General features: G+C 43.2%; 2 protein-coding genes and 5 non-coding genes across 7 annotated transcripts; 5 read left to right on the top strand and 2 right to left on the bottom strand.

Moving 5' to 3' along the window:
• The first annotated feature begins 13,832 nt into the window (after positions 1-13,832).
• LOC148804609 (zona pellucida sperm-binding protein 3-like) lies at positions 13,833-57,445 on the top strand. Its single transcript, XM_088909828.1, has 10 exons — positions 13,833-14,390; positions 14,492-14,607; positions 14,684-14,790; positions 14,870-15,044; positions 15,122-15,239; positions 15,438-15,538; positions 15,616-15,689; positions 15,861-16,043; positions 44,669-44,742; positions 57,440-57,445. The coding sequence occupies exons 1-10, from the start codon at positions 13,833-13,835 to the stop codon at positions 57,443-57,445; spliced, it is 1,512 nt and encodes a 503-aa protein (XP_088765954.1).
• trnal-caa (transfer RNA leucine (anticodon CAA)) lies at positions 23,097-23,207 on the top strand. Its single transcript has 2 exons — positions 23,097-23,134; positions 23,162-23,207. It is a non-coding gene; the product is annotated as a tRNA-Leu (tRNA).
• Positions 25,880-25,961, top strand: trnas-acu (transfer RNA serine (anticodon ACU)). Its single transcript has one exon. It is a non-coding gene; the product is annotated as a tRNA-Ser (tRNA).
• Positions 32,843-32,924, bottom strand: trnas-gcu (transfer RNA serine (anticodon GCU)). The gene has a single exon. It is a non-coding gene; the product is annotated as a tRNA-Ser (tRNA).
• A 7,059-nt stretch (positions 57,446-64,504) lies between the features above and the next one.
• Positions 64,505-64,669, top strand: LOC148804608 (U1 spliceosomal RNA). The gene has a single exon (XR_016090776.1). It is a non-coding gene; the product is annotated as a U1 spliceosomal RNA (small nuclear RNA).
• Positions 64,670-73,510: 8,841 nt separating this feature from the next.
• On the bottom strand, positions 73,511-73,582 carry trnae-uuc (transfer RNA glutamic acid (anticodon UUC)). The gene has a single exon. It is a non-coding gene; the product is annotated as a tRNA-Glu (tRNA).
• A 37,030-nt stretch (positions 73,583-110,612) lies between these two features.
• LOC148804606 (uncharacterized) lies at positions 110,613-116,526 on the top strand. The gene is made up of 2 exons (XM_088909831.1): positions 110,613-111,000; positions 114,602-116,526. Exons 1-2 carry the CDS (start codon positions 110,613-110,615, stop codon positions 116,269-116,271), a joined length of 2,058 nt encoding a protein of 685 aa, XP_088765957.1. The 3' UTR covers positions 116,272-116,526.
• Positions 116,527-135,404: the final 18,878 nt, after the last annotated feature.

Genomic DNA, 135,404 nt, shown 5'->3' with positions numbered 1-135,404 from the left:
GTTCCAAATCCCAGCGATCATTCATCAGGACTAGTGTTAATATCAATGGAAAGTACTTCAAAATAAAAGTTTTAACTGAAATATTTCAAGAGTAGGAAAGCATTTAAAGTAGAAAAAATCAGTTCAGATGATGTCTTTTAATTTTTGAGAAATGTGCACACACATCACAAGACACTTAACTTTTTCTTCATTAGAGCATGCATATAAACAGCTTATCTCAAAATGTTTGTAATCATTATTTTAATCAAATTAAATACATCTTCTATCAATAGTAAGAAAGTAAGAAAAATATTTTAGAAACTATGAACTATGAAGAGCGCTTAGCAGGTCGTGTCTTTATCTTAGTCGGTAAAGCATCAGATTTCCAATATGGGGGTCCAGGTTTTAAGTACCTGTTTGGGTAGCTGTGTTTCTGAGGCTTTTGTGAACGCCCAAAACAATTGATGTATTGTCCTTCAATTTTTCAAATTGTGCCATGGATATTTTAAATGTTCAATCTTTTCAGGCTCTTTAGCATTTTCTTTCAAATGCGAAACAAGTTCAAGGTGTTATTGTCACTGGGCTGCAGGTAGATAATCTACATGAGAGCGCATGTAACAGCACAGGACACCCAGTTAGGAGCTCACACAGCTTTCAGCTCAGTGTGCAGCGCTCTCTTGCCTTCCTGAAGATGACGTTAAATTAGTTAAAATCATGTGATAGTTAACAAAGCTTTATAGTGAAACAGCCAGCACAAATGGTTGCGTTTGTGATTATGTCACTTCTCTACTACAGCAGTGTCGATAAAAGAAACTCTGAAACAGCTAAAGCACTGCACAACTGAATTCGGGAGAATAATATTAGGGATTCTGAGCGATATCTGCATACAAGCAATCCAATACAGATGCTGAAGTCTTTAAATATTGACTCTCCCTGTTGTGCTGCCTTTTCCTTGAAGGAAAACTATTCAACTGGAAGAATGTTTATCGCAGGTTTAAAACTTGCCGTTGCTATTTGGAGAAATCCACAAACTCGTGTTTTTTATGTGTTTTAAAAGACAGCCATACCCACTGACAAAATAACGACACTGCTGCTGATTTTTTCCGGACCTGAATCACAGTTGACCTTTGTGAGCCAATTGATGAAGCCGACCCGTGAATACTATAGCAGAAGGTGGAAGAGCTTTCAACTTTATAACTACCGCAAGCACAGGAACAACAGCAAGAAGCAGAATCAATTTCCCATTGAATGGTGTTGTTGTTTGAGGTATGCGTTGTGAACGCATGCAGAGAATCCCACAATTTCTTCTAAACTTGGACAAAGTATTTCTGATGGAGCGCTGTGTGCAAAGATTTCATAAACTGTACTCCTGCTGACAATTCGGTGTGAAAAAGCAGAGCATTCGAGTTTCACTGACAAAAGCTGAATGCAAGCCAAAAGCAATATTAAATGGAATAGACAGCACACTACGATTCGCACTGACTGAAAAGTTATCTCGGCAGCTGTTGTTACCCGCATGAAGCTGAAAGGGTCAATGAGCATTTCTGTTGAGATGACAAATTAAAGCTTTTTTCTGCTTTGATGTTGAGCTGACAAAGACTATCTTGAAAGATATCGCAATCTCCCGACAGACTGTCAAATAAATTCTTAACTGATTAAATTCTCATCGGAAGCAAGGTCTTAACATAGAAGAACCTGGAATTTGAACCCATGCCTCCAAAAAGACTGGAGCCTAAAATCCGGCACCTTAGACGACGCAGCCACACTACCTTCTGCAGCACATTCCTTCCTCACATTACTCGATCAAAGAACACTGGGCTTTAGCTCTTGTCCGACATGGAAACGACTGTACCTTCGTTTTATGAGATATTTCCTGTCACTTGTTGAAATCTCAACTTCTTTGGCAGCTCTGAATATAGTTCTTCTTTGGAGCAGACTTCGGACCTTTTATTTAATTTATATAGGAGGGCGCATTCCGAAATGTGTAATTCCTGTTTTAGAAATGCTCTGGGCGGTGTGTCTTCTTTTAACACACAAACAGTGTTCTAACTGTATACTGTAGATCAGTGCAGCTATCGTACTGGATTTAGCTGGGATTCTCACATTTTTCTTGAGAAGGTATTCAGGGTTGCTTGAAACTTGAATAAAAAAGTGATCTGAAACTACCAACTGTACCTTCCAATCTCTGATGTTGCTGTAACTAAACTCGGATGTGATCTTTTGCAGATGTGCAGTGTGCCTTTACTCTTGTCGTATTAAACACTAGCTCTGTTGTTGGGCATAGTTGAAGGGGAACAAACTGCACAGAAAATAGTGTCTCTCTCTGTGCCTTTGGAAATAAAAGAGCGGCTGAAGTGTGAGGTAACGTTTTGAACAGCCTCTTTGTCTTACAAAACAAGAAATGAAAATCAACTGGTAAATTGAACAGTGCAGTAATCAGCGCAGTATACAGTAGGAAGCAATTAAACAAAATGATTAGCAAAAATTGAAGTTGAGTAGATTGGAGTAAGAAATTAATTCTATTTGTAAGCAAACAAGAGCCTGTGCTGCGCATGAGACACACCAATCTTTCAGCATTTCTGAAACGTTTGATTGAATTGACAAAGAAATCCTCTCCCGATCTTCATCTTTGAAAAGGTTAACCTTTTGAGCCAGCAGGTGTAACACTGCAAAGCTGCCTGTTTCTCACAGATGTTTGAAGCTGTAGATAACATTTTGCATGTTTGGTGCCATGGCTTAGCTGGTTAGTGTGTCTGACTAAAAAACAAGAGATCCTGGGTGTGAATCCCAGTGGTATCTATTCATAGACACCAGGCCAATCACTGCCAATATTTTTGGAGCTCAATTTAAGGATGAAAGGATATGCATGTGTTACAGCTTTCTGCAGGTGTTTTATGTTTTAGCATGTTTTGGTCAGTGATCGCATTATTCCTATCCTGTAGTCCTTGCACTGGTTTCCTGTCAAGTTTCATGTCAACTTCAAAATCCTCATGCTCACCTATGAGCCTCTCCATGGCTTGGCACCTCAGTACCTGTCTGAGCTCTTATTGCCCTACTCCCCTAATTGCAACCTTGGCTCTTCTAATTCTGGTCTCCTATCTGTCCCCCAAGCCCATCTACACTGTACGGGTGACAGGGCCTTCTCCGGTTATTCCCCCAACCTCTGGATCTCTATCCCTAAGGATATCAGAGAGTCACCTTGTCTAAATTCTTTCAAATCCAGACTCAGAGCCTCCTTCTTTAGAAGAGCCTTTAATTAACTATTCTTTACCCCTTTGCTCCTACTGTATTTAGTACCACCATCTACTGTCTCCTTTAACTGTGTATTCTCATCCTGCTTATCTTGTGTATTTTTTCATTGTATTGTTCTCATTCTGCAAAGTGCTTTGAGAAGCCACCTTTAAAGGTGCTATATAAAGTAAAGTTTATTATTATTATTAATAATGAACAGTGCATTTAACACTGAGCACACTTGGTCCTTCTTTGAGAAGGATTGCAGGGGTAGGGAACAAGCTTTTCACTCATGTTGTTGGAGACCGTATTGTGGCTTTGTTGCAGGAAATGTCTAAATGCCATGATCGGAGCAAGGAGAGAATCATGGTTTTGGGGAAGTCTTTTTGATGCCTGAAACTCTGGTTCCTGGTTGTAACGGCTGGCACTCTACACCTAAACAACAGAGAACACCGTTGACATCGCTGAACTGCCTAGCGGACATTTTGTCGCCTTCTTCTGACCTGTATTCTCTGAAAACGTGGCACATTATATCTGTGGTACCTTTATGGAGGGTGAGCGCACTCATAAGGATCATAGATTCGATCACAAGCATCTTAAAATGAGCGTGAGAAAATGACATCACGCTTGAATGGCACGAGTTCTCCTTTTCCCTCCGTAGAAAATGTGTGTTTTAAAGGAGGTGTCATGTTATTTTTTTGCCAGGCAAAGCAATGCCGTAAGAACAGTGTGGTTATTTAAATGTATTGGTATGAAATTGGTTTAAATCAAGGGATGTAACAACAAAAAATTAAGTGCTTCTTAACACAGAGATAGTTGGAGATATTTGGCAGTAGTGGGATTCCAACTTACGTCACCAAAGAGTCTGGAGCTTCAATCCAGCTCTTTAGAGTGCTCTTGACTGCCTCATACCTCACACTGGCTCAGAGAAAACTGGGTGGCTTGCAAAGACTGGTAGGAGAGGAAAGGAATAAATACTTATTTTCTATCTGCTAAAAGAAGAAAGGAAATATTTGATAATTGTCTAGCAGTTGTTTTGATCAAATGATTGTAATGCAGTGGCAGGTACAATTAAGGTATAATATGTACATGAACTGAGTCTGAAACCTGAGTCGGTGATGGCAGCTGACTATCACTGGAGGACAGTTCATCATGAGTGGGTAAGCCTGCATAATGAGGGAGAAGAGATCGGCCTCTGTGACGCAGTGTCCAGTGACACTATCTGTCCTACTGTTCTCTGCTAACGTAGAGGGTGAATGTTGTTTAAGGTGAATCTAAGGTTTCTTTCTTGTAAAATATTTTCGAGCGCATTTTTGTTGCTGAAACTTTATCTTGTGCATTTGAATTAATTCCGATATTGTCACCTAATTCTATGCATTGTTTCACCAGACTAGAACATTTAGAGGAGCTAAATTGCATTAATGAATTATATAGTGATAGTATTTCTTGTCGTTTAAATATTTCAGTCAAAAATGTAGAGAAGGTGCTCCTGTTTTCACCATTATAAAAACTGTGTTTCACCAGTAATATTTACTCTCATAAAAGTATTGTAATTGTATTGTTCTGTTCTGTGACAGTCTTGAGTGACACAAACCTTCTCTTTTACTGCACTACACTTCTCCAGAGGCCAGTTCAGCACACAAGGATCCTCAGTCAAACAAACACTGCAATAGCCTGATAAAAGACACTTCTCATCCTTTCTCTTAGTGTTGGTGCTACTATTCTATGCAAAGGAGGCACCTTGACAATTAAAGGAGTCTTCATGAAGGTGTGCATGGCAAGCTCTCCACTGGCAATTGACCGGGCTTTTGAAGAAACCAATCTCATTCAACAGCCATACAAATTGCACAGCTTAAGGCACATGAAGCGAAATTCGTGAGCAGATAGACACAAAACAATGTCGCTTCACATTATTTGCAAAGCTGTTTTGCTTGTCTAACCACCTCTTCCTACTTTGCAGTGAGCACATATATTTCATTTTCTTCTCTTATATTTTCCTTGATATTTTACTATCCCTTCCCCCCATGTGGAGATGTATCCACATCCAAAACCCCATGTTTCACCCTACATTTGTGCCAGTTTTACAATCTGTGTACAAGCCTGCCTTGCACAGGTCTAGTGGTACAATCAGTCAGTCTGTGTTACTTGTATAGCTGTGCACAGTGGAGTCATGCTGAGGTTATAAGTTCAAGCCTACCCTGGAGCCATTAAGTCTTCTGAATGTTTTCCACTCATAAAAAGTTCATTCGCCGTAGCAGTTTCACTGTGACTTTGCAGGTAAAATATTCTTAATGAGAATAATATTTTGAATGCGATAAATAACCGCACCAGAAAATATTGGAGAGAAATGGCTTGTCGCACTATTTGCAGTAGACACTCAGACACAGAAATGTCCTGTCATTAAAGAAAATTTATGAAGAAGAGGTGTGACATCATTGCAAAGGCGATATTTTCTGATGTCTGTCTTGGTTAATAATCATTTGCGTGGGAATTACTTCTGTCGTTATTACTAATACTGATAAAAACAGTGAACTCACAGCTCTCTGGATGTTGGTCATGACTCTAGAAAGTGTTTTTATTTGCAAGCGGCTCTGGAACTCAACACCTGTTGATGGGTCACTTCTGTCAGACACATCAGTGGAACCCAAGCCCACCTACACACACGTTCACACACACTGATAGATATACTGTACACCTACACTCTCACACATTTACAATCACAGACACATCACACACTTATACACACAATCAGACACTTACACACTCACATATATACACTCACACATGCTATCATCATTAATACTCACATAGACACAGGCACTACACACACTAACAGACATACCAACACATACACTTACAAATATAAAACTACACACTGACAGACACTACACACTCACAGACACACACCATACACACACATTCACAGGCATGCATTCACAGAAACAGACACTACGCATACTCACAGACACACACTTATAGACACCAAACACTCAGAGACCTCACACGCTCACACACTAACAGCCCACACATGCACAGACACCACACACTTCCAGACATGCACCCACACACGCACAGATACCACAAACACACTTATCCACAGATACACAATAACTAACACAAATATAAATACTACTAATACTACAACAGTAACGCTATCACTAACACTGACACAAACTACTAATAATAACAGTAATGCTGTTACTAAAACTAACATTACTACTAGTGTTAATATTCTAACAGTAACACTATAATTATAATTCATATTAACATGAATATGAACATTAAAACTAAAACAATAAGTAGTGCCACTGTCATAAATACTCACATGAACACTAGCATTAAAACTACCAGTTGTACTCTCACTAATATTAACATGAAGACACTGATATTAGTATTAGTTGCTGCCCGTGATGTCACACCGCTCTCTGTGACAAATGCGAGACACTTAAACGCGTGCAGTGACGGAGCGCCTGTCGCCTTGGTTACCATTCTTATGATTTATAAACACTGGAAAAATGCATTTAAACTATTACTTACATACATTTATGAACTTGAAATATCATTTTCTAGCTCTAGGATACAGTTACCTAAATAATAATATGAATAATCATTGTTTAATTTCGGATTGAACATTATTAACCCTATCTATCTATGAATTGGCTTCATTACTCTGCTCTCCCCCTCACTGATAGCTGGTGTGTGGGGAGTGTTCTGGCGCACCATGGCTGCCGTTGCATCATCCAGGTGGATGCTGCACATTGGTGGTGGTGGAGGGGAGTCCCCATTACTGTAAAGCGCTTTGAGTGGAGTATCCAGAAAAGCGCTATATAAGTGTAAGCAATTATTATTATTATTAACCCTAAATGCACTATGGTAATTGGTCGATACAGTCATTATCATCCTGGCCAAATTTCCCATTGGCCCTTACCAATCATGGCCTCCTAATAATCCCACGTCTATGAACGGGCTACATTACTCTGCTCTCCTCCCCACTGATAGCTGATGTGTGGTGAGTGTTCTGGCGCACTATGGCTGCCGTCGCATCATCCAGGTGGATGCTGCACATTGGTGGTGGTGGAGGGGAGTCCTCATTACCTGTAAAGCGCTTTGAGTGGAGTGTCCAGAAAAGCGCTATATAAGTGTAAGCAATTATTGTTATTATTATTATTTATTATTATTAACTGTTTTTTAGATATTTAAACAGGATCAAGAAAAGAATCAGTACTCACCAATCGGTGAAGTTAATCGATTTTTCTACAGTTCTTCAGTTGAAATAATTGGTTGTCGATAGATAAGTGATCAATAACTCTTCTCCGTGTGCTCCGTGCGCCTCCCGCGCTCTTTCTCTCTCTGATCCTGGCTGGTGTCTGTGATGTCACAGCGCTTATTCTGACAGAACATAGCGCGTCTCTGCTGCTTTTGTGTGTCTTTTTCAGGAATGCCAGAGGTACTCGAAATGTTGCAAAAAGAAAAGCGTCTTTTTCGTTTTGTAAAAAAGTGAGTGCTGATTTTTATTTTATACAGGAAATGCATGCATGTTGAAACACTAAATTCTATAAATAATTGAGAAATAATAAAGCCAGGAAAACATATATGTAAAAATACAATTTGATCACATAATTTACTTCATTACCTCTGGTGGTTAAATGTTTTTTTTCTGTTGTGTTTTTTTCTCTTGTACCTGTTTCTGATCCTCTGGTTGTAGTTATATTTGTAAATTCTATACGTTTAATTAAAAAAAAGAGCGCGTCTCTGCTGGAGGAGACTCCTGTCCGGAGCCCGGAGGGCTTTTCATACAAATATAACATCTCCCCCAAAAAAACGGGCTGTGAAGAGAGGCGATTTATAACAGTTGGAGGAGGAGAGCGACAAACCGAGGAATTAAATTCATTAAACAGAAAAAAAAAAGTTTACTTCACAGATTAATGCGTTACAAAGCGTACCCATGTGGAGCAGTAGAGAACGAGCACAAGTCCCTGAAATAAGCGCTTTTAAGGGTTTTACATGAATCATCAGAGTATAGAAGCCAGGAGGATCAGACTCATGTTCCTGGAGGTTAAAATGTGTATCCTGGTTTCATTTCCACCCAGCTCTCAGCTCTATAGGTAGTCTGATGATTTAAATTAACTGTATAACTGTTACAAGACTTCATCTAATTGTACATTTATAAGACTGTCTGTGAGACACTTGTGAGAGCAGCTGAATCCCAGGGCTGGTGTAGAGTCACCAGAGCACTGCTCAGAGATACAGACTGGTCAACTGGTCACTATTGTAGTCATGACCATCGGCCCATTGGCTACTAATAATCAATATACTGATCAGAGTGTCAATACTGGTGTTTATTACATAAATACTAATATAATTCCACACTCACTTGTGTTATAAAACACTTAAAAAACATGTTTGGAGGCTGATATACAGTAAAGAAAGTAATACTGAAGGGCTGGAAGTCCTGGAAAGGGTTAATAGAAGCTTCTTGCTTCTGCCCTGGAACAGAGCCCACAGCTGCCAGATCAGTGACCCCTGAGCCCAGTTCACAGAGAGGAGAACCAGGAGCTCTTTTATGTCTCTAAGAGGACTGGGAGAAATGAGAAAAGGGGGAGATGTGACTTGAGTCCAGGCTGTTCTGTCTGATATTGTTCATGTAGCAGCACTGATTGTCTGAATATCTTCTGGTTCTGGATTGTGAGGATAGAGAGCAGTACGGAGTTGAGCTTCTGTCTGAGTGTGAGTCTAAGCTGTGAATCTGACTGAGAAGAGAATAATGTTTTTTTTTTATTCTGCCTCAGAATTTTTCTTCTTTGCCAAGTGGTGTTACATCCCCTTCAGATACTCTGCACAGACTGCCAGAGAGAAGAGGAGAGAGAGATGGACAGATAAGAGCACACGCAGCGAGAGAGACATACGTCTTGATTTACTTTGAAGCAAGTGTTCATTTCTTTTCTGGAACAAGTTGTTTCTGAACTTCAAGAAATTCAAACAACTTCTGAAAGATAAAATACAAGTCTTGCTTATCAGGACAGAAGAAATACCGCAGGAAAATGCCAGTGATTTTTCTCCTTTTAACGAAAAGTGGAGAAAAACAATGGCAGTGCATTTCCGTCGGCTTGATTTAGCTTAATACAAGTATTCACTTCCTTTTCTGTAGATTACAGCCTGCGAAAGATGAAATAAAGTTATTGGTTATTCATGGTCAGTGCAGGAGAAATACTGCTGTCTGGCAGGAAAATGTCAGTATTTTATTTTAACTACAAATGTATGAATGGCAAAAAAACAACGGGAGTGTGTTTCTGTGCAGCTGTTAAACAAAGGGCTGGTAGTTCAAACCCACTCAGGGATGCGCTTCAGATTGTTCCGCTATAACCATAATCTCTGTTTAAACTTGATGGGATTTCTTTGCAAACCCTCTTGATCTTTGCAGGAAATGTGCATTTTACTCGTGTGGAACTACATGTAAACAATTAAGTACCTAAGTCAATGTTCAAGAGAACCATTTTCACGTGTGGAATTTTATCTTCAACTGGCTGTCAGGAGAATTCATTTATACACCCGTTGTATCCTTAGCAAAAATATTTTAAAATTAGATCACAGATTTGTTGGAGAACTTGACAATCCTTGACAATCATTATTAAATGAACATTATACAAATGTGCGTTGATATTTTTAATATGTACCTTAATTGTAATATATATATATACATAATTGCTTTGATATGGATGTTCATTTGAAGGAATTGAGGAAACTATGAAGGATCGCAGAACAACCAAAGATACATTTGGGCTTCTGCTATTGGTAAAGATGAAAGAGTACCGTAAGTGTGAAGCTTGCATACACACGAGAGAAAAAATCAGTTTTAATGCACTTCATTAAACTGACGGTGTGTATAGCAGAGGATGGTTTCGATCCATCGACCTCTGGGTTATGGGCCCAGCACGCTTCCGCTGCGCCACTCTGCTAACAGCTGTCAGAGCGTGATTCAACACAACTGCTCTATCCTTGCTTTCTAAAAGTGCGCCCGAGATGAAAAGTCTAAACGGTAAACGCAGACGTCACTTTGAGCACTTGGTCTTTTATAGTACAAATCATCACACGCTGCTCTACATGGGCGTGTCTTCAAGATCGTTGTGAACCAAAGCTTCTGCTTTCCGAGGCAACTGATTCTTTCGTCGTTAATTCCCAAATCTTCAATGAGAATCAGTGAAACGAAAACCAAACACATGTACACACTCGCGTCGTAGCGTGAAAGAAAAATTATGGAAGCATTTGAGAAATAACAAGAGTAGTCTTAACAGCTCCAACCTATCAATTGTTCTACACCCACTTTATAACACTGAAAATGATGCAGGAAGCACAGCAAAGTTCTAAAACCAGCGGTTGAAAAGCATCTAGATACATAAAATGACAATTTCTCAAAAGTAAAATCTTAATCTTTTAAATATTGTCATCCATATATTTTCGTTTTTCTCTTTTTTACATAACACGCTTTCGAGAAATAGACTGTCTTGTAATGAAAGCTGCATTAGAAAATGTGTATCTAAATTAAAATCGGGAATATGTCTTTTGCGTTATTCAGCTTTCTTAGCGCTTGGGTCTCGATTCAGATATTGCAATGAAAGCAACAGGGGAGTACGTTTTCCTTTTCTAAATCAAAGGTGATCTGCTCACAAGGAAGTATAAAAACTTCAGCGTTTACTTTTTGAAGACCGCAAATGGTCGAAACACTGTTGCTTCATAAGCTAATAAGTAACGTTTCTGAGCACGCATTGTATTACTAATGCTATTATTAATTAAAAAAAGCTTAAATTCACATAATGGAATTTGGATGGCTCAAAGTAGTCTATTCCTTGTACAACTTTACTTGCCCGCTGAGTAGAGTTTTAACCAACGGCAGCAGATGTAGCAGTAATAGCAACAGCGTGGAGTGTCACAATACACTCTGTGAAAGAATTGCGGCTTCAGATCGTTCTGTTCTGTTGAAGCTACCTACAGGCTCCGAATTGCTGACATTGGCTGTGATCTTTTTTCAGGTTTCATGAAATTCTTCACATATTTGAAATATTTCATTCGGGTTCGCCCAATACACGGTGCAAACCGTACCTGCAGCAGAATGCTGTGGCACATGAAGCCGTTTTGTTTATCGGTTGTAAGGATTGAGGAGCGTACTACAAATCGAGCAAGCGAAAAGAAAATTAAACGGGAGTCACTTTTTGGATTGCTAATCCAGTGTGCTCTGCTCGTCTAGGTTCAAATCCCATCCTTGTCATGGTTAAGGCCTGAGACGTGTGTGTTTTTTCTAAACGGTGTTTGCATTTGTTTCCTCTTTTACTACTGTACTAGAGCAGTAATATTTCTAGCGGTGGAAGAACATGGTATCACAGGCTGACAGCAGGAACACGTGGCCACAAGCTGCAGTACATTGGTTTGGGAACAGCAATAACTTTCCTGTGGAGTCAGGTGCGCCGGTATTAATATAGCGCTTTCGAGCGGAAAGAGTTACAAGAACTGACTTAAACTTACCAGTTATGTTCAATAGCTAAAAACACAAAACCAACCTCTTCAGTGGTTGAATCTAAATAACAGAAGCCAATGCTGCCATCAAGGAAAAAAAATCCTGAGTTATGTAGTTTTGAGACTAAATATCTGACTTTCAGTTTGAAGCGGTACAATGGATTCTAGGTCACATTCGTTATTGATTCAGGATATATATGAGTGTGCTAATGGTTAAAACTGTGTTTACATGAGCTACAAACGGTAACATTTTCATTGCGAGAAGAAAGTCAGTCCGTGCGCATTTCTCAGCATGCACATTGTCAGGAAAACTAAACCCACAGTGCCAGCAAACCTTTCGATAGCCTGTAGGTACTGCCATTACAAATGTAACAGGTTGTTCATACACACATATGATATCGTTGCTATCTCGTAATTAGGCGATAATTTGGTATTTATTAATTAAGATTTTTTTCCTGGGTGGCAACAATGCGCTTCCGTAATAAATCATAGACTCTGCTTTCAAAATAGCTGCACCAGGCACTTGGACACAGATAAACATAGGGATTTAAAATTCAGGAATATGAATGGTCAATTGCTTACAGTTGGGTTTTTACGTTTTCTTATTTAGCGATTTGTGTATCAATCTTTTAACAATTCATTAAAATGCTAACAATATGTAAAATAAAAACAACAGCACCGTTAAATGAAGGGGAGACAGATAGTTTTTTTTTTACAATCAGATTCCAATCTCTAATGCTGTGTGTGAGAGCTTAGGTAACTTTCCTTTTCTCACATTTTCTGACGACTATTCCAAAGGGGCACCCTGTCAACTCCTAATACTTTTCAAAAGTCTGCTTGCATGTTTGATTATTGTCGTTTTATGTAGAAAAAGTTCAATATTGATCATAACTTAAGAAAATTATGATCACGAATAAAAAAAAAGGGGCTAAAGATGTGAGTTGCTCTTAAATCAGAGCTGGGTGACACGGGCTTCTGTTCTGATATGGTTGTACGAGAAGCAGGAGGAATCGCTTCACTCCTATGGAGCATGAGCTGAATCAAGAGGGAGACATTTCGTATGCTCGTGCATATGTTAACGCATGACCTACATCGTAAAACTAAATTAAAAACTAACATTAAGTTGTCAAAGACATTCATTTATATACAAACAAGAGACAGACATAGCAATGGTTCTACATTAACTTGTTCTACACCGATGAGACTAATTGAAATGTATGAAAGCCCGTTTCTGCCAGGGAGTTAAAAAAACGCGCTATGGTATCGCAGAATTCCGACTAAGTAACTCAAAATTGCGACTTGGTACTCAGAACTCCGACAATGAAATATGGGCTATTTCGAAGTCGCAAATGTGAGATCAAAAGTCAAAATTCTGAGTTTTTAGGTCGCAATTCTGAGATTCTAAGTCACAATTCTGAGATACCATAGTGCGTTTTTTTTTACTCCCTGGCGGAAACGGGCTTCCATTGGTTCTCAGTGCTGCGAAGCAAAAGCAATCTCTGGAAAATCAGACAAATTATTATCAGATCATGTCAAAAGCTGATCAGTATTTCTTTACTGGGAAGCAAAGAAATGCTTGTATTACACATTTTAATGTGACATGCAATTACACATGAAAAATAGTAAAATTATTTTCATTGCGGTACATGTTGATAGAATAGCCCCCTCGATAAAAGAAAGTGTGGACGGACGTGTCGCATGTTCCGAACTCTGTCTGACAGCGAGTTTAACACACTGTCCTTGGAAATTAGAAACTAATTGAACAATAAATTAATCTGAGCAAATTTTACACGTGTGGGTGATTTAATTCTGTCGAAATTGCGTGGAACTCCTCCGCTGAGCTCAGATACACACGGGAAAGTTTTCAGGCGGCTTCACGGAGTCCCGCCTCAGACTGGAAGCAGGTTCTAATTAGACGCTGAGAACAATCCGGGTCTCTGTATGTAATTGATTGTGTTGATTGAGCGGTAGTGTGACCATGTGTGTGGTAGCATAGTCCTGCTAGTATAAAAACCTAGTCACCGCGTTCACACTTTATGCTCTCTTGCTTTAACACAGTTTGGTGGTTTACTTGTCTTACTTCTGTAGCAGTTTAGCGGGACGTCGATTTGGCAATGCGCTCGTTTCTCTTTGTGCTGTGCCTGTGCGCAGGGGCCGGGCTCCCCGCACTGATCTCTGCCGGGCCGGCTGGCTGGGACTCTCGGGAATTAGCGCTCCAGGCCGACCTCCCGGCTCCTGAAGACGCAGCCCAGTCGGAGGACTTGAGCCTGGCAGATGCGCCCTCCGAAGACCTGTCTGCAAGTGAGAACGACTCGCAGTCCTTGGCTCCCGACTTTCGCCGCCTTCCCGTGTCCAGAGACGCGTACTCGCCCTACTTCGACAAGGAGAAGATGAAGCCCGAAGCCGGCAGCCGCCCCTTACCCGCCTACATCAAGAGCGTCCTGTTTCCTCCCCAGCGAGGGCGGCAGCCGGCTCGCCCGGCCATCGGGAGCACCCAAGGAGTGGCTGTGTGGTGCGACTCCAGCAGGATGTACGTGAGGGTCAGTCGGCTCCTGCTCGGCTTCAGCTGTCGGCCATCGGAGGTGACCTTGGGCAACTGCAGCGTCAGCCGAACCACACGCAGTTACTTCTACTTCATCTACGGGCTTCACGAGTGCGGCACCGAGCGATCGGTAAGCGGGTCTTCATCTACATGCAGTGTATCAATGCGAGCTGTAGGGCTAGTGTCGGGGTTGCCTTTCCTGGGAATATCCCTTCCTCTGTGACCCTGCAGGTTGTCCAGGGCCGCCTGGTGTACTCCAACACTCTCCGCTATGCCCCACCCTCCTCCAGTGCACCTGTGCATCGCTTCATTCCCTTCTCTGTGCCGGTCAAGTGCTCCTACAACAGGTAGGCAGGGCTCTGCTGCTGCTGAGAAGCTGCTGGGGAAAGTGTCCAGAAGCCCCTCATCCCCTCTGTCCTGCAGGTTCCACTACTCCTACAAGGTTGGCTATGTCCCCACGTGGGCCAGGAGAAGGACCTTCTTCAAGGACCTGAAGAACAAGCACAGCTTTGTCCTGCTCACCACCAACTGTAAGCTCCTTGAGCGAGTGGCTCCTCCTGCCTGCAGGGGGTGCTGTGTACAGGTGTAATGCTGCCTCTCTCTCTCCAGCCCACTGGGTCCGGCTCTCTCCTAGGGATGAGTACATCCTGGGTCAGCCCATGTACTTCCAGGCCACTGCCTACTTTGCCACAGTGGAGCAGAGGCTGTACATCCACTCGTGTTACGTAACGGAGAAACCGGACCAGCACTCCCAGCCCCGTTTCCCTGTGATCGACAACTTGGGGTACGGCCCCTTCTGGGAGGAGAGGTGGGTAGGAGCCCCGAGAACCTGCAGGGGTTCATCCTTGTCCTTGTCCCCAGGTGCATGGTGGACAGCAAGGCAGATGGATGCCTGTCCAGGTTTGTCCCCTCCAAGCAGAAGGATGTGCTTCGCTTCACAATTGATGCCTTCCTCTTCCAGAAGAAGCTGTCCAGGAAGGTACTACTCTCAAAGGCTGCTCAGCCTTCTTGCTCTACTGATCCATGGTCTGCTTTCACGTCCATGATCTAGATGTGAACCAGACTGTGGCAGCTGTAGTGCCTAGAGCTGCCAGCTTGACTTCACTGATGGCAGAAGGTCCTTCTCTGTCCCTCTATTGGCCTTGATCCCTTAATGCTGTGACTTTCCCTCTTGCAGCATGAAGTGACTGAGCTGTACATGCACTGTGTCATGGCTGTGGCTCCTGCTAAAGCAACACCAGGGACCAAGTCCTGTACCTACAACAGGGAGGCTAAGAGGTACTTCTGCAAGGAGCCTGCTGAGGGTGCTCTGGGACATGCCAGGTGGAGGCCTCACCTGTCCTCCTCTCCTCCAGGTGGGAGGAGCTGTATGGTGACCATGAGGTCTGTGCCTGCTGTGAGTCCCGGTGTGCTGGCAGCTGGAATGAAGGTGGGTCTGGTTCTCTATCCCTTGTGGATGCATCTCTGCTCAAGAGACAACCATGCTTGGACAACTGAGGAATGATCCCATGCTGGACAAAGGGACTGTTTAGATGAGTAGCATCACTGTGGGACTCTGGGTATAGCGGATCCCTCACTCCTGGGTGCTGCTTGTCCATAGGTACCAGGAGCCTGGTGACCAGCAGTCGGGTGGCTGTGGCACCAGTAGAAGCTCCTCTGGATGTGGGAGCTGACTGGACTGAGGATGAGGAGGGAGACCCTCAGAGCTCCAGTGAAGATGCTGAGAGCACCAGTGAGGATGTGGAGGGAGCAGAGGACTTTGGAGATGTTGGCCAGTGGACAGGTAGGGTCTGGCAGGAGGAGCTCCTGTAGGGGTGGGTGTCCTGCAGTTCAGCTGGATTGTTCTCCTTCTTCCTCCCCAGGTGCCTGAATGAAGGCTCCAGCCTGGCCCTTATGACTCTCCTGCCTCCACTCGGCTTGTAATGGCAACATCTCAATAAAGCTGTGAAAGACCCTTCTGCCTGCCCTTGTTTCTTTATGGTTTATAGGTTTGAATGGGGTGGAGGATTGCAAGGGAAGTGAGACCCATTAATAAATGGAAGTATTTGTGGGGGTTCCCCTTTCAAGAATGCTTCCCGTATTGCTGCCAATGAGGACTGAAAATGGCTGGAGTAATAAAGCGTTGTACTGGGGGAAGATGGCCGCACTATTCCTTGGGCAGGGCAGTGTGACTTTTTTTTTACTGTGGGAGAGACAGAGGTGTTCAATATACTGGAAATCCTCCCATTTCTGAGAGGGGTGGTGCTAATGGAGTGTGAGTTGCTACTGTAGTGCCCAGTAAGAGTGAGATCTGGTGTCCTATTCTAGGCTGCACAAACTTCCTAAAAGAAACACAAGGAAGGAATTGTCAACAGGGGCTTGGTATAAAGTAGCCCTTCCCTTCCTTAGTAGAGGAACAATACTGGTGTACAAACATCAGTGAATAATGGTGCAGTTAGAATCTTGGAGGTCTTATCTTATGGGTGTTGGTTTCACAGTAGTGGTATTGGACAGTCATGGGAAGTATTAGGATTGAGACTGGAGATCCCAGTACTAGACTGGGAAGACAAGTGTTCACAACCACCTCTACCAGCAGCACAGACTGTGTAGATTGGGACTGAACGCTTATTACACAAAGCCTCTCCCCTGTTTCAGTGTCCCATGTCATGAATTTCAAGTGAATCCTAGTCTTCTTTTGTGACTACCTATAATTTGCACAAATCCTGCTGGCCCACTAACACTGTTAATTCTTAGCCCTACTGAAACGTCCTATTAAAGCTTCAAGGATTTAGGATAAACTATTTTATATAATGGTTCTGAAGGTTAACTAAGAAAAGTAGAAGCAGAGGGGTAAAGAATAGAACCAGTTCAGTAAAGGCTCTTCTCCAGAACAAGGTGTTGAGTCTGAATTTGAAGGAGTTTAGGGAAGGTGACTCTGGTATCCTTGGGGAGAGAGTTCCAGAGCTTGGGGGCATAACAGCAGAAGGCCCTGTCACCCATACAGTGTAGACGGGCTTGGGGGACAGTTAGGAGACCAGAACTAGAAGACTGAAGGTTATGAAGTGGGGAGTAGGGTGATAATAGATTAAACTGCAACTGAAATGTGAAGGCACGTTCTACAGTTTATGCAAGAAAGGGTAATGTTAGGCTTTTATGGGACTGGGAAAGTGGCAGCACTTTTGAGGACCGTTGGTACAACAGCAGTGCTCAAGGATTCATTTCTAAGATTGAGGACAATGGGTTATATACCCATCGTTCTTACCAAAGGATCAGAGACCTTTTGCTATATAAAAAGACTCCTTTCCACCACTAATTTATTCAGGTTTGGTTCATTTGGGTTTTATCAGTTAAACATTTAATATTGTATGTCAGTTTGTTGATGCCTGTATATCACAGTGATCTGCACACACACCTTTGACTGAATATGGGCTGCCAAACCTCTCCACCAAACTTATGTATCACGGTAGGTACACAAGAAGTTTATTTTTAATAACAGGGTTGTTGGTGCCAGTAGTCAGATTGGGTCAATTGCAAGGTAAGAACAGCATCACGTTAACTGGAGATGATCCAGAGATTAGCATGCAGCTCTGTACGCCAGATTAATACAGATTTGCAACTCGCTCGTCTGCTGACTTTAGTCCCCTGCTCAGTAATCACAATGTTCCCAATTGCAATGAGCCCAAGGAAACAGCTGCTGCTCTCTAGAGGACACTACAGGACAGGACTAAGTACAATTCCTGCAATAGACTAAGCAGTTTAGTGCCAAACTAATAGAACACTGAATCCTATGGGACAGTTCCGAATGTAGTAACATCTTAATACTGAAATAATATCGTAAACACCTCGTGATCTTAAGAATCTGTCGCTGTTAAAAAGTATTCTAATAATAAGCTAAAATTGTACTGGAGCCACAACACAGTGGACTTGCAGCTCCTGTCCTGATCATACAGAAAGATGTCATCACTATAACACCTGTTAACAAACATAGCTCCTGCAGTCTGTGAAAGAGAGCTCTGAGGTAAATATTCCTTGCAGGGAAGTGAACTGAAAAACAGGCAAATACATCACTCAGATGAAGAGCAACGACTGTCGCTAAAGAAAGTGAGCGAGGGTACACCTATAGTAGTTCATCCACAGAAATTCAAATATAAATTTGTGACGCACCAGAGTACCACAAAGCTAGAAGCGTGCCTTCAACTGGAGTATTGTAGTACGACTATTTATAAGTAATATTAACTTATTCCAGGCGTTCATCTGGTTTAAGAATACGAATCGATGCCTTCAGATAGACCTTTAACAGTCCTTTGATGTAGAATTAAGAAAATGGGGAATTATTTGATCCCATTCTCAATCCAGTAGTTTATGGACAGGCGCTCTCAGCGGACTGTGTGCAGGAGTGAGGGGTGATGTGGAATTCTATGGGCTCAGTGGGACTCTGGGAGTCAACTCAGGGCTCTGCTATAGATTCCTGTAGAACCGGTGTGAAATGATAATGTATCGTTGGCTGGTATTGTTAATGTAAAGTTTACTGGTACGTTTTGGCCAAAACATATTTTCTTTCTTCTTTTTTTCAGCATGGAATAAACCTATTACATGTTCCTTTGCAGCCTACGCATGCTGACGCAGCTACCCACCTGAACTAAAAATTGTATGTTGGCCGTTCCGTTACACTATATTGATGAATCGTACAAGATCATAGGATCAATAAGCCTGAAGACTTGTCATGTACAGTGCCCTGATAAAAATCAAATTAATTACACTAATTTTTATGGAATCCCATTTCCGGTAGTGAGGCTTCCATAGTACACAGATGGAATAGTGGACGGTGGGCTTTTAATTTTTTTTTTATTTAAACACCAGAAATACAAAAACGAAGACAGAATATGAAATAAGATACAGAAATAGACACTTCACATCCAGAAGAATTCACAATTATAAAAGCTGAAACTTATACTTTTTAAATATTTCCATTGTATGTCCTTTTTCACTTTAAAAAGAAACTCCTTTAGCTCAGCTGGCAAGGCCTGGGTTCGAGCCAATGCAGTGAGGCACGAACTAGGGTGGGAGCGGCGAGGGCACAAGCCCTGGAACCCGAATCCGTTACAATAACAAAAGGACAGACAATGAAATATGGGTTATTTCGAAGTCCCAAATGTGAGATATATAGTCGGAATTCTGAGTTTTAAAGTCGCAATTCTCAGTTACTAAGTTGGAATTCTGAGATACCATAGCGCGTTTTTATTTTTACTCCCTGGCGGAAACGGGCTTCCATAGAAATGGTCAGATTCAGAGCCATTGCAGTTCGTGCTAATTAGAACAACGCCAGTACTGAACCCTCAGCACTGTACTGACTACTGAGCACAAGTTCAGCTGCTCGCCATCTTTGTTACGCACAGTTTTGCATTGCTATTGAGCTCAGAGCAGGAGCTGATCTTCAGACAGTACCGTGTTAAAAAAGCAACATGAGCCAGGCAGGAGTCAAACCTACAATCTTCTGTTCCGAAGTCAGATGCGTTATACATTACGTCACTGGCCCTAATCTTACGGTGCTCAACTGCACCATAGTGACCTCAGCGCCACTACTAGTAATACATCGCCCCCGGCCAAAATTGCTTAGTAAAAAAAAACGTTTTCTATACTTGTCTGTTTAAAAATATTATATCTTTAAAAAAGACAAAGGGTTTGTGTGTCGCGCTAAAGTTTCGATTCATTTCGAATGCAAAGAAAAAACATTTTATTCCAAGAAATCATAAATGTGTCTCATCCTCCATACTATAATTCTCTCTTGTAGTAGTAAAGCATTTTGAGTCAAACCGAACAATATATTAAAGGAACAAGTAATAGGTCTATTCCATGCTGAAAAGAGAAGAGAGAAAACACAACGTTTCAGCTGTGAAACCTTCTTCAGGGTTGTTTTCTCTCTTCTCTTTTCAGCATGGAATAAACCTACAATATTACTTGTTCCTTTGCAGATACGCATGCTGACGTAGCTACCCACCTGAATATATTAAACGTTTCATCTATACGATTAACATAATGTTCTCCTGAATAACTACAGTAAATGACAAAGCCATAATAAAAAAAAATATATTTACGAATTTTAACTTTTTATACAGTAAAGTTTTGTTGTGAACATGAGCCCTGTTTATCGATATCACCAACACAGTTCTGGATTTTATTCTGCCTTCCTATGGACATATGAATTTTCTTTCACACAACAGCTTGCATGTGTGGTAGCTTATTAGCGCCAGGGAGAAAAAGAATATTGTTGGCTTTTAAATGAGAAACCATTTGCGTTTACACAAAATCACAATGCGTTGTCCCAGACATTGGGACATCCTCTGTTTAAACACCTGTCGTTTTCTCTAATATTGGCTCCTGTGCTTCGGTCCATTTGAGAGAGAAGACACTGAAAAAGTCGTGTGAAAGTAGATTTTGCACCTGCGCCAGTGCTGTAGTGGTATCATACAGACACCCATACAAATCCATCACACGTTGGAAGCTCTGGAAGGCAACGTAAAATATTGCTCTGTCCGTTGGTGGATTAGGTACTGTATGCATGCTACATTTCAACGTAAAATGCAATATAAAAAGATCAAATTTGATTCAAAATCGATTAATGTAAAAACCGATAAAGCTCATATTTTTTATCTAGTTTTATCTATATCTATATCTAGTTTTTCAAAGGTCTTAAAAAAATGTTTATCGCGATTGTGAAAGTTAGAGAAGGTGTACCAGTGCGTGCCTTTATATCGCCAGCTTCAGTCTCGCCTGTAGCTGCGAGAAGGTTAAAAGCGTACAAGTGATCTGTCTTTCGTCAAAATAATTGCTGGAGCAGCAGGACGTAGAGTACAATCCAGCAGCTGTAGATGGTGCTCAGGTAAGAGCTAATTCTGTTTTCAGCACAGGGAGCAAGAATGAGCTCAGTCCGGCTCCCAGCAGAATCCATTCTGGTTTGGTTGCTGTCAGACTGTGCATCTGAGGCTTTTTGGATCGCAACGTGAAAAAAAAAAAGAACAAAAAACAATTACTCACATCGTGTTACTTCTACCAGAGGAAGGGAAGATATCACTTAAAAAAAATCAGAACTGAATATTTTGATCCGGGGCCTCATACTTATCAAATTATTTAAATAATAATTATTTAACTATCAGATTGTGTTTCTGCAACATTTCGTGCACAGTATGCCGTATTCAACAATAAAACAACAGTCACAACGAGGCCTTTACACCCAGTCTGGGGTATTTTCCCCTTTTATATTTTTGCCACTTTATATCGAACCTGTTATACTCCCAGAAGTGTGCAGTAGCTTCTACTTAATACAAATATACAATTCACCGCTGGTATAAAGAGATGTGTGCCATGTCTGCCTTTGTAAGCATTTGTTTCAAAAATAAGTTCACAATATGTTAAAAACACCAAAAGCACAAACTTAATAATACAACGATACAAAATCAAAACCAAATCATAAAGCCAATTAAGTACCTATCCTTTGAAAACAGAACACCTTTATATCTACAATAAAAATGTGACATTTGTATCTACTTTTGAATTACTGTACAAAGCAGACAGAGTAGTCCCTGAATTCAAAGATCAGATCTTGGCCAAAACAAGACAATCAGACGTGAGCTGAATTCGGAACAAGAGCCTCTGCTTCGTCGTTTATTGAGCTTTTGATCAAAGTCTGAGTAAAAAAAGATCGGCTCTTTTAACTGTTTGAATGAAATACACAGAGGATACCTTCCTTCGAGCCGGAGTCAAACCAGTGACCTAAGAATTCCCTCTTGTTTCCGCTACAGTCCTCCGCTCTACCAACTGAGCTATCAACAGATGTCAGGAGCTGCTCTCTGGCACATACTGTCCAATGTAGTGAAATGTTCCGGATGATTTAAATCCCAGATCGACATCGTTTCCAACTTGTTTCCTTAGTCTTGTTTACCTTGAATTTAAGCCACAAACCAGGATTCTACTGTATAAACTTCCGGAGATATTACAAAATGTTTGATGGAGCATCAATCATTCCAGGCGGAAATTAACTCCTTTTCTTTCTCGAGGGATCATATTAAACATTTCATTTGGATCGAGAAGAGGATCACCATGAGACACAAAACAAACTGTTTCATTCTGTCTTTATTAGAATCTGTATCACAGCTAATGCATGTAAAGCCTTTAGTATGCGAGAGTGAGAGTTCAATTATGCCAGGGAGTATGAGAAAAGAGAACTGAAATTTAGTAAATTAATATTTAAATAGAGTGTAAATCTTCAAAGTGTCACTGCAAAATTATTACAGGGGTCTACCAGCTGCAGGACGTACTTGTTTTGGGACTATTTCCAATAAGTACCGTATTAGTAGTTGTGTGTCCTTACTGGTATCTTTTAAACATTCGGTTATATACAAACGGGACAGAGACACAGTAATAATCCGATTTTAACGTGTCCTGCATTTTAACTTACTGAACAGATAAATTGGAACGTTCTGATTCAGAGCCCCTGCAGTTCGTGCTAATTAGAACCACAACAATAGTCCTGAGTCCTGAGCACCACACTGAGCAAAGGTTCAGCTGAACTCTGACTTTGTTCAGCACGACTTGTTGTTGCAGTTGAGCTCAGAGCTGGAGATGATCTCTATATTCTACCACACTAACTAGTCCTAAACGTAGTACACAGTACACACTTTTTTAAAACAATTTAAAATATTACACAAAGGCTGTAAAGCACACTCTAAATCGATCCGAATATTTGATTTCCGAGATCCGTTTAGGCAACATTAGGCAACGTGGCGCTTCTCCAGCAAAGCATTTCTCAGTTTTGTGAACTACTGGTGCTTTTAACACACCAGCTTACATACAGTACCTCGTCTGGATGGCCGAGTGGTCTAAGGCGCCAGATTCAAGGACTCCTGTCTTTCCATTGGTTGGGTGTTCTGGTCTCTGAAGAGAGGCGTGGGTTCAAATCCCACTCCTGACAGCTTTTCCCTCTCTTGCATTTTTCCTGTCTTGTGCTCGCTGACAACGACAGAAAGAAGAAAACGGAGAAACCGGCTTGCGGGCACATGATGGGCAGGGAAATGCTTCGTGAACACTTCAATGTGATTAGCAGAAAGTCAAATAGGCTTCAATTTCTCCCTTAAGAACTGTTTGGGGTGCCTGTAATCGAGTAAAGATTTACGGTCAAGGTATGCATTCAAAGGTGAAAGACCGAAATATAAATCCAGAAGAAGATGTATTAAAACATATTGTTTTCCTTGCGGTTTCCCATGTATTTCATTAAATGTGGCATTGTGAAATCAGCCTGTAGCCCTATGGAATGCAGCCACTCTCCCGGTGACAGCGGCAGGAGCCGAGAGGATTAAATCAGAGCTCGAACAGAGAGTTAAAAAAAATATGGGCAACTAGAACATAGATCATATAACATTTTTATTAAACTTTCCTATCTGCTCGGCCTTACTGAAGTATTTTAGCTGCATTTTAGCTTCTATTTATATACTTTACAGTAGATAGTGTTTAGTAAGAGAAGAGAGATACAAGCGCTAAACCCCCACAATAACCAAACCTTAACTAAAGCAGGAAGATCAGTTTCTGCTCGAGACAGCCGTTTTCTGAACTGTAAACCTTCAACACTGGCTGGAGACGCTGTGTGTCCGGACTCAGAGGTTGTATAAGAAAAGACTCGGAGAGCTGCAGGCACGGCTCATTGCTCTGCGCTCCCCGTGCTGAATGCGCGTGTCCTCCCTCCTTCATTACCTTCATACACTCCTCTCAAACCACAGCAAACTCCTAGAATATTTCGGTGAACAGATACTGGGTCTTTCTTTCCGAGGTCATAGGCAGAAACAATAAACACGGTGAAAACAGGAAGGTATTCTGATCGTATAGAGAAATGCGCAAAAATACATTTCCTAAAATCCAATAAAATCTAGTTACATTCTGATGTATCTGAATAGTTTTGGCACAGTTGTTACAGCAAAGAGACAAATAAACTTTTTTTAAATTTCATTCGAGCTGTAGTTTTGAAAATGTTTTTTCAATTCTCTAAATAATACAAACACAAACACCCGTTGTAAGCGTCTGACCATTGATATTCTTGAATTATAAGCCCGTACACACGCTGGCAGGCAGTTCAGCGAATATGATGCCCCTGCAGGGGCCGAATATTAGACAGACGTATACATACAGTCATCGTGTGGAGTTTATTCCTCCTCTACCGCAGTCTTTGCCTCTTGTCACATTTGCGCTTAATTGTCGATTTTTTGTATAGAACACCGAATATCTTGAGGAAGCCTGTCAAGCGAAGACTGATGGATTATTGAGGTGCAAACACTGGTTCAAAATCAACGCCCTCTGCTATTGCCGTTGTTTCTTTGATACTTTCTTCAAATTCGTCATCTGACCTTCAAAAATCGAGGGATATTAAGCATAATACCATACAAATTGTAACTTTCTTTTGATTTCCAGTTTTATTAAAATGCCATCCTCTTTTACTGTTATTTTAGATGTTTGGCAAGACGTAATATCCCCCCTCTCACCCTCAGCTAAAATATTTTAAAAGTACAACAACATTACATTATATTGAATAGCACTTCGGTTAACATTTATATTCAACTTAAGGTAAATTTACAAAAATATTAAAATAGAACTCCGGCGATCTGTTGTTTTTGCTTGTCAAGTTCTCAAACAATTTTGCATTGTTTTTTAAATTACTTTAGCTGAAGATGCAACGGGAGTAGAAGTGAATTCTCCCGCCACCCATTGGAACATAAATGAACATGGGCGAATACTATCTGCTTGGAAGTTGCCAATGTCGGGAATTATTGGAAGTTCCCGGTAATGTTGACTCTTTTCTCAATTGTTTACTACTGCAAATATCAAAATAGTTCAGGTTTTGCGGAAAAATAAAATTTTTGCGGTGATGATGTTTACTACAGGAAGAAGTGCGTCCCTGGGTGGGTTCAAAACACCCACCTTTGGGTTAATAGCTGAACATGCGAACCGATTGCACCACAGAAATGCTTGCACCTTGCTTTTTTTTCATTTACATGCTTTTGGTGAACAAAAAATTCGCTCGCATTTCATCTTTCGTAAGCTATATGGTTAAAAAAAAGCAAGATGGGTTCTGCAAGGAAATGAATACACGCATTAAACCAAATCAAGACCTCTGTAAGTGTCCCAAATTACATGTTCTGTAAAACAAGACAGGAAGAAAGGTACCACTGGAATTCGGATCCAGTATCTCCTCTTTATTAAACAGGTGTTTTAATCAACTTTGTCATGGCGCCAGCAGAGCGCTCTTCTTTTATAGCAGCTTGGACACACCGCCATGAGACATCTGCATTCGGTGTGCGTTGAGCCTACTCACCGAGCAAGTTGCCTCCTTTAATGCACTAGCAGCCCCGATACTAAGAGACAGGTTGAGAAATGGCTTTTATCTGGCACTTTTCATGTCCAAGGAGATCAATGTGCTTTCCGTGTACAACAGGGTGTCCTCTACACCCGCCACCGAAGGATAGCACAGGCTTGGTGGCTTGACATCACCAAGGAAAATAGTGAAATTACAGGTGGAAGAGGAAAATGACCCTCAAGAATGCAGAAAGATGGTCATCTTAAGGGTGCCAAATCATGTCTGAAGAGAGTGGGTTTCTAGGTGAGGTGGCTGAGTGGTTAAGGTGATTAACTACTAATATATTGTGCTCTGCACGCATGGGTTTGAATCCCATTCTCATCAGTAACAATGTTTTTTTTTTTCTTTAACGTAACCTTACATTTGCCCATAAAGTTCATATATTTTTCTGTAGCTGCAAATCCCCAATATTTCTGCTGTCTCCCGAGAAACACAAGCGTGGAGTCAAATCATATTAAATAACACAACACATCTAATAATTTAACACCCAGATGTGACAGAACACATGTAAGACTTACACACAATGTGTGGATTTTTTTTAAAAACAAGTTGTGCCAAAAACTAAATGAACACCTCCATTAAACTTAATGCAGAAGCATGTTGTCTATACTGATAAATGGTGCAAAAAGACAGGAATAAAGGCACCACTGGGATTTGATCCCAGGATGTCTTGTTGACTAGCCAAGCACTTTTACCAACTAAGCCACAGCAAAGCACTACCCTTTCCCAAGTGGTTGTGTTTTCGTTTCATTTTTCACTCTTGTACTAGAGTAGTAATGTTTCTAGATGTGCATGAACGTGGTATAGTAGGCTGACAGCAGGAACACGTGGCCCACAAGCAGTGACGGTATTAGAGGGACCTGCAGTATGTTGGTTTGTGAGAAGCGATAAAGTAACTTGCCGAGGAAGCAGGTGTGCCTGATTTAATAGAGGCCATCGAGCAGAAAAAGTAACAGAAGAACCAACATAAATTCAACAGCGATCTTCTGCAGCTGAAAACACAGGCGAGACTTCTCCAGGAAACTCACAACCTGGGCATGACTTCACTGCACACTGCTGTTGAGAACGATTGGTGCAGTGGTGCACTGGAGCTGTGCAAGTATTTCTCTCTACACTGACTGACACTGCAGAAATGCAGGGTTTTGGCTGTGGATCCATTTCCTCGTGGAAGAAAGAGACAGTAAAATAGCAAGGAAAATACAAGAGAAGAAACTGAAAGAATTGTGCCCACTGCAAAGTAGGAAGGACAGAGGTGGCCAGACACTTAAAACAGCTCAGCAGATAATTTGTGACAATCAGCAGATGGATTCAGGTTCTGTTGTGCAGTTTGAACGTTTGTTCTCTGAAATCTGGTTCGTTATATGAGATGAACTGATATTAAATAGGAATAATCATTGATATAATAATTGATGTCTGGCGAAGGCAAATAACCTTTGTTCATGATTTGGGATGTGACTGGTTACATTTCAACAGCTACAACCCCCTATATAAAGGGTTTGCACTCTTATGCAATCAAGGGATTGAAAGATTTTTATTATTATTATTGTTGTTCCAAAAATGTTCTATTTGTTATTTCTGATGGAGCTGTGTGCAAAGATTTAACAAGCTCAACTCCCGCCAACGATTCGCCGTGAAGAAGCAAAACATTGAAGTTTCACAGACAGAAGCAGTACGCCAGCACAACCAACATTAAAACACTACGATTTGCACTGACTCGAAAGTGATCTCAGCAGACGTTGTTCCCTGCATAACGCTAAAGGTGGCAAAGCGCATTTGGGTTGAGAGGACGCAGTAAAGCTTTTGTTTTCTGCCTTCATGTCAAGCTGACAAAGTATCTCTAAAAACTTAGCTTAGGTTCTCAAGAGACTGTCAAAACACAATTCCACTGATTGCTTTCCAAGTCACTTTTTGCCAGCCGGTAATATTTCTTCTGCACTGATAACCAAGAATTGAATTTCATTTTTTTGCAAGCTGTGTGAATTTCTTGAAAAACAAGTTTTCCAGAAAGGAAATGAACACATGCATTTAACGAAATCAAGCCCTTTGTGATTGCCCGAAATGGTACGTTCTGTACCACAAGATAAGAAGAAAGACACAGCTGGGATTTGAATCTAAATTCTTTTGTTTAATAGACAGGTGCTTTAACTAAGTAAGGCACGGTGACAGGACAACCATCACCTTTTACAGCCACTTGGACACACCGCTCTGAGACATCTGCGTTCAGTAAGCACTGGACCTGCTCTCAGAGCAAACTGCCTCTTTTATATAGCAGCCCCGACACTGAGAAACGAAGAGAACTGGCTTTAATCTGGCATTTTTCATGTCCAATGCGTTTGACATCTCCCAAGGGCGACAGAGTTCTTTTGTGACACTATTTCTTCTTCTTTTTTCTTTCTGTGCGCTTTGATAAAAAAAAACAAGAAATCGCGCAAGGGAAAAATGTCATTTTTTTTCATAGAGAAAACATGCACCAGGAAATGTGTTGAGAAGAAATGATTTAACATGATACGTGACCTAACTTACCGGAGCAAATGCTCACCCGTCGAGGTCTGCTTTACTACAAGAGTGAAAGATTTGATCATTTCTCGGCATTGTGGAAGAAAACAGTCTTTTTTTAATTCTAAATCAGTCGGAATTTCAGCGCGACACATAAACCCTTTGTCTGATTTAAAGAGATTATATTTTAAAACTCACAAAAATGTAGAAAACACCTGTTTCTCAATTTGAAATTTTAGACAGGACAGTGTATTACTAGTAGCAGCGCTGAGCATACTATGGTGCAATTCAGGTTATGTGATATACCAGAGTTTTAATAAATAACGAGTCTGATTTCGAATCATAAGATTGTAGGTTCGACTTCTACCTGGCTCGTGTAAACTTTATTCAGGCTCCGCAGTAATAGATGTCTATTATGTAATAAACTGCACCTGAAAGCAAACGTTGGGTCTGTTTCCTTTTTTTTTCCAGCATGAAATAGCAAATCGTTACAAAAAGCACCAGCTAATGCCCAATAGCGTTTTTTTTAAATTACATTTACTTCAGGCTTCAGACACTTTTTAATAAAACAAAAGTGTCCTGAAACTCCCTAGCAGGTTTGCTTGAACCTGTATTAAAAGAAGTTACCTGAAACTTCCAGGATTCCATTTCATTTTCTGATGTAGCTGTCTCTGAAGTCGGACGTGATGTTTAGCAGATGTGAACTGTGCCTTTTCTCTTTTGTTTAAGTGTATTCGCTGTGTGAGCTCTATTTTGTTTAGATTATCTATGTGGTGTACACACAGAGCTCAACTGCATGGTGTGAATTCCATGTTCAGGACCAGCAGAACCTGAAAAACTATGAGCTGACTCCGATGTGATTTGAACACACAGCCTTCTGATCGGGAGTCAGACGTGCTACCGTTGCGCCACAAGGTCACAGCTGTCTATGGACTTGAATTCCCCAAAGGAGAAAAATCAGTTTCACAAAAAAAGATTTTTTTTCCTCCTGTGAGGAGCTCTTCTGAAGAGAGTCTCTTCTTATAGAGAAGAGAGTGAAGAGAGTCTCTTCTTCCCAGACCACATTTTATTTTTCCTGCGCAGCTCTTGTGCAGGTGTTGTTCTCGATAACAGATCCAGGAACACTGATTGTTTTTCTATTTTTTTAATTAAGTACCCCATGGTGCAACTGTAACACGTCTGACTCTAAATCCCGAAGTTAATTTTCAAAGTATATCGGAGTCAACTGATACTGATCAGGTTCTGATGCTGCTGAACCCACAGCTTTAATCATAAGGTCCAATTCCCCAAGCCTGCTGACCTTATATGTCCATCCCTTCTCGTCAAAACTCGTATTTTCACAGGGTACCCTTCAGAAATTGCAGCATAGAATGAAAAACTCCGTAGATGTTGGTGATTTTCCTTTAAAAACAATTGAATCTCCAGAAATTTTACGGAGTGTATCACTTTTACTGAGACCGAGGAGTGTTAAGCTGTATATGAGTCTTTGTGAGTCGGTTGTTAACCAAAAGGGTGGTGGTCTGAGCACTCCCAGGGACGCTATGAGCCTTTTAATGTACACACCCTTCTCACTTCTTTTCTCCATGGCCGGTCTTGTTCCGCAATCAAATACAGAGCCCGTAGGGAGCAGCAGGCTCGCAAATATAGCTCACTGTGTATATAATGAAGAAGCAGAGGTTAGTTTCTCATCTGCATGTTGCAGAGCCTTATGCAACTCGTACCAACAGCTGGGGTTTGATCCCTGCACGGGCTATTAGTTGAAAGGCCATTGTAAATGACGTGTAACAGATTTATCCAGCTGGCTTCTATGTTTAACACTAAATTGCGATCTTGAAACCAAAATAATTAGAAATTTTGAACACAACCGTTGTTCTCCAAGAAGGAAAGCTGTTTTACACTGATGTCACTCCTTTTTATTTAACCCAGATTGTGAAGACAACTTTGCCCTATCAAAGGAAAATGTTACACAAAAGTTGGAAAGCACACTCTGAACCCATCTGTATATTTGATTCCCGCAATCCGTTCAAAGCTGCTTAATGCTTTGCAAGCAAATCATTTCAGGGAAGAAACTCAGTTTAGTGAACTACTTGTGTATTTTAACTCATTGAATTTGATCTCAAAATTACAGTTCAGATTTATTAGAAAACTTCACAAGCATTGTTAGGTTAGGACTGTAAAATTGTATTTTAATATCTTGGTATATTTACCTTCATTTTAATATAGATATAACCATGAATGTTGTTAAGCATAATGTACTTTTGTCGTACTTTTTAAAACATTTTAGCTGAGGACGCACTGGGACTATTATACCTTGTGATACATGCAAGACATCTGTAAAAAAAGATGTAATTACAATAAAATTGGCAATTAACAGAAAACCACAATTTGTATAATATTATTCCTCGATATCGATGATCAATTGAAGGATTTGAAGAAACTATCAAAGAAAAAGCAGCAATAGCAGATGATTTTGGTTTTGAACCCATCTTTACACCTCAATAATCCACTTGTCCTTGAAAAAAGAAAAGATGGGCATATTTTGAGTCTCATAATTATCCTAGATTATTCTAGATCCAAAAGAAACGTATACATTTGATTGCTTCTGTAGTATTTTGTTTTTTCTTACAAAGATCTCACGAAGTATTGCCAGGATCTATATTTAGCGTTCGGTAGCGATAACACTGCTATTGATTGAGTAAAAATCTATGATGTATTGACAGCTTTATCTGAAGCGAGAAGTCCTCGAACCCCGCTTATGAAGTGTTGGGATTCATACCAAGAAATACTTTTTGTTTTCCCACCCAAAATGCTGCTATTGCATTACACATTATATGAACATTACCAGTTTTGGTAGCTTCTGGGTGCGATTTTCCAAAATTGAAACTAATTACAAAATTATTTAAGATGAACCATGTCCAAAAGTTGTAAATCATGACTAATATTAATATCAACTGAAATTACTACAGAAAAAAAAGATTTAACCGAAATATTCATAAGGCTATGCAAGCTAAAAAGTAGAACAATTAATTTCATATAACTTTTATTTTTTATTTTTTTAGAGATGGGCTCACACACCTGAAGACACTAACATTTCTCTCCGTTAGAGTGTGTGAATAAAAGTTTAACCCAAACTGTTTGTAATTGTGTTAAAATGCAATAAATCGTCTATCAGCAGTAAGAAATTATTAAGAAAGTAAGAAATTGTTTTATTTCATAAACTATAAGACGTGATGAGAGTTTACAGTTTGCATCCTTTGCTTTGTCTTTTAACTTAAGCATTAAAAAAACGCTTAATTTAAAACGCTTCGAGAAATCGAAGCCTATTTGACTTTCTGCTAATCACATTGAAGTGTTCACGAAGCATTTCCCTGCCCATCATGTGCCCGCAAGCCGGTTTCTCCGTTTTCCTCTTTCTGTCGTTGTCAGCGAGCACAAGAAGACCGGAAAAATGCAGGAAAGGGAAAAGGGAGCAGCTGTTAGAAGGGGGATTTGAAACCACATCTCTATTCAGAGAGCAGAACACCCAAGCAATAGAAAGAGAGAAATCCTTGAATCTGGCGGCTTAGACCACTCAGCCAACCTGATGCTATACAAAGATTGTTGTGTTAAAAGCACCAGTAGTTCACAAAACTGAGAAATGCTTTGCTGGAGAAGCATCACGTTGCCTGTTGTTGCCTAAACGGATCGCGGAAATCAAATATTCGGATCGATTCAGAGTGTGCTTTACAGCCTTTGTGTAATATTTTTAATTGTTTTTAAAAAAGTGTGTACTGTGTACTACGTTTAGGACTAGTTAGTGCGGTAGAATATGGAGATCATCTCCAGCTCTGAGCTCAACTGCAACAAGAAGTCGTGCTGAACAAAGTCAGAGACCAGCTGAACGTGTGTTCAGTGTGGTGCTCAGGACTCAGGAGTATTGTTGTGGTTCTAATTAGCACGAACTGCAGGGGCTCTGAATCAGAACATTTCAATTTATCTGTTCAGTAAGTTAAAATGCAGGACACATTAAAATAGGATTGTTACTTTGTCTCTGTCCCGTTTGTTTGTAACTGAACGTCCCTTACATTTTTAAGGACACAAACCTACTAATGCGATACTCATTGCGTATAGCCCAAAAACAAGCACGTCCGGCAGCTGCGGGGTTGAAGGTGAACATGTATCGTATTCTAATGGCTTCTGTTTCCATTCATGAGGAGATCCTACACACGGGGAGACAGATTCATGAGGAGATCCTACACACGATTAAGTGAACACATTTATTTAGAGCTACATTTAGTGCTAGCTAAAGATAACATTGCTAATATTGATGGAGTAGAAATGTAAAATGAATTTATGAGCTTAAAGTCCTAAAACGCCTCCTGTAACAGCTAAGGACTCATAGCAAGATTTTTTTTCAAATCCAAACGTTGCTATTGCATTGCGCATTATGTAAACACGACCAGTTCCGGTTTCTGGTGTGTGCATTTTTTCCAAACTGAAATTAACAAGAACATTTTTCAAGATGCGCCATGTCCCAAAACCGTTCATCAGGACTACTATTAATATCAGGTGAAAGCAGTACAAAACATAAATATAACCTAAATATTAAGAGACTATTGTCTGTCAGCTACTGCTGTAAGCCATGTTCAGCCAACGCTAGAAATATTACTGCTCTACACAAAAGTGCACAAACCCGCCTTAGAAACAGATCACAAGTAAGAAGCTCAAGAGGACGAGGATGGGATTCGAACCCACGCGTGCAGAGCACAATGGATTAGCAGTCCATCGCCTTAACCACTCGGCCACCTCGTCAAGAAAGACAGCCCCTTCAGACATGAGTTGGCGCGCTCAAAATCATCTTCATTCTTGATGGTCATTTTCCTCTTCCACCTGCCATTTCACTATTTTGTTTGAGTGATGTCAATCCACCAGGCGTGTCCTGTGCTTCAGTGGCGAGTATAGAGGACACCCTGTTGTACACGGAAAGCACATTGATCTCCTTGGATATGAAAAGTGCCAGATAAAAGCCATTTCTCATCCTGTCTCTTAGTATCGGGGCTGCTAGTGCATGAAAAGGAGGCAACTTGTTCGGCGAGCAGGCTCAGTGCATACTGAACGCAGATGTCTCAGAGCGGTGTGTCCAAGCGGTTGTAAGAATAGCACTCTGCCGGCGCCGTGGTTTAGCTGGTTAAAGCACCTGTTAAATAAAGAGGAAATCCTGGGTTTAAATTCTAGCGTTACCTTTCTTCCTGTCTTGTTTTACAGAACAGATCATTTGGGACACTCACAGAGGGCTTGATTTGGTTTAATGCATGTATTCATTTCCTTTGTGGAACTTTTTTAAATCATATATCTTATGAAAGATGAAATGTGAAATGTTTACCCAAAGAAAACATCATCACCGCAGAAATTTAATTTATCTGCAAAACCTTAACTATTTTGATATTTGCAGTAGTAAACAATTGAGTACCAGAGTCAACATTACCGGGAATTTCCAATAATTACCGACATCGGCAACTTCCAAGCAGATAGTTTTCACCCATGGAAATCTATGTTCTAATGGGTGGCGGGAGAATTCATTTATACTCCCGTTGCATCCTCAGCTAAAGTAATTTAAAATACAACGCAAAATTGTTTGAGAACTTGACAAGCAAAAACGACAAATCGCCGGAGTTGTATTTCAATATTTTCGGATATTTACCTTAATTTGAATATATATGTTAACCTAAGAGCTGTTCAATATAATGTAATTTTGTTGTACTTTTAAAATATTTTAGCTGAGGATGCGAGAGGGGCTATTACACCTTGCCAAACATCTAAAATAACTGTAAAAAAGGCTGGAATTTTAATAAAACTGGCGATCTAAAGAAAGCTACAATTTGCATTGTACAGTATGCAAAGGAACGAGTAGGTTTATTCCATGCTGAAAAAAGAAGAAAAAAGCACAACATTTCATGCATTGGGTCTTCTTCAAGTGTGGAGAAGGTGTTCTTAGCACACCTGAAGGCTCCACGGCCGAAACTTTGTTTTCTTTTTGTAATAAACCTATTACTCGTTCCCTTGCAGCTTACGCATGCTGACGCAGACCCACCTGAATTTGTATGGTTTTATGCTCAATATCCCTCAATATTGAAGGTCAGATCAGTAATTTGAAGAAACTATCAAAGGAGCAACGGCAATAGCAGAGGATGTTGATTTTGAACCAATGTTTGCACCTCAATAATCCAGCAGTCTTCGCTTGCCAGACTTCCTCAAGATATTCGGTGTTCTATACAGAAAATCGAAAATACAGCGCAAATGTGCCAAGAGGGGTGGTCCGAGGCAAAGACTGCGGCAGAGGAGGAATAAACTCCGAACGATGACTCTGTCTAGTATCCGGCCCCTGAAAGGTATCATATTCGCTGAACTGCCCGCCAGCGTGTGACTCTTGCATGAATTTCGCGACGCCTGTGTACTGGTTTACAATTCCGGAATATCAATGGTCAGACGCTTACAATGAGTGATTGTGTTCTGTATTATTTAGAGAATTAAAAATAAACAGTTTTAAAACTACAGCTTGAATGAAATAAAAAAAAAGATTATTTGTTTCTTTGTTGTAACAACTGTGCCAAAGCTATTCAGATACAGTACATCAGAATCGTACCTAAACGTGACTGGACTTTATTGGATTTTAGGAAATATATATTTTTGCCCATCTTCGCCTACGATTATTAATAACTTTCTGTTTTCAGCGTGTTTATTTTTTCTGCCTGTGATCTCGGAAAGAAAGACCCAGTAGCTGTTCATCGAAATATTCCGGGAGTTTTCTGTGGTTTGAGAGGAGTGTACGAAGGTAATAAAGGAGGGAGGACACGCGCACTCAGCACGGGGAGCGCAGAGCAATGAGCCGCGCCCGCAGCTCTCTGAGTCTTTTCTTATATAACCTCTAAGCCCGGACACACAGCGTCTCCAGTCAGAAAACAGCTGACTCGAGCAGAAACTGATCTTCCTGCTTTAGTTAAGGTTATTGGAATCGGTGGTTAATATTAATTGTCTCAGCGGTTGCCTCGGTGAATGATGGATCTTCTCCCTTGCAGGGTGACGGCAAACTTCTTCAGAGAGGGAGTCTCCCAGGTACGGCTTTTCTTCATCAAGAGCCGAGACAACAGAAACAGACTTCAAACTGAAATTAATTACTTCATGAGCGTTTATGACCGTTTTTAAAAAACTGAGAACAGGCGAAAACGTCATTGGAAATGAGGAAATGTCTGCTGACATTAAACAGAGTAAACAGAGCTCATGCTCAGCTGCGGAAGCTGTTGCGCGGAAGACAGGGGTACGTTTCTGTGACAGGGCACTGGTTTAATTTTTTTAACAACCAGACTTCACTTAAAACGTGTTTACTGTGTACTACGTTTCGGAGTAGTTATTGCGGTAGAATATGGAGATCATCTCCAGCTCTGAGCTCAAATGCAACAAGAAATCGTGCTGAACAAAGTCAGAGCCCAGCTGAACGTGTGCTCAAGACTCAGGAATATTGTTGTGGTTCTAATTAGCACGAACTGCAGGGACTTTGAATCAGAAAATTTCGATTTATCTGATCAGTAAATTAAAATGAAGGACACGGTAAAATAGGATTATTACTGTGTTTCTGTCCGGTTTGTATATTACCGAATGCCCCGCACAGTTTAAAAGATACCAGTAAGGACACACAAATACTAATACGATACTTATTGCAAATAGTCCCAAAACAAGCACGTCCGGCAGCTGCAGGGTTGAAGGTGAACATGTATCATATTCTAATGGCTTCTGTTTCCATTGATGAATGAGACAGATTCACAAGGAGATCCTTCACACGATTAAGCGAACACATTGCCTTTTCTGTCTGATGTAGATGTCACGGACGTCCAAAGGGACTAACCGTGGGGAGCAGGAGAGCGGAAAAAGACCCATATGCGTAGCGGCGAGACGGGAAAAAGGCCCAGGCTCATTAGTGCAAAGAGTTCAGGAATGCCGTATAGAAACCTATGCCCTCAGGGAGCGGACGTGGGGCGCCCTGGTGCTAGGCGGTCTCAGGACATCCGAACGTCAATGCTGAGCCAGGACGGAGTGCAAGACCCGGAAATATATAGCCCAAGGGAAAGAGAGGGACAGGAAGGACAGCAGACCGGAAACTAGGGACAGGACAGAGAAGGAGCGCCTTCTGGCTGCAGAGGGAGTGACAGTAGAGGCTACATTTGTGTCAGCAGTACTATACAGGTAAGTCGAGTACACTTTCAGGGGCTGCATCTTTAGCGCTAAGAGGATTGTTAGAGCACAGTTACATTCACCCACCCAATTTATTCTTTGATCATCTAAGAGGATTTTTTTTTTACTTTCGCACACGATTACATTCGCCCACACAACATATAATCTCTGAATGTCCAATGGCTCAATAACCCTGTTTTCCCCTGGGAACCACCAGTGTACAGTCCCATCCCATTCAAAAATATAACAGATATACTCAATTGATATATTCAATTAACAAATATAAAAAGATATTGTGAACAAGAGAGCTCTTATTCTTCATATAGATCCAGGTTTACACAATTAACTTCATGCATACTCAAAGTGCCTGAAGTCTTGCTCTGTTGTTTTAAATATACATCCAAAGCATTTAGTTGTGTTAACTACCAAATTATTTGAACTAATTTAACGTCATATTCAGGAAATTCAGAGAAAGTCTTCAGACTTGTCGTGGCTGTTGAAGAAGCCACCTCTTGAATCTCACCCGGGATTTCTTGAGAGATCGTTCAGCGAGTGAGTCCTCCTTCTGCACTCTGCACTGAGCTGAAAGCTGCACGAACTCCTCACTGTGTGTCATGTACTGATGCAAGTGCTCTCGTCTAGATGTGAAGCACAGCGACAAGAACACCTTGAACTTTTTCCATAAGTGAAGGAAAATTCAAAAGAGCATGAAAAGTATGGATCGTATGAAATATCCATGGTAAAACTGAAGGACTAAACAACGACTTTTGATGATTACAAGAGATTCAAGAAACACAACCATCCACACACAGGCTTGGATCCTGAACGCTTAAGTTAAAAGACAAAGTGAAGGATACGAACTGTAAACTCTCTTCACGTCTTACAGTTTGTGAAATAAAACAATTTCTTACTTTCTTAATAATTTCTTACTACTGACAGACGATTTATTGCATTTGAACAAAATCACAATTCCAAACATTTTGGGTTAAACTGTTATTCACATACTCTAGCGGAGAGAAACGTTAGTGTCTTCAGGTGTGTGAGCCCATTTAAAAAAAAAAAATAAATAAAAGTTATATGAATTTAATTGTTCTACTTTTTAGGCTTGCATAGCCTTATGAATATTTTGGTTAAATCTTTTTTTCTGTAGTAATTTCAGTTGATATTAATATTAGTCATGATTTACAATTTTCGGACATGGTTCATCTTAAATAATTTTGTAATTAGTTTCAGTTTTGGAAAATCGCACCCAGAAGCTACCAAAACTGGTAATGTTCATATAATGTGTAATGCAATAGCAGCATTTTGGGCGGGAAAACAAAAAGTATTTCTTGGTATGAATCCCAACACTTCATAAGCGGCGTTCAAGGACTTCTCGTTTCAGATAAAGCTGTCAATACATCATAGATTTTTACTCAATCAATATCAGCAGTGTTATCGCTACCGAACGCTAAATATAGATCCTGGCAATACTTCGTGAGATCTTCGTAAGAAAATCCAAAATACTACAGAAGCAATCAAATGTATACGTTTTGTTTGGATCGAGAAGAGGATAATTATGAGACTCAAAATATGCCTGTCTTTTCTTTTTTCGAGGACAAATGGATTATTGAGGTGTAAAGATGGGTTCAAAACCAAAATCATCTGCTGTTTCTTTGATAGTTTCTTCAAATCCTTCAACTGATCATCGATATCACGGAAAAATATTATACAAATTGTGGTTTTCTGTTAATTACCAATTTTATTTTAATTACATCTTCGTTTACAGATGTCTTGCATGTAGTCCTCAACTAAAATGTTTTAACAAGTATGACAAAAGTACAATATGCTTCACAACATTTATGGTTATATCTATATTAAAATGAAGGTAAATATACCGAGATATTAAAATACAATTTTATAATCCTAACCTAATAATGCTTGTGAAGTTTTCCAATACATCCGAACTGTAATTTTGAAATATTATTGCTGAGAATGCAAAGAGAGTACAACGATCAAATTCAATGAGTGAAAATACAACAGTAGTTCACTAAACTGAGTTTCTTCCCTGAAATAATTTGCTAGCTTACAGATGGATTGAGAGTGTGCTTTCCAACTTTTGTGTAACATTTTCTTTTGACAGGGCAGAGTTGTTTTCACAATCTGGGTTATATTAAAAGGAGTAACGTCAGTGTAAAAAAAGCTTTCCTTCTAATAATTTTGGTTTCAAGATTGCAATATAGTGTGAAACATAAAAGCCAGCTTAATAAATCTGTTGCACGTCGTATACAATGGTCTTTCAACTAATAGCCCGTGCAGGGATCAAACCCTAGCTGTTGGTACAGTACGAGTTGCATAAGGCTCTGCAACATGCAGATAAGAAACTAACCTTCGCTTCTTCATTATATACACAGTGAGCTATGTTTGCGAGCCTGCTGCCCTCTACGGGCAGTAAGTATTTGAATGCGATACGAGACCGGCCGTGGAGAAATAAAGTGAGGAGGGTGTGTACATTAAAAGGCTCATCGCATCCTTGGGAAGGCTCAAACCACCACCATTTTTGTTAACAGCCGAGCCACAAAGACTCATATACAGCTTAACACTTCTCGGTCTCAGTGAAAGTGATACACTCCGTAAAATTTTTACTACTGGAGTTTTTTACATTCTATACTGCGTTTTCTGAAGGGTACCCTGTGAAAATACGAGTTTTTATGAGAAGGGATGGACATATAAGGTCAGTAGGCTTAGGGAATTGGACTTTAAGGTGAAGACTGTGGGTTCAGCAGCAGCAGAAGAACCTGATCAGTATCAGTTGACTCGCATGTACTTTGAAAACTTAACTTCGGGATTTAGAGTCAGACGTGCTACCATTGCACTATGGGGTACTTAATTAAAAAAAAATAGAATAACAATCAGTGTTCCTGGATCTGTTATCGAGAACAACACCTGCACAAGAGCTGCGCATGAAGAATGAAATGTGGTCTGGGAAGAAGATACTCTCTTCAGAAGAGCAGTGCTCCTCACAGGAGAGAATGAAATAAAATAAAAAATTCGCGACATTGATTTTTCTCCATTGGGGGTTTAGAAGGGGTGGAACTGGTGTGACCTCATGGCACAGCGTTAGCGTGTCTAACTCCAAATCCGAAGGCTGCGTGTTCAAATCAGGTCGGGGTCAGTTCTTAGTTTTTCAGGTTCTGCTGGTGCTGAACCCGGAATTCTCACTAGGCGGTTGAGTTCTGTCTGTACATCACATAGATAATCTAAATGAAAGAGCGAATACCCTTGAACACAAGATAAAAGGCACAGTTGACATCTGCGAAACATCACGTCCGACTTGAGAGACAGCTACATCAGAGAATGAAATCCTGGAAGTTTCAGATTCCTTTTTATTACAGGTGTAAACAAACCTGAAAGTTAGGGAGTTTCAGGATACTTTTGTTTTATTAAAAAGTGTCTGATGCCTGTAAATGTCACTTGGACTTGAGCTGGAAAGGAAACAGACCCAGCGTTTGCTTTCAGGAGCACTTCATTACATAATAGACATCTATTACTGAGGAGCTTGAATAACATTTACACGAGCCAGGTAGAAGTCAAACTTACAATCTTATGATCCAAAATCAGACGCGTTATTTATTAAACCTCTTGTACATCATATAACCTGAATTGCACCGTAGTGAGCTCAGTAATACACTACTAGTAATACACCGCCAGGTCTAAAATTTCAAAGTGAGAAACGTGTTTTCTAAAATTTTATGAGTTAAAATATAATCTCTTTAAATCAGACAAAGAGTTTATGTGTCGCATTGAAATTCCGATTGATTTAGGATTCAAAGAAAGACTGTTCCTTCCACAACTCATATCACATCCACCAGACTCTCCAACTTCTCCAGACCTTGCTGGGTGAGCATTTGCTCTGGTAAATTAGGTCACATATCATGTTAAATCATTTCTTCTCAACACAACATTTCCTGGTGCACGTTTTCTCTACGAAAAAAAAAACATTTTTCCCTTGCACGATTTCTAGTTTTGTTATCAAAGCATACAGAAAGAAAAAAGAAATAGTGTTGCAAAAGAACTCTGTCGCTCTTGGTAGATGTCAAAAGTATTGGACATGAAAAATGCCAGATAAAAGGCATTACTCTTCGTTTCTCAGTGGCGGGGCTGCTATGTAAAAGAGGCAATTTGTGCTGAGAGAAGGCTCAGCGCTTACTGAACGCAGATGTCTCCGAGTGGTCTGTCCAAGTGGCTGTAAAAGGACGACAGCAGCAAGAATAGTATTCTACACAGTAAAAGGTGTAAAAAAATTAACAATTTAAAAATAAATACTAAATGGCTTTAAAATTCAGGAATGTGATTGGTCAGATGCTTACGATGAGTGTTGTTGGTGTTTCTTGTGACTTAGCGAATTGAAAAAAATATTAAAGTTAAAAACGGCAAGAACTCGTATGAAAAAAAAATAGTTTATAAGTATCTTTGTTGTAACAGCTGCGCCAGAACTATTCAGATAAATCAGAAAAGTACCTGAACTTGACTGGTTTATATTCAGTAATGTGCATTGGGAACGAAAGGGAGACTTACATGGATTTTATTAGGTTTTAGGAATCAGAAAATTTATTTTTACGAGCAGAAATAACTTCCTGCTTTCAACGCTTTTTTTGTTTCTGCTTGTAACCTCGAACAGAAAAACCCAGTACTGACTCACAGAAACGCCTCGGAGTTTCTGTGTTTCTGGGATTTAAGAGGGATGTATGAAGACAGTAAAGGGGAGTTTTTTTTCCCCGCTGTAGAGTATGAAGGCGGTGTGACGAGTCAGGAGTGAGGAGACGCGCATTCCGCACGAGGAGCGCAGAGCAATGAGCCGCACCTGCTGCGCGCCGAGTCCTGTCCTATATAACCGCTGAGCATGGACAAACAGAGTCTCCAGCCAGTGTTGGAGAATTATAGGGTTAAAGCCCAGAAGTTGAGAGTAGAGTTTGTGTACGAGTATAAGATTAAGGGAATAGGGTTTGGTGCACAGAAGAGGTTTAGGTTTGGTTTTTGTTTGCTTTTGACACATTTGTAACGGCCATGGCGGCCTGTATGGTCGGCATGCGCCGTTATTTTTGCGCGCGTTTGCTGTACAAGAGAGGTGAGGGCTCGGCTCACTCGGGTGATATTTCACGGTTGGACTTTTCAAGGAAGGTGTTACAGAAAGAGTTAAAGGTTAAGGCATTAGATGTCAATTGTTTAATTACTTTGCCGAAGGGAATTGGTTTTGACATTAGTTTCAAATCGGCAAAGTTATTGGAAGAATTTGGGAGAAAAATAGAAGAGAAAAAAGATGTGGGTCTGATTAGAATGTTTGAATGGCAGAAGCTGACGGATCTTTCTAATAGGACTGTGATTGTTCGTATGTTTAATGAGATGGTGAGGAAGGAAGATATTGTGACATGGTTGTCTAAGTATGAGCCTCAAAGTCTTGGATGATGATGGGATCTGGAACTGTGCATGGAGAGTACCTGTTTCGTTGCATGAAGACAAAAATGGTTATGGTGGATTTAAACACATTCCTTCTTTGATTGGATTAGGTGAAAATAGAGGCCTTGTGTTCTACCAAGGGCAGCCAAAACTGTGCAGGAGGTGTGGGGAGCTGGGTCACTTTGTGGATGCCTGTACAAAGGTGGTGTGTGGTAAGTGCAAGGAAATCGGACATGCATATACTGAATGTACAAGCGTGAGGAAATGCAATCTCTGTGAGTGTGAAGGTCATGTGTTTAAAGACTGTCCAAATTTCTTTGCAAATAGAACAAAACTGGGAAGACCGATGCAAAAACAGGAAGAGTTTGAGGAGGTATTTAGGGCTGGAGCAGTGGTTCTGGATCAGGAACTGGATGTGGTTGACGTTGAAGAAAGTAGTGGAAAAGAGAGCGAGGGTTCAGAATGGAGTGAAGGGGATGAGGCTGAGGTAGAAAAGAATGATAATGATGTGGAAAGTGAGGTGGACTCTGAATTGATTGGTAGCATCTCTCCTGATCGTCTGCCACCCGTGGAGACTGAAAGCGCTCAAATGGAATGTACAGAACAGAGGGTGCAGTCTAAAAGGTCTGCTGAGACATCCGATTTAGAAAGTGATCTAACTCCGAGTGGAAAAGTGAGGGAAGATCATTTTCAGAGTCGTCAGATGGCAGGTTCTCCCATGGGATTAGTTCTCTCCAATCCTACTGATCCAGCTTTAGAACTAGAGACTCAAGGAGGGCAGGTGAAGAACCATCCTATTGATGGTGGGGGTGGTGGAGGAGGAGGCAAGGAGAGCAAATGGAAAAAGAAAAAGGTCTGTATAGTAGGTGTCACAGACTGAATGATTCTAGCCAGAGTTTTTAGTCTCCCCTGGTCTAACATTAAGTATGGCTCTGAACATTGTGTCCATAAATGTGAGAAGCATTCTATCCAAGTTAAGGGCAAGGACTATATTATCATTTGTGAGTAAGGTAAATGCTGATATTATGTTGTTACAGGAGTGTGGATTACCTTTTAAAAACAGCTATAAGGGTATGGAAGAACTGTGGACATTGGGGCCCATCAATTTGGAGTGGGTCCAATGAGAATAAATCTGATGGTATAGCTGTTTTAATTAAAAATAAGATGGTAGAGGTACGTCAGTACCTTGTAGTGAAACCAGGGAGAGCACTGGTGGTGTATCTGGGTTTCATGAATGTCAAATTTAAACTTTTAAATGTGTATTGTCCGAGTTGCCCACATGACAGATATGTCCTAATTCAGGAATTGAGAGAATATTTATTGGGATGGGAACCACTGGTTTTAGCTGGGGATTTTAATTGCCTTTTAGAAAGAGAAGGCAGAATGAGGGGTGAGAGACAGGTCCAATTTGATAAATCATCAATATTATTCCAAACGGTATGTAAAGATTTTAAACTGAAAGATGCCCTCAAACTTCATAGTCAAGGGAGGGCAGGTTTCACATGGCACAAGTCTAATGGGACCCAAGCCTCACGTATAGATTTCGTTTTGATACGTGATTTTACTTGCACAACTGCAGGCTTAACCCCTGTTTTTTTCTCTGACCATTGTTTACTGTCATGTACACTTGCTATTCCAAAGGCTGTTACTGTGGGGAAGGGTGTGTGGAAGCTGAATATTTCACTTCTGGAGGATGAGGAAGTGAGGAGCAGGTTAAGGGAAAGATATAAGGAATGGCAGTCTTTGTATGACCTGTTTGGCACAAGAGCACAGTGGTGGGAGGAGGTGAAGGAGCGTACAAAAGCATTCTTCATAGAGATGGGGAGGAGAAAACAGGCTAGGATTCGAAGGGTTGAAAACGGATTACAAAAGAGATTGCAGAGGTATGTTAAGTTATTAGAAGAGGGGTGGGACTTCAGTGAGGAAATCAAAGAATTAAAGAATGAGCTTTTAAATCTCTCTAGAGAAAAGATAAAAAAAATCATATTTCAAAGCAAAGTGAAAGAGCTTGAAGGTGAAAAATGTACAAGATTCTTTTTCAAGAAAAGGGTTGCAGGGAGGGGACTAATGTCAGCATTGAAGGGACGAGAGGGGGTTTTGCAAACTTGTATGGAAGACATGTTGACTGTAGCTGAGGATTTCTATGGGGAGTTGTTTGGAAAGAAACAAGTGTCTAAGGATTTGTTAGAAAAATTTGTGCAAGTTATTCCAAAGAGTGTAAAAGACGATACTGTTTTATCAAAAGGCCTTTCTGTAGAAGAGTTAATGGAAAGTTTGAAGACCTTCAAAACAGGCAAGACTCCAGGGTTGGATGGTCTACCCATTGAGTTTTACAGGGCCTTTTGGGATATTTTAGCATTGGATCTTTTAACCATTTTTAAAGAATTTGAGTTTTTAGAAGAACTGCCGGACAGCTTTAAGACGGGAGTTGTGATCTTACTATTCAAAAAGAATGATCGCACAGACCTGGCAAATTGGCGACCGATAACTTTATTGAATTGTGATCTTAAACTGCTTTCCAAGTGTTTAACGCTTCGATTAAAATGTCCTGAGTGAAGTCATTTATCCAGATCAAGCTTGTGGTGTGGCAGGGAGGAGGATCACGGACAGCCTGATACTGATTAGAGATACCATAGGTTATGCGAGAGAGAGGAATATTGGATTAGCGGTCTTAAACTTGGATTTTGAGAAAGCTTACGATCGTATCTCTTATGAGTATGTTTAGAGTACTACAAAAGATGGGGCTTTCAACCAGGTTCCTCACTTGGGTAAGGTTATTATATAAGGGTATAGGAAGTAGAATAATAATGGAAGCATGTCAAATGTGGTTAATGTGAATTGCGGTGTTCGCCAAAGCTGTCCGTTATCCCCACTCCTTTTTGTTTGATGCATAGAACCACTGGCACAAGCCTTAAGAATGGAGAATGGGATTGAAGGCATTAAAATCCCTGGGAGTGGGGCCCAAGAGGTGAGAACTGTACTATACATGGACGATGTAAATGTTTTTTGTACAGATTTTAAGGGGGTCAGAAATAGCTTGGAGGTGACAACCCAGTTTTGCGGAGCATCAGGGGCCAAGCTGAATAAAAACAAATGTGTGCTGATGCAATATGGAAACTGGAGTGAAGAGGAAAATGTGGGAATCACAATTCGTAGAGATGAAATGAAGATCTTGGGAATAAACTTTGACAGAAATGGGATGGGGAGTAGGAATTGGGAGAGGGTGGTAGGGAAAGTCAAAAGCAAGATCGGTCTGTGGAGTTTACGGGAATTAACAATGGAAGGCAAGGTTTTAGTTGTCAAGACTGTAATTTTACCATTACTATTGTTTGTCAGTGCTGTATTTATGCCATCAAGGTCTGTTTTATTGGTTTTAAAGAGGGCTATTTTTTATTTTTTCTGGAGGTCAAAATGGGAGAGAGTAAAGAGGGTGGTTGTAGAAAAAAAGGTGGAAATGGGTGGAAAAGGCATGCCTGAACTGTTCACTTTCCTAATGTACAAATATGTATCATTACACTTGTCTTTAGCGGTAGGGAACAGGGGGAAAGTATCCTTTATGTCTCGCTTTTTGTGTGGTTTTTATTTAAGGACATTGAAAGTTTTAGAGATCCCTTTAACGGCACCTGTTGCTTTTAACCTCCCATATTCATATTTTATCATAAAGAAATTTTTAAGGGAACAGAATTTGGAAAATGAGGCACGGGATGTGTTGACAAGTGCAAGAAGGTTGGAACTTGTTGTGTGAGGTAGAGGTGCAGTATGTAGTATGTAATATTCATGGCCTCGTGGCTGGGGATCCCAGCCATGTTTGGAAAAGGGTTGGCCACACGGTTTTGTTGAATAGACACAGAGACATGTGCTGGTTGATTGCACATGAAGTTTTACCAACAAGGGCTGTGATGCATTCGAGAGGCATGGGGAAGACATCAAGGTGTCCAGTGGAAGGATGCGGACAAGAAGAATCCATCCGGCACGTGCTGTGGGACTGTGGCATCGCAAAAGAGGTGTGGACATTGGCTAACAGCTGGATAAGGTGCTTTCTGGCTTGCAGTATAAGTGACCCCCAGGTAGTGCTCTATGGACATGGACTTGAGAAGCTATCGAAATCGGAAGAAAGCAAAGCCTGGCAGGTCATCTGTTGCCTAAGGGAAGCTTTATGGAAGACTAGAACTACATTGGTATATAGAATGGAAAAAACTCTGCCTCTGTCAGTGATACAGAAGGCTGTGTCTTATTTGAGAGACTACATTTTGATCCACCGGAGAAGATTTGGGGAGAAAGATACTGAGAGGGTCTGGAAGTTGAAATTATGGCCCAAGCATGTTGCAATCAAATGGTGATGGATCACAAGTCATGTTTCAGCAGGTCATGTTGGAAACTTTTTTTGTGATGCCTCTTGCCTTGCACAAAATCTGTCTAGTGTTTTTGTTCTTCGCTTTTGTATCTAATTTTATGTAGAACTTAATAGTGTAAATTGTTATTGCTTGTGTATCAATAAAAACTTTAAAATTTCAAATTTTCCTTTTGAACAGAAGCTGGGTTTATTCTTCTCATTAAAGTTATTGGTGTTGGTGGTTACTGTGTAAGACCGTCGGGAATATTTCTTTCTTCTGCTCAAACAGTGCTGGGCAAAGTTTTGATCATAACCCCTTTTTCAGAAAGATTGAGTCTGAGGGGTAATAGGTGGAGGTTAAAACCCAAGATAAAGGGCTGTTGTTGGTGAAAGCAGTAGATTGGGTCTGATTTTGCTCGTTATTGACCTCACTCACGTAAACTCCGTACGCGATAATGTGCTACGTGAGATAAAGATAATAGAGTCCCCTTATGAGGGGAGTCCCTTCCTCTGCCCACTCTCCCACTAGGGTCTGTTGTACCCCAGTGTGAAATTCAGCATCTTGCAGTTCAGCTTTTGATCACTCGGCTGAGAAGCCCTGGGAATATGTGGCAAATACAGGAGACACCCACCAGCCTCAAAGGAGAGTTTTTATGTTTTACAACAGCAGACAATATTAAGAAACAAAAACCTCTGTTCTGCTGCTCCAGGCTGGTTCCACTGCGAACAAGTGGGGCTATTTGTAGAGGAGGGGGGACTGGAGGTAGTTAGATGTAAAGTGTCCAGTCTTGTCAAGGGTATTACAGCTCATTAGATCTGATTAACCAGTTAAAGTGAAATGGTCTGCTTTCTACAGAGAAGCTGGTTGTCTCTTCTCAATGTGGTGGTGAGTCCGTCAGTCACATAACAACTAGGCAGGACTGATAGTCTTGTGTGATCTATTTCATCTCCTGTTACCCCATCTTCCAAAGACAATGGTCCAGTCCAGCCTGGAGTGTCCCAGACTGCTCTTGTCCAGCCAGGATGTGACAAATAGTGACCCCTCAATGAAGGAAACCTTGGCTTTTGTCTGTGATTGCACCCCCTGGCAATGTTACAGGTGGTGGGGGAACCCCCGGTGATCCCATAGACACTGGCCAGTCTACACAAACCTCCCTTCAGCACAACCCTGACCCCTGTTGTGTCACCCAGGTCTTCTCTGTGAGACAATGATTATTCAGGGAAATTTACAGAATGTATTCCGAAGCAGTCAGTGGAAGTATGGAATTAAAATTAGTCAAATCTTTATAGATAGAGTATGTCACCTGTTTAATATACTTTTACATTGTGAGAAAATTGGACACATTTTAAGTCCACCATATATACATGCAATGTTTTAAAGATGGGTCTCTGCACTGCACAGGAATCTCGGTTCACTAACAAAAACTTCAACTTATAACCCATCTGAAGTGTGTTTTTAGTTTTTATTTTTTTACTGCTTGTTCTTTAAGGTTAAGGTACTAACTCATTGACATTGTTGATTAAAATAAGAATATTGACAAAAAAGAAAGTATTCATCACAAAGGTATTATGCCAAATAAACTCTAGTAATCAACAGCAATTAAGAAAAGAAAACAAAGACATCTTCTGAGGATGCCAGATGAAAATCAAACACACACACTCACACTTAGGGCCAATTTTACCAGAAACCAATGAACCCACCAATGGTCTTAGACTGATGTCTGAAAACTAGAGCCCGTGAAGGAAACCAAAGCAAACAGTGCAATATAAAAGTTCTTCAGGTATTAGTAGAACAGACCTAGCTTATCAATATAATACTTATGTCTGAACTTCATAGAATGGTGACACTTCAATCTTTCATATTCAATGTTTTGCACAAAATCAACAGCTAAGAACAGACTGTCATATACCTTTATCCACTGGTTTTCAGAGCAGAGACATCCATGTGGGCAAGAGTACTTTCCCTGTGGTCCGCCGCACTTCAGCTAGCCACGTTCTGGCTGGGTTGTGTGTACTCCTCTGAATGTGGCCTGTATTGAATATCGGGCATTTTGTGCAAATTAATAATGTGAGCATATTAATAGTGTAACGCTTACGGCCGACAGGTACTGTGTAAGAGCCGGGTTACCAGAGCAGGTGACGTCACCGCCCTTCCCTGTGATAGCAGGACTACAGCTACTGAGCTGGAGAGAGATCTCTCTTTAGCTCACGGGGCTAGGTCGCTGCAGAGAGACGCGGAAGTCCCGGGTTCGAGCCCCGGACAGTGTGGGGCCGACCTGATGCGGCAAGGGCGCCCGCCTGAGCCCCCGTTGCGTTACATTGGTGTCAGAAGCGGGGGGGATAGCCCTTCGCCGGGGACGGCGATTTAAGCGGGGGAGAGTGTAATGCTTACAGCCGACAGGTACTGTGTAAGAGCCGGCGTACCAGAGCAGGTGACGTCACCGCCCTTCCCTGTGATAGCAGGACTACAGCTACTGGGCTGGAGAGAGATCTCTCTTTAGCTCACGGGGCTAGGTCGCTGCAGAGAGACGCGGAAGTCCCAGGTTCGAGCCCCGGACAGTGTGGGGCCGACCTAATGCGGCAAGGGCGCCCGCCTGAGCCCCCGTAGCGTTACAATATGATTTGTGTTGAAGCCAAACATAGAAAATCGCTGTAAGAACATGAATTTAATCTCCAGTGTCACTCCTGAAATGCTGACCATCACCCATCTTCTGATTTGTAGATGCACGTGTTAATGGATATTTCTTGTCTTCTTTTTTTTCACCCATATGCTCTTCTCTGCATCATTAAGTACTTCTGGGTCCTCTCTTGTACCTTGTGGCATCTTGGCTGGTGGTGAATGGCAGGTTGCTGCTATAAAAATAACATGCCTACCAATATGATTATGTTGAAGACAAAACCAAAACAATACAACTGTGTTTTGCACAATTTACACTGTCACGAGCTTGTCATATTTACAGTCATCAAATGATTTAGGCTGCTGTTCCTGTGAACCATGTCCTTTGTTTAAGAAACAGATTAAATTTCAAATCTTTAGATTTTAAATATAAACCACTGACAATATGGTAATCACTTTTGCAACTTCTTAAAAGTTATAAGATAGCTGTAGAGCCATGTTGTCTTTAACCTATTCAGAAACTACCACTTAAATTGTAAGAAATTGTTCTCTAGACACATCTTGTGGGCTCTGTTCTCGATGAATTGGAAAGGTGTTGTTCATGACTTCCAGTACTCTGTCGATCTCTCTCTTACCAAGAGACTGCCCATCTAATGCTGCAGGAAACTCCAGTGCCTGGTCTGGGAATGCTGTGCTATTCAGATTCTGTCAATAAATTTCAAGAATGGTTCACTTCTCAAAACCTTTTTTGTTTACACGATGTGGCATTTCTCTGCAGTAACAATTGAGTGGGGTAGTTATCTGCCTTCTATGCTCTTCTGAAAATTATGTATCTTTTTGGCAGTCCCATATCCCTTCCTTATATCCTTGCTGGTGAGAATGAGAAATGCCATTTTTAAGACAAAAACACAAACATAATTCTAACATTAATTTTAAGCTACAAAAAAATATATATCTTCAAAATATGCACTTAAGTACACTTACTGAGTTTCTGTTTTGGAAATGTTCAGTGATCCAACCACTCCAGAGCTTGTACTTTGCCTTGAAATGATTTTCTGGAAATGCTGTAATCAAAGAGGAGCTCTTCTCCCTCAACAATGTCCTTTTTTGTCACAGACAGAATTATGACAGGCTGTTCGTTAATTATAAATGACCCTCTTACAGCCTTGGTGTCTTTTTTTTTTCTTTGATGGATTTATCCACTTTCTGATCATCTGGAAGGCTGGAAGGCTGTAGCATCATCAATCTTTGGACTTGTAAATCCTGCAGCTGCTGTTGTGGATCTTGGCCTTGATCCACTGTTGTAAACATTTTAAATAAAATATCACAGGTCTGTGTAACACAATGTCAAAAAATAACTGAAGAGGTATACTGTATTCAAACTTACTCCACAGCAGGCGTGCATTCTTGTCCAGAGTCTGATGATTGATTGCTTGACCTGAAGTTAAAAAAAAGAAATGAATGATTGTTTTGTTAGAGACTTATTTTAAGATTGTAATGATGCTTACTAAACTCCTTGTCCTGCAAAGCCTTCAATTACTTTGATTGCCGAGCAGATGCTGGCTGAGTCAGTATTCTATAATGTTTCTCTGCGGGCACATTGGAATGGGCTAAGTAATCTGCCATAATGCTCTTCTGTGCATCGGTTACATTTTTTGCTGTCATCTCAATTGCCATCCTGGCTGGTAATGAATGGCTGGAGGAATCTACAAAACAAACAAGCAAGCATATGTGAATGTTTCCAACCCACAGAAATATAAAGTAATATATTATTCTGCTTACTTCTCATGCAGTCTTCTCAAGTTGTTGGAAGGACTGTGAATTGGCTCTCCCGCAGATGAACTGAAAAACTTTTTGTCTCCCTTCACAGCTGCTGACCTGGGCATTACAGCTTAGTTTAGTGAAGTAAAGATGAAACAGCTGATAAAACACAAAAAATGCAATTAAGGTACATTGGAGATTCTCTTAAATACTATAAATGATGGGAGCTATGCAAGTGGAGGTCTTTTGTTCTGTATTAACATGGATTTTAATGGGCTTCTATGAAAATTGGCCGTGGTGTGAGTGTGCAAGTCCTGTGATGAACTGGTGTCACATTATGGGCGATACTGTGCTTTGCACCCACTGCTTGCCAGGATTATTCCAGTTCCACAACAACCCTGAATCGAGTGGAGGGCTTTATCAATGTAGCCATCCACTTACATGTTCCTCTTCACTCAATGCAATGGAAGCCAGCTGCTGTGATGAGGTTTTGTGCTGGTTAACAGCAAACTAGACCATCTTTTTGCCCACTTCTTGAAACAACACTTTCTTTGCATCCATTCCTCAACCTGTAATAGCAAGAAAATAAAAATTAATACACCAAACTATAAAAATCCCATATATATGTAGCGGCAATGCTTGTTAATAAGACAGAGTTAAGCGTTGGTATGCTCCTAAAGGAGGCCCCATCTCACCCTCCATCTCTGTGGTGCAACCACAGAGAAAGAATTCATGCAAGTTGATTTAAGATGTTTTTCTTTTGATAAGAAGCAACTCCCAGACGGGGATGCCATTAGCTAAGCCTGGCTATTATGATCAATGGTCATCCACTGGCGCCTATCAGTCAAGGGAGTGCCGAATGGACATCTGGACTGCATTTCTAAGTGTCAAGAGTAAGTGACTTATATCTCACCTTGACCAACCAATCAGGGACTGGTAATACCACGTGGGTCTCCAATGCCCGCCAAACTCTCAACCAATCAGCACACATCTGGGTCTTGATCAAAAAGGGAGCGCAAGCTCAGTTCTGGGCTCTCCTTGGCCATTTTCGCGCATCCTCAGAGACAATCACGTGACAACTGCTGTTGTCTGCAAAAGGACTTGGACTTTGTTCTAAGCGCGAGGCCGAGGATCCCGTACGTACTCAGAATTCTACCAACGTGAATGCTCCGCTTGATCAACGGCAGCCTACAGTTGGACCCTCGTCGACAACCTGAATAGCTTATTCAGAAGCAGCGCTGGACCGGGAACGAACCAGTTTCTTCCCAGGCAAAAGAGTGACTTGTGAGGACTCGCGGTCACACTCTGTGCATAGAGACTTTCTACTAGCCAGCCGGACTGCTGGTAGATCCCCTCGGAGCAACGACTGCCCTGCGCGCCGCAGTCAGATTCCTCCGCCCGTCCTACTCCGAGCTGCACCTCGACTGGTTGGCCGATAGCCAGAGGACGCCGACACAACGCCCATTGGACAACCGCTGCAACAGAGGCTGCAACAGAGCCTGTCAGCTGGTTTGGTGTTCGTGCCGGGAAATTCCAAATCCAAACACAGTGGATAAGTAAACCCCATGTTCTACATTGCGTCTCGAGAATTTAATTGTACCTCAACACAAGTTGTTATCAATTTAATTCATGAGTAATGTATTTACTTCCGAGTTTAGAGTAACAGTGGGTAATAACACTGATTAGCGATTTGGTAACCGAACGATATATATTGACATATATTCTCTGTTGTGTATCTCTTTGTGTTTGCATCTCTTCGAGATTATATACCTTGTATATTGATAACCCTCACAGTAAGGTCTGCCACTCGTATCCAGGCAGACTAGTATATGTTTGGTGCACAGTTTATATTAATAAATGTATCTCGTGTATTGAACCCGTGTGTGTGCGTTGTTAGTTGTTCTGACGATTGATTTTCTAAAAGCCCCAACGAACAACCTCGTGGTTACTGCTACAATTGATAATTGTCTCAGTAAACCCATCAAACCACTACATATATATATGTGTGTGTGTGTGTAACTTATTTGTTGTATGAAAGTATTCTTACTGTCATGTTCTTTACCACCCCTAGGTGCTGCAGGTCCTTCAGCTGGAGAAAGGTCTTCAGGTAATACAGCACAAGATGATGGTCAGGCAGGGTGTTCTCTTCAGAGCTGTATGTCTTGCCCAATATGTTCAACACATCTCTCTTTGCAACCCTCAACACCTTCCAGCAATCTCTGGTACTTGGTTATGCTATCAACATCTTTTTTTGTATTCAAATTAAAAGAAGTACAGTTGAATAAAGTTAAAAAATGAAAAGTACCTCTTTCTCATAATCTCTTGGCAACATTCTTACAGTTTTTCTTCTGAATATCCTTTAAGATACTATGGAAGTTGATGATGAGGTTAGCCAAGCTGGGATCATCTACTTTCACATTGATAGCCTTCAGGATGTAGCGTGGAAAACGGTTTATGTTCTTGATATAATTAGCAATGGTTTGGTGAGACAGTCCATTGGTATTCATTTGGTTACAATAATTGTGTTTTGGTTGTCCTTTACAAAGTTTAAGGAAGATGCAGATCGATCCATAAAGAAACAGGAATCTGGAAACATTTTCTACCTGAAAAATGTAGTCGCAATGTTTATGGCTGACATTTCACATGCGTGAATTTTAAGCTAAGGAGTAAAAACATGTGCTATGGAAATATCACTGCTCAATTGTAAATGCCTTTAAAAAATAAATACCTCCTGAGAGCAATCTGCCACTCCAAGATCCTTGGTAAGGTCCTGTTTAAACCCAGCCCGGTGAACAGCATCCAGGGAGTGCTTTCTGTCCAGTCCAGCCTGGGTCACCCTCATCCTGAGAGCCTGCTGATGGCTTTTAACTACTGGGGGGCAGAAGGAATACAAGATTCAAATTTAAAAATGTTATACCTATAAGACAAACTAGAATACAAGAATAAAATAATAGATACATTTGTAAAAATAGAACGTTCTCCAGAACTCATGTCTTCCCCTTCCTCCTCTGCTTCAGTCTCTGGCATCTCTTCCTCCTGGACAGCAGCCTCTTGCTCAGGGCATCTGGACTATGGGTATATAATTTTAACATACCTTTACATAATGGTAAATTTGAAAAGAAACAGAAGAACCCTTATAAATTCTAAATATCTTACCTTGCTGATGTGTCTTCAGGATTCCACATAAAACAGTCCATGGACTCCGCCAGTCTCACATTCTCACCACACATGAGCCCTATGCTCTTGCAATCCCCGACCTGCCCATTCCTCAGGTGATTCAACAAGTCCTTCCTGGCCTGGAGAAGGACCTTGCAGATCTCCTCTGCTGAGGCTTATTTCATACACCATCTTTAGGTGAAGAGGAAACTGGTCAAATGTCTTCAGGCAGGTCTTGCACACCAGATCAATTCTCATGGGTCTCTTTTGAAAATAAACTTTTGTGTATAGAAACAAGTTGACTGTTTCAGTTTATTAACTGAGCCTTAATTTTCTCTCCAATAGCTTCACCGTGTTGTTTATTGTATTTTTTTAATCAGAATTATACCTTGCTCTAAAATGACTTTATAAAACAACTAAACTCATACTTGGTCTTGGTCGCAGTCTTTGCAATAGAAGCCATTGTAGACTTTATGAACTGCTGTGATAATTTGATATGCCTGAATGTCCTTCCCTAACACAGTATTGATAGCTTGTGTACTGTAGGGTCCAAAGGTGTCCTTCTGTAATTTCCTCCCATAATGTTTCTTTGATCAGTTAGAAACAAGTGCAAAAGCTTTCCCCCAGTGGGAAGCTCAAGATCCTCTAGTTGTCATGACAGATTTTCCATGTAGTGCTCTTCGAGGATCTGCAGTGTGGTGTGAAGCCAATTTTTGGCATTGCTTACCAGCTTCAAATATGTGAATTTGGTTGGCTTGGCAGGTTTTATGAGGTGCTTGAGTTCCTCTGTCTTCTGTCATAGGCTGGTGGGTGCTTGGTTCTCCCGTCCGAAAAAACTGCTGTGTTTTGTTAATGGTGGACTGTTTGGATCATTTTGTAGATGATCCTGGTTCCTTGTTGGAAGGTATCCTGTCTGTTAGACATGTTTGTTGTGTAGGCAGTGTGGAGGGTGACCATATGGTTTCGTGCTTTGTCAACTCTGGATTGATACATACCATATTGATCCATACTTACCATTTAAATGCCTAAAGCTTCATTGACACCGTTAGGTTTCCACTGTTAGGCAGCTTTACCTCTGTAGAATCTGTGGCTCCATAGGAAGACAATCTTGCCTTTCTGTGTGTTGCTATGTTTCTGCCTGGGTCTTCTTCAGGCATCATTCTGGAGCAGTGTCCCTGCTGGCCTGTTTTTATCCTGTTTTGTAAGGGGCGGTGTGTTGTAGTTCCTCCCAGTGGGCTAGTTTGTATCCTATGGTCTGTGTTCCTTCTGTACATTTCTGTGTGAGTAGGTGCAGTTTCAGTTGGTGAATGGGTTTCTGCTTTCCCTGCTGGGGATTATGCATGGACCATTAACATCTCAATAGGCAATCAGGGTCTTTTGTTTACCTCCCTAGTAGGACTGTGCGACCTTTGCGAGTTTCCATAGCTGATTGGTTTTAGTTATTCTTCTGTTTGTTGCCTAAGTGTTAGTATGGTGACAGTGAAGAGTTCCAGTCCCTGTAGGATCTGGCTAGTTAGGAGAGGGAAACAAAGCTCTTTCTCCCAGATTTTTATCCGAGAGGGGACCATCTGGGACAAGGAGAGCACTCTCCTTCCAATGACTAAATCCCTCCCAGTTCTTCTGATGTTCAGGCCTTGGGGAAAGATAGTATCAAGCCTTTTGATCCACTCCCTTTCCTTTTTCTTTCTGTCTTTGTCCAGTCCCATAGTTCCTGATGTACCTGTGTTGTGCCAGTCGGGTTCGGATGGAATTACCTGTTTCCCCCACATAGGTCACCCCGCACTTTTTGCACTGGATGCTGTAGATGGCGTTATTGATGTTTTCTGAGAGTGCCCTTTGCAACTGGAAGATTTCTTTAGTTTTGTTGTTTTGGATCATTGTTTTCTGTTATGAAATGTTTGGCTCTTGGTGTATTTGATCTGTTTTGTACAGGTTTTAGCTTGCTTTGGAATAATTAATGCTGAAGGTTTTTGTTTTTTTGTGCTCCCTCAGTATGTTTATGTTTTCTAATATCATGGTTTTTGGTTGGTTTATATGCTGTGTTGAGAATATGATGTGTTCAGGGGTATTTTTCTATCATCTGGAGTTTTTCTTTTCAGAAATGTTTGTGCCACATTTTTGAGGAAACTTTGTGTGTATCCTCTCTGGTGTAAAGCATGGAAGAGTGTGTATTTGGCTTCCTCAAAGTCTTGTTGTTGTGTACAGATTTTGTGGAACTGTAGGAGTTGTGATTTTACCAGTCCTTCGGAAGTATGTTTTGGGTGGAAGCTATCCTTGTGCAGTAAGCCGTGTGAATGTGTCTTTGAAAAATACCTTGATGTCCAGTTTGTCTGTGTTGTTGAAGGAAGAAACCTTATATGTGGTGGTGTCTAGGACGTCTATCAGGCTACCATACTTGGTGTATTTGAGTTTAATGGACCTGTGGTGTGTGTTGAGGGTGTTAATGATTTCTTGTAAGGCTTGATATGTGCTGCCTATATGTTTATAGGCAGCACAGTGGTGCAGTGGTCAGTATTGTTGCCTCAGCCTTGGGGCCCTGGGTTCAATTTGAGACCTGAGACTTAGGGAGCTGTCTGAGTTCTTAGTACTTAGTTTTGTTCTCCCTGTGTTCAAGTGGGTTTCAAATGGGAGCTCCAGTTTCCTCCCACAGTCCAAAAGCATAGTGGTAGATTAGTGGGCTTCAGGTAAACCTGGACCTCCAGGTGAGTGTGTTTGTCTTTGCCCTGTGATGGACTGGTGTCCTTTCCAGGGTGTAACCTGCCATGCGTCTATTTCTTGCCAAGTTTAAAAGTAAAGTTACAATCTTACTATTTTTACAGTTTTAAATTGACATTTACAAATGTATATTAAAGCAGCTACCCACCTGAACTAAACTACGTCAGCATATGTAGTCTTCAAAAGAACAAGTAATAGGTTTATTCCATACTGAAAAGAGAAGAGAGAAAACGCAACGTTTCGGCTGTGAAGCCTTCTTTGGGTGTGAGAAAGGGGAGATTACAAAGATTAAATAGCACAGAAGATCAAAAGCTGGGAGAAGGGAGGAGGCAGGAGCGGCAGGGAGGCCACTCAGGAAGTGCAAAGTGCAGAGAGGTGAAGAAAGGTGTGAAGTCAAAACCTGCAAGAGAATAGAGAAGATTACATTAAAATAAGTCAGTCATTGAGAGATCATGGCCATTTGAGGTGAAAAGAAAAACTATGGGCTTGGAGAAATCTTTAACCTTCCCAGCTCTATGGGCGGATGCCCTGCCCCCTCCAGAGCAGCCCCTGGTCTAAGGGTCCAAATGCCCACCACCGCATCCCCCTCGATTTATAAATAAGTGTATGAAAGCACGTATTAGCGAGGAGGGTTGGAAGGCAATCATGTTTGCTGCAGGTTTGTGCGCAGTCTATTATAACCCTAGGGAATCGGCGGTGTGGGAAGTCTGGTGAGGGCCACGAGTTCACGGGGTGTGAGAGCCAGCCGCGGCCGGGTGTCAGACTGGTTGACCCTGATAGCATGTCTCAAAAAACATCAAGCACACACAAACACACTGACTGAGTAAAGTGTCACAGAAAGAACTCGCAGGACAAATAGCATGTGAAATGTGAACCACTTTATTTCATCAGTAGGTTTTAAAATACAGAAACATCCTAGTATACACTTTTGAACTTTTCACAGACGTTACAGACTACTGCTTGCAATCGCCAATTAAATGTTGGTGTAGAAAATCAGTTGTAGCTATCACCCCAACATTGTTCAGAAACTCAGCAGCATCTGAAAAAGTGTTCATAACGCCCTTTCTCTCGCCATTTCTATAGCCGTGAACACCGAACTAGGAGACTGTCTAACAGAGCAAATAAATTTGCTTGAGTGATCAGAGGGACAGTGTTACCACAGGTTCTATGTAAAATGCGTTGTATTTTGGAATACATACCGCTGAATCCGCCAGGCTTCAGTTTCTGATCTGAAAACATCAGAATCACAGTAATTTCACTCATGTTCTTTACATACACATATATCTCTTTAACAAATTCAAGGACATTAGCATTTGGCTTATTGATTTTCATTTCAAGCTTTACAGAAAGAAGGGTGTAAAGCACTCTTTGTAAGAATTCTGACGTATACATTCGGAATCCTTCATTCTTCAGATGATGGCTCACCCGTGTCTGTAAAACAGAGTGAAAGCTCTATTCACATTGCGAGTATTTCACAGCCCTAGTTTTACATAGATCTTTTTTCTCTTGTGTAAAATAAGTATAATGTTTCTTTTGCAACGCACCACGTCTAGTATTTTTCCGTCTACCTTTTCAAGTAAGGAGCGTACATACTCATATGGCGATCGGTCATCAATTATGTTTCTCAGCAAGTGCTTTATACTCAGCTCAGTATCATCTGTATCATCTGTAATAGTATAGGCACCCAGACCCCTGGGGATGTACAGAACAGCCGATAAAATTCGGGCTAAACTGAGAGACTTATAAATTTCTAACGCGGCAAACGACACATCTTCGTACCCATCTGTGCACCCGACAACCAGGCATGTGTTGTGCTTCCCCTCAGGCCCCCAGGACAGGCCATACGAGATACTGAACTCTTTGATGGCGTACTTGAGATTATCCCACCAGACCAGCTTTTCTGACCTGTACAGGGGACACTGCAGCTGCTGCCGGATTAGGTCTTCTATGCCCTGACAGAATGAAGCCTCCCCCAGGAGCACGTTATTAAAGCACCAGAGGCCGGGGCCCTGGTCCTCCTGTGCCCCTGCTAGCGAGAAGTGAAGCACATCATGGTCACTCAGGGTCGTGAACACATAGTGCATCCGGCTCAGGCGCAGGAAGAGACTCATGTGCCCTAGCAACAGGTCGATCCGGCTCTGTCTCAAGACACCTTCAACGACCTGCCGCTGAGAAAAGTCCCTCCGCGCACCATAAGCCTGACGCCACGCATCCACGAACCCGTGAGCTTCCGCACTGCGCTCCAGGAAGCTGCGAGCAGTGCTGCTCTTAAAGGTCATCCCAACCGCGACATCGAGCGCACTCAGTGCACAGTTAAAATCTCCGACGACCAGCTCTGGCTGCTGAAAGCAGCTCGCCTCCAGCTGCTTAAAGAAGGCGAGCCGCTCCGCTTCCCCATTGGGGGCGTAGATGTTGCTCAGCAGCACGGACTGTCCTAGAAACCCGAGACCCAGCCGTCCGTGTCGCGGTGCAGGAGCCTTACGCTCTCGCACACTCCCCTCCTCACCAGCACGGCCACCCCCCTCCTGCACAGGCCGGAGGCGTTGCTGTAAAACAGCTCCCAGTCCCACTGTGCTCGCACCTTCCAGACACACTCCTCATCCCAGAAGGTCTCCTGGAGGCAGACAACATCTGTCCGCCCCAGCAGAGCTAACACTGCCCCCAGCTTCGCTCCGTCCCTCAGCCCGTTGGCATTTAAAGAGGCGAAAGTTGCCATCACGCATATGGCCGGGAAAGAGTGAAGTTAATTCTCCGGCCCGCACGACAGTTTCCCCGCCCTTTCTGCCACATTCTCATTGCCAACACTCGCCTCTTCCTCCCCAGCCACTGTCTCCGCCACCGCAGAGACATCAGGGATGGGTCTGTGGACAACTCTTGAACTGGGCTTGAGGTTGGGCTGAGGCCTGACGTGGTGCCACTGGATCCCGGCCTTCGAGGGCCCAGGCAGTTATACCCCGGCTCGCCCACTCCCCTCCCCCTCCTCCCTGTCCTCCCTCTCCACCCCATCCATCTCCACCACCTCCCCTTCCCCTTCCATCTTCATGCTCTGTAATTCCCCCTCCTCCGTCCCTGCCCCATCCATCTCAAGACACCCATCCTCCATTCCTTCTTCCACCACTTCCCCTACCTCTCCTCCCACGACCATATCCAACTCCCCTTCCTCAGTCTCTGCCAATGGTGCCTGCCCGAGTATTGAAGAGGCTTCCTCACCTGGCAGGGCGGTGTCTTGTGGCTGCTGCAGGGCAACTGGGCGCTTCCCCTCAGGCTCCTCTGGGTCCTCGGGCGTCTCTTCGTCTGGGCCTATGTCCACCTTGCCAGGTTCTTGTCGCCGTTGCCGCTGCCGCTTGGTCACACGCCTCGCAGCAGCGCCTTTGCTGACCCCAGCAGGCTTCTCATCCCCTGGCCCAGAAGAGGGCCCTGCTGGCTCACCGGTAAGCTGGGGCACCGCTGATGGTGATGGTGGTGGTGGTGCTGGTGCCGTCGCCTCCTCCCTCTGCCTCTCTCCCTGCACAGGCTGGGGTGTCATAAGCCCACTGGTACACTGAGGGGCCGCCTCTGGTGGTGGTGGTGCCAGTAGGATCTCAGCTGCACCACGCTGCACCACCGCCTGTTGTGGAGCAACCTCCCTCCGCTTCTCTTGCGGCACAGAGTGGGACGCAGCAGGTTTGTTAGGGCAACGGGGCGCCTCTGCTGGTGGAGATGCTGGCTGGTCCCCGGCTCCTTTCTGCTGCGTTGTACCCAGGATTTGAGGGGCCTCTCTCTGCCTCTCCCCCATCACTGGCTGGGGCGTTGCTGGCTCACTGGGGTCCTGGGGCGCCGCTGCTGGCAACTCTCCATGGTCAGCTGCAGCGGCCACTTGTAGTCCATCTTCAACCCCCTCGGTGTTGCGGGCAGCTGCTCCCCTCCCCAAACAGCACTAGGCTGAAGGGAAGGGCTTCAAAAATCAACCAAAAACACCAAAAAACCACAAAAATTCACAAAAAACAAAGTCTTACTTGAGACAAACAAATCCTCTATTCCTCTCCTTCTTCCTGCTCTCACGCTGACTACGCCCCCTGTGACATCAGAGGGCCTGCTCAAGGGGGTGTGGCCGTAAGCAAGAGCAGGGCTCACTGGCACCCTTCTTATAGAGAGGACAGCTCCGTCACCTCTTTTACGACACTGCTTTTTTTCCCTTGCGTTTTTCTCTTCTTCCCACGTTCTCTCTCTTCACTGCCTTCGTCCCCGCTCTATTTCACTTCAGCCTTTCACTCTTGCTTCCTTCCAATGAGGACGGAGCTGCGGGAGAAAGGGCGCTATAGAGGATCGCTGTGGAGAGCTGCTGCTGTGCTTTGACATCTGAGCTCTGTGGAAAACAATCTCAATACAATTCTGAAAAACGCGACTCCTAGAACGCAAGCTGAACAAATCTCTACAGCCGAAGCGCTGTGTCTCTTTTCAGCTGGCGATAAACCTTTCCTCGATCCTTTGCGGACTTGTAAAACTGTTCATGATCAGAATAAAAAACGCTCACGCTAATACACAAGCACCCGTGTCTCGCCAAAGCTGACAAATAAACAGACGGAAAAGCCGCACTGCATGTGTGAAAAGGGGAATAAGCGAGCGAGCGGGGATAGGGCGCCTCCTGCGCTTAAAAGCTTACAGCACCTGGTATTCCCAGGCAGTCTCCCATCCCAGTACTAACCAGGCCCGTCGCTGCTTAGTTTCAAAGATCAAATGAGCTCAAGCGAGTGGGTGGCTCATTGGCACCCTTCTTATAGAGAGGACAGCTCCGTCACCTCTCTTACGACGCTGCTTTTTTTCCCTTGCGTTTTTCTCTTCTTCCCACGTTCTCTCTCTTCACAGCCTTCGTCCCCGCTCTATTTCACTTCAGCCTTTCACTCTTGCTTCCTTCCAATGAGGACGGAGCTGCGGGAGAAAGGGCGCTATAGAGAATCGCTGTGGAGAGCTGCTGCTGTGCTTTGACATCTGAGCTCTGTGGAAAACGATCTTAATACAATTCTGAAAAACGCGACTCCCAGAACGCCAGCCGAATAAGTCTTGAAGTGGAAAGTAAATTGATTCTTAAAATGTAGAGAGCTTTGTAAAAAATATATATTGGTGCTTTTAGATAATATATTTCAAGGATGTAATTGCTGTGCTACAGTACGTGCAGAATTTTAGAAAACAGTGCGTCAACAAAGTACACTGTTTAGGTTACTTTAGAAGACAATGTACCAAAACAATATATGCTGTCTGGGTCGTTAGAATTAGCTGAAAGTAACTGATAAGCTTTGAATAACATATCTAGTGCTTCTTCTCTCACTTTTTGATGTAATCTGTTTTCTCTTAGGGAAAGGGGAAGTTTTAGAAGGGACAAAGCGCTGAGCTTTTTTACAGCGCAACGTCTTATAAAAACCCTGTACTGCTTGTAACAAATTGAGTCTCTGGTTGCACTTTGCGAAGTGGCAGCAGGGCTCGCAATATTGAAATAAAGACCTTACTCAGGTGAGAACTCTCTCTTGTGCCTTCCTTGATAGTTATATTTCCATGACACCGGTTTTAATGTCTGTAGATTGTATCTTATTTTTATTTTTTGTTTTGTTTCATGTTCATATTATGTGTTTTCACCCAGTTGACTCCAGTTAATAACAGTTCACCCAGTTAATAGCCACTTTTTATGCGCGAAAAACGGGTGATCTTTCTATCTCGTGATCAGCTTAGTATCTTTCTGTAAGTTTTTTTCTTCTTAATTAAATGTTTAAAATACATGAATTTCATAAAGACAACACACGTTTTGAACAGAAAAAAATCATATTCTGTTCTCTTCCTGGTATGTATAACAGATCAGCAGGTCTTATTTTCCCAATTGCTTTTTTCCACTGTATTTATCATATTGGCTACCCAATGTCCTCTCTTAGCTAGGTAATGTTACTTGTGGATGTGCTTCTGCGTTGCGTAGAAGCACATGTATCCATAGAAAGTGTATTATACTACTATTTGAGCTACAGTACATAAAAATAATTATATCGTTATTAATTTCTTTAGGTACGTGATTCCATATTATATTCCCTATTAATCAAATTCTAAAAGTTTACTTTTGTTTACTCAGATAACGAGCACATTCACAGAAAATGTTAATATCTTATGACTTTTCACAAAGTATATAAACTTAAGATGGTCAGAAGGAGCATGTAAAAACGTTTCCAAAACGTGGTAAAATCTTACTACATGTAAGACTTTGATGCTTAAAATGTTTAGGAAGAAAGTGGAATACTGGTGTGTATTTTTTCTTTAAACTACCAATACCAGCCATATACAGTTTACACTATATGTTTATGTTCCTAAATTAATATAGTTTATGGTGGTGTATCGCGGTTGTAGAGGTTTGATGGGTTTACTGAGACAATTATTAATTGTAGCAGTAATCACGAGGTTGTTCGTTGTGGCTTTTAGAAAATCAATCGTCAGAACAACTAACAACACACACACACGGGTTCAATACACGAGATACATAAATTGTGCACCAAACATATACTAGTCTGCCTGGATACAAGCGGCAGACCTTACTGTGAGGGTTATCAATATACAAGATATATAATCTCGAAGAGATGCCAACACAAAGAGATACACAACAGAGAATATATGTCAATATATATCGTTCGGTTACCAAATCGCTAATCAGTGTTATTACCCACTGTTACTCTAAACTCGGAAGTAAATACATTACTCATGAATTAAATTGATAACAACTTGTGTTGAGGTACAATTGAATTCTCGAGACGCAATGTAGAACATGGGGTTTACTTATCCACTGTGTATGGATTTGGAATTTCCCGGCACGATCACCAAGCCAGCTGACAGGCTCTGTCGCAGCCTCTGTTCCAGCGGTTGTCCAATGGGCATTGTCCCGGCGTCCTCTGGCTACCGGCCAACCAGTTGAGGTACAGCTCAGAGTAGGACGGGCGGCGGAATCTGACTGCGGCGCGCAGGGCAGTCGTTGCTCCGAGGAGATCTACCAGCAGTCCGGCTGGCTAGTAGAAAGTCTCTATGCACAGAGTGTGACCGCAAGTCCTCACAAGTCACTCTTTTGCCTGGGAAGAAGCTGGTTCGTTCCCGGTCCAGCGCTGCTTCTGAATAAGCTATTCAGGTTGTCGACGAGGGTCCAACTGTAGGCTGCCGTTGATCAAGCGGAGCATTCACGTTGGTAGAATTCTGAGTACGTACGGGATCCTCGGCCTTGCGCTTAGAACAAAGTCCAAGTCCCTTTACAGACAACAGCAGTTGTCACATGATTGTCTCTGAGGATGCGCAAAAATGGCCAAGGATAGCCCCGATCTGAGCTTGCGTCCCTTTTTGACCAAGACACAGATGTGTGCTGATTGGTTGAGAGTTTGGCGGGCATTGGAGACCCACGTGGTATTACCATGCCCTGCCAGTCCCTGATTGGTTGATCAAGGTGAGATATGAGTCACTTACTGTTGACACTTAGGAATGCAGTCCAGATGTCCATTTGGCACTCCCTAGACAGATAGGCGCCAATGGATGACCATTGATCATGATAGCCAGGCTTAGCTAAGTGCATCCCCATCTGGGAGCTGTCCCTTATCAAAAGAAAACATCTTAAATCAGCCTGCATGAATACTTTCTCTGTGGCTGCACCACAGAGATGGAGGGTGAGATGGGGCCTCATTTAGGACAGCATACCACCGCTTAATTCTGTCTTATTAACAAGCATTGCCGCTACAACGGCATCTCTCCTGTCAAACTTCCTCCTGACGTGTTTGACAGGATCTGGGCCGTGGTGAACAGTGGGAAAGACGCCCTGTGGAGAGTGAGGAACATGGGGCTGTTCAAAGGCATCGAGGTCCCAGTCAAGGCAGCAGGTAGCCTGGCCCTGTTCATCACCCTAGAGAACTATTACCTCAGAGATCTGTGGAGAGAAGGGAGGGAGGAAGCAGAAAATCTGTGGGAAATAGAGAGCATAGGTCAATATCTCAAGAAACTGTGAAAAACATTATCATGTTTAAGTAAAGAATGTGATTTGCACCAGAAAAAAAGAAATTATTGCTATGTAACTGATACTGTGTCAAAACATAATGAGATGTGATCATATATACTGTTTTAAGTATGTATATTAATGTAAAGCTTTCTAATTTGTGATGTCCTGTATTTTTTTGTGAAAAGAAAATAAAGTTCTTAAAAAATCGATTCACCCAGAGCGAGGCTCGGCCATTGCACTCCGGCTGTGCTGACCCCTGCGAATTCCCCAAATGTGGGAATCTCGACTGCATAATTTCTGGTAGTGGGGGACTGCGTTCGCGCTCTCCCCTGATGTGCTTGGTCCAATATCAGATATGGAAGAGTTATGACACCACGTGCTGCGATAGGATCCCAGTTCGAAAGCCACTGCTGGTTCCCGGTTTCTTTTAGTTAGAGGTCCGGAGAAGCATTTCAAGCTGGTTACACTACTCCTTCCGGACATTCATTCCCTTTTCAAAGTCAGTAGTTTTGCTGTAGTCTGCATTATTTAGGCTGATTATCGAGGTTAGCCTTTATTTGGTCATGGGAGCCTCGGTACTGTATGCTAATTCTCAAGACAGTTTCACCCGTTTTCTGATTGCTAGGTTCTGTACCAGTGCAGACATGTCAAACAGTGAATAGTCACAAACAGTCTATTGTATCCGTGCTCAATGAATGAAATCAGTAATAAATGAATATATGTATAGTTATACGAAAAACAAGTGGTTTATCGACTCATCTTCATTTGCAGATTTAGAGGCAGCTTCGATATTCGTTTTACAAATGTTTTTTTTTTTTATATGGGTCACACACATGCCATAGCAACAAAACATCTCTAGAGATGAGGCTATAGATCACCTTTCCATCCTCCAGGTTTTCCTCCCAAAGCCTACGGCACCAACCCTGCTTAGTTTCCGATATCAGACGAGATCGGGCACATTCAGGGTGGTGTGGCCGCAAGCAAAAACTGTGACGCCTGACTCGCTACTTGAAGTTGTGTGTGGCTGGGGCTCCGTGCCCCCCGAGCGGGACTGAAGGATCGTTCGTGTGCAACTCTTTGGAAAGAAGCCTCTTTCCAAATCGCATTGCGTACCTGGATGTTGGCGAATGTGCTCCCTTGTGTTGGCTTGTCCCGCACTGGAGGAGAACAAACAAACTGCACGGAGGAGCACAAGGCAAGTCTTCACAAGACAAAAACCTCCAGTGCACAGCACTCTGAAAACATTTCTGGGCTGTCGCGTGTTTATTTCAGCACATAAAGCGCACCAGTCCAACACGTCGGCCGGGCGCGCAGCGCCTCCGCCCTCTTGTGGCCTTGCGGCGTCAGAGCAAGAGGCTCCTTCTCGCTGCCTTTCCGCTGTGTTGCAGAGCCCCGAGAGGGAACCTGGAGCACACACTTTGTGGGGGGCGGGGGACCACGTTCACGCTCTGCCCCCGGTCTCTTGCGCGAGTACTAAATCACACGGCGCCAGCCAGCGGCCAGGAGACAAGTACAATATCGCGGGACAGGGGGACCTCGTCATTGATTGTTACATATGAGACGGGGATTAGGAGGAGACCCCGACTGATTGGTAAAGGGGAACACTAACACCAGAGAGACACCCCCGGCGTCCCTTTTTGAGAGACGCCCTGGGATTTCTTAATGGCCAAGGAGGGTCCGGACCTCGGTTTTACGCCTCCCCAGCAGGACGGCGCCTGTTTGTGCAGCAGAGTGTCGCCATCAGGATGCTGGGGCATAAGAAAGCCACACAGACCGCAGGGTGAGCGCTCCCTACTGGTCCCAGTCACACCTCTTGTAGGAGCAGCAGCAACCTGAGCTTTTCCGGGGGGAATCTCCCATCCGGGTGCTGGCTAGGCTCACACCTGCTGGGCTGCCGTGGGTGAGCCCAGTCGAGAGTCGCAGGGTGAGATCTAGTCACCGGGGAGAAACGATACAAGCGAAGGATTACTCGGCTCCCAGCACTTGAAAAGACCGACAAATGACTCGTTCCCGCCGGAGCTGAATGTACCTGCATGTGTCGTGTCGCCTACTTCCCCCGCCCCGCTGTGTTTGCTGTATTGTCTTTGAAGCCGGCCCCCGAGACGAGACGGGCTGTTTCTGTGCCCCAATTAACACTTTACAGGTGCCATTCCCCGGCATTGTGGCCATTGTCGGTGGTCACACGTGATAAGATAAGGTGGAGGAGAGCGGGGCATGCCCAGCGCCAGACATTCAAGGAGGGGGCTGTGCGAGGTGAGGTGAGGTGCGACACGACGCTGCTAATGCGGAGCACTTGTTGAACTGGCATTGAAAGGACGTGTGCGCACGGAGCGAGCCTTCCCTGCGGCGGAGTGTGGAAACTTTCTCCCCGCGCTGCAGGAGTTGTGTGCGCTGCAGCGGTGCCGAGAGAACAGCACAGAAGGCAGCAGGCTCTGGAGAGCGGGTAAGAGACGGAGCCTTGTGGGCAGGCGAGCAGGCCCGTTTTTTGGAAATTGCTGAAAAGGCTCCAGTGTTTGTTCGGTGTGTGGCAGGCGCACGACGCGAGCTTGCGTAGTGATCTGCCGGTCTGGTGTTATGCAAATGAGGCCGAATTGCGTCCCGGGACATGCTGCGAATGCGCATTGGCGACTGCAGATGTGTAGGAAACGGCGCGCTCGTTTTCTCGTTTTGCCCACCCTTTTGAGTGTTAGTGTGGCGTGTGAGTGTGCGAAAGAGTGGGCCCAGCAGGAGGCAGTGGCGTGTGGGGCAAGGAGCTGGCCTAGGCTGCGCGCTTTGTGCTGTGGGTGCGGGCCGCTTGCAGGGCCTTATACAACTTATACTTACCTGGCAGGGGTGATACCTTGATCATCCTGTAGGTGGAGTAGTTGGATTGTTTTCTTGTTTTGTGGAAGCAGTGTTTGTTTTGCAGTTTACGAAATGGCAGCTTTTGGATCCCACAAGAATGCTGTACGTTTTGAGCTTTTGGATGACCTCTTCATGGATCGCATGCAGTTCAGCAGAAAAGTGTTGCAGAAGGAACTTGGCTTTGAACCTCGGCACTTGGATTTCATCTTCGCTTTCCCAGGTCAGAAAGCATTTGAGGTTGTTTTAGCTACCTATTCTCTGTTTGAACAATGTGTGGATGTGTTTGAGGCAAAAAGAGGGAAAGTTCCTGCCCTTGAGAAGATCAACTTGCAGCCTCTGACACAGAGAGAGAGGAAAACGGTGCATGTTGTTATGTTCTCGGATCTGGCAAAGACGGACATTCACACCTGGCTTAACCAGTACTGCACCGTCCACCATGGAACTGAGGTTAGAGATGTTGACGGTATAAAAACAGGAGCAAGGAAATTTGAGGTTAGCTTTCTACCAGACAATGTAAATGGAGGCTTAAGGCACCTGCCCTCTACAATCCGGCTGGGCGCCTGCAATGGCTATGTTTTTTATGTGGGACAACCAAAGGTGTGTCGGCGCTGTGGTGCTGTGGGACACCTGGCATCGTCCTGCACTGTGAAATGCTGCAAGACCTGTGGCAAACAGGGACATTTAGCCTCTGACTGTTCAATGCTGCCAAAGTGCAATTTATGTGGCTCGGAATGACACGTTTTTAAGAACTGCCCTCATGCCTACGCCAATAAACTCAAAATGAGAAAGGATGAGGCAGTGCTTGTTTCAGCCAAACCGGCCCGAAAAGCCAAAGCAAACAACAAGTCAAACAAAGAACCCTTGCTGGACAAAGACTCGCAGCCTCCAGCCAGGATCAGTCCTGCTGTGGCTCCGGGGCCGGTGGAAGAGAAATCCACTACGCCCCCACAACCGCAGACTGCACCAGACAAGCACGAGGGTTTGAAAACCCCCGAGAACAGCGAAGCCCCCTCCCCCACTCCTGCTCCTCAGAACGAGGGCCAGTGTGGGGCCCCCCGGTGGAGCGGGTCCAGCGAGGATACCCAGGATTCAGCGGAGCTGCTTTTCTCAGACTCTGCAAGTGCTACAGATGCCCTCCTCTCCTCCATCCAGTCCATCACGGAGGATCTGCAGCAGCTGGTGGGTGAGGGGGAAGAGGAGACTGGTGCATCGGCTGCACCCCTTTCCCCTCAGTGCTCCCAGGAGCTGGACCTGAGGAAAAGGAAAAATGACTCTGTTTTCTCCCCGAGCGAGGAGGAAGGAGAGCATGGTGATGGGGACAGCTGGAACCCCTCCACCCCTCCCTCTACCCCATTCCTTGAAATGGACTCCGTGAACGCTTTTACTGCTGCCACCCTGATGAAGGCTCATTCAGAGGATGGCTGGCAGGAAATTGGTAAGAAGAAAAAGAAAAAGAAGAAGGTAACAGGTGAGACAGAAGAGAAATGTGTTTTGTAAAGACTGGTTCCACTTTCTTATGTAATATGGCTCTAAACATAATTTCTCTTAACACCAGAGGTATCAATGACAGAGTTAAATGCCAGTCTGTCTTTGATTACCTCCAGCAGAGAGAGGGAGATGTGTTGATGTTGCAGGAGTGTGCTTTAGCCTATCAAGAGAGGTATAAAAGCTTTGAAGATAGGTGGGATAAAGGGCCTTCTGTTTGGTCAGGGGACAATAACAACAGAACCTCTGGCGTGGCCATTCTTTTCAAAGGATGGGCATTCAAATTGAAAAGTATTCAGAGGGTCATAGGTCAAGGATGGCAGGTTGCTGTGTGTGGATGTCTAATGGGGGACCGTTAACCTGCGTCTAATCAATGTGTATTGTCCTACTGACGTGGGAGGAAGGGTGGAGCTACTCAAGGCACTCTACCCCCTATTGTTATGTAGCACAGACGTGATAGTGGGAGGGGATTTTAGTTGTATCTTAGAGCACACAGATAGGCAGTCTAGCTCTCCGATAAAATTGGATTCCAGCTCACTGGCCCTGCAAAACTTAGTTCAAGACTTTAAACTCTCAGACACATATAGATGTATATATCCCACAACAGCAGGATATACATGGTCAGGGAGGAATAGCAGCTCAAGAACTGACTATTGCTTTGTCTCAGAGAGAGTGAAAGTTGTTGGGGTCACTCTTCAGCCTGTCTTCTTCTCAGATCATCAGGCTTTAAGGTGTAGAGTGGAACTCCAGGGCGGGACTGTCTTTGGCCCAGGCCTCTGGAAACTCAACACAAAGCTGCTAGAGAACGAGGGGGTAGTATCCCGCTACAAGGAGAAACTATCACAGTGGCTGTCCTTGCAGTGTCTGTACAGGTCAGTAGGAGAGTGGTGGGAGGAGGTGAAGGTGAGGACAAACGCCTTTTTCATTGCTGAGGGAAGGAAGGCTGCTGCCAGACGGAGAGGAGTGCTAGCCAGGAAACAGAGGCAGCTGCAGCGTCTCTACACGAGACAGTGGCTTCGATGTGCTCGAGGATATCACCCTTTTTAAAAAGGATGTCCGGAGCATAGCGGAAGAAAGTAGTCGAGGAGTGCTGTTAAGAAGCTGAGTGCTGTTCTTGGAAGAAAATGAGAAGTGTACTCGCTTCTTTTTCAGGAAAGTGGTAGGCTCCAAGTCTGTCATGGAAAGTGTAGTTGATGAGGAGGGAAGAGAGAGTACAGAGCTGAGTGCTATCCTCTCCTGCATCGAGGCCTTCTTGTCACGGACGTCCAAGAGGACTAACCATGGGGAGCAGGAGGGTGGAGAAAGACCCATATGCGTAGCGGCGAGACGGGAAAAAGGCCCGGGCTCATTAGTGCAAAGAGTTCAGGAATGCCGTATAGAAACCTGTGCCCTCAGGGAGCGGACGTGGGGTGCCCTGGTGCTAGGCGGGTCTCAGGACATCCGAACGTCAGTGCTGAGCGAGGACAGAGTGCAAGACCCGGAAATATTTAGCCCAAGGGAAAGAGAGGGACAGGAAGGACAGCAGACCAGAAACTAGGGACAGGACAGAGAAGGACCGCCCTCTGGCTGCAGAGGGCGTGACACTTCTACTCAAGACTTTACAGCTCTACAGAGGTAAAGGATGAAGAAATTCATTTTTTTACCTCAAAGCTAGAAAACGTTTTGATTGAAGAAGATAGGGAAGTACTTGAGGGGGATTTGACAGTAGAAGAGGTGAGAGGCTATGGAGAGCTTACAGAAGGGGAAAACTCCGGGTGCTGACAGGCTCCCTAAAGGGGCGTCTGCTTTTACTACTTGCACGAATGAAGGCAAAAAAAAGCCAATCGATGTGAACCAACGGCGCTTTACAGAGGAGTACTGCCTGACTGGATCGTTGATGAACGACAGAGGCCACTCCGACCTCTTCTCGGGTTTCTTCAATGACTTACCAAGGATCTTCTTCACATTCGCCCATGCAGGGGAAGCCAGTTACACCAAAGCAAACGCAGGAAAGTGCAATTCAAGCAGAGACCAGGAGAGACTTGTTTACACCGAGAGTGGTCGGAGAATGGAACAATGCGCCCAGCCCTGTTGCTGGAGCCGATTCTTGATGAGATCTTGGGCTCACTAAGAAGCCCCCGCTGGATGCTAATCTTTCTGTTGTTCTTGCAGGTCCTGCGCTGCTTTTGAGCCGACAGAGCTCATCCTGGTCTGTCGGCACAGCCCAATTGCAAGTGATCGGCTCTGCGTACAGAAGGAACGTGCGTTTGGTACGAGAGTGCATGAAGGCACCGGAAATACATTGGGAACAAATGACCGGTCGCTCAATACCTCTGTGAAGTACAGGAGTGTGCACAACGAGGCTGTTTCCGCCCGGTCTCGAACCAGGGACCTTTCGCGTGTTAGGCGAACATGATAGCCGCTACACTACAGAAACCTGCAGGGACCGCTGCTGGTGTCTCGCTTGCGTTTCGGGCTGAGAAAGGGAAGCGTCACTTTAGGTAGGGGGCGCTGGAGAGAGGAACAAAGGGCGCGATGAAACAAAATGCCGAAACCCGGGATCCAACCAGGGACCTTTAGATCTTCAGTCTAACGCTCTCCCAGCTGAGCTATTTTGGCGGTGCACAAAGCGCACAGCCACCTGCTCCAGCCTTCCTGTGTTGCGGCATGAGCGCACCAAGAGGAGCGGGAGAGTGTTGCAGGAACGTCACTCAGAAGGAAAGCCACCCAGCTGCGCCCTCTGAGCTCTGTCCAGCGCATCTTCCTCGCATGGACTCCTGCCTGCGACGGGCAGGAAACAATTAGCAAGAACAGAACAACACCCCATGGGTGTCTCATGACCACACCTTAGGTTGTGACACGTGCAGGTGTGAGGGGTTGCCGGGCTACTTTGGAGCAGAGCTTGGGCGGAGGGGGGGCGGGAAAGCAGACAAAGAGGTGACACCTCAAGGTCTGCACGATCACAGCTCTCCGCCGCCCCAGGCTTCCGCTCGATAAGCTACTGGACACACCCGCCCCTCCTCACACAGTCCGTGGAAAAGCCCCCGAGTGGGAGGGCTCTCTCTTCCTCCCAGGAGTTCTTGGACACGACGCACAGACAGAGCGCAGGGAGCCGCCGCCTGCAAACACGGCTCCAGGCAGGACTCCGCTCCGCAGGAGCCGCAGAGCAGAGGAGATGGGGGCAGCTTAGCTCCTGTGCAGAGACCTGAGCTGTTGTTGCTGCGGACGCTGTCTTTTCTGTTCTCGGGGTAGGAGTGAATGTTGAGTTGCCCTTAGAAATGAAGCAGAGCACTTCAACGGCACGCGTGTGTGTGTGCGCCCTGGTGATTCTGGGAGACAGATCGAACCTGGGCTAAAAGAGAGGAGGCTTAGCCCTCTTCCATTTGCTACTTCAAAGTTGTACAACCCATTTGTATCTGCTAGGCGGCGCAGTCGTCGTGCACAAAGAACGCTTTGAAAAGCGTCCAAAGCAAGTCATTCCGAGTTGGTCGTTTGTGTTTTCCGTTCAGACGCGAAATGCTGAAATGATCTCTCGGCTCCTCGGTTGTCATTTCTGCTCCGTAAAGGAATCACAGCACGCGTCGCCTTCCAGCACGCTGGGTCGGGACACGATGCCGGGGGTCGGAGAGTGCGATGTCTTCCTCGTTAGTATAGTGGCAAGTATCCCCGCCTGTCACGCGGGAGACCGGTGTTCGATTCCCCGACGGGGAGTAGCTTTTCTTTTACCTCCTTAGAGAAAGGACTGCCTTTCACTTCTCTGTTTTCTTTCACAACGTCGTGCACCTTTTCATTGCTCTCGCTTTCAGAGCCTCCGCACGGCACACGACTCGACATCAGGAAGCACATTGAAGTGAAAGCAGGGAGCGCTTCGACATGCACTGTGCAGATCCCGCCACACTAAGAGGTGAGTGGGTCTGTTCGATGCACAAAGAACGCTTTGATAAGCGTCAAAGGCAAGTCATTCCGAGTTGGTCGTTTGTGTTTTCCGTTCAGACGTGAAATGCTGAAATGATCTCTCCGCTCCTCGGTTGTCATTTCTGCTCCGTAAAGGAATCACAGCACGCGTCGGCTTCCAACATGGTGGGTCGAGACATGATGCCGGGGGTCGGAGAGAGCGATGTCTTCCTCGTTAGTATAGGACCTGTCACGCGGACCTGTCACCTGTCCCCACCTGTCACGCGGGAGACCGGGGTACATCAGGACGCGCATTGAAGTGAAAGCAGGATGCGCTGCGACATGCACTGTGCAGATCCCGCCACACTAAGAGGTGAGTGGGTCTGTTCGATCACAGCGCTAGGCGAATCCCCAATCCCCTTTTGTGCGTGGCGACAAAAGAAGTCTGTTTTCGCCCCGTTTCGAACCGGGGACCTTTCGCGTGTGAGGCGAACGTGAGAACCACTACACTACGGAAACGGTGGTAAGACGTGCCCAGCGGCCCAGTGCTGAGCTTCGCCAATGCGATTCAGCTGCTTCCAGTGCCTTTATTGGAGTGCGCTGATGGACCGTGCTCTCTCTCCAGAGACCAGCACGCCTGTCATGGACGGAGCAGGAAAGGCAGCGCCACATTCTACAGCCCTCTCCACGCAATCGACGAAATCGGGCTACTGAAGTGGAGAAAATCGCCTCTCCAGAAAGTGCAAATATCATCTTGGAGAGTATAAATCCTATTGCCGAAGGTCAGCCCTGTCTACCAGAGTAACCCTCCCACCTCCTGCAACGATGATCAGCTCGTCTCACACGCGAGAAGTTTCCGCTGGAAACAAGCGCCCCCTCTTCTCGCACGTTTTGCACGTTCGAGTAGTTTTAATGTGGCTCCTTCGTACACGGTGCTGATCTTTTGGAAAGCAGGAGGCAAAACTGACACGTTCCCATACCGGGAGTCGAACCCGGGCCGCCTGGGTGAAAACCAGGAATCCTAACCGCTAGACCATATGGGAGCGCACAACCATGCTGTTCCGGGCATCATGCAAGCAAACTACATAAATATGAGAAAACATTCAAGAGAGTTGTCACTCAGAGTGTCGAAGGGTCGATGTATACTGGGACTCAGTTGAAATGCAACGTCAGGACTTTTCCGAATTATGTCACACGAAGAGAGCACAGCCTTTTCCGCCCTGCCACGTGTGTATCGGTAACTCGCCGTGATCGTATAGTGGTCAATACTTTGCGTTGTGGCCGCAACAACCCCGGTTCGAATCCGGGTCACGGCCAGGGACCTTTAGAACATACTCTCACGAATCGTTAGAATACGTGCGTTTGATCATCAATTGCGTAACAACCACATTCGTTCGACTTGAGCCATCAAGCTCATAGTTTTCAAATCTTGAAAGTTGTCAGTAAGCACATCATAGTCTGCAGTACGCCCCGTAACTTGCGTACTTCAACAGAAAGAAGAGCAGACAGCTCCATAAATATGCGAGGCGCAGAGAGTGCAAGGCGAGCCGCACACGTTTCGGTGGCTGAGAGAGGGCAGTTTTTGCTTCTGCATTTCCCAAGTAAGGACGCATGACAACAAGCGATCGCGGTGCTCATTTACGACATAGTGGTGATGAGTTTTCAGTACGTGTTCTTTTGAACGAGCAATGAGGTTGCTGCCTTGGACAGCTGACTGCACGCTCTCATTGTGCCACGTGATGAGTATTCACCAGGCTCGTTCAGTCATTAGTCACATTCCATCGTTTGCCATAAGCAGATGCTGCAAGGTGATGTGGATATCAGTTCCCAGTCTTGTGGACGAGGACAAAGAGAGCACACAAGGGCTCATCCGGGAGTTGAACCCAGGATCTCCCGCACCCTAAGCGAGAATCATACCCCTAAACCAATGAGCCACGGCAGCACTTTCTATTTTATTCTGTCAGCGAGCTTGAGGACGGGGGAGAGGCGTCATTCGCTCGTCCAGTCAGACCTTCATCAATAAGTCAAGAAAGCCGCAGTTACACGACTGCCTTGCAGACGAAGGGCAGTGAACTGCACCCGGTAAGAGGGGAACAAGCGGCACTAGGCAACACCGAGGCATAACCCCCGCGAAGGGGTTTAGCTTGCATGGTACAGCGCTCGCTTTGCATGCGAGAGGTAGTTGGATCATTTCCCATGTCCTCCAGGTGTGTGCTTAGAGCTTGATGTGCCGAAAGGTGTCCTTTGGCCTGTGGTCATGCCTTGCATGGAGAGCGTCATGCAGCTGTCAATCATTTCGCAGCCACGCCCCCTCTTCATCTTCTCTCTGCCTTAAGCGTCTCCGCCACTCTCTCTTGACATTTCATGTCAGCATGTCAGAAGTCCGAGTGACGTTTTTAATGGCTGAGTGAGGGCACGATGCTGAAGCAGAGAGGCCACTTCAGCCAGAGAGACTTGTGCTAGGTGAGATCTGAAAGATGGACTCGCAACAGAAACAGACCAGAAAAGTATCGGTGAGATCAAAAGGCAAATGCAACATCCAGCAGAGGGCGTCTAAAGATTAGGGAACGGGCGACTGAAATCCATATGAGGCAAACCTTCCGGCTGTGTACTGCAGCTGGCCTTGTTGGCGTAGTTGGTAGCGTGTCAGTCTCATCATCTGAAGGTCCTGAGTTTGATCCTCACACGGGGCAGGGCTGCTTCCTCTCTTGCTCTTTTCAAACACTTGCGGCAACCGTTCGCTCATAACCTCGTCTGGAATGCGTGACCTTTACACGGGGGAGAAGCAACACCGCATCCCTTTTCTAAAGAACATTCACATTCAGAAATAAGTCAAGAAATTTGCCATTACTTTCGCTCGCGCTGCTGTCAGCCTGCCCATGTTGCCAAAGAAAGATTCACTCGGCGTCAACATGACAGTACAGTACCACACTCCGTAAGCAAGAACTTCAGTGTTTGCAGTCACCCGCTATGCCGATAGTCAAAGGAGCACAAAACACGAAGCGTCAAAAGACAAGATGAGTTGATGGAAAGAACGTTGAATTGATGAGCACAAAAGTTCAGCTCGTACAACAGGCAACGAAGGTCCCGGCGTCATCATCGCACTTGCAAGGACTGCCTTGCAGACTAAAGGCAGTGGGAGGTTGCTGCTTTGAGACGGAGGCATTGGGATGGTGGGCCGAGATCTATTCTTCTTAAGGAATTCTTCATCGTGAAAGATCGGTCCACAGGTCATCCAAAGAACTTCTTGGACTCAGGGAATCACGTGCTTCCGGAAGGGAGTGAAGTGCTCAAACACATGACATGCCCCCTTGATCTCACATGCACAATTCTGCTGCAACATGCACAGCTACCGTCCACACCAGGCAGTGGGGCTTCAGCAGAATTTGCTACGCCACCTGCAATTACATATCCAGCTGCACACATATACATGGCCCCTCTGTCCTTTTCAGGATCTCAAAAAAAGCATAGCGTGGTTTTCTTGCAACCTGATTGACCTCATCTCTCTCAGAATGTGCCCCGCTGCATTCATTGCTGAAGCAGGACGGAGGCTAACGGACATGCCAGAACAGTTAGGTTCAGCGATCTCTCCAAAATATTGTGGTTGTAGTGGAATAAATATGGTTTAAATTGTACCTTGGTATTTCAAACTCTCTCTAGAATGTTATCCATTTCTATTTTATTTTGACAGGAACTGTAAAAAGGCTAATGACACTAGATGAAAAGAGAAGAAAGAAAACACAACGTTTCGGCCGTGGAGCCTTCTTCAGATGTGAGGGCTCCACGGCCAAAATGTTGTGTTTTCTTTCTTCTCTTTTAAGCATGGAATAGACCTATTGTTCCTTTGCAGCCTACACATGCTGACGCAGCTCCCCACCTGAACTGCTAATGATACTAGATGCCTGGTAGTTTGTGGTACTTGGTTATTGTCTTATGTTTGCTCAAACTGCATATGTGTGATTGCATATTTTTGTGTATTTTCATGTCAATATTTAATTCACTGACATTCCTGTATGCTTGGAAGGAAGGCAGATTGGATTTGGCACAGGACGCTTGCTCATATATGTTGATCTTTGTTGGGCTGGAAAAACAATGATAAAAAGTGTATGAAAAAAGATCTCTCCAACATTTCCCTTCTCTTGGCCATGGTTAAACTGCCCTTTCTTTCCGTCTTTTGTCCTTCTACAAAGATTCCAGGGCTCTTTATCCACCATAATATCAGAAGCCAAAAATAACCATCTAATGTGTAAACAGCATTTGTAATGTTGGTAGCTGGAAGAGGTTAAGTATGTTTGCAAGACCTAGCTGATTACACCACAGACTTACTTTGCTGTAAGTTTTTTTTTCTCTTTTAAAGGCTGTAGGTGGGGTGTGATGGACTGTACCACTATCATAGAAGATTTTTTTCAGGACACATCGCAGTTCCAAAGTAGAATTTATCAATAGTAGAATTCCATAGGACATTATTTATCAACATCTAACACTACCCAGTGTGAGACTCTGCCAGTAAACTTCAGAGCATTGAGTTCTTTATTGATAAAGATGGCTGTCTGAAGTCATGAAATCCACTGCTGGGATGCCTGAGAGACAGTAATTGAATCTTGGCTGGAATTAGGCTTTCTATTAGTGTTGATCTTTGGGAATTATGTGGTAAAAAGGGAAAACTCCTTTACTTTAGTCACTTTGAATGTTCAAATGTACAGAACCTGCAAAACTAAGCAATGAAAAAAATCCATCACCACTCTCATGATAGCATAACTCATAGTCTCTGCTGTTGTGTAACAATACACACTTTCAATTTTCTTATCGCCTGTCTCCAGAGAGAATGTTGTTAGTGCTGATGACCTTGAATTAGACCTTGTTGACTCTGTAAAACAATCTTCCTCTGCTTAGATTTTCACTCAGATTGATTTTGTTCTCAGAATATTCCTGGCAGCACTAAGTTTCTAGGAAATGAAAAGAGAAAGAAAAAGTAATGAAGATCAGCCCTTGAATATACAACATGTGCAGTGAGATTGTTAAACGTATTAGCTACTATCCTGTGCTAGAGCCTGTCGTGATACGCAGTGGATGACAGGATCTAGCACAGATACTAATGAAACACTGTTAATGAAAGATAAAACACTTGAGTCTTATTTTAGTTTTCAATTTCCCTTTCATTTGTGATGGACTGTACAGCAGGCCACAGAACATGCACAGAAACAGATATGCACACATTCACACCAGGCAATGACAGTCTGCCCAGTCAGAATCTGAGGTGTGAGGTATCAGAATTCTGTTTGTCACGGATCATCCACAATAAGGGCAATGTTTGAATACAAGGATCCCCAGGAGAGAGCCTAGTAACATAAACCCTTGGAGCAAAAGCAGATGATTAACTTCATGGTTTGTGTGGTTGAGCCAAAGTTGAGCATGAGGATATGTGAGTCACCATTCTTAGAAATGGATCCAACTTCAGACAGGCGTCCAAAGTAAGACTATACAGTGCTGGGGCAATGGCACTTTAATGATCAGAAGGATAGCAAGATTTTTAATGCATTGAAATTGATTTTCTGGTGATGCACACGACAGCTGCAACATTTTAAAGGGAGCAAAAAGTTTTCATTTGTGGAAGAAAAGACAAACAAATATTTGGCTTACTGAAGTATCCACCTGTCATTCTTGTCATTCAGTCGATACTCTGTGCTTTGCACCTTTTGCAGCAATGACAACTTTTAGTCTTCCTGTGTCAGACTGGCACATCTAGAGTTAAGCTGGAATTAGGCTCTCTGTTAGTGTTGATCTGTGGGAATTATGTGGTAAAAAGGGAAAACTCCTTTACTTTAATCACTTTGAAAGTTCAAATGTACAGATCTTCAGAAACCCCAGTCTGAAGGATGAAGCAGGTTCTGCTCAAGGAGTTGCCTACGTTTTGCTCCATTCACTCCAAGCAGATAGTCCAACATTTGCCTTCTCTTGGCCATGATTACACTGCCCTTTCTTTCATCTTAGTCCTTCTACAAAGATTCCAGGACTCTTAATCCACCATAATATCAGAAGCCAAAATTAACCTTCTAACATGTACAAATCATTTGCAATGAAAGGAGGTGGAAGGGTTTAAGAATGTTTGTAAGACCTGGTTGATTACCACACATAGACATACTTTGTTGTCAGTTTTTTTTCTCTTTGAAAGGCTATAGGAGGGGCGTGATGGACTGTACCACTATCATAGAAGATGTTTTTCTTCTAAGGACACTTCTGTAGCGGCAAGGCGTATTTAAAATACAGGAATTAAGTTTGCTGTTCCCTTGCCAGTCCCTCTCTCCCACATCTCAGTGCAGCTGGATACAGAGAGGCCATTCCATCTGGTTCACATTTAAGGTGTTTTTCTAGCTGATAGAGTTTCCTGATAAGGAACAGCTCCCAAGGCTGAGATTTACCAGCCACCCTAAGAAATGGTCATCTCTGGCGCCTTACTGTCTGGGAGATTCCATGGGAGAGTCTCATCCCAAGGTTTACAACCCTAAGGTCAGAGGTCATTGTTACTCATCCTCCACCTCAATCAGCCAATCAGGAACTGGTAGGGCAGGGTAAGCCCACGTGGGTCTCGAATGCCTGCGGAACTTTAAGTCACTGAACTACCATAGTTCCTCCAGATAAAACAGGCAGCACAATGCCCAGAAGAGGCCCCTCCAGGATGCTCTCAGACTCAGCTCGGACAATCACGTGACGGCCAGTGTGTCCGAGTGCCAGGACTTGACTTTGTTCTAAGAGTCGAGAATGGAGGTTGCCCAGGTGTAACAAAAGGATCTGCCCGAGGTTAGCCCAGCAGCAAGCCTCGTGAACCGCCGGTACTCCACCGCCAAAGCTTGCCTGATCAACGAGTGAACTACGGTCGGAACTGTCGACAGCTGAATCTCAGGATTCAGGACTAGCGCTACATCAGGAACGAACTGGTCTTCTTCCTGTCTAAAGAGTGTGACTTGCTTGGACCCGCAGTCACTTTCCATGTGCACAAGCTCTGCTAGTTCAGCCGGGACTAACTAGGTCTTCAGAGAGCCCACTGCCTGTGCACAGCAGCAAGAATCTCTCCTTCCTTCTCCCACAGTGAACAGGACTGGCTGGCACCAGGCAGGAGGACACCAATCAGATGCAGCAACAGCCTGTCGCTGTTCCCTTGTGTCCGTGGGAGATCTGAATCCACACAGATTTGATGAGTATTCAACATTCTGCATTACAACTCGAGAATTCAATTGTTACCTCAACCTGAGTTTATATCAATTTAATTCCTATCAGTGATGTACTTGCTTGCGAGTATCTAGTGTAGAAGTTGTAATCAAAGCTCATTTACAAAACGGTACACATGAATGGTATACTGAATGTATGTCCCTATTGGTTTGTAACTCTTCGTTATTGAATATATACCTTTTGTATTCTGCTAACCCTCACTATAAGATCTGTTATGTTTATATGCACATTTTATGTATTAATAAATGTATTGTCGTGTATTCGTATTCATGCTGTCACGATTGTAGTCCCTCCCCCTTAAGGGTGCTCCGGTTCTTTCATGTCGGACTTGATTTTGTGCACCTGCCCCCTGTTTCAGCTTCCTTCCAGCCCCCCTTAAAAGCCAGACGCCCACTTAGTTCGGGTCTCTGCATTGATTCCTGCATCGTGCGAGCCCGGGACCTGGATGCACCAATGAATTGAGTTATCTACTAGTGAAAATGATTTGCTGAAGTAGTGAAATCCACTGCTGGGATGCCTTGCTGAGTTGCTGATGATTTGCTGAAGTAATGAAATCCATTACTGGTGGAAACAATGAGGGAGCATGTCTGGGAGACAGTGACTGAATCCTGGCTGGAATCAGGCTGGCTGCTAGTATTGATCTGCGGGGATCAAATGGGACACTTTAGAGTCACTTTGAAAGTGAAAATGAACAGCAACTGGTCGCTTTGATAGTCAGTTAGGGGGGATTCAGCTCTCTCATTATAACTTAGCCAATAATTTCTGCTGTTATATAACAATATAGAGATTTTCAGTTTTCTTCTCATCTGTCTCCAGAAAGAATTTTGATAGTGCTAATAACCTTGGATTAGTCCGTTTTCACTTTGTTAAAGGATCTTCCTTCCGTAAGAGGACTAATTGCAACCTGTAACCTGTAAATAAAGACCTTTTCACTCCAGTTCATTTTGTTCTCAGAATATTGCTGACAACACATTGCTTACAGGAAATGGAAAGTGAAATTAAAATTCCCCTTTGCTGCTAATTGTCTATCATTTGCGATAGGAGACCTGTGTACTGAAGAGTTGTTTTACAAAGGACTGAAAAAATGTACTGTAGCAGACATTTATTTAGGTTGTGTAGGAAATTTTGTGAATATGGTGCCTTGCAAAACTATTTGGACATTTAATATTAATATTCCAAAATTTTATTAAACTTAATATCTGAGGTTAAGATATGCTATAGAAAATGTCTGCAAAAAGTAAAGAGAAAAAAAATTAAATATGATGATTGACATGTATTCGGGCAGACCAGGCTACCCAGAGAACACAGAACCAGTGACCACAGCCTAGCCATGGAAACTGGACACACACAAACCTGACTGCTCAGACAGGACAGGCTCAGTGACCACAGTCTGGACACAGAAACTGGTCACAGACAGACCTGACTGTCCAGAGAGCACCAACTGTGCTCCCACTGCCAGCAGGGAGAAGCAGAGACAGAGATGCACTTTCTGCAGTACTGATGAAACACTGTACAATTGTTCCACATTGCTATCACACAGGTGTTATTCCAGTCTTTCTTAGCTGTAAAAAAAATGTTATGTAAATTTTTGTTTTTCCAGATGTACACTGTCTATTATCTAAAGGGGTTGTTTCCCATTGTTATTGTCTATGAAATGGTCACTTCTTGTGCCCTAAATGTTCTCTGAGATTCTCTCATTCCTGGATTGAGCAGTGAGAATTTTTTTCCAACTTTTAAGTTCAAATACAGAACAAACACATACAGTATAAACCTTTACAGCATTATATATCTAAAATGGTAAATATGCACGCATGAGCAAAACAAAACCAAAAGAGAAAATAAATTTTGCTCTGGTCAATAAAAACAACATTTTCAGTGGGAAGCTTTTCACAAGCATTTTTTTCTTCCTTTTTTTCTAATTGTTTTCTCGCGCAACATTTAAGGGAAAGAGAGATGTAGTTGTTTAATAGAGCAGTTGTATCTTTCTTTCTCCTATTATGAGTGGCCCTGCCATCATTCTGCTCCGATTACTTCTTGCTATTTATGCGGCAATGGCGATTTAACAGCTCAGGCAGACTGAGTGGAAAAGAGGATCTGTGTCTTCGTAACATCTAATAGAAATTTCTCCTGGAATGTCTCTTAAGTGGTTTAATCCCATTATTTCTTACCTGAGAAAAAAAGGATTCTGTCAGGAAAACACTTGAGTTAGAGAAGAGGTATTCACCCATTTTTCATATATTGTAAAGATTTTTTTTAAAAATGACATGGGATGAAATGTGTGACTTTCTTGACAAAGTCACACACACCACAGGGAACCACCACAGGATATAGTTTGCCACAGGAAATAAGATTTTATAACTGAATCCTACAAAAACTATAAAACAGAGGCCTATTGGACATAACTTTTAAATGTATTTAAAGCTCACCTTAGAAATTGTTGGTGATTGGACAGCAGTCCCGAAAGTCTATTAGCTAAACTGAGACAGAATATGCAGGGTTTTCTTTTGTGTTTTGGTTGATGTTTGTTGTTCTTGTCAACAGCAGTACAGTATGTTACTTAAAATGACCGTTACATTGATTATCTTAAAAAGCAAAATACAGTCTGTATCATGTTATTTGAGGATGGATTCATGACAAATAGAAAGTGAAACTGACAACCGGAAACTGAGAAACTCATGAATTATTCATCTGTGGGAATGTCCCATGTTTTATACTGTGCAGAGTAGGGCAGATAAAAACAAAGTGAAAGAAAGAAGAAAGAAGAGGCGGAGGCAATGCCAATGCTAACCAAAAAAGGTTATTTAATCTCTGAAGGCATCAGTTCTGTAGGGTTTGGGCATTTACTGGGACAATTATTAATTGTAGCAGTAAATCACAAAATGATTCTTTTAATGGCTTTAGAATCCAACCATGCGATATAACTCAAACAACGCACACACACAGGTACTAATACACGAGGATAAATTTATTAATACATAGAATATGCATATAAACCTAACAGATCTTATCGAGAGGGTTATCAGAATACAAAAGGTATATATTCAATCAGTTACGAAGTGTTACACATCAAGAGGACATACGTTCAGTATATCATTCATTAAGACCGTTTCGTAAATGAACTTGGTTATAACTTCTACATTAGATACTCAAAACAAGTACATAACTCTTAGGAATTAAATTGATATCAACTGGTTGGGATAACAATTGAATTCTCGAGCTGTAATGCATTGAAGTTGAATACTCATCCAATTTCTGGGGATTCAGATCTCCTGCGGGCACAAAGAAACAGTTGCAGGCTGTTGCTGTCCAATCCGCGCTCTCTGGCTCGGTGCCAGGTTGTGCTGTGCGGCTTGCGACGGTGCGCTGCTGATGCTCACTGACCGGCTAGTTAGTGTTGGCTTTAACTAGCAAAGTTTGTGCACAGGAGAAAAGATGACTGTGGATCCCAGCAAGTCAGGAAGAGGACCGGTTCGTTCCTGATGAAGAGCTAGTTCTGAATAGTGATTCAGCTGTCCACAGTTCTGACCTGTCCACGAGGCCTGCTGCTGGTTACTCTCTGGCAACCTCCACTCTAGACTCTTAGAACAAAGGAAAGTTCTGGCACTCGGACACACTGGCCGTTCCGTGGTTGTCCGGGCTGAGTCTCGGGATGGTCAGGAGGCGCGCTGCGAGAATGTCCTGCCCTTGGGAGCCTTCTGCTCCTGGGCCGTCCTGCCCTGGAATTCTCCTTTGAATTCCCTTTAGAACAGTCCACAGAATCCTCTCCAGAATCTTACTGAATCTCCCGAATCTGAATCTTGTTGAATCTGAATCTTGTTGAATCTCTCAGGCTCTCTGTGTTGCCTGTTTTTACCTGGAGGAACTTCAGCTCGTTGATTGGCTGAAAGTTCCATGGGCATCAGAGTCCCACGTGGGTTACTCAGCCCTACCAGTCCCTGATTGGTTGATCAAGGTGAGATATGAGTCACTTAGTCCTGACACTTAGTAATGCAGTCCAGATGTCCATCCGGCACTCCCTAGACTGATAGGCGCCAGTGGATGACCATTGATCATGATAGCCAGACTTAGCTAAGTGCATCCCCCTTTGGGAGCTGTCCTAGGAAACCTTAAATCATCTTGCATGAATAGTTTCTCTGTGGCTGCACCACAGAGATGAACAGAGAAATGGGGCCTCATTTGGGAAGCTCAGAAACACTTAATTCTGCCTTATTATTAAGCCTCGCCGCTACATATCCCCCCTTTTTGAAGGTCACGAGGTCCTGAGGCGTTGTTGCCTTCAAAACAAAACAGAGTTAAGTGATGTCCCTTGCCATTAGAACATTAATCTTAAATGTCTACATTACTCCTCGAGAATTCATACCGGAACCAGCATTGGATACAAACAGGATGAATAACATCTGGAGTATGTATAAACACGGTAGGAGACATTATCTTAGTCTAGGAATTACACATCAGGAAGTTCACTGTCAATATCTGATACCTCTGTGGTAGATATTTGGGGAGAAGTCACTTCCTTTCTTTTGGCATGCTACCTTTGACTCATTCATGCTACCCGGAGTACATCTTGATGTAAGAGTACATCATTCAGAGTACACTGTCAGTCATGATCCAGCTACCCGGCAGCAGTGTTACAATAACACCAGTTCCTGTTCCCAGCCCCCCGATAAACCAGAACACCTGTGTTGGGTATCTGCTAGGGTGGTTTGGAGGTTTGTTCCATTAAAGCAAACTAACTACCTGTACCTCTTCAGGGCTTACTGTTTCTTGGATTTCTATCCAATTCCTTAGTGTGGCACCTGAAGGCATCCATGACCTCAAGTTTAGTCTTATGTTGTCTGGTTCTAGACCGTACAGTGTTAAGTTACCATGCTGTACTATGGCCTCCTCAGGAACTTAAAGGAACTGTTTTATTAGGTAGCTGCATCATGCCTGTCACAAGTCACAGTGTCAGTTAAACGTGGTGTGCTGACCAGCCATTTACGTCCCACCTGCTCTTCATGGGGTTCATTAACCTCCCTCTGCCCATTAGTAGCTTTACACCTTTCATTGGTGAATCGTTTAGACACAGCCAATGGATAGCTTTGGTAGCCATACCCATCTCAAGATTTGGAACCGAATTCAATCTTGGATTGCCTTCTGGGTGAGCTATGAGCAATGGGGTTAATGTCACATACTCCTCTACTGAGAAGAGTGGAATCAAGTGGGTTGGGAATTGTGCCGTGGCTAGACTGGCTACAGTGGCACTAAACTCCCTTAACAGGTCTTGTGTCAACATTCTGGCCTGTTGCACACAAGCATAAACCCACTGTATAACACCAACAATCATGTCCACTGGTTGGGGAATAAGGTTTAACCCTGTTGCATAGGAAGTTGCCTGTAGGATTTTCCCTAAGCTTTCCAACTTTTGCTGCTGTCGATACAGTCTGTCACTACCCTCTGGCATCTCTGACACCTGCCTTCTTGGGGCAGTCAGGATGAGAGTGCCAGCAGCACACAAACCTACCAGAAAAAGCAAACGTGCAACAGTGGCGGCAGCAATCAGTCTTCCCAAAAGTCTTTTCGGGTGGCTGATCCCAGTCATCTCCTTCTGAGTGACTGTTGCCTTTCTAAGCTGGCGCAGCGTGTACATGGTGTCTTTCTCAGTATGCCATGTGGCATCTTGGGCACCAACATCCTGGAAATCTGGGGAGATCTGACACAGCTGCTGATGCTGCTCCTCCTTTTCCAGGGCATCTGCTTTTTCGATTTGTTCATGCCTGTGCTCTAGGAACCCTGCAGGGGGCGGTGCAGCGGTGGAGCATACCTGACCCTCGGCTGAGTGGTCATCTGGAGCACCTGAGTGATCTGGGATTGTTATCCCATTCTCACTGTTCAGGTCCACCCTGCACACTTCCTGATTGAGGAATCCCTCTATTGGCATGTTTACAATCGTTCGCTGGGCGTGGGTGTAGGACACCTGCTCGCTCCCCCCTTCCCTCGCTAGGGGTTCAGGGAGCTGCCCCAGCACTGGGATAGCTAGTTCACTGTCTTCGAACTCGCTATCACCCACCAGGCCCATGTCAGTGCAGGCGGGGATTCTGACACCCCTCTTTGCGATGTCCTGCACTGGCAGGCGGGTGACTTGACCATCCAGCTCCAGTCTGGCTGAACCACTGTTGGTCAGACTCAGACTGACAGACTGAGCTGGTGGCTGTAAGAAAACCGGCTCGGCTTTCATTCCCTGTCCCTTCTGGGGGACTGGGTGTGTTGGCAACCCTGCCGTTGAGGCAGGAACAATCAGGTCAGTCTCACTCACTACCTGGTAGTTGTGAGAAATAATGTTACCTGACTGCAGGTTCCCTGGGTCACAGCAGAGGGAATCGGCATCTGGGATCAGGTGTGTCCACAGCGCAGTAGTCTCAGCGTCCAGCTGGACCTCCTGTCTAACCTGTGAATGTTGCACCAGGGGCACCTGGCGGTGGCCCCGTGACAGCTGCTCAAGCAGATCCTCACTAATAGAGGACCTCTCAGGGCTAAGGGTGAGGGCTACATCACCAACCTGCTCTCCTGCCATCTGGATCCCTTCCACCACTGCAGGGTGGTGGTCCTGACCCCTCTTGGGTGCCAGGGTGCACAGGGAAAGCTCCTTTTCATCGCCAGGTGGGGAGATCTGCTCCTCTTTAGGGATGTAAAAGGGGTGTGCTTTACCTGGTGGATCAGGCGGCTGCTTGGAGCACCGCTCCTGTGGCAGGGAGGCTGTTGTGACCTCAGCCGGGACACGACTTCCCTGTATATCCGGGGAACAAGAAAATATTTTTATTTCTTGTCCAGAGGGAACAGAAGGAATCTCCACATAGGCTTCTGTGTTCGGTGGGCACTGTGTGAGCACAGTCTGCCTCTTGGCCCCCCTTTCCTTCTGTACAGAAGGCTTAGGAGCCTTGACCTGTTTCCACACTTTGCCTTTCTGGTGATCCACCAAAGGTTCCTCTCTGAGTCGCATGCCCTTTTCTTTTTCTACCCGTTTGAGCTTGCCGTGTGACATCAAACACCTTTCAACCTCAGTGTCAATCAGTGTCTCACTGGGTAAGACATCTCCCATGGCAGCCTTGAGGTAAAAGCTTCCTGCTTTTCCTCTGTGTTTTACTGTCTGCTCTGTGACTTCAGGGGTGGAGTCAGTACTCACTTGGGAGTGGCTGACCTCATCCAGGCAGGAACCCTTCCGCTCAATCAGATAGACTGAGGGAGGGAGAGGGGGCGGGTCTCCGCCTCCTCCAGTGGAGAGTATCAGCTCATTCACGCTTCCGGCAGCCTTGGGGAGCGGTTGTCCCTGTCCTAATAAAGCTTGTTCAAGCCTGGCCAGGTGGGCGGCTACTGAATCCTTTTGTTCAGCCTTTTCTAGCCCTTTCCCTTCCCCGGTGTTCTCATGGCACTTAGGATGCTGGGTGCGGTCCTGTGTGAGTGCTTTGGAACGGGGCTTAGCCAGCTCAGGAGCCTGTGCTCCTTCGAGCAGGGGGGAATTAACCCTGCTGGCTCTGACGGCGAACACAGTCGCTTTAGCAGCTTTTTGCTCAGAGCGACTTTGGACATCATACTCCCAGGCTTTCTGCGCGAATCTCTTAATATCAGTCATTTTCATGGTCTGTGCATCTGTATGCATTAAGATCATCTTTCTGACTGACGGGTGGAGATTCGCAATGAATAAACCCTTGAAATGTGTGTTCTCTTCGCAACCCTCATAATTTCGCCCTGCAAAATAAGTTCGTCTAAGTCTCTCGTAATATTCGCGAGGGGACTCTGCTCTCTCGTGCTTAATGTTAAGAGCGGCGGCTATCGCAGCAGTCGGGTCAATAAACGCACTGTATTCTTCGATAAGTGCATGACATAGCTGCTCAAAATCATTACAGACTTCTTTCATCTGCCTAGCCATCCACTCATGTACAGCTCTGCTGGTAGTTTTCCTGACCAGAAACACTTTCTCCTGTTCTGTGGCGTTTGGCAGGAACTGCAGGTTATACCTGAGGTCTTGAATATAACTCTCGATATTATTCTCTGACACTGCGGGGTCAAATCTCTCTATGTCCTTCGCTAGCTCTCTCAGAGAATGGAGATTTATTCTTCTAGCTTCTCCGCTGACGGAGATATGGAAGAGATCGTGGTCAGACTTGTTGCTGCTAGAGAGAGTGCTTAATAGCGACTCGAATTCAGACCTTTTAGCAACCATCGTTAAACTTAAAGAGTATTACTTTTAAGTACGAAATCACAGTTTTACCACAGAAAACCACAAGATCAAGAATGCAATCAACCCGGTAGATTGCAAAAGATCACAAAACAATCAAGCACTGCTTAAAGAGCAAGGGGAACTTTTTTCCTTTCGGCTTTCAGCACACTGTATTGTCGTGTATGAAACCCGCGGCGTTTTATATGAATTATTCCGCTTGGTTGATTCATTTCAGTCTTGCCACGCCGGTCCAGGGACGCCATAAATGTAGTGTTTCATAGCCGTTCAGGGACGCCAAATATGTAATCATAGTGGCTCTCTGAAGGCACCAGTTCTGTAGGGTTTGGGCATTTACTGAGACAATTATCAATTGTAGCAGTAAATCACAAAGTTGATTCTTTTGATGGCTTTAGAATCCAACCACGCGACATAACTCAAACAACGCGCACACACAGGTACTAATACACGAGGATAAATTTATTAATACATAGAATATGCCTTAAACCTAACAGATCTTATCGAGAGGGTTATCAGAATACAAAAGGTATATATTCAATCAGTTACGAAGTGTTACACATCAAGAGGACATACGTTCAGTATATCATTCATTAAGACCGTTTCGTAAATGAACTTGGTTATAACTTCTACATTAGATACTCAAAACAAGTACATAACTCTTAGGAATTAAATTGATATCAACTGGTTGGGATAACAATTGAATTCTCGAGCTGTAATGCATTGAAGTTGAATACTCATCCAATTTCTGGGGATTCAGATCTCCTGCGGGCACAAAGAAACAGTTGCAGGCTGTTGCTGTCCAATCCGCGCTCTCTGGCTCGGTGCCAGGTTGTGCTGTGCGGCTTGCGACGGTGCGCTGCTGATGCTCACTGACCGGCTAGTTAGTGTTGGCTTTAACTAGCAAAGTTTGTGCACAGGAGAAAAGATGACTGTGGATCCCAGCAAGTCAGGAAGAGGACCGGTTCGTTCCTGATGAAGAGCTAGTTCTGAATAGTGATTCAGCTGTCCACAGTTCTGACCTGTCCACGAGGCCTGCTGCTGGTTACTCTCTGGCAACCTCCACTCTAGACTCTTAGAACAAAGGAAAGTTCTGGCACTCGGACACACTGGCCGTTCCGTGGTTGTCCGGGCTGAGTCTCGGGATGGTCAGGAGGCGCGCTGCGAGAATGTCCTGCCCTTGGGAGCCTTCTGCTCCTGGGCCGTCCTGCCCTGGAATTCTCCTTTGAATTCCCTTTAGAACAGTCCACAGAATCCTCTCCAGAATCTTACTGAATCTCCCGAATCTGAATCTTGTTGAATCTGAATCTTGTTGAATCTCTCAGGCTCTCTGTGTTGCCTGTTTTTACCTGGAGGAACTTCAGCTCGTTGATTGGCTGAAAGTTCCATGGGCATCAGAGTCCCACGTGGGTTACTCAGCCCTACCAGTCCCTGATTGGTTGATCAAGGTGAGATATGAGTCACTTAGTCCTGACACTTAGTAATGCAGTCCAGATGTCCATCCGGCACTCCCTAGACTGATAGGCGCCAGTGGATGACCATTGATCATGATAGCCAGACTTAGCTAAGTGCATCCCCCTTTGGGAGCTGTCCTAGGAAACCTTAAATCATCTTGCATGAATAGTTTCTCTGTGGCTGCACCACAGAGATGAACAGAGAAATGGGGCCTCATTTGGGAAGCTCAGAAACACTTAATTCTGCCTTATTATTAAGCCTCGCCGCTACATTTAGATGAAAAGTTTTTTGAATTTTAGAAGCAGCAATCTGTTTGTCTGCTAGTCTAAGTCTCTCAGTAAGTAAGTTTGGAGCACAGAAACAAAGCGCAGGAAGTGAATGGTTCAAAATAAATCTAGAACAATTTCACAGGGAAATTGACTCCAAATTAGGTTGTTCAAGAAAAAAAACAAAAATTATTAACCAAACATGTAAAGTTTTATTCCATACTCAAAAGAAAACAAACACAATGCCGGCTGTGGAAACACAATGTTTTGGCTGACTGCCCTATCTTTCTTACACCCGAAGAAGGCTCCACAACTGAAACTTTGTGTTTAGTTTCTTCTCTTTTCAGCATTGAAATAAACCTTTACTTGTTCCTTTGCAGCCTACACATGCTGACTAATTGTATTATTAAATGAAGTTTGAGAGGAATAACAGTAACATTTTAGTCTCACCCAGCTGTTTCTAAACATATTTGTTATTTAAATTAACTAGTGTCACAGAAGTCAGAAGGGACAAACCGTGGAGAGGCAGGAGAGTGAAAAAGACCCCATGCGAAGCGACGGAATGGGGGTTAGCCCGGGTTCAGCTGCGCAAAGAGTTCTGGAGTGACGTAAAGAAACCTATGCCCTCAGGTCATGGATGGAGCCACGACCTGGTGCTAGGCGGGTCTCAGAACATCCGAATGTCAATGCTGAGCGAAGCAGAATAAGTGACCCGGAAATATATCCCAGAGAGAGAGACACCGGAAGGAGAGCAAAGCACAGGAAGCTTGGGACAGGACAGAGAAGCTACAGAGGGCATGACAGTACCCCTCCCCCCCCTTCATGGGCGGCTCCAGACACCCAACGAATAAATGAGCTGCATAGCACTGGTGTCACGGACGTCCAAAGGGACTAACCGTGGGGAGCAGGAGAGCGGAAAAAGACCCATATGCGTAGCGGCGAGACGGGAAAAAGGCCCGGGCTCATAGTGCAAAGAGTTCAGGAATGCCGTATAGAAACCAATGCCCTCAGGGAGCGGACGTGGGGCGCCCTGGTGCTAGGCGGGTCTCAGGACATCCGAACGTCAATGCTGAGCCCGGACAGAGTGCAAGACCCGGAAATATATAGCCCAAGGGAAAGAGAGGGACAGGAAGGACAGCAGACCGGAAACCAGGGACAGGTCAGAGAAGGAGCGCCCTCTGGCTGCAGAGGGCGTGACAGTACCCCCCCCTTCATGGGCGGCTCCCGACGCCCATACAAATAAATGAGCTGCCCAGCACTGGGGGGAGGAAAAACCTCATTTAACTGAAAGGAAACCTCCGGGAATCCACGGCTGAGAGCTACCCCTTCCTCCGGGGTATAAACCTTTATTGGGTGGAGGAAGGGGGGGTAGAGAAGAGCTCCGGAGACTAAAAACAAAGTACACAAGCACAAACACAACAGACAAAAACCTGGGAAAGACCAGGGAGACAAACCACACAAAACAGATAGGAACCAAAAAACAGGTAGGAACCAAAGTTCCGAGACACAGGGAGCAGGGGGGAACAAAAAGGAGGGGAAACCAGGAAGAAAAAAAAATCAAAACAAAAGGCAAAAAACAAGAAAAAACAGCAAAAAACCCCAGGGAAAAATACCGCAGACTGGGCAATAGGCACGTTCACATTCTAACGCCGATATCGGAGTGGACAACCTGAGGAAAGCCAGACCGAAGTCCGCTCACAGACACAGATGCCCGGAGTGATATCCAGCGAAAAGAATGGAGGAACGGCAGAAAGCTTACCATTCTATCACTGATATCGGAGTGAGCAAGACCAGGAAGAGCCAGGCACGAAAACCCGCTCCAGACACAGAAGCTCGGAGTGATATCCAGTAATAAGAATAGGAAAGCCAGCTCAACATTCAATCACTGATATCGGAGTGATCTACCCGAGGAAAGCCAGGTGCAGGACCCGCTCACAGGCACGGAAGATCGGAGTGATATCCAGCGATTAGAATAGAGGAACTGAAAAAAAAAACAGCCCAGAGAAAAAGAAAAAACTGCGGCAAAACAAAAAGCGCCGCTCGCGGGGTCAGTAGGTGGCTCAGCATTCTGTCACGGACATCCAAAGGGACTAACCGTGGGGAGCAGGAGAGCGGAAAAAGACCCATATGCGTAGCGGCGAGACGGGAAAAAGGCCCGGGCTCATAGTGCAAAGAGTTCAGGAATGCCGTATAGAAACCAATGCCCTCAGGGAGCGGACGTGGGGTGCCCTGGTGCTAGGCGGGTCTCAGGACATCCGAACGTCAATGCTGAGCCCGGACAGAGTGCAAGACCCGGAAATATATAGCCCAAGGGAAAGAGAGGGACAGGAAGGACAGCAGACCGGAAACTAGGGACAGGTCAGAGAAGGAGCGCCCTCTGGCTGCAGAGGGCGTGACAACTGGGGGGAGGAAAAACCTCATTTAACTGAAAGGAAACCTCCGGGAGTCCACGGCTGAGAGCTGCCCCCTCCTCCAGGGTATAAACCTTTATTGGGTAGAGGAAGGGGGGGGTCAGGTAGAGCTCCGGAGGCTTAAAACAAAAAAAAAAGACAAGTACTCAAGCACAAACCACAACAAACATAAACCTGGGAGACCAGGGTGACAACAAAAAACAGGTAGGAACCAAAAAGGGGACCAAATAGGAGGGGAAACCAGGAAATGAAAAATCAAAACACAAAAACAAAAAATAAAAAGACAAAAACCTGGGAAAAATACCACAAACTGGGCAAAACACATTCAACATTCTATCACTGATATCAGAATGAACAACCCAAGGAGAGCCAGGCATGTAACCCGTTCACAGACATGGATGCTCAGAGTAATATCCAGCAATGAGAACACGAAAGCAGGAAAAAAGCTCAACATTCTATCACTGATATCGAAGTGATCTACCTGAGGAGAGCCAGGCACAGGGCCCACTCACAGGCACGGAAGAATGGAATGATATCCAGCGATGATGACAGGAGGGCCAGCTCAACATTCAATCACGGATGCCAGGAGAGACAACCAGAGGAAAGCCAGGTATTCAGGAGTGTATGTCGGAACGGCATAACACAGAATGACCCGCTCACAGACACGGAAGTCAGGAGTAGCATCCCGAGATTAGAATAGGAGAACTGAAAAAAAAAGCCCAGAGAAAAAGAAAAAACTGCGGCAAGACAAAAAAGCGCCGCTCGCGGGGTCGTAGATGGGTCAGCATTCTGTCATGGATGTCGGAAGGGACATACCGTGGAGAGGCAGGAGAGCGAAAAGACCCTATGCGAAGCAACAGGAATGGGGGTTAGCCCGGGCTCAGCAGTACAAAGAGTTCTGGAGTTCTGAACACCTATGATTTTAGCAGGAATTGCGAGTGCTTTGCACATGTCGAACTTCAAGTACGAACTACTACAACAGTTGTAGACATAATTCAATATCACCGGCAAAGTCTAATACCGGCAACGTCGGAGAAAATCATGTTCACCCAAGGAATTTAGTCTTTGAATGGCTGGCAGGAAAATTCATTTATACTCCCGTTACACTGTCAGCTAAAACATGTTAAAATAACAACACAGATTTGATGGAGAACCTGACAAGAATTATTAGGTTAGCACTGTATGTATGTTGATATTCTGGTACATTTACTTTAATTTTAATATAAATGTAAACAAACATGTTGTATAATCTATTGTAATTTTAAAATATGTTAGCTGAGGATGCGAGGGGGGCTATTATACCTTGTGAAACATGCAAGGAACTGTAAAAAAGGCTGGTATTTGAATAAAATTGGCGATCACAAGAAAACCACAATTTATGTGGTATTATCATCAATATCCTTCAAAATCTACGTTCAAATGAAGGATTTGAAGAAACTATGAAAAAAGCAACAGTAGTAGCAGAGGATTTTGATTTTTGCTCTTCAAGTCAGTAGATCACCGTAGAGTTGCGCCCCTACAAACAGCACAAAGGATGAATCCCACCTCCTTCGTTATTGCTCTGTTTGTGCCGGTGAAAGTAGCGTTTGTGCTATTGAAAGCATCTCAGAAGATGAAGGTGCAGTCACTTCCACATGTCATGATATCATTAGATCCGACGACAAGAGCTGAAGCCCCTGGCATTTTCCAAGCCAGGAATGTGAGGAAGACGGGCACGGAGGAAGGTAGCGTGGCTGAGTGGTCTAAGGCGCTGGATTTTAGGCTCCAGTCTCTCTGGGGGCGTGGGTTTGAATCCCACTGCTTCTAAGTGTCAGTGTTTTAAGACCTGCAATATGATCAGTAAAAGCGCTTTTTGTTAGGCTGCGGGAGGTGTTTAGTGATAGACTTTCTAAAAGACAGGCTGTCAGCTTAACATCAAGGCAGAAAAAATATTTTGTTTTCTCAACATAAATTCTCTTTGGCATGTTCAGCTTTATGTAGGGAACAACATCTGCCGAGATCACTTTTGAGGCAGTGCGCATGATAGTGTACCAGCAAGTACATTTAATATTGGCTGTGGTGGTGAGCTGCTTTTGTCTGTGAAACTTTTAATTCTTCACGCCGAATCGTTGGCAGGGGTAAAGCTTATTAAATCTTTGAACATAGCGCTCCATCAGAAATACTTTGTTCGTGCTCAAAAGAGATCAGAGGATTAACTTCATGAATTCACATAGCATACCTTACAGGAAAGATTTAAAAGGGGAATTGATTGTGCTTTCTGATGTTGTTCCTGTGGTTTCTTTGGATACAAAGGTGAATGTTCTTTGATGTTCTGCTAGAGTATCCACTGGGTGGGCTTTATCAATCAGCTCGGATAGGTCATCAGTGCTCCGTCTCTGGAAAATAATCAGCACTGTCTTTTTTTCCTGTGGTGTCTTTTAAAACATATAAGATCACGAGTTTACAGATTTCTCCAAATAACAACTATACATTTTAACCCAGCGGTTAGCATTCCTTCAATCCAATAGTTTTACTCCGGTTAAAAAGCAGCGAAATATATAGAGAGATGATATTCAAATATTTCAACATTCTTATTGGATTACCTGTATGGATAAATCGCTCAGAATTCCTAATATGATTTTGAGTTCAGTTTTGCTTTACTACTTTCAGAGTCTTTTATTGACCTTGCTGAAGCAGAGAAGTGACATAATCACAAATGCGACCTACCTGTGCTGCTGTTTTTGGTTAATAATGATTAAAAAAAACAGCTCCTTGCATTAAGAGCAAGAGCAACCAACACGCTCTTTGGCTGTGTTTGGTATTTTCCGTGGTGCTCTTCCTCAGCTGCAAAGTTATTTGGCGAGCAAAGAACTCTGAGAAAGAGTCTGAATCTGTCAACAACACAGGAATTCTAAGATCGCACTGCCATCTTGTGTACAGAGATCTGCTTTTTCCTTATAGAGTGTTTTGGTGTTTAAGAACACGTATCCTACCTTGAATGCTAGTTTCAAAAGATATGTTACCGGATCACAGATTTTCTTGAAAAGATTTGGGGATGCACTTACCGGGATTCAAACCCGGCTCAATTATTTAGAAGGCACCTATACCAGCAACGCACTTCTGAGAAACAGCGGCACATTTCCGCAATCCTCCCTCTCACCTACAAAGTTATGAAGAGACAGACGTCCAATGAAAACTAATTTGATTCACTCAAGGCTCCGCTCTTTTGTTGTGATGTCATTTTAATTAATGTTAGGTATGATAAGGTGTCGTTTCTGTCTCTTAAAGTTTAAGTCTGCTCCTTTCTTCCTGTTTTAGAAATAATGTTCCATGATTGTTTACAAACAGCACTATCAATTATTTGTCCAGCTCTAACGCCTGTGTGCGTTGACAAGGCAACTCCAAAGGACATATTAAATAACATGATCCTTCCTGTTACCATTCCTGTGGTTGGAGCGTTGTTTCGCCCTTTTTCGTTCTTCTACAATATTTGCAGACAGGACTTTATCACTCGAGCTGTACAAAACAAGTCGGTCCATGAAAATCATCAGTACTGCTGTTGTTCTATGCGTAGTTTAATCAAGGTAGTCGAGTGAGGAGGTAAAAAAGCACTCCCTGTCGATAAATCAATCATCGTCGCCCGTGTGACTGGATATAAAAATAACGGATTCATTTTAACCAATCTCTGGAAGCTTCGATGCGGTTATTTTTCCTTCCTTATTTCTTCATTCCTATGAATTTACTCTGTAGTAGAGGAAACGCAAAAGTGGGAAACTGCGGGCATCCTTCATTAGTGGTGGATTGTGTTCAGAGAGCATCAGCACATCTCAGTTCTGTTAATAAGTCTGTTGGGGATATACCTCAGTGGTAGAGCGCATGCTTCGCATGTATGAGGTCCCGGCATCTCCAGGTGCTTTATATTACTGTGCTCACATTGCAATCTTCTGTTAAATGTGAACTCTTTGCTCGTGTTCTTAGAGAGCCAAGTTCACACAATTAAACTCAGGCACACTCGAAGTGCTACGGTGTTGCTCTGCTGTTTTAAATGTACCTCTAAAGCATTTAGTTTTGTTAACTACCAAATGATTTGAACTAATTTTATGTCATATTCAGGAAATCCAGAGGTCTTCAGACATGTCGTGGCTGTTGAAGAAGACACCTTTTGAATCTCACCCGGGATTTCTTGAGAGATCATTCAGCGAGCGAGTCCTCCCTCTGGACTCCACACTGAGCTGAAAACTGCGCGAATTTCGTTGTACAACCAAGAAAAAAACTGATGGACTAAACAATGACATTTGATGATTACAAGAAATTCAAGAAACACAACAGTCCGAACACAGGTTTGAATCCCGAACGCTTAATTTAAAGGACAAAGCGAAGGATACGAACTGTAAACTTTCTTCGTGTCTTACAGTTTATGATATAAAAAAATCTTAATGGTTAATAATGGTTTCTATTTCCACTGATGAATGAGACAGATTCATGAGGAGATCCTACGCACAATTAAGTGAACACATTGCTATTTTCTGATGTAGAGGCTCCATTTGTGTCAGCAGTACTATAAATGTAAGTCTTATACACTTTCAGGGGCTGCATCTGTAGCGCTTCATCTAAGAGGACTGTTTTACTTTACCACACGGTTACATTCACCCACCCAATTTATTCTCAGAATACCCAATGGCTCAGTAACCCTGTTTTCCCCTGGGAACCACCAGTGTACAGTCCCATTCCATTAAAAAATATAACAAATATATTTAATTAATATATTCAATGAACAAATATATTCAATGAACTGTGTAACACAGAGCTGGAAAGGTGAAACCAGGATGGCTGAGCAATTGAGCAGCTGAAATTGTTGACCAGGATGGTTGAATGGTTAAGGTGTTGTGCTTAAAGCCCAATGGGCAAATGTCTATGTGGGTTCAATCCCTGCTCCTGTAATTTGCTTTTGAAGTGACAGAACACTTTGAAGATTTACACTCTATTAAAATATGTATGTACTAAATTTCAGTTCTCCTCACTCCATGGGATAACTGAACTCTCACAATCACATACTGAAGGCTTTATATGCATTAGCTGTGATACAGCTCCTAATAAAGATGGAATTAAACTGTATCAATAATAAATGACATGTTTTAAATAAACGTGTATTGATAAACTTCATTATTAATAAAAGTGGTGTGACGGGAAAGCAAATGAAATATTACAATGATATTCCTAGCAACTGATGTGTGCCAGAGCCAAATGTCGTCCACTGTGGGCTTTGTAAATTGTTTAAAAATTGTAAGTGAAGTTGAAATAATTAACAATTTGTTGAATCCTGCAGTTACAGATTAAAATGTGAGAAGATTTTCTCTGGGTTTATCTCTGTCCGAGTGCCTGATGTGAATATGCTGAACGCAGTGTCTTTGATTTATGTACTCAAACAACCAAAGAATCCCATTCTTGTCATCCTATGGTTTGTCAAACGTGATTTTTTCAAAGTGGGTGCGATTTCGTTTAGTCTTTCGCTCTTGTACTAGAGCAGTAATGTTTCTAGACACGCATGAGCATGGTATAGCAGGCTGACAGCAGGAACACGTGGCCCACAAGCAGTGACAGTATCAGAGGTGTCTGCAGTATGTTGGTTTGTGAGCAGCGATAAAATAAAATGCAGAGGAAGCAGGTGTGCCTGCATTAATAAAGCTCCATCGAGCGGAAAAAGTAACAGAAGAACCAACCTAAATCCAACAGAAAGTTTCTGCAGCTGAAATCACACAAAACTGCCACAGGATTGAACTCACAACCTAAGCATGACTCCACTATGTACTACCCTATAAGTACTGTGCACTAACCAACTGCACTACTGGAGCTGCACAACATGTTTGTTACATGTTTTAGATGTATTTATTGGAAGGTTGCAGAAATCATAAATCACTGATTTCATTATCTGCATGTTTAATATCTAGGAGAGAGAACTCCTTCAGGTTCTACAGCTCATAAGTGCACTTTAAGAAGTCTTTGCTTTTGTGAGATGGATCTCGGAGGTGCATCTTTTTTCTTATTACTAAAGATACCTCTACATTGTAAACTATTTGAAGACCTAGAAAAAGGAACATGGCGTTAGTTGAAATAAGCACTGAATGGGTTAAAACCCATGCTCTTTGAATTGCTAAAGCGATGCCTTGAGGAGAATAAATCAACATACTGTATTCACACAGGTCACTTGGCCACGGACAAGAACGATCAGCTACCACCACTATTATTATCATTATTATTATTATTCAACCATTTGGGGAACAATACAGTTGAACAATCCCACTGTTCTTATGGCAAGAAAAATAACATGAGACCACTGTAAGAGGAAGAGTGTTGTAATTGTTTGAACAATTGATTTCTATTTTTCCCTCTTATGGGCGACCCTGTGGTATTTCTTTTTCTCTTCGTTGTTGTGCACGGGCTAGTTCTGCAGCGAGATTTGCCGCAGAAATTTCTGCGCAGTTCCGTATTAAATCTGTTCTCAACTGCAACGGACAGAAGACGACTCCAGTAGATAGCTGTGTAGTTGTGTAGGACCACACACGACACAGTGATAGTGCGGCTAAAAAGCAAAAAGCTGTTTTAAAATTCCAAAGGCTCACCAAGTCAGAGGAACAGTTTAATTTATCTGTAGATTAACACTCCCAAGTAACAGCACCTTACAGTATATTAATGTTAATTCTGCTGGTGGACATTAGCTGTTGTTTTTTGTAACAATTTGCTTGCTCTGCTGTAAGGAATAATAATAACATCACTTGATTAACCCTTTACAATTTATTGCATTAGGAATTATCTTTTCGCATACCCCAGCTTGCTCTCCATGAGACACACTGATAAGGAGTGAGCCTGGGGTCAGAGCACAGGATCTGCTATTGTATGGTGCCCTGGAGCAGTTGGGGTTAATGGCGTTGCTCAGGAGCCCAACAGAGTAGGATTCCTCTGCCAGCAAAGGGATTTCAACAAGCAACCTTGCAGCCACAAGCGCAGACCCTTAGCCACAGATCCACTGCTACACCCCAAGTATATATAGTAAAGTAAAGAATATACAGTATATAAAGCACGCAAACTTAAATGTTCAAAGTTTTCAGGCTCTTTAGCATTTTCCTTCACATATGGAAAAAGTTTGATGTGTTCTTATCACATTTCTACACGTAGATAACACAAGATAACACGTACACAAGAACGGATGTAACAGTACAGGACAAACAGTGAGGAATTCGCGCAGCTTTCAGCTCAGTGCGGAGTCCAGAGGGAGGACTCGCTCGCTGAACGATCTCTCAGGAAATCTCGGTTGAGATTCAACAGGTGCTTCTTCAACAGCTACGACAAGTCGGAAGACTCATTGAAGTCCGAAGTGATCAGCAGTGTCCAGTGACACTAACTAACTGTCCTACTGTTCTCTGCTAACGTAAAGGGTGAATGTTGATTTAGGTGAATGTAAGGTTTCTTTCTTGTAAAATATTTTTGACATTTTTTGCTGCTGAAAATTAATCTTAACATTAAAATCCTGAACATTTAAAGGAGCTCAATTGCATTAATGAATTGCATAGGGATAGTATTTCTTGCCGTTTAAATACTTCAGTCAAAAATGTAGAGAAGGTGCTCCTATTTTCACCATTATAAGAACTGTGATACTCTTTAAGATAAGGTGTAATCATCTTAAAGAGAGTCTTCATGAAGGAGTGCATTGGCAAGCTCTCATCTGGCAATTGACCGGGCTTGTGAAGAAACCAATCTCATTCAACAACCATAAAAATTGCACAGCTTAAGGCACATGAAGCACAATTCGTGGGCTAATTGACACAAAACAATGTCACTTCACATTATCCACAAAGCTGTTTTGCTTGTTGACCACCTATTCCTACATTACAGTGAGCACATACTGTTCCTTCTCTATTATTTTCCTTATCATTTTACTGTCCCTTTCCCCCATGTGGAGATGTATCCACAGCCAAAACCACTTGTTTCGCCCTACGTTTGTGTCAGTTTTACAATCGGTGTAGGAGCCTGCCTTATAGAGGTCCAGTGGCACAGTTGGTTAGTGTGTGGGATGCATGTAACTGTACACAGTGGAGTTCTAATGAGGTGGTGTGTTCAAGCCTTCCCTGGAGCATTAAGTCTTTTGAACGTTTTCCACCCATAAAAAGTTCATTTGCCGTAGTAGTTTCACTGTGACTTTGCAGGTAAAATATTCTTAATGAGAATAATATTTCGTACGCGATAAATAACTGAACTAGAAAATATTGGAAAGAAATGGCTTGTCACACTATTCGCAGCAGGCACTCAGACACAGAAATGTCCTGTCAAAAAAGAAAATTCATGAAGAAGAGGAGTTACATCATTGCAAAGGCGATATTTTCTGATGTCTGTTTTGGTTAATTATCATTTGCGTGGGAATTACTTCTGTCATTATTATTAATACTAATAAAAACAGAGAACTCACAGCTCTCTGGATGTTGGCCTGGACTCTAGAAAGTGTTTTTATTTGCAAGCGGCTCTGGAACTCAACACCTGTTGATGGGTCACTTCTGTCAGACACATCAGTGGAACCCAAGCCCACCTACACACACATTCACACACACTGATAGATACACTGTACACCTACACTCTCACACACATTTACACTCACAGACACATCACACATTTATACACACAATAAGACACTCAAACACTCACATATATACACTCACAGACTCACAGATACACAAATAGACACTATATACGCACATAGACACTGCATACACTCTTAGGTACAGATACACTATAACTAACACTAATGCAGATACTGCTAATATTACCACAGTAACACTTTCACCTAAACTTACACTATCATTGTTACTAACACTGACAAAAACTACTACTAGACTAATAATACTTATAATAACAGTAATACTCTCATGAAAACTAACATGATGATGATGAGTGTTAATACTCTGACACTAACACTATAAGTATCACTTATATTACATAAATACTAGCATTAAAACTAAAACTATCAGTAATGCTATCATCATAAATACTCACATAGACACTACACACACTGACAGACATGCCCACACATACACTTACAAATATAAAACTACACACTGACAGACACTACACACTCACAGACACAAACATACACACACATTCTCAGGCATGCATTCACAGGCACAAATAGACACTACACATACTCACACTTATAGACACCAAACACTCAGAGACCCCACACGCTCACACACTAACAGACATAACAAGCTCACAGTCACAGACACACAGCCCACACAGACACAGACACCACACACTTCCAGACACGCACCCACACACGCACAGATACCACAAACACACTTATCTACAGATACACGATAACTAACACAAATATAAATACTACTAATACTACAACAGTAACACTATAATTATAATTAATATTAACATGAATATGAACATTAAAACTAAAACAATCAGTAGTGCCACTGTCATTAATACTCACATGAACACTAGCATTAAAACTACCAGTTGTAATCTCACTAATATTAACATGAAGACACTGATATTAGTATTAGTTGCTACCCGTGACGTCACACCGCTCTCTGTGACAAATGCGAGACACTTAGACGCGTGCAGTGACGGGGTGCCTGTTGCCGTGGTTACCATTCTTATGATTTATAAACACTGGAAAAATGCATTTAAACTGTTACTTACATACATTTATGAACTTGAAATATCATTTTCTAGCTCTAGGATACAGTTACCTAAATAAGAATATGAATAATCATTGCTTAATTTCGGATCGAACATTATTAACCCTAAACGCACTATGTTAATTGATCGATACAGTCTTTATCAACTGTTTTCTAGATACTTAAACAGGGTCAAGAAAAGAATCAGTACTCACCAATCGGTGAAGTTAATCGATTTTTCTATGGTTCTTCAGTTGAAATAATTGGTTGTAGATAGATAAGTGATCAATAACTTTTCTCCATGCGCTCCGTGCGCCTCCCGCGGTCTCTCTCTCTGATCCCGGCGCTCTGGCTGGTGTCTGTGACGTCACACCGCTTATTCTGACAGAGCATAAGCGTCTCTGCTGCTTTTGTGTGTCTTTTTCATGAATGCCAGTGGTACTCGAAATGTTGCAAAAAGAAAAGCGTTTTTTTTTGTTTTGTAAAAAAGTGAGTGCTCATTTTTATTTTATACAGGAAACGCATGCATGTTGAAACACTATTTAAATTCTATAAATAACTGAGAAATAATAAAGCAAGGAAAACATGATATATGTAAAAATACAATTTGATCACATAATTTACTTCATTACCTCTGGTGGTTACATTTTTTTTTCTGTTGTTTTTTTCTCTTGTACATGTTTCTGATCTTCTGGTTGTAGTTATATTTGTAAATTCTATACGTTTAATAATTAAAAAAAAATAGCGCATCTCTGCTGGAGGAGACTCCTGGTTTTCATACAAAAATAACATCTCCAAAAAAACTAAACCGGGCTGTGAAGAGAGGCGATTTATAACAGTTGGAGAAGGAGAGCGACAAACCGCGGAATGAAATTCATTAAACAGAAAAAAAATAGTTTACTTCACAGATTAATGCGTTACAAAGCGTTCCCGTGTGGAGCAGTAGAGAACGAGTACGAGTCCCTAAAATAAGCGCTTTTAAGGGTTTTACACAAATCTTCAGAGTATAAGAGCCAGGAGGATCAGACTCGTGATCCTGGAGGTGTATACTGGTTTTATTTCCACCAAGCTCTCACATCTATAGGTAGTCTGATGATTTCAATTAACTGTATAACTGTTACAAGACTTCATCTAATTGTACATTTATAAGACTGTCTGTGAGACACTTGTGAGAGCAGCTGAATCCCAGGGCTGGTGTAGAATCACACACAGACAGGTCTTCTTCTGTGTGATCTGAGTCCCACTGCTCAGAGCTACAGACTGGTCAACTGGTCACTATTGTAGTCACGACCATCAGCCTTTGGCTGCTAATAATCAATATACTGATCAGAGTGTCACTACTGGTGTTTATTACATAAATACTAATATAATTCCACACTCACTTGTGTTATAAAACACTTAAAAAACATGTTTGGAGGCTGATATACAGTAAAGAAAGTAATACTGAAGGGCTGGAAGTCCTGGAAAGGGTTAATAGAACCTTCTTGCTTCTGACCTGGAACAGAGCCCACGACTGCCAGATCAGTGACCCCTGAGCCCAGTTCACAGAGAGGAGAACCAGGAGCTATTTTATGTCTCTAAGAGGGCTGGGAGAAAGGAGAAAAGGGGGAAATGTGACTTGAGTCCAGGCTGTTCTGTCTGATATTGTTCATGTAGCAGCACTGATTGTCTGAATATCTTCTGGTTCTGGATTGTGAGGATAGAGAGCAGTACGGCATTGAGCTTCTGTCTGAGTGTGAGTCTGAGCTGTGAATCTGACTGAGAAGAGAATAATGATTTTTTTATTCTGCCTCTGAGAATTTTTCTTCTTTTCCAAGTGGTGTTACATCTCCTTCAGAAACTCTGCACAGACTGCCAGAGTGAGAGAAGAGGAAAGAGAGATGGACAGATAAGAGCACATACAGCAAGAGACACATACATCTTGATTTACTTTGAAGCAAGTGTTCATTTCTTTTCTGGAACAAGTTGTTTCTGAACTTCAAGAAATTCATACAACTTCTGAAAGATAAAATACAAACCTTGCTTATCAGGACAGAAGAAATGCTGCAAAAAAATGCCAGTGATTTTTTCTCTTTTTAACGAAAAGTGGAGAAAAACAACAGCAGTGCATCTTCGTCGGTTTGATTTAGCTTAATACAAGTATTCAGTTCCTTTTCTGTAGATTACAGCCTGCGAAAGATGAAATGAAGTTCTTGGTTACTCTTGGTCAGTGCAGAAGAAATACTGCCAGCTGGCAGGAAAATGACAGTATTTTATTTAACTACAAACACGTGAGTTGTGGCTCCAGCTGGATTCAAACATGCAACGAGTGACGTGGGTTTTAGGAACCTAACCCACAGCGCCACCAGAAAGGACAAGCAACAGTAACGTGTCCTTGTGCAGCTGTTAAACAAAGGGCTGGTGGGTCAAACGCACTCAGGGATGCGCTTCATTAAAGATGATGGTGAACCTGATGGTGTGCTTATCAATCATGCATAAAATGTACCTAGCAGAGAATGGTTTTGATCCATCGACCTCTGGGTTATGGGCCCACCACGCTTCCGCTGCGCCACTCTGCTGTCGGCTGTCGGACGGTGGTTCAACACAACCGCTCCATCTTTGCTTTCTAAAAGTGCGCCCGAGATGAAAAGTTTCAATGGTAAACGCAGACGTCACTTTGAGCACTTGGTCTTTTATAGTACGAATCATCACACGCTGCTCTACATGGGCGTGTCTTCAAGATCGCTGAGAACCAAAGCTTCTGCTTTCCGAGGCAACTGATTCTTTCGTCGTTAATTCCCAAATTTTCAATGAGAATCAGTGAAACGAAAACCAAGCACATGTACACACTCGCGTCCTAGCGTGAAAAAAATGATGGAAGCATTTGAGAAATAAGAAGAGTAGTCTGAACAGCTCCGGCCTATGAACTGCTCTACAAAGTGATCGCTACCTCCACACCCAGTTTATAACACTGAAAATGATTCAGGAAGCACAGCAAAGTTCTAAAACCAGCGGTTTTCTCAAAAGTAAAGTCTTCATCTTTTAAATATTGTCATCCATATATTTTCGTTTTTCTCTTTTTCACATTACACGCTTTCGAGAAATAGACTGTCTTGTAATGAAGGCTGCATTAGAAAATGTGTATCTAAATTAAAATCGGGTTTATGACTTTTGCGTTATTCAGCTTTCTTAGCGCTTGGGTCTCGATTCAGATATTGCAATGAAAGCAACAGGGGAGTAAGTTTTCCTTTTCTAAATCAAAGGTGATCTGCTCACAAGGAAGTATAAAAACTTCAGCGTTTACTTTTTGAAGACCGCAAATTGTCGAAACACTGCTGCTTCATAAGCTAATAAGTAACGTTTCTGAGCACGCATTGTATTACTCATGCTGTTATTAATAAAAAAAAGCTTAAATTCACATAATGGAATTTGGACGGCTCAAAGTAGTCTATTCCTTGTACAACTTTAATATTTCATTCGGGTTAGCTTAATACACGGTGCAACCCGTACCTGCAGCAGAATGCTGTGGCACATTAAGTCGTTTTGTTTATCGGTTGTAAGGATTGAGGAGCGTACTACAAATCGAGCAAGCGAAGAGAAAATTAAACAGGAGTCACTTTTTGGATTGCTAATCCATTGTGCTCTGCTCATCTAGGTTCAAATCCCATCCTTGTCATGGTTAAGGCCTGAGACGTGTGTGTTTTTTCTAAACGGTGTTTGCATTTGTTTCCTCTTCTACTCTTGTACTGGAGCAGTAATATTTCTAGCGGTGGACGAACATGGTATCACAGGCTGACAGCAGGAACACGTGGCCACAAGCTGCAGTACATTGGTTTGGGAACAGCAATAACTTTCCTGTGGAGACAGGTGCGCCGGTATTAATACAGCTCTTTCGAGCGGAAAGAGTAACAAGAATTGACTTAAACTTACCAGTTATGTTTAATAGCTAAAAACACAAAACCAACCTCTTCAGTGGTTGAATCTAAATTACAGAAGCCAATGCTGCCATCAAGGAAAAAAAAATCTTGAGTTATGTAGTTTTGAGACTAAATATCTGACTTTCAGTTTGAAGCGGTACAATGGATTCCAGGTCACATTCGTTCTTAATTCATATATATGAGTGTGATAATGGTTAAAACTGTGTTTACATGAGGTACAAACGGTAACCTTTTCATTACGAGAAGAAAGTCAGTCTGTATGCATTTCTCAGCGTGCACATTGTCAGGAACACTAAACCCACAGTGCCAGCAAACCTTTCGATAGTCTGTAGGTACTGCCATTGCAAATGTAACAGGTTGTTCATACACACACATGATATCGTTGCTATCTCGCAATTAGGAGATAATTTTGTATTTCTTAATTAGGAGAATTCTGGATTTTTTTCCTGGGTGGCAACAATGCACTTCCGCAATAAATCATAGACTCTGCTTTCAAAATAGCTGCACCAGGCACTTGGACACAGATAAACATAGGGATTTAAAATTCAGGAATATGAATGGTCAATTGCTTACAGTTGGGTTTTTTACGTTTCGTATTTGCGATTTGTATATCAATCTTTTAACAATTCATTAAAATGCTAACAATATATAAATATATAAAATAAAAACAACAGCACCGTTAAATGCAGGGGAGACGGGTAGTTTTTTTTTACAATCAGATGCCAATCTCTAATGCTGTGTGTGAGAGCTTACGTAACTTTCCTTTTCTCACATTTTCTAACGACTATTCCTAAGGTGCACCCTGTCAACTCCTAATACTTTTTAAAAGTCTGCCTGCATGTTTGATTATTGTCGTTTTATTTAGAAAAAGTTCAATATTGATCATAACTAAAGAAAATTATGATTAAGAATAAAAATGATTGTATGAGAAGCAGGAGGAATCGCTTCTCTCCTATGGAGCATGAGCTGAATCAGGAGTGAGACATTTCGTATGCTCGTGCATATGTCAACGCATGACCTACATCGTAAAACTAAAACTAAATTAAAAACTAACATTAAGTTGTCAGAGACATTCATTTATATACAAACAAGAGACAGACAAAGTAATAATTCTACATTTACTTTCAATTAGTCCTACACTGATCAGACTAATTGAAATGTATGGAAGCCCGTTCCTGCGCTATGGTATCTCAGAATTCCGACAGCTGGCAAGGCCTGGGTTCGAGCCAATGCAGTGAACTAGGGTGGGAGCGGCGAAGGCACAAGCCCTAGAACCCAAATCCATTACAATAACAAAAGGACAGACAATGAAATATGGGCTATTTCGAAGTCGCAAATGTGAGATATAAAGTCAGAATTCTGAGTTTTTAAGTCGCAATTCTGAGATACCATAGCGCGTTTTTTTTACTCCCTGGCGGAAACGGGCTTCCATAGGTTCTCAGTGCTGCGAAGCAAAACCAATCTCCGAAAAATCAGACAATTATTATCAGATCATGTCAAAAGCTGATCAGTATTTCTTTACTGGGAAGCAAAGAAATGCTTGTATTACACATTTTAATGTGACATGCAATTACACGTGAAAAATAGTAAAATTATTTTCATTGCGGTACATGTCGATAGAACACCCCCCTCGATAAAGGAAAGTGTGGACGGACTTGTCGCATGTTCCGTACTCTGTCTGACAGCGAGTTTAACCGCAACCGGCCGAAGGCAGTCTCACAGCCCGAGTCCCAGTCGAAACGGCGGCCCTTGTCGGTGAGGCGGTGCAGCGGGGCAGCGATGCTGGCAAAGTCCCGGACGAACCTCCGGTAGTACGAGGCCAACTCCAGAAAGCTGCGGAGCTCCGCGACGGTGCGTGGAGTCAGCCAGCCCCTCACTGCGGCGACTTTACCTGGGTCCGTAGCCACCCCTCGCGGTCCAACAACATGTCCCAGGAAGGTCACTTCCCGCCGCAGGAGCTTGCACTTGCGGGGGTTGAGCCTCAGGCCAGCACGGCGGATGCAGGCCAGCACCGCCTGGAGGTTTGTCAAGGCCTGGTCGAAGCCCCGGGCATGAACCAGCAGATCGTCCAGGTACAGCACACACTGGTTCCGCGGGACAGATGCCAGCACCCTCTCCATCAGCCTCTCGAACGTCGCTGGGGCATTGCACAGGCCAAAAGGCATGACAGTAAAGTGCCAGAGGCCCTGGCCCATAGAAAAGGCCGTCTTCGGGCGAGCATCGGGAGCAAGCAGTACCTGCCAGTAGCCGCAGCGGAGGTCCAGGGAGCTGAACCAGGTCGACCCGGTGATGTAGTCTAGGGCGTCATCTATCCTCGGCAGGGGGTAGGAATCTTTCCGGGTGACCTCGTTCAGCTTGCGGTAGTTGACGCAGAACCTCCACGAGCCGTCTTTTTTTTTGACCAGTACAGCTGGCGCCGACCACGGGCTCGCGGAGGGCTCAATCACCCCCGCTGCGGCCATCTCCCGGATCTTTTCCTCGGCGGCGGTCCGCTTGGTGTGAATCATGCGTCCCAGTGGGATGCGGATGGGCCGAGCGTCGCCGGTGTTGATCTCGTGTTGGACCAGGGCAGTGCGGGTGCAGTCCTCATCTCTCGCCGCAAAGAGATCCTCGTTCTGGGCGAGTAGCTCCTGGAGCCTCTGCTGCTGGTCCTGATCGAGGCCCTCGCAGCTCCGCTGGTAGAGATCCTCAATGGAGCGCCTCGCTTCCACGCAACGCTCGGCCCCCGCCACCGCCGCCTTGTCTGGCCCCCCGGCTGACTCGGGGGCAGGAACCGGCACGCTCGCTCCCCGGCTCGCAGGCCTGGTCTGCCCCGGCGACTGACGCCGCCGCCGCCACTGCCTCTTTTTTCCCAGGCTCCGGCAAGCCCGCATCCCTCGGCCTCCACCAGGTGAAGTCGCTCCCCCTGCCACACCAACTCCTGCCGGCTCAAGTCCAAACTGGCCCCCACTCGCTGCAGTAGGTCCAGCCCCAGAATGCAGTCCTCCTGGATGGGTGCGAGGTAGCAGGGGTGGCGCACCGTCGCTGCACCTAGACGGAAGGCAAGCACCTATTTCCCCCGGACTGCAGCGAGCTGTCCCATCACGGTCCTTAGCCGCAGGCTGGAGGCCTCCCATCCTGTGGGGTTGGTGCCCTCGGTGTCGGGGAGGACTCCCGGCCGGAGTAGATTACCGATGAACCGGTGTCGAGTAGGGCCAGGCAGGGTTGGTCCTCGATTTTGCAGTGGAGGTACAGGCCCCGGCTACAGCCGACTCGCCCCATGGTGGCGTGAGGGGCGCCGGTCTTAACAGCGCTCTCCGGGGCGGGGGTTGAGGTGTTCGAGGGGCGGCCTTCCCCACACTGAGTCGCCCCGTTCCCGTTTCCCGACGCCGATCGAGGAGTGCGAGGTTCCTCCACACCGAAGCGCAGCTGGAGAGCTGCCGCCAGCGCCGTGTATTCGCCTCTGTCCTCCTCCGGGACGTCCAGGAGCGCCAGGCAGGCCGCTCCTTCCAGCGCCGCCGCCAGGTGGCCGACCATCCCCGCCCAGCTCCAGCCATTCATCCGGACCGCGAGCTGGAACTGCGCCTCGTAGATTTCCCATGGCGCTTTCCCATTGTAGCGACCTGGTCGCACCCGCGCCGATGGGTGTGGGAATCGCTGATTGGCTCCAGCAGGGAGAGTATCCTCTATCTGGGGTGCCCGCTGACCAGGAGTAGCAGCCAGTCGCCCCAATTCTACCGGCGGAACCACTATTGAATAGCCCTGGTACGGGTTGTGGCCACCTGTCGCACCCAGGAGCTGCTCAGGCTCCCTATGTGCGCTGCCGATGGGTTCTGTTTCTTCCAGCGTCAGCCGGCGCTTAATAGAATCGGGTATTGTCTGCCATGAGCTGTCTATTCTGCCCGCTTCTAACACCAATGTAGCGTTTGCAGGCTCTTTTCAGAACAAGAACGAGTGAAGACGCGATTAACAAACAAGCGTTAGCTTTATTCGTTTACGACCACACAAAACCAAACACAAAAGCTACACGCTCATGAGGAGACTGATGGAACATGTACACCTATTTAGGGTGGTAATTACCTAACAACACACTATACTTTTACAAGACTACACAGGGCACTCGAACTACTAGGACATTATTTACACAGGTAGGGTCAGCCGCTGGTCATCGTGCTGACCCTCAGACTCTCCCCGGCTACCACTCCCAGCATGCCCAGCGGTACTACGAGCGCCTAGGGGCGCTTCCTCCTCACCACCAGGCGAGGGCGTTACAGTATCATTAAGGACAATCACATAGGGCTTGATTTTGTTAAATGCAAGTATTTATTTCCTTTCTTGGAACCACTTGTTTTTCGAGAAATTCAAACACTTGTGAAATATGAAATAGAAATCTTGTTTATCGGTGCAGAAGAAATTCTGCCAGCTGGCAAGAAAATGACAGCATTTTTTTTATCCAAAAACCTGCATATGGAGATGTAGAACAAAAATCCACTTGAGACGTTTTCGTTGGGGAGGAGGGTTGTGGAAGGGCAAAAAATGAATCTGTTCCGTTATGAACGGCGAATGTCACAGATGATTCACTCCTCTTGACTAGGTGGCGTTAGGAGGTGCAGTGAAGATTATATCCGGCTGCAGAAACTCCTCTTTCTCAGCTCCGCTTCTCAATTGTTTTGAAGCTGCGGCCGCGCTAACGAAAGACGGCATCATACTGCGCGACCCTGCATGTATTTCACCCACGTGTTGGTGATTCAGTCATTTTCTTCAGAAAAAGAATAAAGTTGTTGTTGTTGTTTTTTAAATAACTTCAGGTTATGAATACTCAACGTCTCGTCAACTGTGTTTATGCTTGAACAGATCACAGCCCCGACAACAGGATCTCTGAAGAATAAAATAGTTGTTCTGTTTAAACTTCGGAAATCAGCCTTTGTTTCTGATCGGCTCTGAAGAAGGATGGCGGAGTGCTTGTTAAATCTGCAAACCCAGCTTGACTCTTTCATGCAAGTTTTGCTCAAATCGATCGTGTATGAAGTGTCTGAAGTTTTTCGAAACAGGATGTCTGACTCTGAAAAGGAGTTTCAAGACAAACTCCACAACGTCTCCCAGATCCTGGTGAGACGGGCCGTGTTTAAAATCACACAGTGTGTGGAGGACAGTGTCGAGAGTGAAATGGCGGAGCTGAAGAAGGAAAACGAGAGCCTTAAGTGGAGATTGCAGCTGTGGGAGAAGGAGTCGGGAGCAGGAGGAGATCAGGGACAGACAGATCGTGTTGGACACACGCTTCCCTGTGAAGTCACTGCAGGAATAAAAGAAGAAATGGACACGAAACTGGAGCTGCCAGGTCAGTGTGGTGACTTGTATATAGTCAAGGTGTGTGTTAGTTCAAAAACAGTGTCTTTAACTTCCTCACTGGTGCGAATATAGTGGAGAGATGCAGAGTGAAGTGGGAAAGACTTGTGTGATGTAGCAACGAGATTCTTTACTGGAAACTGAACTGTTTTGTCCGGTTACGGTTATAAACACCTCGTTCACATTCAACAATTGTTTCACTGAATCAGCGAATAATACAACGTCTTAGGAAAGAAAACGTATAGATATTGTTGACATGAAACGGTTGTCAGATCAGTGTGGTGACTTGTATGAAGTCAGTGTGTGTGTGTTTAAAACCAGTGTCTATAACTTTCTCACTGGTGAGATTTTTTTAAATAACAAACTTTATTTTAAAGAAAACATCTTACAGCAGTAAACATTCTCATTATCAGTACGCGTTCTAACAATCAAACTGTCATCAAATAAAAAAAAAAAACTTTCCTCCCTGGTGAGAATATAGTGGAGCGATGCAGAGTGAAGTGGAAAAGACTTGTGTGATGTACCAACGGGATTCTTTACTGGAAACTGAACTGTTTTGTCCGGTTACGGTGCTGAAAAAACCTCGTTCACATTCAAACATTGTTCCACTGAATCAATTTGTAATCAAACGTCATTAGGAAACAACATTTATAAGTATTGTATTTACGTTGTATTGGTCTAGATTTTATATGTATACTAATGATTGTGTATATAAAAAATATTTTAATTGGTTTAAGTATTACTGTCCAGGGTCTGTGTCTGTATTAACTCCTCTGGAATATTAATCCAGTGTGTCTGTATTAACCCCTCTCTCAGTGCAGTGTTCATTTACTGGAGTGTCCAGTCAGTGTGTGTGTATGAACCCCTCTCTCTCAGTGCAGTGTTCATGTACTGGAGTGTCCAGTCAGTGTGTCTGTATGAACCCCTCTCTCTCAGTACAATGTTAATGCATTGTAGTGTCCAGTCAGTCAGTGTGTCTGTATTAACCCCTCTCTCTCTAAGTGCATTGTTTATGTACTGTACTGTGCAGTCAGTGTGTCTGTATTAACCCCTCTCTGTCTCAGTGTAGTGTTAATGTACTGTAGTGTGCAGTCAGTGTGTGTGAATCAACCCCTCTCTCTCTCAGTGCAGTTAATGTACTGGAGTGTACAGGCAGTCTGTCACCCCTCTCTCTCATTGCAGTCTTTATGTCCTGTAGTGTTCAGTCAGCATGTCGCTATTAACACCTCTCTCTTAGTGCAGTTTTAATGTACTGTTATGCCCAATCAGTGTCTGTATTTACCCCTCTGTCTTAGTGTAGTGTTAATGTACTGTAGTGTTCAGTCAGTTTGTCTGTTAACCCACCTGTCTCTCTCAGTGCAGTGTTAATGCACTGTAGTGTCCAGTCAGTCTGTCTTTATTCACCCCTCTCTCTTAGTGCAGTGTTGATGTACTGTAGTGTCCAGTCAGTTAGCGTGTCTGTATTAACCCCTTTCTCTGAGTGCAGTGTTAATGTACTGTAGTGTCCACTCAGTGTGCCTGTATGAACCCCTCTCTCTCTCAGTGCAGTGTTAATGTCCAGTAGTGTCCAGTCAGTCTGTCTGTATTTACCCCCCTCTCTCTGAGCATTGTTAATGTACTGTCATTTCAAGTTTGTCCGTGTCTGTATAAATGCCTCTGTCTCAGTGTAGTGTTAACGTACTGTAGTGTCCAGGCAGTCTGTCTGTATTCACCCCTCTCTCTCAGTGCAGTGTTAATGTACTGTAGTGTCCAGTCAGCATGTCTGTATTAACCCCTTTCAGTGCAGTGCTAATATGCTGCAGTGTCCAGTCAGTATGTATCTATTAACCTCTCTCTCAGTGCAGTGTTAATGTGCTGTTATGTCCAATCAGTGTCTGTATTTACCCCTCTCTCTCTCAGTACAGTGTTAATGTAAATGTAATGTGATTGTGATATTATTACAGTAGACTTACTTTTTACATGGTAGTTAGGTTTCTCCCAAAGCTAAATCAGAACATCCCCTTATACCCACTTATTCCGCTATGTTTAAACAACCCAAATTGATCGTCAGTGTACTAGTACGCGTGTGTGTAGTGTAAAGCTTTTTAGATCACATGGCCTCAGCTATCACTACTGAAGAATGAAGAGATAAGAGAGATGCCCAGGAAGTGGGATAATAATATCATTTTCATGTTTTTGTATGTTTTTTGCAAACTATGCAGTCTAGTGGCTTGACGTAGGCTTTGTGCTCAAATGTATATAAAGATGCTGCCTGTCCTTGGTCAGTAAGATTAGGGCATGCATTTGGTAAGCAGGCTGTACGCCCAGAATATGTAAAGAACTAACTGTTGTCTAGTCTGCATCTTAGATATAATTAATTGGCAGGTGTTGGTTTTTCATCATTTGTTTAGAATATGTCATAGTAACTTTTTGTGTTTTAAGGTATAAAGGACCATCTTCAGCTACTTATTTTTTAAGTCTGGTGGTCGCAAGCCGGACATATGAATAAAAGGACTTCTGCTTCACAGACACCTGAACTTTGTCATTTGTTTGACACTACACTACTATGCTGATGATACTCAAATATACATCCATACCAAACCTGACGCTGATGGGGCTGTCTTTATTCTATTTAGTTGCATCTCCAATATAAAATATTGGGTGACTCAAAATGTCCTTCATCTTAACTGTGACAAGACTGAAGTCATGCTTATTGGCACCACCCATCAACTTTGTAAAACCAATGCTGTAACTCTATCTGTAGATTGTCTTATACTTGAGCTTCAGTCTATATTGGAAAAACTTGGAGATGATATATGACGTTCAACCCACATGTGCGGCATGTTGTCAAAACATCTTTCATTCACTTCAGAAATATTGCCTGACTACGCTCTATGTTATCACTAACTGTGGCTGAAAAGTGTTGTCTAATCTTGAATCGACTACTGTAATTCTCTACTCTCTGGGGTTTCTAAATCCACATTGAACGAACACCAGTATGTCCAAAATTCGGCAGCCGGAATCCTGACCAGGTCTAGTGCAAGTGTTCAGATTACTCCTATCCTGGAGTCCTTGCACTGGCTTCCTGTCAAGTTTCATGTCGACTTAACAATCCTCCTGCTCACTTATAAGGCTCTCCATGGCTTGACACCTCAGTACCTGTCTGAGTTATCGCTCTACTCCCCACCTCACAACCTTCGCTCTTCTAATTGTGTTCAAATATTTGTCCCCCAGTCTGTCTACACTCTTTGGGTGACATGGCCTTCTCCTGTTTTGCACAAGCTCTGGAACTCTCTCCCCAAGGATATCAGAGAGTCACCTTCTCTAAACTCCTTCAAATCCAGACTCAAAACCTTCTTCTTCAGAAGAGCCTTTATTTAACTGTTCTTTACCCCTCTGCTCCTACTGGACTTAGTACCACCATCTACTGTCTCGTCTAACTGTGTTTTCTCATCGTGCTTATATTAATATATATATTTTTTGTTGTTGGCCTTCTGTAAAGAGCTTTGAGAAGCTACCTTTAAAGGTGCTATATAAAATAAAGTTTATTATTATTATTATTGTTATTATTATTATTATTATAAAGGTCTTGTCTTTTTGTCCTGTGTTTACAGGCTCAGAAGCCAGTGCTCTCTCTGATGCTGGGGAAAGGGCTCCTCTTGAACAGCAACACAGTGAGGAGGAGTGGGGGTCCAGTCTAATGCAGGAGACAGAGCTCACTGCCGCAGAAGGGAAAGAGACACTCAGGGAGCAGCACACAGTGAGCAGACGGATTGTCGAGGATCTGTACTCTGTGCCCATGATGAACACAGAACCTGAGAGTGAGACACCTGGGCTCTTAGTATGTGATGATTTTACAGAAAAGAGAAATAATCTGGACACAAACAATATTACACAAGGTTGTAATGAACTGGGCTGTGTCTCTGTACAAGAGCACAGTGAAGAACTGGATGTTTTAAATCTTACAGAGCAGGACATGGAGCCCAAGTTGATTGATGCTGCAGAGCAGCAGACTGATGTACCTGGTGAAGAGAACAGTACTGATTCACAGCACACAGAGAAGAGTCAGTACAGGGAGGAGCAACAGCAGCTCTTACAGCGCATGATGATAATTAGGCCTTGTTCTGTTCAAGTGGAGAGACTGTCATTGCAGAGTCTAAAACAATCATATGATCCCTTGGTATCTGATCACTTTACACCCAGGTTTAATAATCTGATTACTGAGAACATTGTTGAAAGTTTTAATGAGCTGGAGAGTATGTTTGTTCTTGGGCAAAGAGAGGAAGAACTGAATGAACTTGACAGTTTTAGTCTCAAAGAGCTGGAGAAGGAGCCCCAGATGTTTCACACTGCTGAACAGCACACTGAAGGACACGGTGGAGAAAACAAATCTCAGTTTCAGCACACAGAGCAAGACCATTCCATGGAGCATTTGCAGAATAAGAGACCCCAGCATGATCAGAGAATGAGGAAGAGTCACTCAAGGCCTTGCTCAGATGGAGTGGACAAACTGCAATTATGGCACAGGGAGGAGCAGAGTTTCTGTGAGTCTAGAATTTCACAACCCTACCAGCGCCTTCACACAGGAGAGAGACCTTTCAGCTGCAGTCAGTGTGGGAAGAGTTTTAGTAAGTCATATGACTTAAAAATCCACCAGCGCATTCACACAGGAGAGAGACCTTTCAGCTGCAGTCAGTGTGGGAAGAGTTTTATTCAGTCATATGACTTAAAAATCCACCAGCGCATTCACACAGGAGAGAGACCGTTCAGCTGCAGTCAGTGTGGGAAGAGTTTTGTTAAATCACATAACTTAAAAATGCACCAGCGTATCCACACAGGAGAGAGACCATTCAGCTGCAGACAGTGTGGGAAGAGTTTTATTCAGTCATATGACTTAAAAATCCACCAGCGCATTCACACTGGAGAGAGACCGTTCAGCTGCAGTCAGTGTGGGAAGAGTTTTATTAAATCACATGACTTAAAAATGCACCAGCGCATCCACACAGGAGAGAGACCGTTCAGCTGCAGTCAGTGTAGGAAGAGTTTTATTCGGATAAGACACTTAAAATCACACCAGCGCATCCACACAGGAGAGAGACCATACAGCTGTAGTCAGTGTGGGAAGAGTTTTAGTCGGTCAAGTAACTTAATAACCCACCAGCACATTCACACAGGAGAGAGACCGTTCAGCTGCAGTCAGTGTAGGAAGAGTTTTAGTCAATCGCTTGTCTTAAAAAGGCACCAGTGCATTAACACAGGAGAGAGACCATTCAGCTGCAGTTAGTGTGGGAAGAGTTTTTTCCAGTCAGGTGACTTAAAAACCCCAATCTAGTCACCAGGTCAGTCACCAGTCAAGTCAACTAAAATGTCTTTTAGTGCAAGTAGGTAGATGCGTCAGCATGTGACATCCGAAGAAGGCTCCACAGCCGAAACATTTATTTTCTTCTCTTTTCAGCATGAAACAAACCTTTACTTGTTCCCAAAATGTCTATTAGTGATGTCTATTAGTCACTTTGTAGTCAGACACTTTTGAGTTCGTCTGGTCAATTAAATTATGACTATACTCTTATTTACAGTTAACTAAAACTGAAATAGTTTTGTCATGGAGTTTAATTTATGTGTATAATGTATAAAGTTCTTAGTTTTATTCAATTTTAAAATGAATTAGGTCTACTTTGAATTAATTTCTTAATTGCATTGAATTCCTTATAGTCTTGGAATGTTAAGTATAGTCCTGTTTAATTTAATAATAATAATAATAATAATTGCTTACACTTATGTAGTGCTTTTCTGGACAATCCACTCAGAGCGCTTTACAGGTAATGGGGATCCCCTCCACCACCACTATCCAGCATCCACCTGGATGATGCGACGACAGCCATAGTGTACCAGAACGCTCCCCACACATCAGATATCACTGGGGAGGAGAGCAGAGTAATGTAGCCAATTCATAGAGGGGGATTATTAGGAGGCCATGATTGGTAAGGGCCAATGGGAAATTTGGCCAGGACGCCGGGGTTACACCCCTACTCTTTTCGAGAAACACCCTGGGATTTTTAATGACCACAGAGAGTCAGGACCTCAGTTTTACGTCTCATCCGAAGGACGGCACCTGTTTACAGTATAGTTTCCCTGTCACTATACTGGGGCATTAGGACCCACATGGACTGCAGGGTGAGCACCCCCTGCTGGCCCCACTAACACCTCTTCCAGCAGCAACCTTAGTTTTTCCCAGGAGGTCTTCCATTCAGGTACTGACCAGGCTCACACCTGCTGAGCTTCAGTGGGTTGCCAGTTGTGAGTTGCAGGTTGATATGGCTGCTGGCTTACAATTAATACTGTTCTCATTGGATAGACTTGTAATTGTGTAACAGCTTTTAACTTACCATGTTAAGCAAAGAATGTGTAGAAAACAGATTAGGGTCCTTAACTGTCACTCTTAAGGAAATAAAAGTCACATCTGATTAAAGTCTACAAAAAGAGCTCAAAGTCTTTGTTGCACAATCTAAAGTGTATTTATCCCCAGAGAGGATATATATCAAATACAATAAATATTTATGCAATAAAGGGTAAATAATAAAGAATAAGATATTGTATGAATCTCTTTTAATATGATAATCTATTTTGGCACCATTAGTAATAATTCCATATTTTAATTTTAATTTCAGTGCAGCTATTTTTTTAAACAAGACAGGACAAGAAATATATACAGTGCCTTCAGAAAGTATTTATGCCCCATTGTTTATTTCTCATGTTTTGCAAAGTAAAATTAAATAATATTTAAATGGGTTTTTTTCCAGTCCTATAGAAGCAATACTCTATAATGTTAAAATGAAATTAAGTATTTATAATTCTGAAATTCAGGAACAAATGAGAAACAGAGTAATTGAGATTTATCAGTCTGGAAAAGGTTATAAAGCCATTTCTAAAGCTTTGGGACTCCAGCAAACCACAGTGAGAGCTTCACTTGCCTCAGTTAAGGTCAGTGTTCATGACTCCACCATAAGAAAGAGACTGGGCAAAAACGGCCTGCATGGCAGAGTTCCAAGATGAAAACCACTGCTGAGCAAAAAGAATATAAAGGCTCGTCTCAGTTTTGCCAGAAAAAATCCCCAAGACTTTTGGGAAAATACTCTGTGGACTGACGAGACAAAAGTTGAACTTTTTGGAAGGTGTGTGTCCCATTACATCTGGCGTAAAAGTAACACAGCATTTCAGAAAAGGAACATCATACTAACAGTAAAATATGGTGGTGGTAGTGTGATGGTCTGGGGCTGTTTTGCTGCTTCAGGACCTGGAAGACTTGCTGTGGTAAATGGAACCATGAATTCTGCTGTCTACCAAAAAATCCTGAAGGAGAATGTCCGGCCATCTGTTTGTGACTTCAAGCTGAAGCGCACTTGGGTTCTGCAGCAGGACAATGATCCAAAACACACCAGCAAGTCCACCTCTGAATGGCTTAAGAAAAAAAAATGAAGACTTTGGAGTGGCCTAGTCAAAGTCCTGACCTGAATCCGATTGGGATGTTGTGGCATGACCTTAAAAAAGTGGTTAAGGCTCGAAAACCCTCCAATGTGGCTGAATTACAACAATTCTGCAAAGATGAGTGGGCCAAAATTCCTCCACAGTGCTGTAAAAGACTCATTGCCAGTTATCACAAACACTTGATTGCAGTTGTTGCTGCTAAGGGTGGCCCAACCAGTTATTAGGTTTAGGGGGCAATCACTTTTTCACACAGGGCCATGTAGGTTTGGATTTTTTTTTTCCCTTAATAATAAAAACCTTCATTTAAAAACTACATTTTGTGTTTACTTGTATTATCTTTGTCTAATATTTCAATTTGTTTGATGATCTGAAACATTTCAGTGTGACAAACATGCAAAAAAATAAGAAATCAGGAAGGGTGCAAACACTTTTTCACACCACTGTATATATCTCGCTTATCCAGCATCACAGTATCACCACTTAAGCACATTGTGAGAGGTATTGATGGGGTCTGTTAATTTAGCATCAAACAAAAGTTAAACTAAGATGCCATAAAGCTGACTTGCTTTAGCAGCCCCAGTGGCTTAACTCTACATAATAAAAGACGGGAACAACACCCACAAACAGGATAAACCAGACTAATGTCTGCTGCATATCAAAGGACAGAACCTAGAGCAAGGCAGAGTAGGACAAGGAGTAATTACATGTCAAAGAGCAGGACAAGCACTCAGATTGTGGAACAAACTTTCTTCTGACTGTATATATAAGATCTGGGAAACCATTGCAGTTTGTCTGTTCTGTGGGGCGGTTTGAGCTCAATAAAACTGAATCTGCACAAGACTGTGTCCTGCTCCTCTGATGAAGAATTTCCCACAACAGTTGGCATAGTCAACAGGATTCTCCAGGTCTCCGGTAATTCCCAGACGGCACACAGGGTGAGTATATTTTTGATGTTACCACCCAATTAGGTTGCCGAAAAGGAAGGACAGGAAACATACAGAGAATATAAAGAATCATTTATAGGGAAAAGAGTAAGGACACGTCTCTGTGAGATTCAGGGCAAAATCCCTAAACCGAGACAAGACACGATTCCTCTGAGCTTGGTTTCGAAACCAAGACAAGAGGTGGTTCCACTGAGCTCGGGGCAGGTCTCTAAACCAGGGCGCTTTCCCCCTGGGGCGAGGGAAAGTCCCTAAACAGAACAAGGTGAGCTGAGCGATGGTTTTGTGCCAGCAAGATTCCCTCTGAGTCCAGACAGGCACCCCTAAGGAAGCTAAGGTTAATAATATTATTAATAAGGAACAAGTAATAGGTTTATTCCATGCTGAAAAAAAGAAGAAAGAGAACACAACGTTTCGGCCGTGGAGCCTTCTTCAGGTGTGAGGGTACTGCCTCACAAGGGTACTTGTAAGTGTGCCTCACACCTGAAGAAGGCTCCACGGCCGAAATGTTGTGTTCTCTTTCTTCTTTTTTTCAGCATGGAATAAACCTATTACTTGTTCCTTTGCAGCCTACGCATGCTGACGCAGCTACCCACCTGAAATATTATTAATAATATGAGTATAGACCAGTTGTGCTAGCAGTTTAATCACCAGTGACTACTGAGCTGAGTGTTAAGTGAGGAGTTGGCCCTGTATGCTAACACCAGACTCATATTCACTGACTGCCTCACAAGGGTACTTGTAAGTGTGCTGGCAGCTCCACTGGGAGCACTGATAGATCTGGATATGGTATCTAGTCCAGATAAAACAGGGTCGGTTCTAGACCACTTAAGGAGGAGTATTATAAGGGCTAAAGGTAAAGGGAACATGGAAACAAAAGTTGTGTATTAAGATTGAAATAAAACATCATAATAATAATAATTGCTTACACTTTGATAGTGCTTTTCTGGACACTCCACTCAAAGCGCTTTACAGGTAATGGGGACTCTCCTCCACCGCTACCAATGTGCAGCCCCACCTGGATGATGCAACGGCAGCCATAGTGCGCCAGAACGCTCACCCCACATCAGCTCTCAGTGGGGAGGAGAGCAGAGTAATGAAGCCAGTGCAGAGATGGGGATTATTAGGAGGCTATGATTGGTAAGGGCTAATGGGAAATTTGGCCAGGACGCCAGGGTTACACCCCTACTCTTTTTCGAGAAACGCCCTGGGATTTTGAATGACCACAGAGATTCAGGACCTCGGTTTTACATCTCCTCTGAAGGACGGCGCCTGTTTACAGTATAGTGTCCCCATCACTATACTGGGGCATTAGGACCCACATGGACCTCAGGGTGAGCACCCCCTGCAGGCCCCACAAACACCTCTTCCAGCAGCATCCTTAGTTTTTCCCAGGAGGTCTCCCATCCAGGTACTGACCAGGCTCACACCTGCTGAGCTTCAGTGGGTTGCCAGTTGTGAGTTGCAGCTGCTGCTAAATGAATGGCAATAGTATTGTTATTAAGTTATGAGAATATGGGAAGGGAATTAATACGAATGTTGTTTAGCAATGCTAAGTCAAGAAAAGAAGACAAACTTTTAAAAAAAGTTAAAAGAAGGGTTGTGCGACAAGCAAAAAGTGTAAAAAAAACAGGTAGTGATGGGCTGCGAGAGGTGGTGATGACGGAGAAGAATGTGAGGTGTGGAGAGGACAGAAGTATAAGCCTGAATGGGTGATAGAAGAAAGAACTGGAGTATAAATGTAAAGAATAACCTGCCTTCCACCTTATAACCCTGGTGAGGCAAGAAAGAATAATACAGCACACAATAGCAGAGAACGTGTGCTCAAAAGTACGATAAGCAAAAAAAAAATTGATTGCAATCTGATTGGAAGTAACAAACATTGCTTGTTGGAAAAAAACTGAATGGAATACGTGATACTGTGTTTATTAAAAGTTACACAGCTGTTAAAATAGATACATGTAAAAGTAAAATGGACGCTGTCATTTCGTATAGTTTTCACTGGAATGTTATTTTGTTCAATCTTTTTATCTGTTATCTACCCGTAGAGTCTACAGTTTTAATCGATAATTTACTACTTATGTCTGTGAAACACAGTGAGAGGGAGCTCCCATTGCCTTTCCTCATTCACACTAATCAAAGCCACTGATGAGGAAAGAAAGAGTTGAGTAACTATAAATCATTTCCCTCTTCAGGTAAAAAGTGTATAAAACACGATTGTGATTTGCAGAAAACTTGTCAATGATTTATTATAACAAAAGTATTTTCCGGTCAGATTTGAGTGTATTTGTTAAATTATATCGAGTTATTAGAACAAAGTTGGTAGCGCCAATCCTCATGGTTAGCATAAATGCCATGTATTTGGTATATTAAATGAAATGTGAATGTTTTAGTGATTAGCAATTTAGTTAATGTTCGGTAATAGCCTTAGATTATTTCACTGTTCCTGGTTTTCTTTATTTATTGGAGTTTTTTATAATTACCAAAGTGCTCCACATTTATATTGCTAGTGAACATTATGTTTTTAAAGAAATACTAACGTGGTCTTGTGATATCGCCGATTTAGATTGTGTTTTACTGAAATGTAGAATATACTAAGGAGAAGACTGAATAAGACATAATGCAGAATATTTTCTTAATGTATAATTAGAAAAATATTAAGAAGCATTTGTGTAACTTTCAGCTTATATTCTTTGTTATATTGTATTACTGTAAATTGTTTATCCTATATAGAATCACACTAAAAGCCACTGATGAGGAAACGAGTTGAGTGACTGATTATTTTATCATTTCCCTCTTCAGGGGCGCAACACTTCCCCTCTCATGGCAAGATATCGACTTCTTTAACACCTCTGGATAAGGTTCTTCTGTGGAGCACGCTTCAGACCTCTGCGTACAGCACCCTTGATGTCATTTTATTTTTACAGCATCCGCAATCAGTACAATCAATACAGCAACATACTGGATTTGACTAGGATTCTGAAATGTCTCTTGCAAAGTTATTCAGGTTTGCTTGAACCTTTAATAAAAAAGTGATTTGAAACTACCCAGCTTACAATCTCTGAGGTAGTTGTCACTAAACTCAGACGTGATGTGCCGTGTGCCTTTACTTTTTTTGTGTTCAAGAGTATTCGTTGTGTGAGCTCCACACTGCGTGTCCTGTACTGTACTGTAATTTCGTTTAGATTATCTACGAAGAGTACAGCGACTAGAACACCTTGAACGTCTATAAGAATGTGTATATATAAAAATGCTAAAGAATATGTAAAGTGATTAACATTTTCTTGATGTCGATTTTCTGATTATGTCTCGGCGTCATTTAATGAATTCTCTTAATGACAGGTCATTTCTTTCCGGTATTTTATTCTGGTGCTGTTATTGATCGCATACGAAACCTTATTCTCATCAGGAAAATGTCACCTACAAAGTCACTGTGAAACTTGTTTTGGGAAAAGTTTCTTAATATTTCTTTTGATTAGCATACAAGAAAATTTGATCATAACCTATGGAATTTCCCGCAACTGTGGAGCTTGAAATCACAACCTTAAGATTTAGAGTTTAAGAGTCACAGAAGAGGTCGGCCTGGTCTTCAGTTTGCCAACGATAAGCTCCGGCAGTGCTCCTCTGTAAAGCAGATTGTTCGGATCGGTTATGTGGGACGGCACTTCGATACTAAGATCGTTTGCAGCACACGCATGGTTTCCCCCCTTCACGCAAAAAACATAGACGAAGGAAGCTCTCTTGTCTTGGGCTGCTGTCTCCCGGATTTAAAGCACTCTGGGTGCCAGCTAAGTCTCTAACAAGCACACTATAAAGACCGGAATTACACTTTGCTCACGTCACGCATGGAATGGCGAGGCTACTTGTTCCAATATTATCTAGTCACACCTCATATGGTGCCGATTCCTGGTTTTCATTTAAGAAAGAGCACTGCAAACACCGTAAACAGTGCAGCACGTGAGATGAAAGAAGTCTTTTCCCCCATTTGTCTAAAGCAGAATCATGCCGAGGGTTGTGAGATCAAGATTTCAGTGGAGCACTGTCGTCTACGACTTTAACTACATGAGTTGGACATCCTCTTGTACACGGAAAGCAGATTGAGATCCTCTGACATGAAAAGTGCCAGATAAAAGCCATTTCTCATCCTTTCTCTTAGTGGTGGAGCTATCGCATGTAAATGAGGCAACTTGCAAGGCGAGCAGGCTCGGTGCACACCGAACGCAGATGTCTCAGAGCAGTTGAGACGTGTCCAAGTGGCTGTCAAAGGACAGCACTTTGCCGGCGCCGTGGCTTAGTTGGCTTAAGCGCCTGTCTAGTAAACAGGAGATCCTGGGTCCGATTCCCAGCGGTGCCTTTCTTCCTGTCTTACTGTACAGAATTTATCCTTACGGGCAAATCCCATGCCTTTTAATTCAGGTGAATGCAAGTGTTCGTTTCCTTTCTGGAACAACTTGTTTTGAAAGAGATCTATACAGCTTGCGAAAGATGAAACACAAATCTTGCTTATCAGTGAAGAAGAGGTACTCCCAGCAGGCCAGCTAATACCAGCAGTGTTTTTTTTTCACCCTAACCCAGAGAATGGAGAAAAGCGAGGCGCCTGTGGCTCTGCAGTGTAATCAGTTCGCGAGTTCGGCGGTTAGCTGAACGAGTGGTAAATGCAGCTCGCCCCAGCCCGTCCTTATTCTTTTAAAGAGGATAAAAAATTAACTTCGCCGCCATTACTACCAGCTTTAAAAGACTGCCATGGGCACGGAAAAGAACACACTACAGATGACTTTTCTGGAACCGAAGCAGAGATTCCTTTACGAATCAACAGATAAAGCTCAGCCAGTGAATACTGTTAACAGAATGTGAAAGCACGATCAACTTTGTAACTGCAACCACAGGAAAAACAGCAAGAAGCAGGCTCCATTCCCCATTTAAATCTGTCGTGCGAGGCATGCTTCTTGAACGCATGAAGTAAATCCCACGATCGCTTTTGAACTTGGACAAAGTACTTCCAAAGGAGCGCTATGCGCAAAGATTTAACAAGCTCAACCCCCGCCAACGATTCGGTGTGAAGAAGCAGAACATTCAAGTTTCACAGACAGAAGCAGCACGCCAGCACAGCCAACATTAAAACGGAGGGCACACTACGATTTGCATTGACACAAAAGTGATCTGGGCAGACGTCGTTCCCTGCATAACGCAAAAAGTGGCAAAGCGCTTTTGGGTTGAGAGGACGCAAGAAGGTTTTTATTTTGTGCCTTGATGTCAAGCTGAGAAAGTATCTTTAAACACTTTGCTTAGTTTCTCGAGAGACTGCCAAAAAGCAGTTCCCTCCCTTTTGTCTGAAGTCAGCTGAAAGGGGGTGGTGACAGAAGCACCTGGCAGCAGTGGGATTTGAACCCACGCCCCCGAAGAAACTGGAGCCTTAATCCAGCGCCTTAGACCGCTCAGCCACGCTACCCACTGTGTGCTGTCTCTTTGTCTCATTACTTGCTCGGAGGAGGTCGGGTGGGTTTTGCTCTTGTCGCCCGACTTAGTGGCGTTATGACCGTGGAACCGACTGCACCTGCTTTTTCTGAGATGCTTCCCCTCTCATGGCGAGATCTCGACTTCTTTAACACCTCTGGATAAAGATCTTCTGTGGAGCAGGTTTCAGACCTCTGCGTACAGTACCCTTGATGTCATTTTATTTTTACAGCAGCCACATCCGGAAAGTTGTGTCTTTTACGTTTTATTTGAACAACAAAACTACATACAATAAAAACAAGAGCACATATAACATATTGAAAAAATCATCAGGGGCACATGCTATAATACAGTTACACTTTATGAAAAACGATTACACAAGGTAAATAAAGATAAGGTCCGCACAGCTTGTTCTTACATTTCGAAAGAGTCCGTAAATACCCCTTTACGTCTATTTTGAACTGTTCAAACGTAGGACTCTTCCCAGACCATTTCACTTTATACCACATTCCTAAACGAGGATGCATCTCCTGTTTTAGAACTATTTTGGCCGTGTGGCTTATACAACACACCCACAGTATTCTAATGGTGGACTGCAGATCTGTGCTATAGTTCAGTCGAATTCGAAGGATCCAGCAATCGTACTGGATTTGACTGGGATTCTGAAATGTCTCTTGCAAAAGTATTCGGGTTTGCTTGAACCTTTGATAAAAAAAGTGATCTGATCTGAAACTACCCAGCTTACAATCTCTGAGGTAGTTGTCACTAAACTCGGACGTGATGTGGCACACATGTGCCATGTGCCTTTACTTTTGTAAAAAACTGGTATCGGGAAAAGTTTCTTAATATTTCTTTTGATTAGCATGCAAGAAAATGTGATCATTACCTATGGAATTTCCCGCCAGCGTGGAGCTTGAATTCACAACCTTGAGATTCAGTGTTCAAGAGTCACAGAAGAGGTCGGCCTGGTCTTCAGTTTGCCAACGATAAGCTCCGGCAGTGCTCCTCTGTAAAGCAGATTGTTCGGATCGGTTATGTGGGACGGCACTTCGATACTAACATTGTTTGCAGCACACGCATGGTTTCCCCCCTTCACGCAAAAAACATAGACGAAGGAAGCTCTCTTGTCTTGGGCTGCTGACTCCCGGATTTAAAGCGCTCTGGGTGCCAGCTAAGTCTCTAACAAGCACACTATAAAGACAGGAATTACACTTTGCTCACGTCACGCATGGAATGGCGAGGCTACTTGTTCCAATATTATCTAGTCACACCTCATATGGTGCCGATTCCTGGTTTTCATTTGAGAAAGAGCACTGCAAACACCATAAACAGTGCAAAACGTGTGATGAAAGAAGTCTTTTCCCCCCTTTGGCTAAAGCAGAACACAGCGGAGTCATGCCGAGGGTTGTGAGATCAAGATTTCAGTGGAGCACTGTCGTCTACGTCTTTAGCTACATGAGTTGGACATCCTCTTGTACACAGAAAGCAGATTGAGATCCTCTGACATGAAAAGTGCCAGATAAAAGCCATTTCTCATCCTTTCTCTTAGTGGTGGAGCTATCGCATGTAAATGAGGCAACTTGCAAGGCGAGCAGGCTCGGTGCACACCGAACGCAGATGTCTTGTCGCTCAACTTAGTGGCGTTATGACCGTGGAACCGACTGCACCTGCTTTTTCTGAGATGCTTCCCCTCTCATGGCGAGATCTCGATTTCTTCACACCTCAGTATAAAGATCTTCTGTGAAGCAGGTTTCAGACCTCTGCGTACAGCACCCTTGATGTCATTTTATTTTTACAGCAGCCACATCCGGAAAGTTGTGTCTTTTACGTTTTATTTGAACAACAAAACTACATACAGATGCAGCCATCAAAATGCGCGGTAAAAACCCGCGGTACAGTATCCTACCCACAAGCCACCGCAGGGCACCGGAGGGCACCGCGGTAAGTGATTGGCTGGCCAAAATGACCGACAGGGGCACTCGTGTTGCATTGGTTGGTAGTGCAAAGATTTAATCATTTAATGTCTTTACTGTGCACATTTTAATCCTCTTAGTTTTGAAGATTTATATGGATTTTACCACTAAAGGGAAATTTTAGTAGCTGAACATAAAAAGAAGAGGAGCATAACGCATCTGAAGGTCATAAACGATATTAATTTAGGAACATAAACATTACTGTATGTATGTAAACTGTACTGTGTATGGCTGGTCTTGGTAGTTTAAAGAAAAAATACACACCAGTCTTCCATTTCTCCTTAAACATTTTAAGCATGAAAGTTTTATGAAACGGTACCCAAATATGCGATTGCTGTATAGAATGAATTTTAATTTAAAAAAATTATTTAACACGAACATTAAGCTGTTTACATCTTCCGCCTGAGAACAGTCACCCATTGCTACCCAATGCAGAAACACAGCCACTAACTAGCAAAGAGAGGACATTAGCTACCCAATATGATAAAGAAATAAATGATTATTTTGTTTATTTCTTTTGCACATTTATTTGAACATTTCCATCGATTGTACAAGCACTTGGAAACTGTCCAATCCCTAGTTCATCAGGCATTTTACCGGTCTGGCGCCGGTCTGTGTCTTCCAGGATATAATGCCAGCGAACTCTTGTTTTTATGTCCACTATAACAGACAATCTCCTTTGCTTTTAACCGAGCGTTTAATAATTTCCTAAAATGAAAATGATTTACTTTATTTCCCTCACGGGATCAATAAAAGTATCTATCATCTGTCTAAACTATGGGACAGAATTCTGGGGTCTCCCCATACCAGAGATTATGGTAGGGCTTCAGAATGGTGATTGGCTGACACCATCTGACACCCCTCTGATTGGAGAAAAAAGACGTGCTGGTTTGCTATACATACTGTACCAGGAAGAGGATTTCTTTCTATTCAAAACGTGTATTTTAAAAGTTTAAGAAGTAAAAACCTTACAGCGTACACAGATTTCTAAACTGATCAGGATCGTTATCTTTGTCTTATGCATAATAATGTTCACCGCTCTGTCCAGCAAATTAATAATAAACTTTATTTTATATAGCGTTTTAAACGAATAAGTAATTAGATTGCTCATAAACCTAATCACTTGCTTTTTCTTTTTATTTAGGCTCAGATTTCAACTATAGATCGTATTATTAATAACCATAATAACAACCAACCAACAAAAACAACCATATAAACATAATACCAACCAAAAACATAGATAACAACCACAATACAAAATCAAATATATCAAACCATTTTACTCTCGCAAAGTCCTTTAATTATCATAATCCCGCCCCTTATGCAAAACCAAACCTTCCTCCCAACCCAGTTTATCCTGTTTATCATAAACAAAATCCACCTCAATTTTCAACATAAAGCATTACACAAAATCAATACCTCAACACTCCATACTCAACAACGATAATTCACAAACAGCCAGAACATGTAACTACACATTCCCAAACAGACCTAATTTCCATAGCCCCTTATGCAAAACCAACATCCCTCCCCTGTTCTCTCCCTCCCCTGGTGGTTGTAATTGTTTTTATTTTCAAATAAATTTTAGCAAAGTCATGTATTTTAAAAATATTAAGATTTTTATTTTTATGTCTTTATTTAGTGGTTTCATTAGTGACAAAGGCTAAACTTTCTTGGAAAAATGTCTTTTATGTAAACCATGTTTGCTATTAATTCATTCAGGGCTAAAATATGTTCATTGTCTTCTAATGAAAGAAGGGTTCCTTTCGCCGTAGTCGGGTTGAAATTAGAAGCTTGCCACACCCGGACTGTTACACCAATGCATTAGCATGTTAAAGCGATTTAATTGAGGAGCCTAGCCTTTAACTAGTAAGTACTGTACTTACTGGGTTTTTGAGGGGGGGGGGGGTGTCTTTCGCTGGAAATCTCGCCTCCTACTTTGAAAATACCCGTGAAACCGGTTCAATTCGTCACAGCCAGCACTCCTGCAGAGAGGGGGGTTGTACTTGCAGTGTATACAGTACACGCGTTATGCTCTTCGTTAATGTCTAAGCCGGAACATATCATTATATCTCATTTTGTATTTCTTAAAAAAAAATCGTTTTCCCAGCCTAACAGTATTGTTTTTAACCTGTAAAGCGCTTTGAGGAGCCACCTTTAAAGGCGCCATATACAATAAAGTTCATTATTATTACTATTGTAAATTTGCTGGACAGAGAGGTGAACATTATTACACAGAAGACAAAGATAGCGATTTACGTTGCATTGTGTATCGTGCTGCTTTAATACAGTTTTAAATAATTAAAAGTCTAAACAGTATCAGCTTTATTTATGGGTTTTAAATAAAGGTGATTTAAACGCGATTTAAATCAATATAAATGTTTATATTGTAACGCATAGGTGACTATTCATTGTTATCAAAATGACTTAAATTCGATCATGTTGTGATATTTAGAAATATACATTTGTTTGGTGCGAGTGAAGTTTTATTTAATCTCTGAGCCATACTGATTCTTCTGGAAGCCAGTTTCCGCCAGGGAGTAAAAAAAAAAAACACACTATGGTATTCTCTCCAATGCAGTGCAGTTAAAAACATACCTCTGATGCTGCTCCTAAATGAATATCGTTTACAGGTATGACCATCAGAAGCTTTATGCTCCTTTTCTTTTTTCCAGTGGATTGAACAGGGAGAGGCATTTCATGATGTACTTTTCACTGATGAAACAACAGTGGCTCTGGAACAGTTTTCAACCATGTCGTTTTATAAAAAGGGGAGATATGTACACGTTACTGAAGCTAAAAGTTTAGCCTTTGTCACTAATGTAACCACTAAATAAAGACATATAGAAATCCCTACGTTACAGACTGTATATGGCTGGTATTGGTAGTTTAAAGAAAAAATACACACCAGTATTCCACTTTCTCCCTAAACATTTTAAGCATCAGAGTCTTACATGTGGTTATTTCGGAAACGTTTGTACGTGCTCCTTCTGACCATGTTACTGTTTACTGTTACTGACCATATTAAGTTTAAGTGCCTGTGGGCACTTTTCCTGTCCGTGGGGGGTGGACCGTCTTTCATTAGAAGGTTAGTCTGTTCTACTCTGAGAATGTAGAGGGGGTGGAAAGTGCCCGCGGTCATTTAATTAGTATTAAAATTCGCACTGATTCCTTTGCGAAGATACGGACATAGGAATATTCGTGCGTGGTCAAAAAATGGCATAAAAACGACAAAGTGAAGGCTGTGAAAACATTCACAATGTACTTTATACACAAAGCAAATATACCCCCCCCCTCTCAATTCAATTCAAGCTGCTTTATTAGCATGACAGATGGGTACAATCAGTGTTGGGTATTTACTTTGCTTTGAGATGCCACTTTTAAAGGTGATATATAAAATCAAGGCTTTAACTTGCTTTAACTCCGCAAGTCTGAGTTCTTGTGTCTGTCCTATCCGAACCCGAAAGTATTACAATATGTATCTTTATAGCAGGTGGTGTACAGCTTTTTAGTATAGATTACACTTTTCTAAAATGTATTTAAAAAATAAAAACGATTACAATCTAATCTTTCCACGTTTGATCCCAAAATAAATCTTAGAAGATACTAGATACTTAGAAGACAAAGATATCAATTTATGTTGCATTTGTCTGATTGTGAATCAAAAAACATATATTTAAACCCGCATTTGCGATTTAAATCAAAACGTTATTTAAATCAATATAAATGTTTATATTGTAACGCCTAGGTGACTATTCATTGTTATTAAAATGACTTAAATTCGATCATGTTGTGATATTTAGAAATATAAATTTGTTTGGTGCGAGTGAGGTTTTATTTAATCTCTGACTCAGTGATGGCCTGGCATGGTGAGGTGCGCTGGCAGCTATGTGGTGTTACGCAGTGGTGGCCTGACACGGTGAGGTGCGCTGGCAGCTGTATGATGCAGTGGTGGCCTGGCACGGTGAGGTGCGCTTGCAGCTATGTGACGCAGTGGTGGCCTGGCACGGTGAGGTGAGGTGCTGGCAGCTGTGTGATGCAGTGGTGGTCGGGTATGTAGAGGTGCACTGGCAGCTGTGTGTTGTGACGCAGTGGTGGCCTGGCACGGTGAGGTGCGCTGGCAGCTGTGTGATGCAGTGGTGGCCTGGCACGGTGAGGTGCGCTGACAGCTGTGTGGTGTGGCGCAGTTGTGGCCTGGCACGGTGAAGTGTGCTGGCAGCTGTGTGATGCAGTGGTGGCCTGGCACGGTGAGGTGCGCTGGCAGGTGGGTGATGCAGTGGTGGCCTGGCACCGTGAGGTGCGCTGGCAGCTGTGTGGTGTGACGCAGTGGTGGCCTGGCACGGTGAAGTGCGCTGGCAGCTGTGTGGTGTGACGCAGTGGTGGCCTGGCACGGTGAAGTGCGCTGGCAGCTGTGTGGTGTGACGCAGTGGTGGCCTGGTACGGTGAGGTGCGCTGGCAGCTGTGTGGTGTGACGCAGTGGTGGCCTGGCACGGTGAAGTGCGCTGGCAGCTGTGTGGTGTGACGCAGTGGTGGCCTGGTACGGTGAGGTGCGCTGGCAGCTGTGTGGTGTGACGCAGTGGTGGCCTGGCACGGTGAAGTGCGCTGGCAGCTGTGTGGTGTGACGCAGTGGTGGCCTGGTACGGTGAGGTGCGCTGGCAGCTGTGTGGTGTGACGCAGTGGTGGCCTGGCACGGTGAAGTGCGCTGGCAGCTGTGTGGTGTGACGCAGTGGTGGCCTGGTACGGTGAGGTGCGCTGGCAGCTGTGTGGTGTGACGCTGTAGTGGCCTGGCACGGTTACATGCGCTGGCAGCTGTGTGGTGTGACGCAGTGATGGCCTGGCATGGTGAGGTGCGCTGGCAGCTATGTGGTGTTACACAGTGGTGGCCTGACACGGTGAGGTGCCCTGGCAGCTGTATGATGCAGTGGTGGCCTGGCACGGTGAGGTGCGCTTGCAGCTATGTGACGCAGTGGTGGCCTGGCACGGTGAGGTGCGCTGGCAGCTGTGTGATGCAGTGGTGGTCGGGTATGTAGAGGTGCACTGGCAGCTGTGTGTTGTGACGCAGGGGTGGCCTGGCACGGTGAGGTGCGCTGGTATATAATTAATATATTCATGTGCATCCAACACACAGTTCAACGCTAGCAATTACACAAAATCTAAAATATGAGCTCTACTTGCCACTTACAATACCAACAGTACCAGCTAACTTTAGTAGTGACATTTTCATGGATCTTTTTAACAATAAAATTTACAACATCAGACTTCAGACACAATTAAACAGGCCTCAAAAAAGGCTGGTACAAACATTTTCAGCATGGTGAAACATGGTGAACATTTCCACCACTGCGTCACACCACACAGCTGCCAGCGCACCTCACCGTGCCAGGCCACCACTGCATCACCCAGCTGCCAGCGCACCTCACCGTGCCAGGCCACCACTGCATCACACAGCTGCCAGCGCACCTCACCGTGCCAGGCCACCACTGCGTCACACCACACAGCTGCCAGCGCACTTCACCGTGCCAGGCCACAACTGCGCCACACCACACAGCTGTCAGCGCACCTCACCGTGCCAGGCCACCACTGCATCACACAGCTGCCAGCGCACCTCACCGTGCCAGGCCACCACTGCGTCACATAGCTGCAAGCGCACCTCACCGTGCCAGGCCACCACTGCATCATACAGCTGCCAGGGCACCTCACCGTGTCAGGCCACCACTGCGTCACACATATTTCAGCGCCATATATTTCATGGATATTATGGAATATAATGGATGGATATATTAGTTATCTTTCTAGTTCACAGGTTTGCATGCATAATTTAATTTTGAAAGCCACTGAGACATCAGGTACTACTGTTGTATTTATGAAAAAGAAACAAAACAAAAAACATACTAACAACTGTGCCATCCTACTCCTTAGTTAATACATTTTATTATTCATAAACAGTTAACATTGTTAGCAAAATATTTTGAATTATATTTAACCCTATTTTTTCTTTAGTTTTGTATTTAACTTATTATTATATGATAGTCAGACTTAATGTATATTTGAACAATGAAAATATATTTTTACAAGATTTTACATTAAGCACTTAAAATTAATATGGTTAATAATAGTAAACTGTAACATGCTGTAACAAGATCGGTTAAACTGCGAAGAAAATGCTTTCAGAGAAAATGTTTCAGGTGTGAAGAACATAGATCTCCAATGCAATTTCAACCAAACCTGTTCCCACACACCCTGCCCCCACTACCATTAGAATATACACAAAGCACTCAAATCTTTCGAGCTAATGATCAGGTGACCCGAGAGAGAGCGAGAGAAACACCAAGGGGTGCGGAACCAGGGAACTATTTACATGGAAAACGGGCGATCTCCCCAGACTGTCCGCCCGTTTCACTGTTACCTGGATACCTCTTTATTTAGAACTCACTAACACTGATTTTTAGTTTAGAAGGATTCAAGTAGGGTTTTAGATGAAAGGCAGCGACCTTAATCAAGCCCAAATCATAATTGAACCCATTCAGAGCCTACATTACATTTTAGCGTTTCATTCTGAGCAGAAGACCCTCACACCTGAAGAAGGGGGAGGTGTTTTTCGCTGGAAATCTCGCCTGCTTCTACTTTACAACCGGAGTGCTGGCTGTGACGAATTAAACCGGTATTACAGGTTTCAATCACAGACCATGTGACATGGGAGTCAGGAAACTAACACACAGCGCCACCGGATTTGATAACGCTATAAAAACGCTATAAAATAATGTGACTAGGCACAGAACAAGTTTACAGCACAGTACAATAATAAATGCTGACCATGACTTTAGAAGCATAAAATGCCTTACACTCAATTTAAACACAAGCTGTCTTTAGCCCTCTAAGCTGGTTCATACAGAAATGTAGAGATCCAGGCTCAGAACACACAGCTTCATTAGCGAATACGTATGCAGGACAACTAGAGAAGACGTTTTACAGAGGATGGATTTTTAGAAACATCCCATCAGTGACATCACTGAAGTCAACTCCTAGGTACTGTAACTGTCGTGTGGATAGTTTCACAAGAATCAGACAAAGGTTTAAGCATCGCTTGTTCTAGATAAACCTGCAAAAAAAAAAACAACAACCCATAATGTACTTCTTTGCGGCTCTGTTTGCCCAAATCATATATTCACAACGTGAAATCTAGAAAATAATATAACGTAATCAAAATCCGCAATATGGAAACAGAACCTGTGTAATTGTTGATAGATGATGTACTCGTAACATTTTTTCAAGACAAACTACAACATTTAAAAAATGACTTGTATGTACTTGATATCTCTAATCAATCCACGGGTCCCAGCACAAAACGAAACTAAAACGCATACCGTTTCGCGCTTCTTATTAGTTGCTCAAAAGTAATTTGACCATATGAAATGCATAATATAAACCTAGAAACATATACGTGAGCAATACTTAAGCACTGTAGTATCGGTGTTAAGACATACCTCTCAAATACTGTAAATCAAGTTAAAAATATCTCAAGACCGATTCTGGTCATAATGAAACCATGTTTCGTGTATGTTTTCTTTAAAGTACCGAGACCAGCCATATACTGTATGTTTATGTTCCAAAATTAATATCGTTTATGGCCTTCATACGCGTTGCAGTATGCTCCTATTCTTTTTATGCTCAGCTACTAAGATTTCCCTTCAGTGGTAAAATTAGATATGAATATTCAATACTTAAACGGGCACAGTTAAGACATTAAATATACATATACATACTGTATACAGTACAGTTTGCATACGGTAATATGTTTATGTTCCTAAATCAATCTCTTTTATGAGCATGTGAAAGGCATGGTGAATCACTGTACTTTGCATGATTGGAAACAAATGCGTGATTGCGAAATGCTGTGGTGTTACTTTTACAAAGACGGTCAATGAAAAAAAGAATGTTGACCAGGGCAATACTTTGAGTTTACACTTGCAGCTTGTCCAAGGTCATTCATTATTAATACTATTAGTAATATCTTCGTTAAAGACTTTGATGGCCACAGCTCAAACATGAGAGGTTGAGCTTTATTAGCTCCACCTTGCGGAAATTCCGGATACTATTATTTTGCTTGTCGTATTATAGGAGAATTTACGGTAACTCGCGGTATTTACCGGTAGCTTGCGGTAGACTGCGTACAGCGTACTGCAAAATAATGCGGTATCGCCCGCGCATTTTGAATGGCTGCATCTGTACAATACAAACAAGAGCACATATAACGTATCAAGAAAATCATCAGGGGCACATGCTATAATACAATTACACTTTATGAAAAACGATTACACAAGGTAAATAAAGATAAGGTCCGCACAGCTTGTTCTTACATTTCGAAAGAGTCCGTAAATACCCCTTTACGTCTATTTTGAACTGTTCAAACGTAGGACTCTTCCCAGACCATTTCACTTTATACCACATTCCTAAACGAGGATGCATCTCCTGTTTTAGAACTATTTTGGCCGTGTGGCTTATACAACACACCCACAGTATTCTAATGGTGGACTGCAGATCTGTGCTATAGTTCAGTCGAATTC

Source organism: Atractosteus spatula, unplaced genomic scaffold (assembly GCF_055471065.1).
Source record: "Atractosteus spatula isolate fAtrSpa1 unplaced genomic scaffold, fAtrSpa1.hap1 Scaffold_96, whole genome shotgun sequence".
Classification (NCBI taxonomy): Eukaryota; Metazoa; Chordata; class Actinopteri; order Semionotiformes; family Lepisosteidae; genus Atractosteus; species Atractosteus spatula.
Note: the sequence above shows the minus strand (reverse complement) of the source record. Positions and strands in the feature narration are given on the sequence as shown.

Coding starts and splice junctions, on each gene's coding strand:
- LOC148804609 (XM_088909828.1), top strand. CDS start 13,833: ATGCGCTCGTTTCTCTTTGTGCTGTGCCTGTGCGCAGGGGCCGGGCTC. Junction 14,791..14,869: donor TGTCCTGCTCACCACCAACT/GTAAGCTCCTTG, acceptor CTCTCTCTCCAG/CCCACTGGGTCCGGCTCTCT. Junction 15,240..15,437: donor AGAAGAAGCTGTCCAGGAAG/GTACTACTCTCA, acceptor TCCCTCTTGCAG/CATGAAGTGACTGAGCTGTA.
- LOC148804606 (XM_088909831.1), top strand. CDS start 110,613: ATGGCGGAGTGCTTGTTAAATCTGCAAACCCAGCTTGACTCTTTCATG. Junction 111,001..114,601: donor CACGAAACTGGAGCTGCCAG/GTCAGTGTGGTG, acceptor CTGTGTTTACAG/GCTCAGAAGCCAGTGCTCTC.